At 39.5% G+C, this 144,179-nt stretch overlaps 11 protein-coding genes across 23 annotated transcripts in view; 6 read left to right on the forward strand and 5 right to left on the reverse strand.

Annotated features, from left to right (window-relative positions):
• Window positions 1-3,863: 3,863 nt before the first annotated feature.
• LOC112056374 (glucose dehydrogenase [FAD, quinone]-like) lies at window positions 3,864-26,470 on the reverse strand. Of its 2 annotated transcripts, XM_052885461.1 has the most exons (5): window positions 26,193-26,470; window positions 23,051-23,151; window positions 10,568-10,672; window positions 10,370-10,500; window positions 3,864-10,017 (listed from the first exon to the last, which is right to left on the reverse strand). In XM_052885461.1, exons 1-5 carry the CDS (start codon window positions 26,207-26,209, stop codon window positions 8,434-8,436), a joined length of 1,938 nt encoding a protein of 645 aa, XP_052741421.1. In that variant the 5' UTR covers window positions 26,210-26,470; the 3' UTR covers window positions 3,864-8,433. The 2 variants fall into 2 exon arrangements, with proteins under 2 accessions (XP_052741421.1, XP_052741420.1); XM_052885460.1 differs by lacking the exons at window positions 23,051-23,151; window positions 26,193-26,470 and having other exon boundaries at window positions 10,568-13,556.
• An 11,730-nt stretch (window positions 26,471-38,200) lies between these two features.
• LOC112056375 (ras-related protein M-Ras) lies at window positions 38,201-43,281 on the reverse strand. Its single transcript, XM_024096797.2, has 5 exons — window positions 43,098-43,281; window positions 42,879-42,988; window positions 41,126-41,279; window positions 40,707-40,860; window positions 38,201-39,950 (listed from the first exon to the last, which is right to left on the reverse strand). The coding sequence occupies exons 2-5, from the start codon at window positions 42,915-42,917 to the stop codon at window positions 39,701-39,703; spliced, it is 597 nt and encodes a 198-aa protein (XP_023952565.1). The 5' UTR covers window positions 42,918-42,988; window positions 43,098-43,281; the 3' UTR covers window positions 38,201-39,700.
• On the forward strand, window positions 43,039-77,462 carry LOC112053901 (uncharacterized). 2 transcript variants are annotated; one of them, XM_052885591.1, is made up of 7 exons: window positions 43,039-43,177; window positions 69,830-69,991; window positions 71,709-71,863; window positions 72,043-72,235; window positions 72,464-72,610; window positions 73,329-73,481; window positions 73,626-77,462. In XM_052885591.1, the coding sequence occupies exons 1-7, from the start codon at window positions 43,141-43,143 to the stop codon at window positions 74,600-74,602; spliced, it is 1,824 nt and encodes a 607-aa protein (XP_052741551.1). In that variant the 5' UTR covers window positions 43,039-43,140; the 3' UTR covers window positions 74,603-77,462. The 2 variants fall into 2 exon arrangements, with proteins under 2 accessions (XP_052741551.1, XP_052741552.1); XM_052885592.1 differs by lacking the exon at window positions 43,039-43,177 and adding an exon at window positions 58,601-58,993.
• Window positions 55,136-57,856, forward strand: LOC128198759 (uncharacterized). Its single transcript, XM_052885598.1, has 2 exons — window positions 55,136-55,577; window positions 56,612-57,856. Exons 1-2 carry the CDS (start codon window positions 55,394-55,396, stop codon window positions 57,343-57,345), a joined length of 918 nt encoding a protein of 305 aa, XP_052741558.1. The 5' UTR covers window positions 55,136-55,393; the 3' UTR covers window positions 57,346-57,856.
• Window positions 77,463-77,669: 207 nt separating the features above from the next.
• On the reverse strand, window positions 77,670-91,831 carry LOC112053895 (double-stranded RNA-specific editase B2). Of its 5 annotated transcripts, XM_052885594.1 has the most exons (15): window positions 91,660-91,771; window positions 91,326-91,384; window positions 89,237-89,853; window positions 88,299-88,367; window positions 87,927-88,031; window positions 87,295-87,388; window positions 86,571-86,692; window positions 86,428-86,529; window positions 86,285-86,386; window positions 84,900-85,001; window positions 82,501-82,606; window positions 81,690-81,824; window positions 80,851-81,002; window positions 80,016-80,235; window positions 77,670-79,207 (listed from the first exon to the last, which is right to left on the reverse strand). In XM_052885594.1, exons 3-15 carry the CDS (start codon window positions 89,291-89,293, stop codon window positions 79,128-79,130), a joined length of 1,446 nt encoding a protein of 481 aa, XP_052741554.1. In that variant the 5' UTR covers window positions 89,294-89,853; window positions 91,326-91,384; window positions 91,660-91,771; the 3' UTR covers window positions 77,670-79,127. The 5 variants fall into 5 exon arrangements, with proteins under 5 accessions (XP_052741554.1, XP_052741553.1, XP_052741557.1 ...); XM_052885593.1 differs by lacking the exon at window positions 89,237-89,853 and having other exon boundaries at window positions 91,660-91,831; XM_052885597.1 differs by lacking the exon at window positions 91,660-91,771 and having other exon boundaries at window positions 89,705-89,853; window positions 91,326-91,379.
• A 536-nt stretch (window positions 91,832-92,367) lies between these two features.
• LOC112053897 (protein deltex) lies at window positions 92,368-106,291 on the forward strand. Of its 3 annotated transcripts, none has more exons than XM_052885600.1 (11): window positions 92,368-92,596; window positions 92,911-93,124; window positions 94,039-94,175; window positions 94,364-94,589; window positions 95,061-95,312; window positions 98,538-98,692; window positions 100,499-100,604; window positions 100,710-101,135; window positions 101,219-101,376; window positions 103,135-103,243; window positions 104,499-106,291. In XM_052885600.1, the coding sequence occupies exons 2-11, from the start codon at window positions 92,926-92,928 to the stop codon at window positions 104,861-104,863; spliced, it is 2,133 nt and encodes a 710-aa protein (XP_052741560.1). In that variant the 5' UTR covers window positions 92,368-92,596; window positions 92,911-92,925; the 3' UTR covers window positions 104,864-106,291. The 3 variants fall into 3 exon arrangements, with proteins under 3 accessions (XP_052741560.1, XP_052741559.1, XP_052741561.1); XM_052885599.1 differs by having other exon boundaries at window positions 92,369-92,592; XM_052885601.1 differs by having other exon boundaries at window positions 92,371-92,592; window positions 100,684-101,135; window positions 104,499-104,850.
• A 1,740-nt stretch (window positions 106,292-108,031) lies between these two features.
• LOC112053893 (uncharacterized) lies at window positions 108,032-111,515 on the forward strand. Its single transcript, XM_024093490.2, has 2 exons — window positions 108,032-108,657; window positions 109,782-111,515. Exons 1-2 carry the CDS (start codon window positions 108,342-108,344, stop codon window positions 110,699-110,701), a joined length of 1,236 nt encoding a protein of 411 aa, XP_023949258.1. The 5' UTR covers window positions 108,032-108,341; the 3' UTR covers window positions 110,702-111,515.
• Window positions 111,516-112,364: 849 nt separating this feature from the next.
• LOC112053892 (uncharacterized) lies at window positions 112,365-115,108 on the forward strand. The gene is made up of 2 exons (XM_024093489.2): window positions 112,365-113,023; window positions 113,523-115,108. Exons 1-2 carry the CDS (start codon window positions 112,612-112,614, stop codon window positions 114,485-114,487), a joined length of 1,377 nt encoding a protein of 458 aa, XP_023949257.1. The 5' UTR covers window positions 112,365-112,611; the 3' UTR covers window positions 114,488-115,108.
• A 33-nt stretch (window positions 115,109-115,141) lies between these two features.
• Window positions 115,142-116,964, reverse strand: LOC112053894 (uncharacterized). Its single transcript, XM_024093491.2, has 2 exons — window positions 116,465-116,964; window positions 115,142-116,073 (listed from the first exon to the last, which is right to left on the reverse strand). Exons 1-2 carry the CDS (start codon window positions 116,490-116,492, stop codon window positions 115,142-115,144), a joined length of 960 nt encoding a protein of 319 aa, XP_023949259.1. The 5' UTR covers window positions 116,493-116,964.
• Window positions 116,965-128,052: 11,088 nt separating this feature from the next.
• LOC128198742 (uncharacterized) lies at window positions 128,053-128,908 on the reverse strand. Its single transcript, XM_052885521.1, is given in 5 exon segments — window positions 128,053-128,085; window positions 128,087-128,176; window positions 128,179-128,320; window positions 128,529-128,722; window positions 128,828-128,908. Coding segments are annotated over 5 exon segments (540 nt in total).
• A 5,939-nt stretch (window positions 128,909-134,847) lies between these two features.
• Window positions 134,848-144,179, forward strand: part of LOC112053886 (titin) — a 76,124-nt gene continuing 66,792 nt past the window's right edge. For 3 of the 5 annotated variants that reach the window (XM_024093482.2, XM_024093484.2, XM_052885373.1), the window contains exon 1: window positions 134,849-135,166. The gene's annotated coding sequence lies outside the window, so the exon portion shown is untranslated. Of the gene's footprint in view, window positions 135,167-144,179 lie in introns of all 5 variants that reach the window. The other 2 variants (XM_052885372.1, XM_024093479.2) reach the window with 2 other exon arrangements.

Genomic DNA, 144,179 nt, shown 5'->3' on the forward strand with positions numbered 1-144,179 from the left:
CCGAATCATTGAGAAGGCACTAGTTCTTGGCGTATTTCCTAGGACCTAGGTCATCTTCATGACTTGAGTCACAGTGCCTTTTGTGTCAGCAGGAGCGGTCCACCGCAGGCGGGCGCGTGCGAGTCTCGCCCCGTGAGTCGCGCGCCATTCGCTCCGCGCGCCGCGGCGGATGTCCGCGCGCCGCAATTTCCGCGAAAGGCATTTAACAAAGAAACTGTAAAGTGGCTTTCTGATACTATTAGCAGACGTTACTTCTAAAGAAAACTGCAATGGCGCCGCCAGACGCGTTCAGCCTTACTTTCATTTTTATTTTATTTTTCAATTAAACTAGTTTTCGCTTTGACTTTGTTCACCTAGACTACGGAATGAATTTGATAATGATAAGTAAGGTCTCGATCCTTCAACGATTAAGAGGCTGGGGTTTAATTTGAAAGATCTCAGTCTTGGGTTCGACTATTCTCCTATACACTTCTAGCACAAGGTTTTCGTTTGGCTTGAGATGCCAGAGGCGTCTACAAGTAATAAAATATTTTATAATCGATTTTGTATCGTTGTTTATTGTTATCATATAATAGCGGGCTCGTTATTCAGATTGAATAAATCTGTGCTAACACACGCGAGAATCGAATTAGTGTTTTTCTAATAAAGGTAGAAATGTTTTCTTAACACGGCTAGTCGATGGACTATACTCGACCGTTATACCAAGGCCTAACGTCGTCGTCTAGACGCGGCGGGGCCGGTCCAGGGTTCCCAACTTAGGGGTTTTCCCCCCAGATTTAGGGGGCACATAAGAGAAATGAAATTTTTAGGGGTATTTTCAGGGATTATCATCAATTTATAAATATTAAAGAGTCATACTCTTTAATATTTATAAATTGATGATAATTTTCATATTTCGTTCTTGACCTAGCGACTTATAACGACATATAATACGTTATTCTACAACCACTCTGAGGCAACTGGCGGCAATTTTCATCGAATAAAAAAAATTTTAAAATTCATTGTCAACATGTATGATTTCAAAAAATCTGAATCTTCAGATAAAGACGTAATATTTTGTCTGTATTAAATATAGACTTTTGAAACATATAACAGCATATTATTTCTAAATTATTATGAATTTATATTTTTTAGGGGGACAACTCAATAATAAATTTAACAATTTTAGGGGTTTTTGACACAAACTTTAGGGATAAATATTTTGGAGTGTTGGTAACACTGGGCCGGTCGCCGGTCGCGCGAGGGCGTCAATTAGGGCCGTCACTTGTCCACCGTCACAGACTGATACGCTGCACTGTGTCGCGGACGCTTGCTCGCTTTATATCGACTTCACGGTGGTCTGCTCCTGTGTCGTCTGAAGTAATTAAACCTGTCCATTTATATTGCTTGCCTTATTCTTTTGCGTGTCTACTTAAATATATAATGTCCTGTTATATAAGTACATGGAACATTTCCTGTCCATTTATCTTCAAAAGTGGTCCCAAATTCAACAAAATAATATTAACGATCATATAATTTATCAAATTTTAAATGAAACAATAAAATATAATGTTATATAATCTCATAATTTTGGGTGAATCTGACGTAACGAGGGTCGAGTCCGCCGTTGTGTCGTGTTAGAGGTAACAGTGACACACGGCACTGTAATACAATTTATTTTATTTTAATATTTCCAATTTTTTCGTGATTCGTAGCTTGTGCAACAAAAAATTGGAAACATTAAAATATCTTCCTGGAGGAAGTCCTGGCTCTGAGCCACTCGGTCACATTTCAGCCTCCTTCTCTGAGGAACCAGGATAGATCTCCGCGCTTTTTGAATAATGTCTACTTTTTAAGTAATTTAATTAAATATGACTTGATTTAATGATACAAAAATGTCACCAGGAAACCTGCATGTATTAGAGGTCTCCACAATGTTCTGCAAAGAGTGTATCCCAAAGATAGATTAGTGGATTCATTCTGAGAGGAGACCAGGCTGTTATGACCGTCAATAGATTAATTATCTACCACATCGACAACAACAAAATATAAACGATTATAGGTTAAAACAGATATTGCTCATAGTGGTGGTGGTAGTTAGGGGTTTTTGTGGATCCGGAATCTCGATGTCCCTTTCATAATTATAATGAAATATATTCTTTTTTGAATTTAGTCAACGGAGGCCGCGGGAAGTGCTGCTCGTCTGCGGGTGACGTCACACACAGCCCGTACTCACAGGCGCGCCGCTACTGTGAGCGAGCACACGCAGTGGCGTGCTCCAGTTCCTTGCAGCCTCGCAGTCTGACAATACTCATTCACGAGTTGCATCTGTCACAAATCTAATACATTCACCGAGTTCTTAGATTACGCAGGTGCGCTACCACATCCACGCCTTAAGAGTGTGCCAACTGCTAATAACAACTGCGAGTCGCATTCGTATTCGTAGTACTGATGTTGAGCGCAATGTGTGGCGATTGTGCAGCGGACATAAAAGCACTTCGCTGGATTATTGTACTGTATGCCTCTATCTGTCTTCTGTTCGATCGCTCATTATGAGGCATCCGTACTGTTCGTTTGTTAAATGTTCGAATAAGCGCAACCAGCAACGGCCTTCCCGCCTCACCTGTGAACCATCACGAGCACACTGCGAACATCCTTTGATCTCACCGCCGCGTCCTGCTCATTGTGGTGTTACAAGCAACGGTTACGTTACAGCTCGCCCGTGAGTCTCCGGCTCAACCCTCGCCCGCGCCCCCCTCCCCGCAGCCCGCGCGAGCGTTAATGCCTTAATCCAATCAGTTTTGGGAAACTCACGATTTGTCCGCGCAAAAGGACACGTGTACCTACGACGGGTACTCTGCCGAGTGAGATATGCCCGACGCACACTGCGGGTGTGGGACGGCACAGGATTCGTTATTATTAGTCTATTAAAATAGAACCACTCTATTAAAATTAACCAATAAAAACAATGTATTATAATATCACTGTAATTACAAAGTGGCAGAAGATAACTATTGTGAACTGTACCACAACAAGTTGTTATTTGAATCGGAACGCCATGTACTAGTAGATAGATTATATTTGAAAGAAATCAAGTTTCGCTTTAAATTTTAGTTTAAGAAATAAAATGGGGTTTGGTTTACTGCAAAAATCTTATCTTGATAATTAAGAAATTAATTGGAGACAGAATCAAGACCGGGAGCCGCAGCAGAAAAAGGTTACACTTACCGGTTTCAGGGTAAGTGGCACAAGTATACCTCACTGAGAGTTATATATTTGTACCTTTTGCCGTGGAGACCCTTGGGCCATGGAGTTGCAGTGCCAAAAAAGTCACCGAATCATTTCACCGCGGCTAGTTGCCTCGACGGGTGCGCAAAGGATCAGCCTGGCTGTCCAGCGCGGAAAAGCAGCCAGTATTATTTGCCACCATTCCACGCGGACATGATTTGTATAGTTATTAGGATAAGTTAGTTTAGGTTCCTTATTGTATTTTTTCAGTAAAAAGAAAAAAAAAAGAGTTTGAAAATTAAAAAAATTATAATTATTAACAGGTCTTTAAGTTTTGGATCTGTAAGACGTTTCACGTTCGATGTAGCGCCACCACTACCTGCATCACAGAGGATTGTTCTTGTGCGTCCGCTGACAGAACTCATGGACTCTCCTGCACCGTCCGCCGGTGTGCGGCGGGCATGAGGCCTTCACTGGCGGGCGAGCGGCGCGCAGCTGGATAACGCGGTACGATAATCTCTCCGTTTGTCATCACATCATGTAATTCCTCCGTCCCGTTGAGTGGAAACACGGCAGCGTTCAGCGGACCAAAGAAATGTACAAAGTAATTTTCCGACAATTTAGAGTCAATTTAGGATTACAATATTATTTTTAACTTTGACTTTATAAAGTTGTCATAAATACCTACCTCATGAAATAATTGATTTTATTCCTTGTCTAAAGATGAAAACCGACCCAATTGCCTGAACTTCCAAATGTTTGTTTTTGGAATATGAGAAAACATTAACTTATAAATTAACTTGGTGTATCTAGGTTTATTTCCTAGGGTGGGCCTTAAATCTATTATTAGTATCATAATAAAATTCCATATCGGTAGCCCAGAATCCTAGGGTGGGCACAGGTCCATTCTAGAGAGGGCACAGGTCCATTCTGGGGTGGGCACAGGTCCATTGTAGGGTGGGCACAGGTCCATTCTAGAGAGGGCACAGGTCCATTCTGGGGTGGGCACAGGTCCATTGTAGGGTGGGCACAGGTCCACCCGGCCCGGCCATATGAGTACAATCAGCAGTAGTTAATCCTTGTCTTACCTTGTCCGAGCCACATTTTGCCCAATTTGGAAGAGTAGACTATGTCAACACGTGCTAGCGACGGACAGATGATCGTGGGTCGGTTACAACTATAGATAGGTATACATTTAATATATCATTAATCATTAATTGCAATTTTTTTTGAAGTGTTAATTGATAATTATTTTTTTATATTAAAAACGAAGTGTTAATTGACTAATGAATGCTATAACGCTGAATGCTGTAATTAGCATGCATTTTACATCATATATCTACTTACATAAATACTTTGTTTCATTTTCATTAATGAAATATTCTAAAATTATTTTTTAAATATTATCGAACCTCTAATTACAATTAAAAACTTAGGGCTCTCTGGTAACGTAAGCAACAAAAATATGCTATAAAAGAAACCTCATTGTCTATGCGCTAAACCGTAGGATCGCAACTTAGCCACAGCCACAGAAAACATAATATGCTCAAGAACAGCACAGAATACATAATAATATGTACCACAGTTTGCTTGAGAGAAAGCTTCAGCGACCCTGATCAAACTGGGTGCCTATTTTTTTTTGCCAAGTTTAATAAGTATGCTAACAAGTAACAGAACAAGATCCCAGTGCCATCGGACAGATCTCAATTTCTCAAACGATGAAAACTTGCGTGTTCAGTAGCGTCTCATGTGCGTCAAACCTGCGCCTTTGTGTTTGTGGAGACTTGCTCTGTGACACCTGGGCACGTACCAGTGAGAAAGGTAAGTAAAACAAAGTTTTATAACTTAAATGCCAATGGCTGGCTTTTTATATAATAATATTAATATTCTGAAGCAGTATCAAAAGTGTCAGATACTTTGATTCACCAGAACGTTTGTCAGACACTTGATAGCTCCACTAAATATAACCCCTTCGGCAGGTGTTACGCGATTATTCGATGACGCCTAAACCGATTTGGATAATTATTCTTTTGTTTGTTTATAAATAGTAGAGCAATTTTGTATGGATCGTCGAAATCTTCGTGAAACATTATACCGTCTTGCAGTACGACTCTGCCCCGACGTGCCCCTCCACCCTCCACCTTCCACCCGCAACATAACCCCTAAATAAACGACCCTTCGAGATCAAAACGCAATATATATTTAGATTATCTGGAGCAAGTGCGCTCATCAAAGTTTCTTAGTCAAACAGCGTCTCGGAGCGAGGGCCTCACTACTTGTGTGTTACTCAGAGAACATTTTACCTAATAATGTACTTTATCGTTAAAGTATCGCTTATTTCACCATTTTCAATATCGTAATAAATTATCTCATTAAGCACATGTACTGTAATGTAAAGTAAAATGCACATGTGCCGTAATGTAATATAAAACCTTTGGTCATCCGTCTAAAATCGAACTGCGAAAACGGTACTTTTTAAATCTTGGCAAAGAGTTTTCATGTCAGAAAAGTGCTTAAAATGTTATAAATAAAATTAACTTTGTGAGATAAAATATAATAAAAAGCCATTTAATTCTTTAATTTCAATAATTTTGACAATAAATGTCAACCATGTAGATAGAAACACAAAAATATTAATTTACTTTATTATCTGGCTGTTTTTGGTGCATTTGTATAAAAAAAAACAAACGCTGGTGTGCGTACTTCGTTATATGTGCGCGTATAAAAATGTCATCATAAGAAAAACAGGCAAAGATGCAAATTCGTTTTCAAAAAGTGTGTTCAAAGTGCGTTTCCTCGCAAATGTGTTATAAAACGTCATATGACATACGTGCGCTTTGATAATAACAGCCTCTGCTTCCTTACTATAGCTCTCACCTTCGGCTCGAGCTGCAATATAAATATGCGACTGTAATTTTCAACTTAGCGCACTTATATCATAATGGTAGATAACACGGACGCCATGCTTTGGATATTTATTTTTTAATATGCAACGACAACTTAGACAGCGATCTCACCTAATGTCAAGTGACGATGCAGTCTAAGATGGAAGCGGACTCACTTAGAAGAGGTACAAGTTTTTTCTACCCGTACCACTGCCGGCTTCAGCGCGGCGTCGTACCAGAATGCTAACCACTTGGCGGTCCATACAGGCAGATTCCCGTCGGGTTACCTTTTAAAAAATTTCATTTATCATTGTAACGAATATGTATGGATGTATGAGAAACCGGAGTTTGTATTAAGCGGTATGAATTTCCTATTCCTGGAGACGGCTTACCTTCGCCAAAATGCCATTCTTCGCCACTGCTAGGTAGGTACCTACTACAGCTACAGCTGTGAGCGCGGCGCCTGCAGCGACACTCAGCTGAGAGCGAGCTAGTAAGTGACGCGATCAAATTGACTTTGCTATTTTATTTGCGAGCGTGTAATCAAATAGACATTCCCTCCGACATCCCACTGGTGCGACTGTGTAGCGCCTCCTCACACATCTGTCAGGTTTCCGCGGAAAATAGGTAAATATTGCACCGATCCTACGTCATAAAGGGTCCCAAAACGACGATGAACCGCCTCTTTGGTCCAGTGATTAGTTCATATTGCTTCAAATTACGAGGCGCGGGGTTCGAGTTCTTGGTCAGAAAATGAAGTGCTGAGCTTTTTTATAAAGTTTTCTTTTTTGAATGATTGAAATGTTCAGTCCGATTTCATCCGGCAGCGACGAGCATAGCATTTCATTTCAGCGCGACGAGCATATCGTGGCTGCGGCATAAGTCTAGGGTCCAGGTTCGGATGAGGATGTACGTACAATGTACATCTATTTCCAAAATACCTATCAGGGGATGATCAGTGATCAATACTGATGCCAAAAATGCAATCAGTAAAATTTTCGTCTGTCTTTATGTTCGTGATAGAAACAAAAACTACTAGACGGATTTTAACGAAACTTGGTACAATATTCTTCATACTCCTGGGCAGGTTATAGTATGGGTACTTTTCATCACGCTACTATCAATAGGAGTAGAGCAGTAAAGGGAACTGTCGGCAAAACGAGAGAAGTTACTCCATTTTTACAGCGATAGTACTGTAGTCTGTAAGGGCTGGATTAAAGAATTCTAAGGGCAGACGAAGTCGCGGGCGTCCGTTAGTGTATAATAATATAAAATTGAAATGTAGAATGTCTGTAGAATGAATGTAAATAACAAAACGATGTCCGTATGCGTGGTCGACTGAACTTTCGATTTGAAGTGAAACTGTTGGTGTCAGTCCTACAGCAGGCGCACGAAAGAGTTTTCTTTATCCACACATCTTTATCCAAACCTAAAAATAATAATCGATCGAAATAACACAAGATCATTAAAAAGAAAATAAATAGTTATAATAACACACTAATACTGATAATTTTCATGGTCAACAAAAAAATTACATCTACGTGCATCTACTCCTATTTAATATTAATCGTACCTAAAAGAAGTCGGTTAACTACCTACAAAATATACCTACTCTCGGCCATATTATGTTTTTCTGTGTCTCGGCATAGTAATAAATATTTGTTTTTGTTTTTAATAATACTTATTACATAAGGTCTAGAGTAGTTAAATACTTATTTTATTCTTAATGAACAAATCACAAATGTATGTTTTTGTGAACACATGTTTTTGTGAAACAATAATAAATGTAGGTAGATAAATATAGACTCATTTTCTAATTTATAATAAACTAAATTACCTGCTATAGTTTTGTACTGAAGAATACTCAATAGAATTATAAGATAGATTTTCAGGAAAAATTACACAAGTATTTGTTTCATAAGAAAGCAATCATCTGAAAACATTTTCCTCATAGTTTGTGGGAGGAGTGTCTACAGTATTACGAATATTCTGTTTTGTATAGAGTCGTCAGAGCTAGCTGTGGACTACTTGAAATTGTAAACTTTACGAACATTTCACAGCGGTGATGTAACGGTGGGTGTCAATAATGTCCGGGAGAGATTCCGCTGCCAGCCCGAACTACCTGCCAATCGAATCAAATCAAAAACCGATGTGTACTGCTCCCAGGAAGTTGAATGGATATTGGATGGTAGCGGCGGAAAACGCAGGGTCGGTCGAAACCTCTAGACCGTGGCCTTCGCAAATCCTTAACACAGAGATGAAGCCGTCATCCAGCTCGTTCCTCTCTTTGCTGATACCCCGCAGGCCGCCAGGCGCATCTCCACGAACCGTCCGCGCGCCGTCATTTCAGCCGCCAGCGGTCTTCCAGCAGCAGGTCGGCGGCGCGCTCGCCCAGCGCCAGCACGGCAGCCGCGGTGTTGCCGCGCGGGAGCCGGGGCAGCGCCGCCGCGTCCGCCACGCGCAGCCGCCGCACGCCGCGCACGCGCAGGCGCGCGTCCAGCACGCGGCCCAGCGCCGCCGTGCCCACCGCGTGCTGCACCGACTGCGTCATGTGGCGCGCGTAGCACGCCCAGTACTCGCCGGCGCACGCGCCCACCGGCACGCGCAGCACGGACGCGTTGTGGCGCGCGTACGCCGGCGCGCGCACCAGCTGCTCCACGAGCCGCAGCGCGCGCACCAGCTCCGCCACGTCGCGCTCGTCCGCCAGGTAGTTGGGCTCGATGGCGGGCGGCGCCGCGGGGTCGGCGCTCGCCAGGCGCACGCGCCCGCGCGAGCGCGGCTGCAGCAGCACGGGCGACACCACGACGAAGCTGCTCTCGTCGTTGGCCGAGAACACGTCCTCGAACACGTCGTCGCGCTGCGCCATCATGTCGCGCACGGCGGCGCGCGCCAGCCGGCCGAAGCCGCGCTCGGCGTACGCGTGGATGAGCTGCACGCTCGGCAGCTCGCACTCGGGCCGGTCGCGCAGCAGGCGCCGCCGCGCGAAGTCGTAGCACGCCGTGTTGACGAACGCCGTCACGTCCGTCAGCCCGATGGAGGCGAGCGGCCCGCGCCGCGCGGCCAGCCACTGCGCCGCCTGCAGCCCCTTGGCGCCGAGCGCGGCCAGCGGCGAGGCGGCGCCGCGCTCGTCGTCCACGCGCACGTACACGGGGGACACCGCGTGGTCCGCCATGCCCTCCCCGACGGGCAGGTCGGCGCGCACGGCGATCCCGAGCCGCCGCAGGTGCTCCCGCGGCCCCACGCCCGACAGCATCAGCAGCTGCGGCGTAGCCACGGCGCCCGCGCTCAGCACCACCTCGCGGCGCGCGTACAGCCGCAGGCTCCCGTGCGCGCCCCCGGCGACCGTCACGCCGCGCGCGACGTTGTGCTCGTCGATGATGACGCCGGTGCAGCGCGCGTGCGTGACCAGGCGCAGCGCGCGCCGCACGCCCGGCAGGCCGAGGTAGGCGCGCGCGACGTTGACGCGCGCGCCGCCCGCGGTGTAGCCGAGCACCTGCGACACGCCGATCTGCGAGGCGGCGTTCACGTCGGGGTTGTACGGCACGCCCAGCGCCTCCAGCCCTTCCACGACGCGCTCGTGCCACGGGTTGGCGGAGTCGCCAAAGAAGCCGACGGGCACGACGCCGCTCGTGTTGTGGTGGCGCGCGGAGGCCGCGGGCAGGCGGCGCGCGTCGTAGAGCCCCTCGTAGCGCAGGAAGTAGGGCTCCAGGCGCTCCCAGCTCCAGCCGGGCAGCCCGTAGTCGTAGTCGCGCCGGTTGCCGCGCGTGTACATCATGTAGTTGAGGCCGGTGGAGCCGCCCACGCAGCGCCCGCGCGTGAAGCGGCACGCGGCGCCCACGCTGCCGAGACACGACTTGTTGTTGGACAGCGTGTCGTAGTGCCAGGCGATGGACGAGGCGGACAGCGACATCGCGGCGCCGGGCATCTGCGGAACACCTTGACTCTGTGGCATTCGCGGCGAGTGCACGTCAGGCGCTCGGCGTCGCGTTCAGCGGACGTTCGAAGCGTACGCACACGGTCCACCGCGCTCAGCACGCGCCCAACAAAACGCCCGATGTGAACTCGCTCTCACTGTATAAGTGTTCGCGTCACACCAGCTTCCCGCCCGCCTCCAGCAGCAGCACGCGCGCGCCGCTCAGCGCTCGCAGTGCGAGTGTCCGGCGCCACACTCCACTCACCTCGCTGGCCAGCCCCGGCTGCCCGCCCGCCTCCAGCAGCAGCACGCGCGCGCCGCTCAGCGCCCGCAGTGTAAGTGTCCGGCTCCACACTCCACTCACCTCGCTGGCCAGCCCCGGCTGCCCGCCCGCCTCCAGCAGCAGCACGCGCGCGCCGCTCAGCGCCAGCCGCGCCGCCACCGCGCTGCCCGCCGCGCCCGCGCCCACCACGATGTAGTCGAATTCCTCGCCGTCTGGACATTCAAATAATGATTAACTTATAATTGGACACGCACTCAGATCTCAACAAACTCAACTGACCGATGACGGAGTCAGCCCGCAGGAGCGCCACGCCCAGCCGCTCGCCGAGCCCGCGCAGCCCCCGCGGCAGGCCCGCGGCCCACAGCGCGACGCCGACCGCCAGCGCTGACGGACAAACACACAACACTATAAAGCTAATCGCGATGAGCCTCGCCCAGCGACCTCTGTTGGTCAGCTGATAGTTTCTGTCGCCGCAATGCCAGGCCTCTGAGCGCCGTTGGTCCCGCGCAGAACAGCGCATTGATAAACTTACCTATTTTATACAAAATCACGAAAAAACTTCCCGCATAATATCAATGAGAATTTAGAAAAAAAACGGTCAAGTGCGTGTCGGGCCACGCGCTGTGTATGATTCAAAATTTTCAAAATATTTTCAATGTGCAGAATTGGACCTGCTACAGTTTTATTATAAGTATAGATTAATAAAAAAAAGTAAAATACTTATTTATTTTTAATCCTTATTTAATTGAGTTACTTAGTTCAAAAAAATACAGTTAGTTAAACAAATTGGAATAGTTTAAAAATGTTTAAACTACAACTAATTATTAATATCGGTCTAAGAACAAATTAATTTAATAAATATTATGAAATATTAATAAATTCGACGATTCGGACGAATTCTGCGACGCCTGAACTAATTATAGATAGGTACGTAGTTTTAATATCATTGTAAAATGTGATTACATAATTAAAATTTGAATATAAATGTATGAATTATAAATATTTAAATTATTACATAATTGGAATTTCAATATATGAATTATAAAGTTAATTCTATGTTGCGTGGAAATAATGACAACTTAAAAATAAATCTATACTAATATTATAAAGAGGTAACGTTTTTAATTTTGTGACAATTCTTTGTAAGGGGTAATCTTCGGAACTACTGGTCCGATTTTAAAAATTCTCTCACCAGTAGAATGCTACGTCACAGTAATCTACTGTGGCTACGTTATCGGGGAGTGCTATATTTTATATTACGTATTATAATAGGGGTTAAAGTATGAAATTACCGTTTTATTGCAATAGGTTTTTTGAATTGACATAGAATCTTCATGGTTTGAGGTTTTCGAATGAAACTTTTTTCAAATGGTTTCTATGATGTTCTTTTTTTAAAAAATGTGAAACATTTGAATATCGGCTTTCAATTGTTTTTGTTATTCAATTTAGTCAAGAAAGATGGATACTGTGAAAATTCGAGTGATTTTTGAATACGAGTTTCGACACGGAGCTAACGCGGCAGAAACAGCCCGCAATATCAATGCTGCGTTTGGAGAGGGGTCTACTAATGAACGCACCGTGCAATTTTGGTTTAAACGCTTTTGTCATGGAAATTTCGACTTAAAGAATGAGCCACGAGGAAGACCGCCCACACAGATGAATAACGATGAATTAAGAGAGATAGTGGAAGCCGATCCTAGTCAAACTACCCAGGAATTAACGGCATGGTTTAACGTTACCTTACCCACAATATTGACTCACTTGCGTCAAATCAATAAAATAAAAAAATACGAAAAATGGGTGCCTCATGATTTGACTGATCTGCAGAAAGAAACGCGTGTTGAAACTTGTGTTGCCTTGTTTACCCGGTACAGAAATGAAGGAATATTGGATCGAATTGTAACATGTGATGTAAAGTGGATTCTTTATGATAACCGGAAAAGAAAAATGAAATGGCTGACCCCAGGTCAAATGCCACAACAGTGTCCTAAAGCAAAACTTACCAATAAAAAGGTAATGGTAACTGTTTGGTGGTCTCAGCATGGTGTTATTCACTATAGTTTTCTCCGATCTGGTCAAGCAATAACGGCAAATGTCTATTGTGCCGAACTCCGAACCATGTTGACAAAACTAGCAGTTAAACAGCCCCGACTCGTGAATCGATCTTCACCATTATTGCTCCACGACAACGCGAGACCTCACACAGCAGGAGAAACCATTTTAACCCTTCAGGAACTGCAGTTAGAAACTATTCGTCATCCTCCGTATTCACCAGACCTTGCTCCAACGGACTACCATTTTTTTCATGATTTGGACAATTATCTACGTGACAAGAAGTTTTCTTCCCAGGAGGCAGTACAAAATGCTTTCACACAGTTTGTGCAGTCTAGATCGTCGGAGTTCTATCGCAAAGGCATTAATGACCTTCCCATTAGATGGCAGCAATGTATAGATAATAATGGCAACTATTTTGATTAAATAAATTTGTTAAAAATTAAAAAATAAACAATTTACCACCTCGGGCCAATCTTATTTAACGTATTTGTGAATGACATTATTTATTGTTTTGAACATTCTTCACCTTATCTGTATGCGGATGATTTGAAATTTACAAAAACAATTTGCACTATGTCTGATTCGACCTCCGATATTACAAAAGGATATCTAAAGATTATCAACTTGGTGCAAATCAAATGGTATGCAACTCATCTAAACAAATGTGTGCATATCAAATTCACACGTAATCGTAACATCATACCAACGCAATACACCTTCAATGGTAAACGCTTACGGAAGTAGACCTCATCAGAGACCTAGGTGTTCTGTTAGATCGCAAGTTAACTTATATTAATCATATGGACAGTGTAATTAAAAAGTCATCGAAATTACTAGGATTTATTATGCGTCAAGGCCGACCCTTCAAGCAACTCAATACTAAAGTTATATTATACAATTCTCTGGTCCGCCCTCATCTAGAGTACTGCAGTGTGGTTTGGCGACCACATTATGCTACCCACTATCTAAGACTGGAGCGTGTTCAAAAAAGATTTATGTGGCATCTATCTTATACAGCAAATATTCACAAAACAGTCGTCTCATATAGTGACCGTATAAGGCACTTTAGATTTTTGACGCTCGATAAAAGAAGGGACTTATTAGATCTCACATTCTTATACAAATTACTGAGAAACCAGATAGACGCACCAAATCTTCTAAGCAAAATTAACTTTAGGGCACCTAGTAGATACCCTCGCAAAGCTATTACTTTACTTGTTGGGGTAGAGTTGGGGAAGGGTAGCAGTAGGGTAGGAGTACGGTAGAAGTAGGGTAGGGGTAGGATAGGGGTAAGATAGGGGTAGGGTAGGGTAGGTATATGGTGGGAGTAGGGTAGAGTAGGGGTAGGGAAGAAGTACACAAAAGTAAAAGCAAAGTTTGACCGGTCCGCTATTGAATATACTCGTACATACTTATTTTGATTTTTTTTGTTGGAAGACATAAAAATACTTTATTATTATTTTACTTTTTTCATCATCACGCATTACGCTGAGACTACTGAATGAATTCAGATGAAACTTTGAGACCATAATACTGAAAATCAGTGCTGTATGTATGTCCTTTGCTTATGGGGAGCATATAGCAATATGCTGTGTTGGGACCTTTTTCTAGGTATGGCACATATCGCAGGGTATTAGCATAGTTGGGCATCGTTAATCAAATTGTTAATTTCGTTCCACCACAAAAATCGTTCAATCTTCTACAAAAAAAGTTAGCTTTGTTAAACGTTAAAGCGTTACATTTCGGAAAAATTAACGCAAGTTAACGTTAATCGTTAACTCGTTAATATGACTGTGTAAAATTGAAAAACTCTCCCCGCCTGTCCCAAGTAACCCATAAAGAATTACACAACAAGAGATGTGGACAGCTCGAACGCCACCAAAGATTACAGTGTATTATTGGCAATAGATAGGCTACTCTAACTTTTTCGAAATGCCTTTGATAGCGCCATCTAGTAACTAGCTACGGTATTTTTAGTATTATGTTATAAAAATAATAATGCATATTTTTTGTAAAGGAGAGAGATTTTTGATTTTGTAATAGTTAAAGAAACCAATTGAGAAAATAAAAAAAAAGACAAAAAGTTTTCCATTGTTACCCCCGGGCTCGAACTCAGGATTATTAGATCGTACCTTTGTAATGCAGCACTAGCCCTAATGACTACGTGGAACATCGTTGAAATGTACACTTACTGTCTTTCTTTAATAATCCCTTTGCTTTAGAAATACAAACACATTCTTCCTATTACGCGTCAAAATTCAAAGGATAAATAATTCTTATTCGGTTTTTTTCCGTACTTACACGGTTTAAATCTCTAAAAATATTATAATACATACACACCATAAGTAATTGAATATACTATCCTGGAATCCTAAATCTAGGATGTAGATGGCGCTGCTTCATAAAGATTTCACGTTCTACTAAGTTCCCATGGCATGAACGCCACGAGCACCCTGAAGCCGTCCGTACCGCAAGTCGTTGCGACGCGGTGATAACAATCAATTTTCACGCGGACGAAGTCGCGGTCGTCCGCTAGTATTGTATAATATTTCCCAGTTGGTGCCGACGACAACTAAATATGCAAACTTCGCTACACTCCGGCGTTCCACCGCCGCGCGCCGCCGCTTCATATTGTCACTAACGACTTTTAAAAATATTACTAAAGCATTTTAATATAGAGCAGACACCTCGCTTTATTAATAAAACTTTTTCAATTAAGTTCCAGCTAACTACTGATTAAACGTTCGCTGGCTACTTGGCTTGACTTTTTATATCATAACAAAGTATTGGGGTCACGTTGCTGCCCAGACAGTATAACTGCATCAATCTGGAGTCGATCGTTGGGTCCTGGGGAATTCGAATTTCTAAGTTTTGCAATGACAGCTTCGACTTGAGAACTCTTTGGTCGTGCCGAAGTGAGTAATAAAATGATTTGAACCACAGCGACTGTCATCTTATCGATAAAGTACCCAAAATAAAAAAAATTAGCTTAGCGTGTGAAAAAAGTTTAGTGGGTGGTTCAGGCTGGACTGCAAATTGTTTGAGGCATTTAAAAAACAAAAAGCTTCAAACAAAGTAAAACAAACCAATGTATTAAGAGAAAAGCAGAAAATCCTCAAAGCCTCAGCCCCGCCAAAGTCTGAGACTTCGTCGGCGTGGAAAACAATGATAAGCTCGACGTATAAACCACTAAAACTATTCCTATCTATGAAAACCGCGTAGTTTGATGTGAGTATAGACAGCGGGAATTAATTTAATTAAATTCTCTATTTGGTTCAAATTCTGGACCTCCTGTACCACAACCTACCGTTTCTTTTTAAGGTTCCGTAGTCCACTAGGAATCCTTATAGTTTCGTCATGTTCAGCTGTCCGTCCGTCCGTCCGCGGTTTAGCGCAAAGACTATTGCTACTAGAAAGCTGTAAATTGACTTGAAAATGAACATTTAAAATGTGAACAAAGTCGTAAAATAAAATCTTGAAAAATATAACTCACTAACTCACTCAAGATAACTCACGAGTTTGTTAAAACTAGAAAGAAAAAAATTAGTAGGTATGTGTACTGGCTGTGTGTATAGACTAAATCAATATACATAATATTGATTTAGTCTATAAAATGGAAAAAAAATGATACGAACAACGTCCCAACTCCGTGAAAATTGTCTGGACGAAAGAAAAGCCCAGAACTCGAACCCAAGACCTCTTGATCCAAAGCCACGTAGACTAACCACTGGACAAAGGCGACGTAGAATTTAGAAGACTTCGTACGAGATAGACGTTGAGAGCTGCCTACTTCCCGCGAGTGCCATATACAGAAAATAACATAATTATACCTACATATACAGTGTGACACATTGCAACTCAGTCAGCGGCCAGCGCTTGTAAGGCTTGTAAGGCAAAGTATGCAGATGTTCCGCCGCCACCTCAGCCTCACGCACTCCGTACAAATAATTAATGATATGGCTCAGTGCCTCCGTTCTGTTTCCGCCTTGCTCGCTGATGGATCATAAACCACCGATGTATCTCTCGTGTAGCCATTAAATTATTATTATTATTATTATTAAGCATCTTAAACACGGAAAAATAAGAAATTCAGTAGGTCTGTAATGGCGTTACAAAAAACTGTTATCCAATTTAAAATTTTATAATGGAAGCTTGCCGCGGAATTGTATTTTTATGACACTTAACGTGTTTTCCGAGCTGGTGTATCGCACGAGTCGCAAACAACAGCTTCCTCATGTCCGTGCCGACGAACTCTTGGTTATGATTAACGTTTTGTACACACGTGAGTCGTGAGCGGACGTTGTGGACTTTTGAAAACGTTTTACACGTGTTCTGCCGTAGGTACCATGATAAAACACTATCTGAAAAACATCTATTTTTGAAAAAATGCAATTCTTTATTATAATCCCCTATTATCTGTTAGCTACATAGTTTATCTACTAGTAGCGTATTCTTTAGATTATTAAGCCTCATTAAAGTTATTTAAATACCACTGTACATTTATGTAACTGTGTGCGAACTATGAAGACCGGTGACCGACAAATGTATGCATCGCCCGCGCGTAGCAATACTCGTAAGTTTTAATCTAAGAGTCTGTGACCGCCAGACCTTCGTCGTTCTAAAAAGCCAAAAGTCTGTCAGCGCACGCTCCTACCGCGGGCAAGTAACTACGACTAGCCCGTAGCACTCAATTTATTGTATAATCCGAGTTTAAAACGTGATTTTTTAGGTATATGTTCTGCTTCATGTCATGAAAAATCATTTCGCCCGACAAAAAAATTCGTGGCGAACCTATGCTAGAGATTAAGAAGTGTTTTTCGAAAGTTTCCACGAAGCCTCGGAATAGAGAAAATCTGAGCAGGAAACTACGCTAAGCTGGCACCCAGGGATCGGGGACACGATTTCTCATATTATACTGAAGAAAATATAATGTCACAATAACGCTTTATTACAAACGATTGAGGATCTGGCCCTCCGACAGCTATAGAGTCCACACTCCATAGTTGCCTGCACTTCTTAACTAAAGCAAAAGCATGGGCTGACTTTCATACAGCTTTTATACAACGACGAAGCTTTGGTCAGTTGGCCACACACATAAATAAAAAAAATAAGTATCTGTCTGTGATTCCAAAATATCCGTGTTTTTTGATGTGATTATAGTTATTAAACAAAATGAGACCCCAAATTGGTTGACCCCCCACCAAGTGGACTGACGACATTAGGCGAGTCGCAGAGATTCGCTGGATACAGGCGGCTCAGGATCGTGATGTTCGGAAGTCCCAAGCCAAAAGGCCTATGTCCTGCAGGACGTCCATCGGCTGATATGATGATGATGATAGGATTAGTTAATAACACAATAATATGTTATTGTGTACCTACTAAAACACAAACAAACTTTAATAATTTTTTAGTCTATCTGTCCTTTTATACGGGCTATTCACTGGCACGGTTGAACAAATTTTATTGGGACTTTCAGTGGAGAGAGAGCAGGTTATTCTTAACATCTAGATTACGTATTTTCCCGGAAAATGCATGGTACCTGCGAAATTTGTGAAAATTGAATAACCCCAACGTGATATAATATTACCTACATTGGACATGAAAAACGCCAAACACGAAGTAGATTTAAATACGCGCTCGGAGCGAACTCGTACAAGAGAGCTAATTATCGAGAGAGGCATATTATTATAGCATCTTTTGTAACGTAATATTTCGCCGCACATTTCCAGAGGGTATTGCGTGTTACGCTTTACGCCGGAATCTCAATTGGGGGGATGTTTGTTATTATGTAAAAACGTCTGTTTACCTAACAACAGTGAATTTGGTATCTCGTAGCTAGTCATTTATTATCCTTCGCTCGCGGACTGATCCCGCGCGGGGGTTGTTCGCGCCGCGGCGGCCCGGTGAGGGTTGGGGGTGAAATATTTTATTATTTCGACGATACTATGAAATTGATGACTTTTTTAATGACAATGGTTCATGGAAATAATCGGCTGACCTTTCTAGATACTTTAAAATGATAAAATGTTGATCGTATTTTTAAAAAGCAACTGCGTTTTAATGCTATTGTTCTGGCATTGTGTGAAATGTATTGAAACTGTAACAGGTCAAATTCTGTACATTGAAGATATTTTGAAAGTTTCAGTTGGAGGGCATTGCATCTTGAAGCCAAAGCTTTTTTTTATTTTATTTTGTCTGTCTGTCTGTCCGTATTTAATGTTGACCAGGCATCACGCTGAACTACTGAATGAATTTAAATAAAACTTGGCACGATTTAAGTAAAAAGTTATTGAATATTTTTAGTCGCGAAAATTAAATAAGAAGGGGGTGAAACAGGGGTGTAAAGTTTGTATGGAAAGTCCTTCACTGTTCAAGTTCAAAAAAGTACCAAAAATATTCTAAAAATAACAAAATGAAAATATTTTGAAAATTACTAATTACATTACCTAGGTATTCTACAGAAGAGAGAGAACTCACGTAGTATGTAATAGGTTCATAGGTTCATCTTCACTTTTGTGTAATTTCGACTGGACGCGGTCTTGTCTGACCTACCGCTAGAGTGATTTGTAAAACTCCAAACCAAAAAGTCGACAAGGTGAATCTAAATGAGGGGCCGACGAAACGAGTCTTCTGACGTAGCCACTTTTAAAACTTTGAGTTTTAAAAAATGTTAGTAGCTATCTTGTGACATGTCACCAATTTAAGTTACTGTTGTGAACCAAGTTTCTAGCTTCCCAGAGTCATACAGCCATTATTAGCCAGTTATAAGAAAATATTTTATATTTCGTTGCCGGAACGTCCCCGGTATTTTATACATTGACTAGGCATAGTATGGAATACCTGAATTTTACAGATCGCCGCTTACATAATTATACACTAGCAAGTACTTTATCTTAGACTAACTGAAGCCACGCGGCTGTGGCCACCAGTGTGGTTCCCGTTCCCGTAGGAATACGGAGATAATAATAGGGGTTAAAGTATGAAATTGCCGTTTTATTGCAATAGGTTTTTTGAATTGACATAGAATCTTCATGGTTTGAGGTTTTCGAATGAAACTTTTTCAAATGGTTTCTATGATGTTCTTTTTTTAAAAAATGTGAAACATTTGAATATCGGCTTTCAATTGTTTTTGTTATTCAATTTTGACAAGAAAGATGGATACTGCGAAAATACGAGTGATTTTTGAATACGAGTTCCGACGCGGAACTAACGCGGCAGAAACAGCCCGCAATATCAATGCTGCGTTTGGAGAGGGGTCTACTAATGAACGCACCGTGCGATTTTGGTTTAAACGCTTTCGTGATGGAAATTTCGACTTAAAGAATGAGCCACGAGGAAGACCGCCCACACAGATGAATAACGATGAATTAAGAGAGATAGTGGAAGCCGATCCTAGTCAAACTACCCAGGAATTAGCGGCATGGTTTAACGTTACCTTACCCACAATATTGACTCACTTGCGTCAAATCAATAAAATGAAAAAATACGAAAAATGGGTGCCTCATGATTTCACTGATCTGCAAATAGAAACGCGTGTTGAAACTTGTGTTGCCTTGTTGACCCGGTACAGAAATGAAGGAATATTGGATCGAATTGTAACACAACAGTGTCCTAAAGCAAAACTTACCAATAAAAAGTTAATGGTGCTCTGTTTGGTGGTCTCACCATGGTGTTATTCACTATAGTTTTCTCCGATCTGGTCAAGCAATAACGGCAGATGTCTATTGTGCCGAACTCCGAAACATGTTGACAAAACTAGTAGTTAAACAGCCCCGATTCATGAATCGATCTTCACCATTATTGCTCCACGACAACGCGAGACCTCACACAGCACGAGAAACCATTTTAACCCTTCAGGAACTGCAGTTAGAAACTATTCGTCATCCTCCGTATTCACAAGACCTAGCTCCAACGGACTACCATTTTTTTCGTGATTTGGACAATTATCTACGTGACAAGAAGTTTTCTTCCCAGGAGGCAGTACAAAATGCTCTCACACAGTTTGTGCAGTCTAGATCGTCGGAGTTCTATCGCAAAGGTATTAATGACCTTCCCATTAGATGGCAGCAATGTATGTATAATGGTAACTATTTTGATCAAATAAATTTGTTAAAGATTAAAAAATATACAATTTAGATTTTCAGTACAAATCGGAAATTTCATACTTTAACCCCTAATATTATATAGCCCATAGCGTCCTCGATAAATGGGCTGTCTAACACTGAAAGAATTTTTCAAATCGGACCAGTAGTTCCTGAGGTAAGCGCGTTCAAGCAAACAAACTCTTCAGCTTTATAATATTATACCCGAAGGTCTAGCCATCGCCAGCTCTGCAAAGCAAAAACGTTCGTAATACAATACGTAGGAATCCGTTGTTACTTTGATATGGAATGGGATCGGATTTAAAAATACCTAATGTTTTCGTTATTTCGATTTGGCCTTTACCTTTGTGTTGCCTTTTAGCATATTGTTCGTATCTTTTTGTAGCTCCTATAGGTAGGCAGCGCCGGACCGAGGTAAATTTTAGAATGGAGCGAGATCCAATTATGGCGCCTTTCCTGTTTGCTCCTAACATTATATACTAGGGACGTTTGAAAAGTTCGTAGCCATACATACATACATTTTTAACCGACTTCAAAAAAAGGAGGAGGTTTCTCAATTCGACCGTTCGATTTCGATTCCATTCAAGCCGTTTAAATCATAAAGATTTTAATTGGATTTTCAGACACTTCTTTCAGATACGGCTTCAATTAACACAGCACTAACTTGGTACCGCCTTTAAACTGATCAGAAGATAGCACATACGATGTTATGTTTCGCTTTTAATTTAATGAAAACTTTTTTATGATATAGTAGTATATTATAAAGTGCGCGGCCGAAGGCCGCGCGTTTTTTGCGCTTGGGTGAAATACCCAGCCATAGCCACAGTCCAAAGCCCTATTACAAACCCCTGGCCGAAGGCTGGTTCAAAATAAAGTTCGCGGCCGAAGGCCGCGCGATTTTTGCGCTCGGGTAAAATGCCCAGCCATAGCCACGGTCGAAAGCCCTATTACAAACCCCCCGCCGAAGGCCGGTGTATAATAAAGTTCGCGTTTTTTGCTATATATCCGATCTTAATGAAATAAAGCCTATATGTTGCCCTGGACTATGCTTAATCTAATTTGTGAAATCCGCATCAAAATCCGTCCAGTAGAACCAGAGAATAGCGCGAACATTCAGACAGAAGGACAGACAGACAGACAGACAGACAGACAAGAAAATTAAAAAAAATGTTTTCGTATTCAATTGCTCATTTCTAATTGCCCTAACTTGATTTTAGTTAAATTTGGGCAAAGTACAGACACTCGATTTCTACTCTTTTATTATAGTATAGATAGATAGATAGATAGATTGACTTTTAGGAAGATAGCTGACACTATTGGCATCTCAACAAAAGGCAAACATCACATAATCGCCTTGGCTTCTTTGAGTTGAACAAATACGTGATCGACTGACGAATTTTCGCAACTGCTTGGAGTTGTTTGAGGCGGATACTTTTTGTATGTTTTGTGACCATGGTTAAAACCTGAGTATATTACTTTAACTCCAGAAACAAAAGTACAGTCTAAAAAGTGGACACGACCAGGATCCAATGTTCCAAAGTAGTACCTATAGAACCCGCGCGACGAGTGGCGCTTGGGCGCCCCTGAGATCGCGGCACCCGGGTGTAACGCACCCCATGCACTACAGGTAAAGACTCTAGCTCACGTAGCGCCCGGGTACAATCATCACCGTAGCGCCCCCTAGTACCTATAAAACCCGCGCGGTGAGTGGCGCTTGGGCGCCCCTGAGATCGCGACATCCGGGTGTAACGCACCCCATGCACTATAAGTAAAGACTCTCTAGCTCACGCAGCGCCCGGGTGCAATCATCACCCTAGCGCCCTCTATTACCTGTATATACCCGGGTTAAAATCAACGCACTCCCTGCACCATAGGTAAAGAAAGACGCCTCTATTAGAAGTAAATTCGCGCACGTCGCGTTCATCTCTTCGCTTTAAATATAGACGATCGAAAAGAAATAAATTTCTTTTCGATCTTGTCTTTACCATTTCGGCGCCCCCTAGGATTTGGCGCCTGGAGCGACCGCTCCGTTCGCCGTATGGACGGTCCGGCCCTGTAGGTAGGTACGTCTATTTTCAAATTGTAATGTAGGTAATGTGTGAGTCGGAAAATGCGGGCTCTGGAGTCGTTGATCTTGTTATATTTTTAGGGTCATGTTGCCTTTAGAGAACCCTTCGGTATATGTAGTTTCTCTATGTTCGTCTACCTACTTTTATGTGCACATGTTCACAGCTCAAAGATTCATATTACTGTATGGTTTATGTATGTATTAAGCTATTTAATAAATAACATATTTAACATGTTGTTATTTATTAAATAACTATGTTGTTATTTAATAAATAACAACATTGTCGATTTGTGTGTGTGTTATTTATCGATGAAAGACATTTTTCAAGCAGAATATTGAAATTACAAGTGGAAGGACACAAGAGGAGTCAGGAGAGGAAGGAGAAGGAGAGGTGGTTTGAGTGTGTGAAAGATGATATGTGAGTAAAGGGAGGGGATGATGAGGTGACGAGTGATAGCGACGAATGGACAATATTGATATGTTTCGCCGACCACAAACAGTGGGATAAGGGAAAGGAGATGATGGTGTGTCACTTACCGAAGAGAACTGTCTGTCGCAGGCCCTTGCTCCGCGGGGCGGCGGCGGCGCCCCGGGGCTGCGGGCGGCGCCCTGCGCTGCGCAACCACCACCTGCGCGAACTGATAATATGGTTTTAATACTGACTGACTGATGTCACAACGTCCACATATTTTGCAATAGATTGTTAAGGAAGTCTTCTTTGTTCATGGTGTTTCCCACGGCCTTGAATAACTTGTTACTGTTATTGCTACACTTTTCAGTGATGCTCCGCTCTTATTGGCCGCAGCGTGATGTTATAATTAATTAGCGTTAATTGATAAATGGATAGTTCAAATATGAAAAAATATAAAAATTCCATTCGAACCATTCCTTTCTTACTTGTACTTGTACATATGTTTTCTGTGTTTTAGGGCGATTCACCGAACAAACATCCACTTTATTCTTAGATATAGGTAGGTATACTGAATATAATATTGGGTTTCACAAAATTAAAACAAGATTTGAATTTGTTGTAATGTTTTCAGTAAATTGTTGGCAATCCTAAAAAATAACAATTTCACAGCTGTGAATTAACGGTTTATGTTTTCATTATTGAAAAATATTTCAATAATATCGAATATTTATCGTCTATAGTCAAACAAAATGATACTGCACGAGGTAGCACAACATTAGCTTGATGCCTTTGTTAATCACCGAAGTTGTGCAATGTTTGGTGTTTGCAGAATCGAGCTATAATTAAAATTCAACTGGAGGTTATAATGAAGTATTTCGTGCCGGTGTTAATGTAAATAAATTAATAACTTCGAGCTTTTACTGAATCTTTCTAAAAAAATAAAAGTTCAGTATTTCACGCCCGACCGGGATATGAATCCACAGGCACTCGTGATTCCACAGGCACTGCACCACCGAGGCAGCCGTCACTCGGTAGCGTTACTCGAACCTCGAGCAGTCTGTGATGTCACAGTAGTTTTCCTAGACACATTTCGATAGAGTTAATTACAAGCGAATGCTAGACATTCCTACTCACTGGCGGTCGACCTACGCCTACTACTAGAACATTCTTCAACTTGAATTGCCATTTACGCATGCAACAATGTTATGAACTGTGTACTTGCGCGGAACGTCTTTGTGTGAAGAAATTGTCACACATGCCGGTGCGATACTGTAGAAATTTTCAAAACTCGGCTGCCACACTGCTGTGCGATTTGTCTATTATAAAAAACTGATAAAGATATGAATCATTTTTATATTCACGGAAAATTTTTAAAACTAAGAACGAACGAACTTTAACACTTTAAAGTTGTTAAAGTTGTTCATCTCGAAAAACTGTCTAATTTGATTTTTAGTTCACATGTTAAACTGTGTAGTTTTGTAAGAAATTAACTTTTGTAACGTGACACTGCCGCGATGGCCTGTGTGGCTTGGGATCATGATCAGCCTATTCGGCTTAGTCAAAATTGACTAGTAGATTTTTTAAATGTTACATTTAAAAAAAATAGTATCTACTAGTCTATTTTGTAAATATGTTTTTTATTATATAAGGTTGGTTTATTTAATAAAAATAAACAAAGATATTTAAAATGAAGTGATAACTTTGTTGGAAAATTTTCAGGCGGTCGATTTGTTGTGATAACTTAAAGCCGTCACGAGTATACCTAATCTTACAACAAAATAAAAAACCAATTACCAAGCATGTTCATATGATTGATCTTCCAATGTTCTAATAGGATAATTGTAGATGATAATTACCTATTTAATTACATTTTACTTTATTATGTTGTTGGCCTCGCTAATGGATGTCCTAATGGCGATCCGTGCAATTAACTCCCGGAGTGGAGCGGCGCGGCTCTACGACACCACACCCTGCTACAGTCTGGCAACTTCGGTGATGACGCTCCCATGATATGCGGGCGACGGGGGGAAACACTGCGTTGGTGTGAAATCGTGCGTGCGGGGAAGGGAGATGCATCAGTCGTGGGTTTTTCATTCATCGCTACACGCCCCCCGGCCCGCGCGAACCATCGGAAGCGTTACGAACGAAGATGCCAAGTATAAGTACACCATATTATCAACTCGTAGGTACATCATACATTATGGCGCTCTTGTTTATAACAAATTGAACGGGGGAAAATTTATTTCAGGAATTTTTACAACAATTGTGAAAACTGAAATCTTGACCTTTCTTCAGATTTCCCGGTTTTAATAAAAAAAGTCTGTATGTCTTTCCGTTTCTCTGGGCTTTCCTCTTGAACGGCTGATTCGATTTTAATGGGACTTTCACTGGAAGGTTATGGAGCAAAACATATCAAATCTGCTAGTTTCTAATATGGTATTAGGATTGCGATTGAACAGAGAGAAGAAAGTTTAGTGTAGGCACTACGGTTTCATCGTGAACTTTCATCATCATCATCATCTTCATATAAGAGAGGTCATTCGAGCTTTCTTACCTAGCTACAATTATCAACGATTCAATGATGACTTTAAAGCATCTTAAAAGGTTAAATAATAATTAAAATGACCAAAACCGACGTTTACCGTGCTTTTGTAGGCACAGGATAACACCACCACCTACTTGTTATGGGTATCTTAGAAGATACAAAAATTAATAAAGAAAGAAAAATGTTTTTTTTTTACAACGTTACAGCTCAAAAAAGTCAATATTTCACAGTCCGACTGCGGATTCGAACCGACACCGTGGTGACAACAGACTCGCTACTGCTCTGCTTACACTCAGGCTTCAATTTATTTACAAAACGGAGGTCCTGGGTTCGATCCCCGGCTGGGCAGATTGAGATTTTCTTAATTAGTCCAGGTCTGGCTGGTGGGAGGCTTCGGCCGTGGCTAGTTACCACCCTACCGGCAAAGACGTACCGCCAAGCGATTTAGCGTTCCGGTACGATGCCGTGTAAAAAAAAAGGCTAAAACACGACAAGAACCTCCCTGTGAGCAGAGGTTTAGAGAGTCCCGGTGACCGCGTCACGCCGTTGAAGTCCCAATATAGCCTACTGCAGCTTAGAGCTACAGCCGAAGTCCCGGCCTACGGCACCTACACAATCAGGTACAACCAGTGCTGCCACTTAACGTCAGGCGAAGTCACTATGTTCACTTGTTGATGAATAAAAATTACATTACAATTAGAAATAGATAATTTTAAACATACCTCTTCACATCATCCATAATTCAGAACAAACTTTCCCGTTTTCAAAATGAACCTATCAGATGAATTAAACGACTTCGTGAATTCACTAAAAATTAAGATCCAAAATAATTACAGTAACTTTGTCAGTAAGATGAAGAGAAGTTTTAGAAGATATCTAAAGCGTACACGAAGTACTCGTGAATATCACAAAGTAAAGTGGTCAAAGTGAACCGCTCGCGCGTGAGCCGACGACAGGTGGTCGCGGCGCTCCTCGACCACCGACTCGAGTCAATCCTCACTTGAACTCCTTATTAACATCACAACAATCGCTCGCACTCACTGTCAGAAGAAACTTAACATCCTGTCCGTACATAAGTACGCGCCGCGCCCGCCACGCCGCCCGCCCCGGCGCTAGTGGGTTATTACTCATTATGTTTATTGCTGCCACTAACCATTACGATCAAGTATATTTACTTTTTGTTTTAGCAAAAACAGTTTATTGTATTAATTAGTTACCTAACCCTCTCGTCGATCCAGTAGCCTATGTGGTTAGCGCAAGGTCCTGGGTTCGAATCCTATGTCGAACTATTTTGAGTTGGAAAGTTGGTGGTGGACCTAACCTATAGAACTTACCTTGGTACTAAGCAGCGGCGAAGAAGTCCATACAGGCCGATTTCCGCCGGGTTACCTTATAATAATCTACACATACATTACTGTAATGAATTTAAATGTATGGATATATGACAAACTGGAACTCTATCGAGCGGTATGAATGTCCTTTTCTTTGAGATGACTTAGCTTCGTCAAAATTCCATTCTTCGCTGTTGGCACTTAGTGTATAGTTTCGACGACATTATACATTCGTGATCGGTCAAACAACATTGAACGTTTTCAGTGTATTGCACTGAAAATCCACCAAACCGTAACACAATCACAAACTTTACAATTACTATGATCATCATCAAGCCGCAGTAGACTTGTACTGTAGTATTGCAACAGAGCCCTCAATATGGGACATTGTACATCTGTTCCTATTTGTTACAAAATCAAAAACACAAAACACTTCGAAGTCTCGGTAGGGTCTACGTTGACGTGACATAAAAATGGGGCTTCACGATTCGTAAGCGGGGGTCCACGAAATTCATTTGGTTTCGTACCAAACTGAGAGTTTGTAAATAAAATGATTTGTGAATTGATTGCTTTCTTTTGTTGTGAGTAGATTTAAAAATTAAATTTAGCTGAAATAACTTTTTCCCTGGACAATTTTACTTTTTGTCATCCACTCTCAGCACAATCAATTATCTAAATAATCAATCAATTCTCATTATTTTTTTAAACTGTTATTTCGTGGTTGTGGTTGATTCAGCTGCAGCGAAAGTTTCCATAGGTAACCTAACCTAACCTAAATCTAATTAAATTTTTTGTCGATTTGACGGATAGAAATTTAGCAGGGGTAATATAATATAAGGATATAAATATAGGATAAACTAGGAAGTTGACTATGAAAAAAAAAAGTTTGGGAACCTCTGCTGTACACCGTATAGTGTAGACCGTGCACAGCCGCCAGCACTGTGAGCGCCAGAACAAGGCTCCGAGCTTCAAGTGCAAGAGAAAAAAAAGTTGCCTCAGCCTAGACAGAAGCTGGAAATACAATCATGACCGGAGAGCAAGATCCTCGCGTCATCCACTGCCCACTGGCAAGGAGGTTCGCCCTGAGAGCTGCACCAGGCGTATCCGGGAAAGGGCCCTCATATCAGTCACTGCAGAAGTCGACGCTCGTCAAATTCACCCACTCGTAAGCATCACCTCACAGCAATATAGTTTTTGCGACGCTGTCTTGTATTTTGATTAAGATTAAAATAATTTACACCTACTCTTTTTAGGGTTCCGTAGTCAACAAGGAACCATTATAGTTTTGCCATGTCCGTGGTCTAGTGGGGAGTGGGGATGATGTTTGTGAAGTAAAACGTGCTTACGTTTGACTTGGGCAGTGAGCTGGTGATTGCGTTACGAAATGTGTAATCGAGTGGCGAACAGACGTTGAGAGGGAAAGCTAAAGAAGTTTTACTTCAGTCGGGTGGTTTAGCACACTAGTTTGTGTTTATAAAATATGATAGGTCTTTATAAAATATTGTCAATGTTCCAACACCATTTTTCCGTTAAGTATTAATGTTTAAAATATTTTAATTTTAGTTGAGTCAATTGCCACTCTGGCAGCTAAATGGTGTTTAAGGTCCAGACACGGGCATAAGTTAGCTATTTCTGCATATCGTCTCCAAAGAGTAAAAAAATCTTTTGTAGGTTTGGGTGTACTCTTTTATAACAAGATCCCCAAGACTGTGATGGACCTGCCAATGCATAGCTTTAAGCAATGTGTTAAAAACATTTGCTTAGTCGAGGTTACTGCACCATTGATGAGTTCCTTAATGATAAAGATGCTTGGAGGCCATTGGATCAGCTTCCACCTTCACACAGGAAGTAAAACTATAAGAAATTGTAATTTTGTCATCAATTGTAAATTATAATATTATTGTATGATTTTTTTTAAAAGAGCAACTGTTGAGTTTCTTGCCGGTTTCTTCTCAGCAGAATCTGCTTTCCGAACCGGTGCGTGGTAGAATCTTTACAAGTAGTCAACTGACGTATCAAAAGTGCTTGTAAACTGAACCTACTTGAAATAAATGTATTTTGGAATTTTGTGAAAAATTAGAAGTACCTAGTATAGATATATTTATGAAATTAATTAAATAAAATGAAATGAAATAAAACTATCACAGTCACATATCGACGGCAGAAAGATAAATTGTAGTAATCCACAAACTATGAAATATTTTTTATTGCACTGTTGGAATCAGAAAAAAAGCTGCTTCAAATAGTTTTACACATTTAAAAAAAGAAATATTTTAACCTGCATTCAAAAAGGTTGTTAGTTACAAAAAAAAACAGTAATAACTTTCACTATGTCGATTACAACAAAAAATATTTCAATTTACAACATAAGTAAGAGATAAGTTTCATATGTTTACAACGTAAAGTTGGACAGCTCTAGGAGTATTGCTGCTTACAACGTTTTTATTTTCTTAAAAAATGCCTTTGAACCAGCTAAATACAACTATAGTGCATTCACAGCGTTTTAACATTCTGCAAAAATAGTTAAAAATGAGATTTCAGTGTTAGAATGATATTTGGAAAAAAATAACAAGTCTAATATCCAAAAATTATGAGTATAAGTTGATAAACATGCCAGATGAGATTATGACGACATAATGTCTCAGTTATTGTTGAACGTGCCATACAACTACGGAACCCTACACACACTACGCGAGGCCCGACACGCACTTGGACAGTTAATATTCGTGATTTTATCTAAACTATTTTTGGGTAACTTAGGTATACTTATAAGAATAATAATTATAATTGCTAATTATTTTATACGTACAAAAAAACTATTATTTAATTAAATGCATATTTTTTTGTGTTATTCATATACCTAAACAAAACGATACACAATAAATATACTAAATGATACCTATCTATACTAATAAGCTGAAAAGTTTGTTTGTTTTTTTGGTTGAACCCGTTAATATAAGGAACTACTGATCTGATTTGAAATATTATTTCAGTGTTTGAAAGCCCGTTTACCGAGGAAGGCTATAGGCTCGTATCCTAAGGGAACGGGAACCACGCGGGTGAAACCGCGCGGCGCCAGTCGTAGTGTATTTATATATACCTAACTAGATATAAGTAAAAGACAGACAGACACCGAAAACCGCGTCGCGCTAGAATAGGTACAATCTACCTTGAAACAGAAGGCGGTCAATAAATAATTATTGCGCCACTAAGTGATATTTTTCCAGCACATTTAATTTTTATTATATTGAAAATGTTTTTGCAATTTCGTTTCGTTTTACCTACGAGTAAGTATTTCAGTCTCGTAACTGTACCAAGTATCAGAGAAGCGAAGTCACTCTGAAGTGCGTGTCAAATCCTTCTGTGGGCTACACAGCCACACATGTACAACCTGAAGCTCTGGAAACAGATGTGAGTAGAGAATTTTGTAAAATGCGATTAAAATAGATCGAAATCGGTCAGTGATACCTGCAGTGCGTAGAGGAGTCCTAGTCACCGCACTGACTTGCCCGGCTACGTTGTCTTACTTAATCACCATCATTATCAGCCCATTTCAGTGGCCCACTGCAGAGCCCAGTGAATATGACCACGTATCATGCACTTTTAACATTTCAGTTGTGTGCATTTTAAGAAGTTAAATATCACGTGTCTTAAACGATGAAGGAAATACATCGTTAGAAAACCTGCTTATCAGAAAATTTTCTTAATTCTGCTGCTGAATGCTGAAGAGTTTGTTTGTTTGTTTGACTGATTGAACGTGCTAATCATCATGAATAATCATGAATAACATAATCTCAGGAACTACTGGTCCGATTTGAAAAATTTTTTCAGTGTTAGATAGCCCATTTATCGAGGAACGGGAACGGGAACCACGCGGGTAAGACCGCGCGTCATCAGCTAGTAAATAATAAAACTGCAGAGCCAGACCTATTTCCTTTTAGGAGAGATGGGGAATATGGAGCCAATACCCAAGACGCAGCTTCAATACCGGTGGAGCAGCATGGTAGCAGCACCAGCGACCGCTAGTAAAAAGAACAAAGTGGATTGCAACCATAGATCTATAATATAGTGTGTACCGACTTTTAAGTCTATGGTTGCAACTATCACCGTAGTATAGTGACTGGAGAGGAACCCAGACCTCGAATTTATCTGTTTTTCAGCAGATTCGTATTCAATTATAGCACCTGCTTTACTTTACCTACTAGTTGACGAATGAAACGAGATCAAGTTCAAGATAGAACATTTAATGAACCATTCGTATGTGCGGCGACTCGCCGGCCCCAGCTGCCCCAGGGGTTAGTGCCTACTGCCTACTCCTTGCTCATTTTGTCAATTGACATAATTATGGTTGTCGTAAATAATAATGACGTCATTAAACTGTACGTGCAACTACTTTGTAAATATTTTTTGTTACTTTTGCTTTTTTATGATTAAGAATAATAGAGCTTTGTTTTTGTTAATATTTGCATTTTATTTAAATTTAAGAACCAAAGTAGAAATACCTACCTAAAGTGTGTTTTTTCACTTTACCTTAACGGAGGCTTGCCCGCACGTCCCTTACAGTAACAAATTGTACCTAAATGATAAACCCAAAATAGTTCTGTAACATTGCATACACAAAAACAGTTCCAACCCTTACCAAGACAAAAACAGCTGAACCCTTTACCGAATAGAATATTATGAAAATGACAATTTAGTTTGAAGTTTTAAGCTTCGCTAAACATTAACTCGTGTTTGGAACAAAAAACACAACATTCACTTGTTAAAATAAAACACAGAATAATACAACAATAAATGTATTTGTTCGTTCTCACGTATTATATAACATTTCCGTACAGTATACACATTACACATGCAGCGCACAAGTGGCTGGCTGATGGCTCCCACACAGGCGGCGTTATCTCTCTCTCTCTCTCTGGGACGTAGGTATTAATAAAAACTTAAAAAAATATAAATTGACTTCATTTTACAAACATGCGCATTTAAACAAAAAAATAGCGTATTATTATTATATTAGTATCGTAAGTGTCAGTCAGGCATAGTCCGACGTGTTTTGTAATAAAAATGACGTACCTTTTGTCCCGAATATTTCCAAAGGAATAGTCTCCCTACGCGGGTGAAATCGCGGAGTACAACTAGCATTACGTAGTACCTATAATTATTTATTTTATAACACATTTGCTTGTAAATTATCGCTTATTTCACCAAATTCAATATCGTAATGTATCTCATTACGCACATGTGCCGTAATGTAATTTATTTATTTTGAAATTAAATTTTAATATAAAACCTTTGTCATCCTTCTAAAAACGAACGGTACTATTTTAAATCTCGGGAAATCGTGTTTTTATGTCAGAAAAGTGGTCAACATTTTATGACTAAAATTAACTTTGTGAGATAAAATATAATAAAAAGCCTATAATGAATTGTTTAATTTTAATAATTTTGACAATAAATGTCAACCATTTATCTGTATCAGAAACACAAAAATAATAATTCACTTTATAAGTAATACTGGCTGTTTTTGGTGCATTTGTCTACAAAAAACACAAACGTTGGTGTGCGTACTTCGTTATCTGTGCAAAAATGACAAGCGTATCAAAATGTCATCATATGGAAAACAGGCAAAGATGCAAATTCGTTTTCAGAAAGTGTGTACAAAGTGTGTTTCCTCGCAAATGTCGTAAAACGTCGTATGACTTAGATACGCGTGCTTTGATAATTAGGTACAGCCTCTGCTTCCTTACTATAGCTCGTAACCGAATCGCTCGCTGTAATATCGCCTCGGCTGTAATTTTCAACTTACCGCACTTATATCATAATGTACTATAATAGCTGATAACATATTACATTTGACAACTAAAATCGGTACGCCGCCTGTATAAAAGGATTACATTTGACAATGTGTACAAGACACGTATATACAAGTATGTATGTACGTTAGGCCTACGTCACAAGCTAAGTGGAACACTTTACTATAATATTACATATAAATTATCAATTCCTTTTGTTTGTCTCTTACGTTACGTTTAGGCTACGTCTGCTGTACGCCCAGCCGCGTTCAACCCTCAAAGCAGGGCGCAACGGTACATTGAAAAAAAAAACAACTCGTATCTACTGCGGCCGGGTATCAGTTAGTTAGTTGCTCTGAAATTGGTGCAAATGAGAGCATATTATCTACTCAGTTATTACAATTACAGATCAAACAAATGCACATGAAAGCAAAAAATTGTATTGAATAAGGATTAAGTAAAACAAAACCATCGAAGTTACCTGAAAACATACATATTTATATCGATGCACTAGAATGAACCTTTTTCTCTAAAGGTTTCAAAACAATCCGCCAGCAGCAACACGTTGAGGGTACGAATGTGGTGAATTTCTATTGAAATCACCATGAATTCCAATGACATTTTTTTATAATAACCGTTTGCGATCCATTCTTCAATGTCTTAAATCCTTTAGGTGTAATCATCATCCGTAAATTCTATTATAATTATATACATTTGGCGTTGTTGTCAATGGAGAATAGAAAATAAATCGACCCTTAACCGCTGGATTACCGTAACCGACAAATCAAATTTTACAAGAGAAGAATTTTGTGCTATTACATTGAAACTTAATATAAAATTAGGATTTGATTTTATTACAACAATTTTGCTGTCATTATTCAGTACGAAAAATTCTAAGTTTGCGTTTACGCTTACCGAAAAAAAAATTTAAAGGTTCTTTAAAATATTATTCTATATCCCTTGCGCTACAAAATATCAAATTATTTTACACTCGAGAAAAAGATGTGACTGTCGGTTACACTAAACTATTAAAAATAGTTTCATTTCAGTTGGTATCGACCAATTTTACCTGTCGTCGTCCCCCAAAATCTTTACCGATAGTGAAACTAATTTTAAATTTTACTCTTTCAAAATATCACTTAACACATACGATAAAAGTGTCGCTTACTATAATTTGACCGTCATAAGTCGGATTGTACCTCCCCCCGGTGCTGCGGATTTTTTTAAAACCTTTAGAAGAAAAAGCTCATTTGTATCTACCTATTTAGAGAAACATATTCAGTTTTTTAAACTATATTCAAGGATATTTTTACACTAAATGGTATAATGCACCACTAGTGTGAAACATTATCATTTTCTACGTAGGTATTTACTGCACAATTAATCAAAGTAGGTATTCATTAGATGCAAATAATAATGGAATGTTCCACCTTTTGATAAATGTTGGATAACATATTCACAAACATGGTGTTCGGCACTGCTGGCGCTCGACATAAGGTAACACGAGAAGGTGACAACACTTGCGTCTAGACTATCCAACGCTTTTCAACAGATGGGGAAACTTTACCTAATAAAATGTATGTAGCTGGAAGTCATGGACCGTAAGCATCGACAGCACAAAAATTAACTCAGCTTCGTATTCAGTATCTGGGCTATGAGTTTATTTGAATCACAAGTAGAATTTAGCATCGTTAAAAAACCAGTTTTATGCTAAAACACCCAAAAAACGTAACCGCAGAATCAAGAATCTTTTTCAAAAATCTATTATTATCTTATAAGTTATTTTGTCTTAGGCTCTATTCACACTGGCACAAAGACAAAGCAAAGCGTTGCGACACGTGTCTACGTTATAGCATATTGAACATTGGCTCAAATCATTAACGGCTAAGCTAACCTGCCTCTGTAGCCAAGTGGCACGTTGAATTTCTTTCTACGTCGACGACAGGTCACGTGATCAAGATCTGTCAGTTTGCTGAAAACGCGATTGTTCGACTCCTCAGACGTCAGCAGCTGCAAGCCGCGCGCCGACACGTATCGCTCTGTCTGTCGTCTCAGCACGATAGTCAAGCTATCTCTTTAATGGCTTTGGACGGGAACAGAGAACCATACGTAAGCAAAATCATCTCGTTACGTTATTGTGTATCTTAAGCCGTTACCAGGGATCTTTCCTAGCATTTGGACGACTCGAGATAGTTTAATATTTGCTAGAACGTAAAAACATGTCTAGACGCCTTGCTTACACTGCGCCAGTGTGAATGGAGCCTGAGGCAAAATAACGCAAAACTTGAAAAAAAAAACTGTTTTATTAACAATTTAAAGTGTTTTTTTTTAGTAACAAAAAACGAATAGACATTTCTTCGGCAAGCACGTAATTTAACATCAAGGTTTATTATTTCGCATGTACATATATGACGTCAATTAATTTATATTTCGTCTGTAAGCGAGCCTCTAGCGCATGTGGAAAAAGGAACCTTGTACACCTATACATAAAGCTCAAATACAATGTACTTAAATTTAGATATACTGGTACTATATACTCGTAACATTTACACATCAATCTTACATGACTAGCTACAGGGGTTGCGTCGCTGACAAACATGCAAACGAGACCCGAACGTTCAGCTGTGTTGTTTAGTGCACACATAGCACCAGCCGGCCGACGCCCATCTGTGATGATCCATATCAAGGATTCCAATATTGGACCTTAAAGGTCGATACGGAACTCTATATGTTCAACAGAAACAACAAATTGTAGGAAGTGTATTAGCCACGCCTGCGCCAAAGAGATTGTTATATTGTCATAACTGCGGACACGAGGCGTGTGGGGCTGAGCAGTAATCGGTTAATATATTAATAGCTGCGCACTTCGACGAGTTGCAATATCTGAGTGTAGTCAAGTTTGGCGCGGTTACTAATATAACTATGCCTACTTATAATAAAAATGTGACAGGTTAAATTCTGTACATTGAAGATATTTTGAAGAAAAAGGACATTAAACAATCTGAAGCCAATAATATTTTTTATTATTTTTGGAGATAACTTATTAAGAATCGATTTTTTATATATAGCCCCCCCCCCCCCCCCCCCCCTATGAAAAAAATATAAGCAGTAAAATTGTTCATCGAATGACAGCGTTACGTTCACGCTGTTGGCGGGCGTGTACGCCGCGGCCTGCTGCTCCTCGGTTGCGCACCTTTCACTTATCAGGCGTATTATTGATACGTACATAGTGTATGCTGCGGGGCAACACCTATTTAGACAGTCGATCTGAAATAGTCAACTCCATTCGTGCGTCGGAGCTGAAGCACACTGTTTTTTTGTCCGTCTGTCTGTCCATACGTATTTTTGTTGACACCATTGAATGAATTCAAATGAAACTATGAACGATTTGAGACCTTAATACGTAATGGTTAAACTTTTCGTCGAAAAAATGAAATATGAGGGTGTGAAACAATGGTTGAAAGTTTGTAAGGAAAGTCCGTCAGTTTTCAAGTTACATTTGTAAAAAATTGTAATGACCTACCAGAAAAATATTAGAAATAATTTCACGGAAAATTTTTCAAAATTCTACCTCTAAAGGGTTAAAAAGGGTTGAAGTTTTTTAATATAAACCGTTCATGTTTTAAGTTACAGTTTTGTAAAATGATTATTGGACTATTTATTATATAAAACATGCGAAAATATAAATTGAAGGGGGTGAAACAGGGGTTTTCAAAATTTTCATACTGGGAGAGATTTAGGGGAGTTTTTAAAATTTTCATACTGTTACTATCGCGTTCGTAAACGCGAATTTATATGAAATTGCAACAATTGTGCACAGCGCCATCTAGTGTAGTGCCACTAGATGGCGCTGTTTCAATTCCTTGGAAATTCGCGTTTACGTTAACGTGATCGTCACAGTATCAAACTGCCACTAGGCCTTCTAATTTACATGAATTTTAGTGCAGTGAAGCATGGGACCTCGGAGCAGAACATAGCCTACTTCGTATCCCGAAAAGATTCCTACAGGTTTTATGAAAAACCGAATCCATAAAAATGTTTGTACTGTCGGGGTGTCGGTCGATCGGGAAGCGATTGCATGCGTTGTCTTTATACTTTAGACCAGCTAAAATATTCCATAGAATAACTTAAACGTAAACATTTATTACAATATATCGATATAATTTATCCAATTAAAGCTCAAAACTCATCTATCGCCGCGGACGCCGGTAACGGCTACGTATCGCTTCGCCGCGCCTACGGCTGGCCGGCCACTCCCTTACTTCATTCCGTATGGTCCGAGAGCTGGTGAAAATTATTGAGTAGATATATGATTCAAGTTAAAAAATATTCTGTACCTCTCCTAAGCCACACTACCCTACCCCACACGAACTGGAAACCTGGCTGGGGAGTAGTAGGCACATTTACTTTTTTGTATAAAAAATATTTTTTATAACACTAAATTAAATATTTAACGACTAAAAAATGGTTAAAAAATAATTAAAAATATCTCGCTATTTTAAACCGACTTTAAAAAAAGGAGGAGGTTCTCAGTTCGTCGAAATCTTTGTTTTTTTTTATAAACTATTTTGCAAATCCCCGGCAAAGTCAAAGACCCGATTAAAAATCTGAATTATTAATTTTTTACTATTTAAATATTAAATTTTGAGACTATTACTTTTTTATGTAAAAATATCATCAAGGAGTAAAAAAAAATCCCAATACAGGTATCTAGTCTCTAGGTGCCTCAAACACCTCTCGGACATCTAAAATGAGGTAAACGCGTGGCGGGGCGCAGTACTCTTGTCCAGAGGCGAGGCGTTTCTGTTACGTGTCCGAGGCGTAGTAATGAGTTTTGACATTTAGTATACACATAAGTACACGAATACAGCGCTATCTCTATATACATGTATAAATTATAGCTTTATTGTGCTTTCTTACACATTAACAGTAACTAAACACTTAATAATTTATGTAAATAAATACAAAAGCTACATAAAAACGTAGCAAAAACAATAATTTTAATTTCAGAAAACTAAACAGCTACTATTTCAAGAGCATTGCCGACCCAATGCCTGAGGGGGGGAGGGCGAATACTTTACACTCAAAATAAATTTATTCAAAATTCGCTTGACCACAATGTTTGTAGTACAAGATCCGGCATAATAAATATATTTCCAATGACGGACCTTAGACCATTAGATCGCTTCCTACTTCACTCATAAAGGCTATGTTATAGTCTGGCAAGTTCGTTGGTGTGATATGCGGGCGACGGCGACGGGGGGCGTTCTGAGGTGCATCAGTCGTGGGTTTTTCATTCATCGCTACACACCCTCCGGCCCGCGCGGCCCATCGGCAGTGTTACAAACGAAGTTGCCATGCTATAATGGTCACCTCATTGCATCAGTCTCAATACATAAAGAGGTTGCACGGTTTTTGGCTTCACTTACAAATAAACCACCAACTACTTCTAAATATGATTTATAAAACTTATATCTGATCTAAATAACGATAACATAAGTTTAAAAATCCATTTCTTAAAATTGTAAAATACTATACAAACTAATAAATAATGTTTTACATAAAACTATGATATTTTGCACACAAAATATTTCTTTTATAGGAAGCTTGGGTTTAGTCTCTTACAGCAATAAAACATATCGGTCGTTCCTAGCTGTTGCTCTTAGCCTATCTTTGGTAATGACTAAATTTTTGTAAATTTTTTATTAAACTTTGGTTTTTAGTTTTTACTGAATCTGTACAAAGTGACATAAATCACCCGCCAATACTGCTTTGGAGCAAATTCATCTGTTTTCAACCGGATTCAGGAGGTCTGTGACGCGCTACGAGACGAGATACAGTGCGACACTAAAGAGTAGATAATAAATGAGGGCGCCGTAGTCATTTTAAATAAGATGATGGAAAATAAAGTGCTATCTTATATAATTAAATTAATAAGTATAATGTTATGGGTACTGAGATAGCTGATTTCATGATTTACATTCATTAAAATAAAAGAGAAGACCAAATCTCATCTAAATAAATGTTATTTACTGTAATTCATCAGGTAATTATCTGAATTTCTACAGTGCTCGTCACGGATCTTTATGTTTGTGAAGTTAGCAGCGGAATGAGTATAGACTCCCGCCTGCGCCGTTTGTACCGTTGTTGATTCATTGCGCAGTCATTTGTTGCTAACTTCACAAACATAGTATCTCGTGGCGGCCATTGTATCTTTGCTTTTAACAATCTGATAAATCTATCAATAGTAATTGGTTGCTCTATATTGACAGATGTTTGTGATAATGACAGTAAATGTGGTGTTGCCACGCAGCGAGTTTATTAGTTCCAATTGCATTAACTTCTACTCTTTTATGCCGCACTACAGTTTGTCTGCATGTCACTCTCGCCATCACATCGTAACAAAAGAGAGCAATTTTAAGCTGTCTCTTTGTCTTTGGGAAAAAAGAGAATACTGGAGCTCACACTGCGCTGATAATAATACAAATTGAAAAGCTGTACTCATTTGGGTATTATCTGACTCAATGTTTAGTGTTTCACTGCACACATACTCTACAATGCTGCTATACTGAAGTTGTATAGTTTCAATCCTAAATCGATAAAAACAACTCGGCAGTTACTTTACTTGAAAGCCAGCAGTTAGTGAATAGTCTAGCGTAACCGCTAGTGTGAGTTGAGGTTACTGTTATTAGCCATTCAATCAAATCAAATCCATCTAATCTATTACATCTACACACAAAGCCAGGGTATACACATGTGTATATCATGTGTGTATACTTACAAATAAATCGTCACATAAAGTACACACAATAAGTAGAACATATTTCTTCATGCAGTGTGCGAATACATAAAAGCTCCATATAGATGGAAAGACTTGTATAGTTATAATAGCTTCTAATTTGAAAATGTGACATTTTAGAACATTTTCTCATACAGTTGTACTGATTTTCGCATGTTGTACGCGCGGCTGCTTTGTTACTTTGGAAAACAATAAAATGCCAAACTTCGCAACATCCTGTGACAGGCGAACCCGGCGGCAGGGGCGGCAGGGCGGCAGGGCGGCAGGGCGGCAGGGCGGCAGGGCGGCAGGGCTGCAGCGGCACAGGCTCAGAGCAGCGCGCACTTGGCGAACAGCTTGCGGCGGCGGCGCTGCTTGTCCTCCTGCTGCGGGTGGTTGCGGATGATGCGCACCAGCTCGTGGAAGGCGGCGTCGATGTTGAGCGGCGGCTCCTTGGCGCTGGTCTCGATGTAGGGCGCGTTGAGCGCGCGCGCCAGCTCGCGGCCCGCCTCCTCGCTCACGGCGCGCAGGTGCACCAGGTCCACCTTGTTGGCCGCCACCAGCATGGGGTACGTCTCGCTGGAACACCAAGCGACCGTCTCAGACACCGCGACTGCGACTCACGCACGGACATGTGTCGCAAACGCGCAACACTTACTTGTAGTCAGACCACTAGTGCAGGGTCCCAACATCTATCAGTTCGGCAATTTAGCTCACTCCATTGACATTTTTTCTGTCCCATTAAGCATGCTTTCATTTTAAGTCATGTCTACAACCTCTTTGATTCAATCACATATCACTATGCATACCACACGAGAGAGGAATATCTTAGCATTCCATGGATTCACCGTGAGGGTGCCGGGTCCATCGCGTGGTAGAGCGAAGAACTCCGAGCAGAGTCCTGAACTTGTGACTACAGGATGTAGGGTTAAGGAATTCCTTGACGATCGATCAACACTCCCCGTTCTCTGTTCGTGTTGTTCTCCCTGCCTAGCCAAATTTGGTAAGATCCTATTAGAGCAGCTTTGGATACTCGTTCTAATAAAGAGCTAATCTCTAATAAAAATCTCTGAACTCACTAGACCCTCAGACCTCATTAGACCCTCAATTATTCTCAATCTTATCGTTGGTACCCTCAGTGTTAATGTATTGTATATTTGTCAATGCAGATCTAGAGTTACTGTATATATTTCCGTATCGTAACGTATCATCTTTGTGCCGTTTAAAACAACATTAGATTCTGTTCAAGTACTGTAATGCCAAATTCCCCTTTTTACCACAAATCTGGAAACGAGTCATGTTGTAACATTGCGACAGTGTCTAGGAGCAACTCACCGGTCCTTGACGCGCAGGATCTGCGTGTGGAAGTGGCGGATGTTCTCGAAGCTCTGCTTGTCGGTGACGGAGTACACGAGCAGGAAGCCGTCGCCCTTGCGCATGTACTGCTCCCGCATGGCGCTGAACTCCTCCTGCCCCGCGGTGTCCAGCACTGGTCATTTTGGGAAATTATTTTAGCTAAAGTGACAAGTTTTGCAACAAAAATTCATAAAGATAAAATATATTTTAGTGTTGTCATTGCCAATCTTCTTATTATTACTGTATTCTGTAATTAATTCTGGAGTAAACAATCAATCATGAAGGTTTGCAACAATGCAATGAATTATAGTTGTAATATCATTGATTTTAAAAGTGATTATCCTGATCCTGAGCCACAATCTGTAGACTTATCTCTCCTCAGGAGTAACAGCGCTCACCGTCTAGTATGCACCACTGGCCGTCCACCTCTGTGTGCTGTATGTAGGAGTCCTCAATGGTGGGGTCGTAGTCCGTCACGAACAGCTTCTGGAAGAACTGGATGGTGATGGCGCTCTTGCCTACGCCGCCGTCCCCCACCACCACCAGCTTCACCTGCAAGTGGCAAATGTAACCCTGTAGCAATGTAATATTTGGAAAGTCTTTCATGGCCTACTACAGGGCCAGATCTCTCTACAGGTAAAGGGATTCAGAGCTAACCCATCCGCCACTCCTCCTATTCACTGCTCTCAATTTGATCAGCATGATCGCGAGTCAAGGGGCGGGCGTTGTGATTATTTGCACGAGTAGCCCAGTTTGTGGAAAGACAGGGCAACACCAAGAGCATTGTGTGGCTGCAGCAAGGCATATAACACCTCTCCAAAACAGTTGCCAGCCTGAAGTTGTTAATGATTTGTCTCTGTAATGATCACTATTTGATGTTAATGATAATAACCACAACTGAGGCTTATGGTCCTCTCAGTGGTCGATCCTCATGGCTTGTCACCACCAACTTCACTAACTCCAGACAATTCCTGGGAAGCAAGGAAAGCTCAATTGTTTATTACCAGGATGCATTATTCGAACCTTACATAGCCTTACTGATAATCCTACTGGACCTACATTATAAATAATAGGTTAGAGAAAAAGTCTTTTGAGTATACCATTTGTATTTGGCTGGTTTTGGCATCAATAAAAAGTTTTAATTTTAAAGAAGTTTCAATTCCAAATTCAAATTAGAAAAATGTGTGATTTTCATTTGTTTTCCTTATTGTTATGGATAGTGGATCTAAGAAATATGACACATTTTTAAATTTTACTACAAAATTGTGATGTTTATGTACCTGCTGCAGTGACAGTAGCATATGTGAGAGTAGCGCAAATTTTGTTTGAGCGTTTTCAATCCAGAAAATTTAATATCAAAGTTACTGACAAAATTGATGCCATTTTTGAAAAAGTGGAGCAAGATTGGCATAATAATAATAATGCCAGGCAGGACCACTTTGAACCGTACTGCAATGGGATTAAAGCAAAAAATTTAAAGAAAGCGGTTCAAATTAATCAACACCTGATGGTTTTTCACCATGATAACGATAGACCTCACACATCTTTAGACACTCAGCAAAAAATATGTGAGTATTGTGAGTTTATAATAGACAGACAGGGGGTGAGTTTTAGAGTTGTTTTATTATATTTTTAACATTTACAAGCCATTTCCTCAGTTACTCTGTTTTTCTAAAAAAAAGCACTGATTTCTTTACAAAAAGAGGAAAAAATTTAGTTATTTTCTAGAATCTGCTATTCACATCAAAGTACAAAAATATTAGACTGATATGTATAAGTACATAATGAAACTAAAAATATATAACTACTTAAAAATATAAACTAAACTGTTTAGCATGCCAAATGGTGATGAGTCTACATCTATAATAGTGAACTGGTCTACAATGTAAGCAAAGCACATACACCATCACAGCCCCTGAATATGGACACCATCACATTAAGCTAATCAACTCTGAAAAACAACAAAATATTTTAACAGCAGGTAAGTACCTAATATTTATTTTTAATAAAATTATAGATAGAAATAAAATACCACATAATTATTTTAGAAATTGTGGTACTTTCGTCAATCGTCTGTTTATTTTATCGAGGCATGCAGTTCGTTTAAATTTGAAAATAGAACATAATATTGTAACAATTTGAATAACTTACTGTGGGCAGGTTCTCGCTCGGCGGCCCCGGGCGAGTCATATCTACAGTTATTTGATTTGGGATTCTCTGTAGTCAAAAACGAGCGAGCGGCGCTCATCAGCACTTATTATCTGCAACATTAGAAACAATAGTTTTCCCCATCAGTGTAACTTTGCTTCTTCTACGCCTAACTGTTTTGCACCTCGCGGATCGCGAAATAGCCAAGATATTCGGGCTCACCTCATCTCCTGGTGTTTAATGTTCGACGCGGACGGACTACGCTATGACACGGTGGACGGATTGGTCGGAATGTTGTACATGTAAGCAATTTTCGTATATTTATCACATATATTTCAATAAATATTTTATTATCCTTGTTTGGTTGCAATCTTTTTTTTGACAAATTTGATTTCGCAGATTAATTGTCAAATTGACAGTGTCAAATGTCAATGTCAAATTTTTTTTTTTTTGTTGCACTGGCTTTACTGACTCTGATTTCTAGCCTTTATGAGCATCATCTGTAAACACCACAGAAAACAAGGGACTATGTGTTTTAAAAACAAAGAATTAAAATACGAGTATTATGGTAAAAATCAAACTTGCACTAAACATAGATAAAAATACTTAATTTGGATACCTCCTTAGATTGCTAATCAGTAAAATTTTGTTTATCGCCTTATAATTAATGATAGGAAAATTATCTAAGGTACAATAAAGAAACAATAATAATTTTCGTTCGGTACCTACTCAAAAAATTGTAATATTACATTTGCGAAGTTCTTCTTCGGGTTGGTTCCGTAGTAAAACAACCGTTCGTACTTCGTGTCCAATTGTTTTCTTCTATTTACAAATAATGATATATTTTTCTCTACTTACCTACTAATTATTACCTTAATAATTGTAGTCTATCAATCATTTGATTTGAAGGCATAATAAATTAGGCAAAGGCTTGTTTGTATGCTATAGTGTTAATAGGTAGGTACATACCTTTGAAATTGCTTTCTGTTTCTACCCTCTGCCCGACCACCACTTTACGAATGATGCTTTTAAAATGATTGCTTGGGTCTCAACGATCAACCGCCAGTTATCTATGCATACCTACGTATATGGTCTGATTATACGGTCGACTGCACCGGATCAAACGATCACTGTGCTATTTCATTAGGTACGAGTATCTCTGTAATTCAGTATTTAGACCTTTCTTTTATGTTTCGTAGGTCTATAACCTGGTAGGTACTACGAGTATAGCATCGCATTAATTTAGTGTTCTTATTAGTAGCTTGGTACGACCAAGCTACGACACAGCTGTGGTTCGAAACTTAAAAGATGTCATAGACCCTGTTAGATAAAACTCTCTGCACTTTTGTTATATTAAGTACTGACTGTTAACACAAGATCTTTAAATGAGAAGACAAAGAGAAATATGATAAATTTAAATTAAACTTCCTACTTAACACCCATGTGCCTACATAAAAATCAGGGCCACTTTTCGTTGTAGTTTTGTAACTCAAGAACGGGCTCATCTATTCAAACTATAGTATTTTTTTCCTTACATGGCAAAAAAGGTAAACAAAGATCCGTCGTCACGACATTCACATATTTCTCACAAACCGTCCGTTTAAACTAAATCATTTATATACACATCACTTCATTTAACGCGCACACCGCGAATTACATAAAAACTGCTTGTAATTAACTAATAAATCACATTTATTTCACTAAAAACGAAATCACAACAAGTTTTATTTCTACAGATTAACGAAAATGTTGCGAATTTGACATTTCGTAATGCTAGATTGTCTATGAATTGAAGAGACGGGAAAGATACATGAAATTATAACTTGTCGATAATTATGTACATATTTATTAATTTTAATATTTGTGTCCTTTGTGGCTTATAAATAAAATAAATGTGTATCTTTATTAACACGTCACCAAAGAATATATTATACTCCATGGAGAAGAAGTAAATCTACATACATGAAAACGTTGGACATAGCAGCGACATTATTTCCGCATACGAATATTTTTTCATAAAGTCAGTGGCAATTTTAAATGGAGATTTTTGATTTTAAAATAGTTGAAGGACCTAATTGAGAAAAAACAAATAATAATTTAAAAAAATATATACAACCGACTTCAAAATATTAACGTACCCACGAAATTAAAAAAGGGAAAAATAATATCATTATATTTTCTGCCAAGCCAGTGTATTCAATCTATTAATTCAAGGTGTACCCTATCGTAAACATTTTTGTTTCTCAGACATTATTTTTGTCTGTCATGTGTTTTTTTCAGTAACGACTTAAGTCAACATCAGACGGGCTTGGCAGCGACTTCAAAATGATCAATAAGTAGAAAATATAATAATGTTATCTTTCCCTTTTTAGTTTCGTGGGTACGTTAACATTTTGAAGTCGGTTGTATTTTTTCATAATATTTTTTTTTTATATTTTTAATATACCTAATAAATAAATCAATCCATATGAAATTCAACCTAAAATCCACCCATCTGAAAGTCGGAATTTTCGGTTAGTTATATTATTGTTAGTCATACACTACTCAGCAATCAGCAATAATATAACAACCAAACAACAAATAAATAACAAGACTAACAATTGCAAACGAAACAAATAAGTAATGATGATATGGAACAAACATTGACACGACCTCACTGTGAGCATGGAAGCGACAATGTGGCACTTTTTGCTCGCAGTTAACTCATCCTAAACCGAGCTTAACCGATCGCGGCGCGAGTGCTCCCGAATGTTTGTAATCTATACTAATATTATAAAGAGGTAAAGTTTGTAAGTTTGTAAGTTTGTCACATTTTTTAAATGGGGTAATCTTCGGAACTACTGGTCCGATTTAAAAAATTCTTTCACCAGTAGAATGCTACATTATCGGGGAGTGCTATAGGCTATATTTTATATTGGTATCATATATATTAGCCGAGTTATCACAGTTTTTGTCATACAGGTCGGACTGAAAATCCTCTTAAACAGACTTATTCGCATGCGCTGCCTTAACTATTGTGTAAAATTGAAATTAATGTATGGAGACTTTATGTATCTTTAGAAGTTCTACAAAAAAGTGCGCGACACCATATATCTATCTTCTATATATTAGCAGATATAGTACCTTTTGTGTTTTAAAAATTATTAATTTTATATACTTAGGTTTACGTCATTATTTATACAACTAAACTTTAATCCTTATTAAAATAAATTATTTAATAATCACAAGGATATTATAGAGATAAGATTTTCCCTTTACAGTATGTTAATTACTTAAATAGTTTCGGAGATAATACAAAATTTTTAAAAGACGCAGAAATTCCGCTATATGACGCCCGGCGCTTTCATTTACGTAGTTCCCGTTTCCGTGTGAATATGGGGATCAAACATAGCCTATGACACTCGCAAATAACGTAGCTTTCTATTAGTAAAACAATTTTTCAAATCGGTCCAGTAGATCTAGAGATTACCTCCTACAACCACACGAACTTTACCTTTTTATATTATTAGCATAGAAGTCTCTATTTCTCTTGGTCATACCACCACTCTCGAAGGACTGGACCGATTTTGCTAAGGGTAGGAGTAAGATAGAGAAGTTACAGGGTAGGGTAGGGTACGGGTAGGAAAGCGTAGGGGTAGTGTAGGGGTAGGGTAGGTTTAGGGCCGGGTTTAGGGTAGTGGTAGGGTAGGGGTAGTGGTAGGGTAGAGGTACGGGTAGGATAGGGAAGTGGTAGGGTAGGGGTTGGATAGGCGTAAGATAGGGGTACAGGTGGGATAGGGGTAGGAAAAAGATAGGGTACGGGGAGGTTAGGGGTAGGATGGGGGTAGGGTAGGGGTAGGGTGGGGGTAGGGGTAGGGTAGGGGTAGGGTAGATGTAGGGGTTGGGTAGGGTAGGGTTGGGGTTGTGGTAGGGTAGGGGTAGGGTAGGGTAGGGGTAGTAGTAAAGTTGACATCGAAATTTACGCGGACGAAGTCGCGGGCGTCCGCTAGTTAATTATATAGCACGATCAAAAATTATTAAAAAACCGATAAACCGATTCTTCAACCACTTGCAAAATTTTTAAATTAAGAATAAAGAAAACAATACACAAATACGGCTTGAATATTATGATTGCTGGATCAGAAAAATAAATAAAAGATTTGAAATACTAATGGAAAAAAAATTATTACTTTTGTTTCGCAACATGGTGAGATTTTTATTTTTCTGGTATACGTAAATCGTGATAGTCAGAGTTATTAGGATATTATATAAAGAAGTTTGAGAGATAGTGATGTACAAGGGGCCGAAACTTTAGTACAAAGGTTTTTGAATATATGACATTATGCGGTAATAAATTTAGTAGGTTCTAGAGCTAGAAAAATGTTACGAATTATAATTAGAGACAGACAGTAAGTGTACATTAATTCCAATTATGTTCTACATAGTCATTTGGACTAGTGGTGTATAACCAAGGTAAAAAAAAAGAAAGAAATAATAATCTTTAATTCAATAGAAAAATATTTTTGTCGCTTTTTTGTTTTTCTCAATTGTTTTCTTCAACAATTTAAAAATTAAAAATTTCCATTATAAATTGCCACTGACTTTATTTCAAAAATATTCGTATGCGGAAATAATGTCGCTACTATATCCAACAAAATGAAATGAAATGTTAATGTTTTTTAACTTTTGTAACTTTTGTATCTTTTGTAATTTTTAAAAATGTAAACTGTAAAATTTTTGTAATTTATGTACTTGGAAATAAAGGCTATATTATTATTATTATTATTACTATATCCAACATTTTCATGTATTTCATGATTCACTTCTTCTCCTTGGTGTATATATTCTTAAAATGATATTTAATTTCCTAAAATGCACACAACTGAAAAGTTGGAAAACGAAACGAATATGGAACGTATTCGTTTTTTAAGATTTATTTATTTATTTATTTATTTATTATTATTAATTAGCACGGATAAATCCAGTTACACTAATTAAAAGAAATGTACATAAAAATTAAAAAGAACAAAACACCACAGTAAAAATAGACAAAAATAAGAAAAATTAAACATAAAAACTGATGTACAGAAAGCTTATTGACTATCTTAACTAAAATATCAATTACAATAATTATCAAATAAAAAAAATATATTTAAATTACATCCTCTCGCAAAATTGCAAGATATCCCTGCACAATTTGGCCCAATTATCTGCAAAAATGTCACAGTCAGGAAACTCCGACAACAGGCCATTTAATGCGGTTAGTGTGCGTGGTACTGGGGAATTGGCGCGTGATACTGTCCGAGAAAAAGGAACGACCATCAATTTTCGGCGGCGAGGATTCAGGTTGTTTTTAGGAGCAAATATTCGACACAAGTCATTAAGAAGCTCCGGACAGTCTATTCTGCCCCTAAAAACTTTGCATATAGTAATTAATTGTTCGTAAGCTCGCCTCGTCTCCAACGAGTTATAACCTAAGTGACCCAATAGGAACTTTGTGGGGTACAGAAAGGGATAATAACCTTGGAGACGCTTGTACAAATATCTAAGAAAAGCTTTTTGAACTTTCTCCAATACTAACGAATAGGTGCATTCATAGGGATTCCAAATACAGGCGCTAGTTTCCAGTTTACTACGAACTAGAGAATTGTATAAAAGTTTTATTGTGAGACTGTTTTGAAAGTCCCGAGTATTTCGCATAATGAATCCTAATCGTTTTGATGAATCAGAAGCGGTTGCTAAAATGTGGTCATGAAAAGTTAATTTGGGGTCGAAGATAACTCCCAAATCTTTAATATACGTTACTCTGGGGAGAAGAACTTTACCCATGTTATAAGAGAAGAACACGGGTTGCTTTATCCGTGCAAATGTCATGACTGAGCACTTTGTTGGATTGAAATCCATTTTATTATTCAGACTCCAATCCAATACGGCATCAAGTTCTCTCTGCAGAACAACACAATCATTCTCCGATTTTACTTCTAGATATAATTTCAAGTCATCCGCATATAAGAGACACTTTGCTCTACTAAGAACTGAAGGAAGATCATTGATCATAATTAGAAAAAGTAGAGGCCCCAATATAGAACCTTGACTGACACCGGAACGAGTGTGATATGATTCAGACTCATAAATACCGAGACGTACGAATTGCTTCCGATCCCGTAAATAATTAGCCATCAAATGTAAGATATTAGGAGCAAATCCTATTTTACTTAGCTTAATTAAGAGTATGTCATTGTTGACCCTATCAAAGGCCTTGCGAAAATCAAAGTAGAGTACATCAACCTGAGTACCACGGTCCAAACAAGTAGAAATATAGTCTACTAATATTAATAGATTAGTGGTAACTGATCGTTTACTTCTAAACCCATGCTGTTCACTACAAAGGTGTGTATTAATCTGACTATATATTAATTCATGAAGAATGCTCTCAAAAACTTTCGCCGGGGACGACAAAATAGCTATTGGGCGAAAATCTTCTACGCTGGTGGAATTACTGGCTTTTGGGATGGGCGTGACTCTTGATAGTTTCCAAATCGAGGGGTATATCCCAGTATTTATGGAGAGATTAAAAATATGGAAGAGTGGACATACAAAGTGGCCAAATTTTTTGAGAATTAAAGGTGGAGTTTGATCAGGTCCGATGGAGCTATTGAGCTTAAGTCTCTTGATACCTAGTTTAATGTGTGAAATACAAATATACGGTATGCTGATAAAATTACTGCTGGAATTATCAAGACTACTCGCTGTCACGCTATTCAGTTCAGGAATATCAGTAAGAAAGACACTACAAAAATATTTAGCAAAGGCTTCGGCTGCTTTTACTCCCACATAACTCTCACCATTATAGTCCACTGTTGGTTTAAAACCACCCTTAGATCGTAAACTGGAAACATAGAACCAGAATTTTCGCGGATCCCTTCTAAGATCACTCTCAATAGATTTTATATAAGTGTCATAAATAACTGGAATTCGTTCCTTCAAACTCAACCTCAAATCAGAAAATAGTTTATAGTCTGACGCAGTCTGAGACTTTTTCCATTTCTTATGTAACTGAATTTTGCGAGAGCAATCCTGAATTAAATCTTTGGTGAACCATACTGGATATTGGCTAACTTTATTTGGTCTCGATTTTTTAGGAATGCATCTATCAAAAATACTATAAAGGGTTTCATAGAAGTTATGAACAGCGGAGTCCACATCAGTAGAATTGTAGACGTCGCTCCAAGAAGTTTCAGATAGTAACTGTGATAACAGTTCAAAGTTGCATTTTCTGAAGTTCCAGTCTTTGGACCTGTTTATATTACTAGGCTCAGTCCGATCATACTGACGAAGGGTCTCAAAATTAAGCAATATATTAAGAGCTGGGTGATATGCATCGAGATTGACCATGCCTTCAGTAGAGTTTACCGACACTGTGACATTATACTTAATGGAATTCCTAACTAGTATAACATCCAACATTGAGCCATGTACATTTATAATATGGTTTTTTTCAGTAAAATCACAAAAAGACATAAAATAACAAAAATAATTCTGAATATTGAGGGAAGCGCTGTTCAGGTTTAGATCACCCACTATAAAAACACTACCATTCAAACTCTGTATGATTGACTCGACTTTACAAAACCAGGTCATGTATTCAGAATCATTTGCACTGGGTTTAATATACACAACACAAACGTAGATGGGGCGTTTGCGGATCGTAAATGTTACCCATAAATCCTCACCAGCATCAGTTTCGAAATCTTGCCGGCGACGCATTGTAATCCCATGACGAGCTAGGATCATCACTCCTCCACAAGGCGTGGGGCGATCTCTGCGAATTATACTCCAGTCTCCGCATGCAACTTCCGAATCCACAACCGAGCGATCTAGAAATGATTCGGTGACTGCAACGATATCTGATGGTGTTAGCAAGAGATTATTTCTCCATAGTTTTAGCTTTGTCTTAATTCCACGCACGTTTTGGTATAGGACGTCAAGGGTGACCATGGCCTTAGTGTTGGATAATTTGGGCTTAGTGTTGGTCACGAAAGGGCTGCTGAGACTGTGCCGTTGTGTTATGAACTGATTTGGGGGGTTTTCTATATTGAATCCAGGGCTTGATTTTAGCATTGAGCGGCCAGACATCTTGTGCGTAGCAGGTCTCATAGTACGCTTCAGGAACAGAAATTTTGTAAGATTTGTAATTCCCTCTTGGATTGAGCTCCTCCACCGAGCACGTGTCATCTGGACAGAGTTGCCGCAGGTACGCGAGAACCTCTTGGGCACCAGATTCCATATTCCAAAGGTGCAGGTATTTACACGGCACCACAGCTTTCAGAGATGTAACCGAGGGGCTCGCTGTACCACGAAGTGAGACTGGCCGAACACTTTTCCTTTTTCTGACGACTGTAGTCCATTCATCTATGTCATTCATATTGTTTCCTATGGACCGTTCTTCAGTGCTCGGAGGAATCGTTTTAAGAGGTTCAGCATTCTTATCCTCACAGCGACCCACTTCAGCCCCAGGATAGACTTTAGTTGAGCGCTTCTGTTGGGCAGGTTCTAATATGACAGTGTCGAGACGAGAAACCTGTTCATTTAACACAGCATTCACAGCGGAGGGCTCTTTAGTAGGCATAACGTCCGATAAAGTAACCTTCTGGACGTTCAATTTACTAAGTTGGTCCAATATATCTTTTTGAGAGTTACAGAGAAAATTAAAATTGTTTTGAAAAGCCGTGATTGTTGTTGTTGCTTGGTTGAGTTGGTCTCTGAGCATAGATACTTCTCCACGAAGACATTTAATTTCTAAGCATAAGTCACTCAATAACAAATCATCATTACTATCGCTAACCACTGGTCTTTTACGAAACGTAACATTCGTATCCCGGATTTTCCTATGGAGCCCGACCGGGGTATGGCTGTTGTCTCCGCCCTTCTTTGAAGAACAAGCACATTCAGGGCAAATCCAAACCGAAGAATCAACCGCCTCAACACCCGCCACTCCGCTACATAGGAGGTGATAATTTTTACAGCATTCCTTATTCATACACTGCATATATTCGTCCCTACCGCTCACTTCACCGCAACACGCAGCGCAATTCATTTTAAGTAGCAAACAATATGCGTTAACAAGCGGTATAAAAATCTGTCGCTAATAATTACGTAGGAACGTCTAATGAGTGACAAAGACAGTAGTCATGCGGGGTCAATGACCGCTAGGCAAGCCGCAGTGTTATCATTCAGCGGCGTGAGCGATGCAATTCATTCAAATTATTCATAAAAAATGTATAGTAACGCCATCTAGTGACAGTTGTTCTATTATTCTGATATTTACAATTAGAAAATACATATAGCTTTTATATCATGTAGTTAAAGAAAACAACATGGTAATCTATGTATTTACTCACTGTCTTTCTATTTCAGTTATTAAAGTGCACAATTAGCTTTCAATATGCCAAAACACTCTGTTCACTTTTAAATTACAGAATGCTAGCCAACCGTTGTTACACTTTTTATTTCAAGTTTCAAGATGACGTATAGTAACGGATATTTTAGTTTAGTTATTTCAGATATAACGATACCTACTTGATATCGTTACGATGCCCGCGGTTAACTTCTCAACCCTACTGATTGTCTTTGGTTCATAGTCAGCCATTATTGTTGTTTAAAATTGACATCTAAGAAAATTTCAAGTATAAATGCTAACACTTTGTTTTATACGGTTTATGTGAAATTTACACAAAATCGGTCGAGCGATTCTTAATTTATCACATTTTTTGTAACAAATAAATTCAGGGGTAGGGTAGGTCAGGGTTAGGGTGGGGGTAGGATGGGGATAAGGTGGGGGTAGGGTAGGGGTAGGGTGGGGAACAAGAAAAATACTGTAAGAAACTTTCATTTCATATTTTTATTTTCTATTAGCTAGCCGGCAAACATTTTTCTGTTAAGTAGGTAAGGTACTTCACAACGTATAAATTTATTTCACACAAAAATACTAATATACGATAAAATGGGCAAAGATGCGGCTTTTCCAACGTAAACACCGATCCCATGGGGATTCCGGGATAATAAGTTGAAGATTTTCACTTGAATATATCCTCCTCTATATTCCAGTGAAAAGTTGAAAACTCCATTAAAATTGGTTCAGCCGTACCAGAAATTAGACCCTAAAAATAGACACACAAAAATTTTAATATTTTTCATTATCGTGAAAATATATCTATCTATACATATAATAAATCTGGTCGAATTCTATACATTTATTCGCAGTTTGAGATTTTACTTATACCATTTGTAACACCAAACGTTACCGTGGCATAATTGACGCCAGCGCCATCTAGAATCTATACTTATTATACGAATTCTGTACATTTTGTACATTCTATACATTGAAGATATTCTGAAAATTTTTGTTGGGGGGCATTATATAATCGATACTGAAGCTAAAAATATTTTTTTCGATTTTTATGTCTGGCTGTCTGTCTGTCTGTCTGTCCGTATTTTTTTGTTATTCGGGCATCACGCTGAAACTACTGAATGAATTCAAATGAAACTTGGCACGGTTTAAGACCATATTACGGAGAAGGTTATAGGATACTTTTTATTGCGAAAATAAAATGAGAAAAGGGTGAAATAGGGGTTGAAAGTTTGTTATCTAAAGTCCTTCATTTTTAGAGTTACAGTTTTAAAACTTTCTTCATAAATCATAAAATAATACGAAATATAATGTAATTCAAAAAAATTTAAAATTCATCCCCTACAGTGGTGAAATAGGGCTTGAAAGTTTACATTGATATCCACGTGGACGAAGTCGCGGGCGTCCGCTAGTCGTGGAAATAAAACGTCCCAACGCAATGCGAATAACTTTGTAGAGTCGAGCTTGATTCCTCCCGAACTTGCTTCGTTTTCAAGATGACACGTGCGTGGAGAATTTTCTGTCGAGTCTGGGTGACGTTTCACTTGGATTTATTGGGTTTCGCGGATAATAGCAGACTAAATAAATAATTAGCCACTATTTATCATGAACTTTCGCAAAATAACGCTTGCTTCTATTCAATACGAATGTTTTTGGGTTCGAATGGGTTTCGAAAATAATTATAATTATTATACTGGGAATGAGTGAATGGTAAGCTTACAGAACAACAGTCAGGACAGCATAAATTTCAATAGTATCACAATGAGGAAATAATGCAGTGCCACGATGTCGAGTGCATCCTCCGTAGTCCTTCGCGCTGTGAGGGCTTAACGAATGGAGGCGCGCGTAATGAGATCGCGTCGTACAGACGGATGCACTGTAGATATTACTTATGTGATATGTCTACCCTAACTGGTCACTCATCACCACATTTTTAATAATATGTATATATATTATTTACTGCTTGATAACAAATATTGTATATGATCTTAGACCATTAATAACTATGATAGGCCGTATTTACCTCTGGCAAAACATATGCGAAACCATAATTAGATTCGGGGCTAAATTAAAATTATAAGAAATGGATTAAAAGGTTACCGGCCTCCTCCGTGAGATTTTTCGTGTGTTTTGTTAGTAGTTTTTAAGTTGCTTGTAAATATTATATATTATTCTTTTTCTTATAATCAATCAAAGAAAGTAACAACCTGCTTACAACTATAAGTAATTACTAATTGCTAATCACAGCCAATCACAGCATATTTGCCAGAAAGCTGCGAGTTTAAAAAGCAATGTAGGAAACAGTAGGCACAGAATATTTTAGCTTACTATATTAGCCCATAGATTAATCAATAATAGGCAGATAGAGTGTACGGAACACGACGGTGTGGTAGCCGTTCCAGCTACAAAATTAAAAAACGAGTACATTCTTCGATTACACGAAGCGTCGCATCATTCGATTAATATTTCAAAATAAATAATTTTGAAATATTAATCGAATGATGCGACGCTTCGTGTAATTGAAGAATGAAGAAAATAAGCATCATAAATTATGTTTTTAAATATTTTAGAAAGTAAAGAATTAAAATGGAGTATTTTTTTATTGCTAATTATTGATAAAATTTTATTAATATAATCTTATAAATTTTATTAAATTGATATTAATTTACGTAATTGTTGTTAATTGTGAATTTTGGAATACAAATTATGAAAATGTTTGTATTTGTGGATGTCAAGGAGACGCGTCACGTTTGTTTTTTTATGGGTTTCGCCGGCTTCACCACGCTGCTTGTAAAGTCTCATTTTGTATGATCTTTATTCTGTATATAAGCCTTCGTCCGAGATAATTATGATAACCAAGTGCGCCGTAAGAGCGAGGCCCCATTAGTGCGTTGCGCTGCGTTGCGTCGTCGCAGCGTCGTCGCTGCGTCGTTTTCCATACATTTTTTATGACATGCCCCATTAGACCGTTGCGTCGTCGCGCGCGACGTTTCAACGGATCGACGGACAAGAGACTATAGCGGGAGGGAGGGTGATGCGCTGCGTTGTCGGAGCTCCGCTGCGACGACGGACAGTGATGCACTGCTAGAGGAGAAAGCTAGACGAGCGTAACGACATTTTCTATTTTACCATGAGTGAGCAGGATATTGATATAGATTTTCTCATATCCTTGGTCCAAGAAAGACCCATTATATGGGATAAATCACACGAACATTACAGTGATAAATTTCGTAAAGCGAATGAATGGGTAGCTGTTTGTAAAAAAATATTTCAAGATTACGAGGAGTTTGAGGACCAAAAAAAGAACAAAATTGGTGAGTTGTTATTTATTATATTATTTGTAAATTCAATACATAAGTTAATTTATATCTTTTTCAACTGCCATGGTAAAGCCCCTTCTGGACTCATAAAGTAATTAGCAAATTGATCTCTGATAAAATTTTCGGCTAATGATTCTTCATTGCTATGGGGTCTCAATTGTGAGAACCTACTTATTGCCATATTGTCTTGTTGTTTTAACCCATCGTGTTGTATAACAAAATTGTGTAAAACACAACATGCTTTCGCAATATTAATAGTTAAATCATATGACGTATCAATTGGCCTATGTAAAATGCGCCATTTATTTGCCATGATCCCAAATGCACATTCCACGTATCTACGTGCTCTGCTAAGGCGATAATTATAAACTCTTTGTTTCACATTGAGATTGGATCCGCCGTATGGGCGCATAACATGCTTACTTAAACCAAAAGCTTCATCACCGACGAGTACATAAGGGATGGGTGGCTCGTTATTATGATCATTTCCAAGTGGTTGAGGATCAGGCAATGGTAATTCATTTCTCATTAAAATCTTGTACAGTGTCGAATTTCTAAAAATAGTAGAATCACTTTCCTTACCATATGCACCCACGTCGACAAAAACAAACTTATAATTTGAGTCAACAACCGCCAGCAAAACAATTGAAAAATATTTTTTATAATTATAAAACAGAGAGCCACTTTTGTCTGGTTTTATTAAACGTATATGTTTCCCATCAATTGCCCCGAAGCAATGAGGAAAGTTAGCTTTGAGATCAAAATCTAATGCAATATTTTGTAGTTTTTCTACTGTGATCTCTTCTATGTACAGTGGTCGAACATATTTCCATATAGCTTGACAAACTGACGAAATAGTTCTAGAAATTGTTGCTCTTCCACGTTTAAATTTGAAATGCAAGTCGTTTATCGAATTTCCGCTGCCTAAGTACCTGAAATAGAAACACAAAAAAATAAACAGGGTGGCCCATTTAGATTGGTCAGTGTAGACAAGTTAGGTACTTACACATTTTTTTCTTTCTTTGCAGGTAACGAGGTTGTGAAAAAATGGAGAAGCGTGAAGGACAACTTTTTTCGATACGTAAAAAAAATAAAAGAAAACAGTTCGTCTGGATCAGGGGCAAAACAATTGAAGAAATATCATTATTACAATCAGTTGCTGTTTTTGATGAAAGTTGCCCAAAATAAAACTGATAGTAGCCTTGAAATGGTGTCTGAAGAAACGGAACGAAATGAAAACACAGCATCATCTTCTCCATTTCCTACAAAAGAAATGTCCTCGTTACCCCCAGGTCCTTCTCGCTACGTGCCTGCAAGCCGTAAGAGATCAAACCAAGCAATAGATGATTTCGAGGCGCAAGCATTAAAAGCGTTGCAAGAGAAAGAAAACCGCCACTTATCATTTTTCAAAGGAATTTTGCCTTCTTTGGACAGCTTTACGGAATTACAAACTTTGACATTCCAAAGCAAAGTTATAAATATCATTACCGAAATTCGGTTCGGGGACAGACTCAATCAACAACATGGCAGTCACGCGGATATCAAACTGGACAACAGTATCAAGCAACACCATTGCAGTCACGCGGATATCAAACTGGACAACATGCCCAGTCACCATCGCCATCATCGTATCGAACAGATGAATTCGAAGCTACCTACTCAACCAACACTACGATTAATAATTTTACTGATGATAGTCAAGAAGAAGATTATAACTTTGCTTTGTTACCTAATAGTAATACTTAAATTAAACTGTTTTTAAAGATAATAAATTAATAACTGATTAACATTACGAGTATTATGATATTTGAATTACTTACCTCAATGTAATACCAATCATTTCAATTGGTTCTAAAGGGTTCCTGAATTTGGTATATTGCTTTTTTATATGTGGTTTTAAGGTTTCAACCAAATTATTAAAGCTGGCCACACTCATTCTAAAAAAATTAAAAAATGTATTTTCATCTAATAACAACTCCCTATATTCCTGCATAAAAAACTGACCATCACTATTTCTTAATGCTATCAAAGGAGATATCCAGAATCTTCTATGATTTCTACGTTTATTTCGGCGGTGCCGTAATAAAAGCAACAAAAGAACACGTTTGTATCTATCCATTGCAAAGGCTGAACTGAGACGCAGCTGCGTCGGCGTGCATACCCTCTTGCGTTGCGTTGGCGCAGCGTCAACGCAACACAGGTGTGGCATACAATGCGTTGTTCCGTTGCGATGACGCGACGCAACGCAGCGCAACGCTCTAATGGGGCCTCGGCCTAAGCTCAGACTGAGAAGTAAGTGACGTAACAAGTAACGAGTAAGTACGTAACCAAGGCAACGTATTTTCAAGATGGCGGGGAAAGCACTGTGTTCGCGGGCTTCCCGCGCTTTCCCCGCGGCCAACGTTATCGATTCGTTTGCGTTCAGAAACGGTGATGTTATATTTACGCCTTGGATACTATATAACTTTATGTTATATAGCTCTAATATTATAATATGAATACCTAATTACTAAATAAGTAGGTACCTAGTATATTGATGAATTTATGTTGAGTTTCGTTTGATCTATCGGCAATCTTAAAAGTCATGAAAATTCTACAGTTCATCGACCGCAACGACCTTAAAATATTATATAAGGTTGGTTGAACAAGGTAATTATATAAGGTATTTTAATATGACCTCGTTTTAGGACAAAACGAAGTATTAATCTAAGCACGTAGGTACTTACGCTGAAAATGTAAGTATAATGTTCGTGTGAAGATTAATAAAACTAAATCAAGATTTTTACTTTCATTATATTTTAGCAGCTTTATCGCAAATGTTTCAAGTTTTGAATATAAAGTTAAAAATTAGTTTGTTCAAGATCAATATAAAACCTAAATCTTCTAAAAACCTATAAATAAATAAATTTTTAGATATTATTATTTTTAATAAATTCATTAATTTAGAAGTTTATCGTATCAATACTGTAAATAACAAAGCTGTGAACAAAATTGTGTTGTTGCCGTCTATTGAGTAATACGCCCGCTTCCGCCATGTAATCCCGGAAACCCAATTGTCAGTGTGTTTGTATTTAGGAATTTGCGCAACATTTCTGAACGAATTCAGATTATTCAGAGCTCGGTGGCCGCGCCGCCGGGTCAGCCAAGCCAACCACACCACAGCCAGTGCGTCGGGGCCCGTTACGTCAGACGTACGTCGCTACTGCGTCTCGCTCTCGACAAAATTCGGGAAAACCAAACAATGTGAAAGGAATGACACATGAAAACCAAAACAAAAAATGTGCGTGCTTCGTTATTAGTTAAACTACACTTTAATTGGATGTTCGGCCCACAAATCGTTTGAGGAATTATTGTCCACGTGGAACGATTAGGAAATAATCTGATCGAATAACTGGGATGCTGAGGGACCGGTGAGTACTTTGTTTATGTAGCGGCGCTCTATACTGCCTCTTGATGAAGCACTTCACGAGACAAGTGATGTAATTTTTAATACTTATTAATGAACACAGTACAATTTAAGTTAATACGCTCGTAATTATTTATTTATTAAGTAAACAGTACAATGTGTGTGCTTACGGCAGTAACTACTTTTTATTATTAATAGATAACTATTATTTTGTATTTAACGTTATTGGCAGGTGTGGCTTTTAGAAAAAAGAAAAATTATTTACTTAATTTTGCTGCCTGCTTTATTTCCTAGGTACTCAGTTTCGGACGAAAATAAACGTTTTACGTGGTTTTATTATATTTCATTTTTCCTCCGAAGTGCATACTCTGGAGACGTTGGCTGGAGTGTAAAATACAAACATAAATACAAATACATACAATGGCTTAAGCGGAAAATAACATTAAGTTTTAAAGAAACGATTATTCATTGGAATTCAATTATTTTACACAAACGTATAAGTATAGTGGCACCCAAAATGGGACGACTTAAAACGAATATTTACAATTTTGTACCCAAATTAAGTTGACAAAGATTCTAAATACAACAAAAGAAGATAATGTAATTGTTGGACGAAATAAAAACTTTTGCGAAAAAACTAGGCGGCGACGTAGGAAGAACCTCACACAGTAACTTGATTCACGGCGTTATCGGCTCGTTACATCGGTAACAGCTAACTTAATTTACGATAAATAATATTATCGCCTCTTCAAGTAGCTTAATATAATAATATAAACTACGCTGAGCTTCGCCGGTGTAAATTGGCTGTCATATTGGGCTGATACTCTACCGTAGACCGATGCAAAAATGGTTTCATACTTTGCAACTGATTTTACTGGAACGACGTAGATAAAACTTTGCTGATTTGGGCAGGTATTGTGGTATTGAATAATAAAAATGCTGCCTTTTGGTTTTAGCACCATTATTAACTCTTTAGAAATCTTAAGAACATTGGAGTTCAGTTCAAATTAGTTTTGCAACAAAATGTCGTATGCATAGAACTGTTACAAGTTTTATTGAGATCTCAGCTTATATCATGGCTAGTTGTGAACGTACTTATTCGTATAAATCGTCGACCGTAATAGGATTAACACATAATGAGTCGGCGGCAGATTGGCGCCCGAAGTGGGACCTGTGGACCTGCCTCACTCCGTCAAAGTCTGTATCAGCGCTCGTAAACGTTAAATACTAACGTCCCATTTCCCTGAACGTTTTTATAGATTCATTGATTGATTTCAGATATCTAATTTAACTACTTATAATCAATATTGTCTATGGTTGCTCAAAAAGTGATCGTTGTTTTACTGTCACTATTTTTGGGTACGCAGCCAAAAGCGATGTGTAACATCGCTAAGTTAGAATTAGATAAATTCTAACTTAGCCTTGTACATAAAATAAAATTCAAATTGTTTACATTGCAGAGACGAAAATAATGTTGAATGTATCACATGCTTTAGTTTCGTGCAATCATTTGTAGTTGAGTCAATTGTTTAATTTTGTTTTTACTAACACAATTATGAGCCTATTGAAGCTTGAAATAAATAAATTATTATTGTTAATTCCATGGTTTGGGCCACATATTCGTACGCTCATTCTTTGTAAGTCAGTGGAAGCATAATAAAATTGGCATAAGGCTGTATGCGCTATAGAGTTCGTGTGTGCTTTATAAGCAGGTACTCATTAATTATATGGAAATAGCACAATCTAAGCGTTACATGTCGCTCTGTTTATGTGCGAACAAAACATGCATCAAATAATTACTTTCCGCGTCTTTTATAAAAATACAATGCTGGAAACTATTGTTGTACTTTTTAACAAACATAAAATGTAATCCTACGAGTACACGGGAAACGCGCGTGCCTAAATAATAGTTCTATATTTTTCCCTCCTGGGTTTTTTGGAGGGCAACCAAGCGTGACTGATGTTAAATATTATCCACCCTTCCTTGTTCCATTCAATTTTTCGGTAAATATCAGTCCCCTAACCCAAGAATGTGTACGCGTCTACAGATATCCACCATTCTAAGTTTGTCTATGAACAATAGGAAACTTTTAAAGGAAAACTTACAAAAATAATTTAAAGCTGTTCATTGTGGACAACAAGTTAATTATTTATTAGTACATATCTAGTAATAGAACTCTATAATATATAAATAAATAAATATACTTAAACAATACACATCACTATCTAGCCCCAAAGTAAGCATACAGAGCAGCTTGTATTATGGGTACTAAGATAGTTGATATTATAATATTAATATACAATTATATACTACATATAAATACTTATATAATGTATAAATACACACAGACACTGGAAAACACCCATGTTCATCACACAAATATTTTCCAGTTGTGGGAATCGAACCCACGGCCGTGGATGCAGAAAGCAGGGTCACTACCCACTGCGCCACGCGGCCGTCAATATATGTTTATATCACCATCGTGTTTATTTGACTCAAGACTCTTTGATTTGACTGCTGTGTTCCGATCTGGAAGTCCAGTGCGGTACAGAAAGCTTAAAACCTTTGCCTCGATTTGACGGACACAACTCATTGAGTAGCTCGTTCTGTAGCAGCTAATACTATTTATTAAAGGAAACTATACTTATTCACATTTTCTTGTTTCCTCTATCAGTTTTTAAAATAAGTACAGATACTAACACAGCCTTGATCTAGATTGGATAAGTGAGACAGCCTACAATAAGTTTAGAATTCTGATAAATGTTTGGCACATGGTCCAGTGCAGCTGCAGCGATCGACGAGATAATCACGTTTCTCTCCCACCCGGTGCCCCCCCCCCCCCCCCACTCCACCGAGTCTGATGGAACCTAGCTGTTATTTATTAGTCGTAATTACTATGGCGTCCACAAGTATTCCAACTTACAGCAAACGCTTCTGTATCTACTAACGAACATTAATTCATTTTTATATGAAAAAGAAGAAAATACAAAAGAAGATTATTATGATCGGAGGTCATACTACAATCACTTTAATTTAGTCTAATAAATAATAAAAGTTGTTTGTGTTTGCACGTCTCAGTTAGCTACGATCAACCACAGAAATTCGTGAAATTTATAAAAACGCAAGCGCAGCATCATAAAATAGCAGAAACATGCGATTTTCATGCGGCGATCGATCGCAAAAAGTCATTAAAGTACGACGGAGCGATGCTATAAAATATTGCAGAGCTGGAGCTGAAGGCGAGAGCTATAGTAAGGAAGCAGAGGCTGTTATTATCAAAGCGCACGTATGTCATGCGACGTTTTATAACACATTTGCGAGGAACACACACACTTTGTACACACTTCCTGAAAATGAATTTGCATTTTTGCCTGTTTTCCATATGATGACATTTTGATACGCTTGTCATTTTTGCACAGATAGCGAAGTGCGCATTCCTCCGCTTGGAAATCGATGTAAACCCCTTTCTATTTATATTGTCGCAAGTTTTTTTATATATATAACAAATAGTCCACTTAACTTTTTACAAAAATATAACTCAAAACATGAACGATTTATACTAAAAAACTTCAAACCCTTTTTAACCTATAAGGGGTAGAATTTTGAAAAATCTTGAATGACAATATTATTTTTAGTATTTTTCTGGTAGTACATATGTACCATATTTTAAAGATGTAACTTTAAAAATGACTTACTATGCAACCCCTGTTTCACCTTCCTTCCTTTCACGTTCCTTCTAATTTAATTTTATTGACAAAAAGTATCCCATCCTTTCTACTTATTTACTTTCTTAAATCATGCCAAGTTTCATTTAAATAAATTGCCCGGACAACGAAAATACATATTTTTAAAATGGCTGAAAATCATTATGTTTAATAATTAACCCACAATCTGTGGACGTTTTTAACAACATCGTTTGCAAAATGATCGCTTTATATTTACGTCAAATTTTCACTCTCTTCTTAAATTAAAATATATAAAGGAAGGATCAAATATATATTTACTAGCTGACGCCACGCGGTTTCACCCTCGTGGTTCCCGTTCCCTTAGGAATATGGGAATAATATATAGCCTATAGCCATCCTCGATAAATGGACTATCTTACAATGAAAGAATTTTTAAAATCACCAGCAATTCCTGAGATTAGCGCGTTCAATCAAACAAACAAACTCTTCAGCTTTATAATATTAGTATAGATATAAAGGAGAGCGGCAATGCCATTCCTCGACTTGGCGGGGAATGTTACAGTCGACACTGTAATGACCTTTGAAAACCACGTCAGTACCAGTCACTCTCTGAAACTACCCATTGTTTCAGAGAGTTCGTCAAGAGGTTTAGAGTTTAGGCCGATGACTCAGGGCGTAGCTACCGCCGCGCCGTATCAGCTGAATCAATGATACGGGGCTCCCGGACTACAATCTCACTTAAACTGGTGCTTCCTGGAGAACAAAAGGAGGGAGAGCTCCTAAGGAGATTTTCGGGATTTGCCGCTCGTTGGGCCCCCCAACTAATTTTAATACAGAGCAAGACAAGCACACAACCACTGGCCGATGTATATCACCAGAGTTCCGAATGTTTAGGGATCCTTATCAACATGCTAACTACGTTAACGAAGTGGCTCACGGCGTGACGACGTGATTATTACAAGTTACCGTTACTTGGATAGGTTTGGCTTTAGGTGCCTTAACACTATTACGTCAAGTAGCTCAAGGCCGGAAATTTTCTAGGCATACCTACCTACTTACCTACTTGTGACAATTTCATGAAACCGCTATGATACAAAAAAAAAGGTAATTTGAAGATAAATCATTGCTTCTGGATTTCAACATAACCTGTGCTATGTTTGGTGCCAACACTGAACAAAAAGTGTGCACAACAACAGAGTTAAAAATCAAACAAAGACTTTAACTCTATTTAATTAGAAATCTGTCAAACTTCTGTTGATCTTATTGGACTAGGTACTTGTCATTACACCCCAACTTAATCTAATTGTAAGTGATTGCTTGATTTTGTTGGTCTCAGTGTAGGGGTGTTCGCCCGGTTCAAGCGGACAGGGTGCAAACCTCGGAGGTGCTAAATGACGGGCAAGTGGCGTGGCTTGTCGGCAGACAGACATGTTGCGTAACACTAGCACGGGACATAGAGGGTCGTTCACCCTCACCCATAGGGCTCCTACCTCTACTGAACACTTCAGCAAAAATAAACCCTACGTCTGCAACTCAAAGTTCACTTTTCACTGAGATAAAAATTGTTAACCCCAAACGGGAATCTGTGCTCGGCTCACGTAAATATAATCTTTACGTTTGGTCATATTTGGTTGTATTTTAATTGTAAATGTTTTTTACAATTTCCCGTCGGAAAATTTTCAAACCGCTGCGAGCTGCGTCGTTGAAATGGTCGGTTCCTGTAATCGATAAAAAATTGAAACTACAAAACTTGGAGTCTTGGACCAATCCAAGATTTGTAGTTTCAATTTTTGAAATGGACAGAAAAATCTAGTTTCAGACACAAAAACAACACAACAAAACGAAACATAGCACACCCTTGTTTATATCTACCTTCTTATTCAGTGTGCCTAAACATAAGTTTTGAGGCGGTGCAACAGAAATGTTGAGTTATTATCCTTGCACGGGCTGACACAGATTCTGCCGAGATGAAAATCTTACAAGTCACAGTACCTTCTTGTTCCCCAACCACGAATAGTTACTCTGCGTTCTCTGACCTGTTTTAAGAACCATGCAAGTCGGTACTCGTATGTCGCCGCGCCGGCCCGGCGCCGAGTTAAACAGCAGTTCTGTAAGTTGTGGGACTGTCTCAGGGTGCGGTGGCTAATGGTCATGTGCTCTTGGATTCGATATCAAGCAACGTGTTCAGTTAATGTCAGGTTTTTTAATCTCAGTGATAGCCCGCAGTTGGTAAAATAGTGGTTACCCGTACCGACGTGTCTCGGAGAGCACAGGTAACGTTGGCTGCTGTCATACCCTGCACGTATGGGCCCTGCCACTACCATTAGAACTAACAGTAATAGGGGGTCTATTAAATGATGTATTGTGGGGGAAGTTACAGCTACTTACTACACCGTCTGTATGTTTCGAGACTCGCCGGATTCAAAGCAATCGTTAATTCTACAGTTCAAGCTCTAATCGTTTTAAGAGTTCCAATCGTAAATTACACGAATCAGATATAGAAAGGCAATAACAATGACATAATATAGTTATGCTCAAAATACCGAAAAGAATCTGAGCAGTTATGATCTTACATTATTTAAAAAATGTCTCTACAATTTTCGAATTATTGATAACTTACAAGGAGTCTTCTCATCTACAACAACTATAGGCCTTACGTGGCTTCGATGGTTAGTTTTGCAATATCTTTATTCTTTACCAATACAAGTGTAGCGGTCAGATGTAGAGCTGACAAGTCAACGTATTAACATTACCATAGCACGCCACAAACTTGCCAAACACCCCGCACTGTACATCTGGCGTAGATGCCTTATTGATGTTGTCAGCAAAGTAATAGGAGCAAAGTGCGTATCAGTTCCCCTTGCGTCGTGATCACTAGACAGGGTACAGGGTGATAAGTAGCTACGAGCTACAAATCCAATTTGCCGTCCCGCCCGCCCTTCGCCCCGCGATCCGCCCGCTTCGTCCCGTAAAATTGTAAATCATCACAAGTTTGCTGACGGTAGGTACCTACACTGGCGGGATGCAGCCAGGCGTTATTGATGGTACACTGCGAAACTATGAATCAATTCTTTGTTAGCGATGTATGACGCGATTAATTCGATGTCGATAATTGTTATAGATTACCTATAACAATTATCGACATCGAATTAATCGCGTCATACATCGCTAACAAAGAATTGATCCCGCCGTTTACTTTTATTGTGGGTACAATATACTTCTTACGGTCTTACACTGCGGACGTACGTGATGTTTAGTACAAACTCGGCGCATGGGTGTAGGTAGGCTGTATCAATTTTCCCGGACAATTGCACAAGCTATCTACATCTACTAACTGCATCACATCTACGAGTACGTCTACGCTAATATTATAATATCTGAATCTACTGAACCGTTTTTGAACCGACTTCGACGAATTGTTTTACCACTAGAGAGCCACGTTATTGGTGAGTGTCATCATCATCATCATCATCATCAATTTCAGCCGATGGACGTCCACTGCTGGACATAGGCCTCTTGCATGGACCTCCAAGCATAACGATCTCGAGCCGCCAGCATCCAGCGGTTTCCTGCAATCCGCTTGATGTCCTCTGTCCACCTAGTGGGGGGTCGACCAACACTGCGCTTTCCGGTGCGGGGTCGCCATTCCAACACCTTGGGACCCCAACGTCCATCGGCTCTTCGAACTATGTGGCCTGCCCATAGGCTATATTTTATCCCCGTATTCTCAAGGGAATGGAAACTTTACAAGTGAAACCGCCGGGCGTCGACTAGTGTTGAATAAGTGTGACGAATTAAGTACTAATGTTACCTCGACTGTAGACTACCTATATAATGTCATGTAATAAAAACACTATCGAATTAATACGATTTGATCGATATGACAAATATTTCCTTTTCCGTCCAATTAGTCGTAGACTTCAATTACGAATATTAGGAGTGGGACAAGAGTGTAGCGGGCAGGGTTAGTATCTGTGTAGAGTCTGGCCCAGGCCCCGGGCACCTGAACCGTGCAGCCATGAAGTTATGTGCAATGTGAATAGAGTACAAATGTCAGAGCTGACACAACACTCATCTGCCGCCCGCCCGCGCGCGCCCACAATGCCGCGGGCGGGCGGGCGGCGGCTGCGACTGGCGCTATTCATGTCGTGAATTGCTGTTATGTTGCTGCTGTGTCCCAGTTCACGTTGGTTTTAACAGAAATTGCGAACACAAAACAGTACCTGCTGTTGTGAGCGGTTGCAAAATGGAACTGTAACTTTGGAGTTTTGTTGTTGATTTTTTATCAACTACCTTTTAAACACAAAGTTGCATAAACCACATTAGTAAGATAGTACTATCAACACTAAACTAATCATCAATTTCATGTTGTGATAAATATAGTTTAATAATTTATCATATTTAAACAATAAAACCGAATGTCCATTACATGTAGTAATGGACATTCGGTTTTATAATTTAAATATACCTAACTACCTAATTATTACCAAAAAGTCAATGGGGCGAACGATTAAATGAAGTACCAATAAAACAAGTTTATTGTATGTTTCTACAGACTTTATTTTTTTAATATCGATCCAGGGAAAAGATTTTATTATACGAAAATACCGGAATCCATAACGTCGGTTTACACTAAAAAATCAAGCTCAATGATTTTTTTTCCAAGTTGTGATTTCAAAGCGATCGAGGTCCTCAATTAAACTCTCAGCCGCGCAGCCTGCGAGGGAGAGCAGATAATCGCCTCCCGTCCGCTGGGGGGACAGCCCCCCCGGTGTGGTGCAGGCTCTCAGTGAGGGGAGGGGGGGTTACAGCGCCCCCTCGCATGCATCCGGAATCAAATGAATGCGGCGGTGCCGGTCAACAGTATAATAGTACTACCTATATGGTTAAGGAAATTGACTAATTTGAGCAAATTATGTTGTAAGTAAGTAGAAGTTAGGTATGTTCTATAAGTGTCAGCTTATAACGATGTCTGTTCTGTGGGTATGTCTACCACACCAAATAGATATTATTCAGGTTCACCGGTTTAGCCGTGAAAAACATACATACAGACTTTATAGTATTAGTATGTAAAAGTATACGTAGCAAAGTGAATTTTGAAAAATCCTTTGAAGTATCCTTTCGTATGAAGAATTATTAAGAAAACACTTTTGGAAAACAGAATAGAGAATAAACATCATTCGACTATGAAATGTGTGGAAATTATACAACTTTGATTGAATGGAAGGGGATTTAGCAAAAAAGTCTGGCCTTTTTAACCAATTTTTAACTGACTTCAGAAAAGGAGAAGGTTCTCAATTCGAGTCTATGTTTTTTTTTTTGTTGTAAAAATGTTATCTATGTAGGTATGTTACGCGATTACTCGAAGACGCCTGGACTGATTTGAATTTTTTTTTTATTCCATGATTCAAGGTTTTTGACGTGGACATACACCAAAGCTGTACGTATCACGTATGTAGTAATTCCTAAACCACGATGTCACTCCACAGTCAGACAACACGGCAAACATTGCTGACAATCAACCCCTAACCCAAAAGGAAAACAACGCAACAACCCCTGCCGTTGTGGTTTTAATACAGAAGGGTGAGTTGCCGCGATAAGTGCACGTGTAGGTACTTACAGATGATAATTGATATGAACCTGACAAATTGAGATACAAATAAATAATAATTTAACATATCAACAAATGTTTATATGAGAATACATATATGATAGTACGAGATCCGGCATATGAAATATATACCCTCATCTGTTATTTAATTGGGCTATGAAATAAATGATAGAAAATGCTCACATTGATACATTGCACATACCTACCTACCTAGGTAAAAGGTGCAGCCGGATTTTTTTTATTAATTTTATCTCCTTCCCTCATTGGTTAATTTAAAAAATCGTACACTAGTTTAAAGAATATATCCAAAAGAATTGAAAAAGAAGTAAAGGTTGCCTGCTTTCACTCTGCAACTGTGGGGAACGGTTAAGTACCTACTCGTAATGTTATTTATAACCATCATCTATGGGGTCGTCTAATATGTCAAATGAAAGCCTTTGAAAGTTCATGGTTTCCTAGATTGTGTATGAAAAATGTGTTTGGCCGCAATTAACTAGGCGTAAGGCGTAGGTAGTTACTACTACTACTACACTTTACAACCTATTTGCAATATGCACTGTTAACATTATCTATCATTTATTTTTTAACTGTAATGAATACCTAACAGATGAGGGTTTATTTGTACGTAGTACTTGCGTAGTACTAAGTACGAGTATAAGCCTAATATGAAACGACATATTACGCTGAAATATATTTATCGATTTGTCCCACTTTTCCTACCACTGAGTTGGTAGAAGCTTATTACTTAAGTACCTACTTATTGTAGAGACACTCATTTAAGAACTTCGAACGTTCCCTATTCTGGTCAGATTCGTTGACGTAAGACATGAAAGACGAGACCTAGCTGCGCAAAAGTCATATACAGGGCTCACTACGATACTATAGACTGCAGTTAGCAGATGGAGTAGAGTAAAGGATGGCGTATGTGTAAACGTGCTGAACAGCGTATTCGCTTTTACTGTCTAACGCTCATACCGTCGTGTAGGACTCAAACCGTGACTCCCTGTGAGCGATGTTTACTTAGCTGCAATGATCGGTTACCTACTTGAAGCCGTCCCCACGACACGGCGCTCGTCATCGCCGAGCTGTAGTTACGGAAGGGCCGAGGGCGCAGCGATTGCCCCGGGGGACTCCACGACGTTCCTTTTATTTCTCGTAAAATCTCCCCACGGGTGCAGTTGACAAAGGGAAGCCCGGAGGGGCATAATGCAGTTCTTTTATGGGATGGCCTTTGAAGAGAAAAAATGTGTGATTACTGTGAAACGGAAATTTTGACGCACCCTGTCAAACGCTTGTTGAAAATCTGTGTGTTATGGAAAATAATAATATGCAGCAAATATGTAAGTAGTTATTGAAGCTGGTGAGGCGTCTGGTTTGATAAGCCAAGTCGGTTTCGAAGTCATGTCAAAAAGTCTATATCGTAGATAGGGTAGGTAGTAGGTACATTACATTTGAGAATTTATGTTACCAATATGGGTGGAATTCGTGTTCTCGTATAGTGACTGGTTCGTCCGATGTTCGTAAAACAAAGCTTATTTGCAGATGACATGTGGACGTCGGTGGAGAGCGGCGGCAGCGAGCGCGCGGCGCCGTGTGCGCGCGGCAAGCACTCGGCCACGCTGCTGGGCGGCGCCGTGTACGTGCTGGGCGGGCGCGGCGCCGGCGGGGCCGTGCCGCTGCGAGACTTCTGGCGGTACTGTCTCGGTGAGTGAGTGGTACTAGACACACTTAGGTAGGTATATACAGTGTGTAGATGAAATACGACTCGAGTCGACCCACAAACGAAGCGAAAGCAGAAAACTTTTTCACAAACTCACCGTCTAACTTTCGTTCTGTAAGTGCCTAAGTGGCATCAAGTGATGAAGATCATATGCAAGAAAACCAACCTCTGAAAATAATGCTGATGAGATGCAACCTCTCTAAAATACGTTTATCTGAATATGAGAGTTTCAGTTTTTTTGTCCAATCATCGATAACTGACGACATTACGTAACTAATCACAAAACGTGTCAGCAATGAAGGCACTTGTGTAAGTAGTCACGTCGCAGCAATTGGTCGCGACCGACGCGAACGTGTCCCTAAGCAGCAGCCGCATAAACTGGTCTCGACCTAATTAGCGAGTGTCGTAGAGCAGCAGAGAGCAGCGTGAGAGCCCTCCACCGCGGCCGATCTGCGCCGGATAGCGCGCGGAATGCCAGCTCGAAACTCCTCAGAGAAATGCAACATATGCTGATTTAACTTTTATAATTTTTTTTGTAAATCTCTAATTGCAAATTCAGACGGACATAATAATGTTATTATACATGAAATATACAGGTACGATCTCATATGGCTTCAGGCATCATGCTCATTCACCAATAACAGCCGATGAACGTCCATTGCTGCTCGTACGTCTCTTGCATGGACTTCCAAACTCCATCTGTCCTCGGTTCACCTATTAGGGTCGAACAACATTGCGCATACCAGTGCGGGGTCGCCATTCTAGAACCTCGCGAGCCATATTATTAGACGAACATAGGCACGGCGAGCCGTGATAGCCCAGTGGATATGACCTTCGCCTCCGATTCCGGAGGGTGTGGGTTCGAATCCGGTCCGGGGCATGCACCTCCAACTTTTCAGTTGTGTGCATTTTAAGAAATTAAATATCACGTGTCTCAAACGGTGAAGGAAAACATCGTGAGGAAACCAGAGAATTTTCTTAATTCTCTGCGTATGTGAAGTATGCCAATCTGTATTGGGCCAGCGCGGTGGACTAATACCTAACCCCTCTCATTCTAAGAGGAGACTCGAGCTCAGCAGTGAGCCAAATATGGGTTGATAACGAATAGGTACGGCGGAATATTGATCAATGTCAAAAACTCAGAACGGCAAAACGTAGTCTAACAGCAATAGAATCGAAGCTAGCGTGACTCTTAACTGTAAATTCAAATGAGACAAAGTCAATTTCATATTACATGATTGTTACATTCACATATAAACAAAATATGTCACAGTTTACGCATGCGATTACCTTTCTAAGGTTATTTTCCTGTTGAGAAAAAGATTCACGTCCAGGCCGTTTGGCAGCATATAGCTATAGAAGCTATACCAAAGCTGCCGACTGCAACACATCACAATCTGCTCTACTGTATGCACCGCTCTCTTACATCTGAGCATATCTCCATCGTCAGCATACCTACACGGTGTTCACCACTACACTCTGGCGCGGGTACTCTTTCAACAACGCGTGTTTCTTGAACGGATGTTCATCATAAATAACTTTGATCCCGTCGTTGACATACGCATCATGAGATATTCAACCCGGAGTCCAGAAGTTAGTGGTGTCGCAGTCCCATGCTTCCGATGGTTCGGGTAACATCTGATAGTCAGTGTGAAGTGCAGCATCATCACTCTACACACTAAGTGCAGTACTGTCGCGCAGCGAGCCGGCGCTGGCAGCGGCTGGAGGCGCGCGGGGAGCCGCCGCCCGCGCTGCAGGAGCACAGCGCCACGGCGCACGGCAGCCGCCTCTACGTGTTCGGCGGCGAGGCGGGCGCGCTGTCCAACGAGACGCCGCTCTGGATATACGACACCGAGGTACACTTTGCTACTTTAATACAAATTCAACGAACGGCATCCGAACTGTCCTGTGAGCCGAGATACGAGCCTCACAGGAGACACCCTCAGTGTCGTTGCACTTCCCTTTGACAAGTCTCTTAGCTCTCGTCTGCTGCTTGACCCTACCGCACATACACAAGTACAAGTTGTCTCACCAGACGCAGATCTGGCGCAAGCTGGCGGGGCAGCCGGACGGCGGGCGGCGCGCGCGGGCGCGGGGCGGCGCGGCGGCGAGCGGGCCGCGCGGGCGCCGGGGGCACTCGGCGCACGCGCTCAAGGACTGCCTGCTGGTGTACGGCGGGTACCGGGACCTGCGCGGCTCCACCAACGAGCTGTGGGCCTTCCACTACGGTGACTCCCCTCACTTCATGCTGCGTTATATTATACTAATGTGTTATTATATAACTATAGATCTGAATAATCTATTCTTCTACACATGAAGACTGATGCACTCCTCTAGACGATGTATCAATCACCAGCTCTTTCAAGTTGATGCAGTTATTGTCACTAACTCGCCAGAGCTGATGATCGTAGTCGATGCTCCAGCTGTGACGCGCGCGTGTGTGTGTGTGTGCGCAGAGACGGAGAGCTGGCAGCAGGTGCGCACGAGCGGCGCGGGCCCGGCGCGGCACCGGCACGCCGCCGCGCTGCATGACTGCCGCCTGTACGTGCACGGCGGCCAGAGCGACCTGCGCGCCTGCGCCGACCTGTGGCACTACGACACCAGTGCGTACCGCTCCACCACTCCACCACTGCACCACTCCACCACTCCACCACTCCACCACTGCACCACTCCACCACTGCACCACCACTTGTCCTACCTCACTTCTGTGAACGCACATTTCCGACTGCGCCTGATCTGTGTGTAACTGTGTACCTACTGCCAGTCTTCGAGTCCGTACAGCGCGCTGGTGCACCAAGGACATCTACCTCTGACGGCCACCTGCACGAGGAAGATATACCCAATATTCTCTCTTGGCTTTGCCAAATTTTTCCCACCAACGGGATGCGGCGCCTGTTTCCTGCTATCACATACTTAGCTGGTTAACTGGAGAAACGCCTTCAACATGCGGACAACCGCCATTGTGTTCGGTGTTTGAATTCAAGCACAAGCAAACAAGTGATGAGGTGAGAGAGCTGTAGGACAGCGGGTCTGTCTGCCGGCTGGGATACCTGCCGTAAGATGTTATTGCAGTGCAAACAATCACTTAAATGGAATAGAAGTATATTATTATGCCCGGTACACGCGGAAACGATGTTTGATAAATGTAGCCTGAAACAAATTGACTGCCCAGTCCATTCGTTTGCGTCAGTGCGTCAATTTTCGTACACGCGTTCGATATGACTGCACAAACGGGACTATCGTTGTGGCGTGGACCGACCGTAAGTTATCAACTTTGACTCCAAGCCAACTGTGCCGTGAACTGTGTGTGTGTGTGCGCAGTGTCGCGCGTGTGGACGCAGGTGCGCACGCCGCCCAAGCTGTCGCCCAGCGCGCGCAGCGGCCACGCGGGCGTGCGCGCCGGAGCACACCTCTACATCTTCGGCGGCGAGGCCAACGGACACCCCACCAACGAGCTGTGGCGGTTCCACTTCGGTATATCGCTCTTTCGTATTTTGTTTCTGTTGCGATATCATTTACATTTACGCACTGATTCTGAAATATTGACCTAACTTGACTTAGGTCTCCAATTCCTCGATTGACGTCGTTTAGTTTTCAGTATTTCGTTATCGTTTGCAGCTACGGAGACGTGGGAGCGAGTGATGCAAAGCGTGAAGTGGCCGTCGGCGCGCGTGGACTGCCGCGCGCTGCTGGTGGGCGGCGCGCCGGCGGGCCGCGTTCGCAGCGCGCCGCTGGCGCCGGCGCGGGCCGACGGGCAGGCGCCGGCGCGGGTCGACGGGCAGGCGCGTTGCCGGCCCGACGCGCCCGCCGGCTTCCTGCGCGAGATATCCAAGCTGTCCAGCTTCCACATCCGGCGCGCCGCGCGCTGCTCCTACACGGTGCTGGCGGGCGAGCAGGACTCCACCGAGAGCCTGCTGCGCACCGAGCTGTCCGGCCTGTCCAAGTCGCGCTCGGCCTACGTCATCGACGAGCGGCTGCCGGCGGACGGCGACGAGGCGCCGCGCGCCGACGCCGACGGCCGGCGCTCGGAGATGTCCCGCGAGCCGATCTCCGTGCCGGACTTCGCCGACATGATCCTGCCGACGCCGGTGCTGTCGCCCGCCGAGGCGACCAAGCTCGTGTACCTGGACTCCGACGAGGAGGAAGACGTCGGACGCGACGCGATGGCGCCGAAGCGCACCAAGAACGGGACGGTGGCGAGGAACAGGATCGCGCCGCTCGCCAAGTCGGCCTCCGTCAAGTTCACCGAGGAGCCCTACACGGAGACGACGCTGACGACGGAGGACGAGGCCGAGATGTCGACGTCCGACTACGCGAGCGCCGAGAGAGTCAACCGCCTGTCCGGCGCGTCGTCCGGCTTCAGCAATCCTCACTACTTGGGGCCGGACGTGAGGAACCTGGGGTCCGCGCTGACGCCGGACTCCGGCGTGGGCCCCGGGGACATCGAGCTGCAGGACCTGAGCGAGCGGCGCGCGCGCAGCGTGCCGCGAGGCGGCGAGCGGCAGCTTCACCTGCTGCTGGTGGGCGGCAAGGAGCCGCCGCACCTGGCGCTGCTGCAGAGTCCGCTGTCGATGTGGACTTTCAAGCTATTATAATTTGAAGCGCCTCCTTGAACTGAGGTTCGCAACGAGCACGTTTGACCTAGTGGTTCAAAAAACTAGTGTTGTCGACCACATTTCCATTCCAGCATGGTTTTTGACAGTTTTAGCATGATTATCGGAGAAAAGCAAACTTTTTTGATAAAACCTTTAGGGGTTCTTGATATAGATGCGTATTATAATAACACTATCAGAGGCGATCACAGTAAACCCGATATGATAGTACCTATACCTAGGATTAGGTAGATATTACTTAAAGGCGTCCATTTTTGACAGAAGATATTGAATTCCTATTGGAATTAAAACGAAAGGTATCTACTCTATCGTTTCCATAAGAATCCAACAGCAATATATATCTAAGGACGCGGCTATGCCTGAGGCTCGCACAAACAGGAGTATAATTCTAACTAATGGTGATACTCGATTCTGTTCAATTTGTAACCGGGGTCCGGAAACCGTACCATATAATGTACGGGAATATAAAAAAAAACAATGATACCACCAGTTAAAAGTAGGGACATTTTGCATTTTTGTGAAGAGTAATGTGTACCTTCCAATTTATTAGACTTAGAATTTATAACGTAACAGTTATCTTTGTAAAAAAACAACATGTATGTATTTATAGTTGTAGTAGTAAAATACCAGGCTTGAGATTTTCTATGAAATACCTATACGCAACGATTTTATACTATGAGAATCTTTACCTATACGTCAAACTTGTCGTACCTATCTACATTCAAAATAACGTCAACAAATATACGAGTAGCTGTATAGTACGCGGCCTATAAGTTAAACTGCGCAGTAACACATTTTCAACATAATACGTTGACGACAACTCATTCGCATTCGATTCTTTTAACGACGAATTTTTAATTATTTGTTATTTTTAGTATACGTATTACCTCTCATTCTAAAAGGAGACTCGAGCTCAGCAATGAGCCATATTGGTTGATATTGATGAGGTTCCTATTGCGCAACCACGGATCACCTGCACGCGGGGTTTATTGTTCCAGCAATGATGACCGCCTTTTGGTTCGACTTATGTGCCGGGGTCTATACACCTACTTGTATGATTGTAGGTATTTCGATTTCAGAGTCGGAGAATTGGGTCGTGATAGTCTAGCGGTATTATTTATTGATAGGCTTAAGAAGTAAATAGGTAGGTAGTTAGGAACTTATCCATCCATAACATTTCATCCGTGCTTCAACCTTCTACTAGGTACGTCGCTAACTAATCTGTGAATTTGTAAAAAAACAAATACATTAATACCTGGATTTACATTTAGGTAAGTTTCACCATAGATTTAAGATTACCATCTATATTTCTTGGTGCAAGACGCTAATTGTATGGCACAGATATATATTTAAATTTTGTAATTATTATAGACGTTCATGTCTATTGTTTTTGAGGGTACAATCGGTGCCAAGTTAAATAAATAATTTAGATTTTAGACAACCAATTATTATCAATCCGTAGTTTTTTTTTCATTTTATTAATTGTACTTTGTTAGTTTTGTCTTTATTATTATGTTATTGTTGTAATTCCTTGTAGAATACTCATTTATTGTTATTTTTTATTTATTGTGATATTTTAAATGTTATACGTAGCACTTATGATAAAACCAAAACGTTCTAAACTAGATATAAGAGTTCAAACATTAACAACATTCAAGTCATCAGTGACATGTATAATCTGTGACATCAGCAAGTTCAGTAATAGAACAGTAGTCAGTACCTACAACAGTATGTAAACTCACTCTATAATCAATACTTGGTTACCAAAAGCAAGAAAGCAATAATAAGTCTCGGCGCGCGGCAACACAAGTGCACTAACATAATCCGTGGACATTACATTAATAACGATTAATTGTATAACAACTAGTTTCGACTAATAAATCGTACCTGTAACCTGCTCTGACACAGACTCGTACAGACTACTTTAGTAATTTAGTCGAGTACGAACAATTTTTGAATTTACCGCCCAGAAGTCGTGCGTTCTCGACTAAAATACTAAAGTAGTCCGAACTAGGCCATACGCTTGTGCAACACTACTAAGTACTGAATCTCGGTTTTGAACATGGATTTAATGTATTATATCTAAAGGTGCTGATATTGAACATTACTTGTAATGAGCCTTCGTGCCAATGTTACATCACAGAAAAGTACCAAGTCTCGGAACCATAGGTCATCACTGGCAACACGCACTGTTCGAAGACTTTTGAATTCTTTCTTTCTTTTGTCTCGTTGTTCAGTTCGACAAAATATATAAAAACGGCGAATGCTCGATGTTCAAGTCTATCAGCCTCTATCAGCACATTATGGTTTCTAATACAATTCAACACCAGATCGCGCATGTTCATTAAAAATAATTTATTTATTTTGCTATTCTGCGATATCAGCCCCTGTAGCCAAGAGGCACGTCGATTCGCTTTCTACGATCGCAAACGCTTCGAAAACTAGAAAAATGTATGCTGATGACATTTGCTATCGACAGGTCACGTGATCAAGATCTGTCATTCCCACAGTTTTCGAAGCGTTTGCGATCGTAGAAAGAGAATAGACGTGCGACGTGAAATGATTCAAAGAATAAATGTTCTCAATGCCACTTTTGTCGAAGATATGGTCGGCAGACATTATAATAAATGTACCTACTCGTAGATATTGTATCACTTCCTTGAATTGCAAGTTACAGATGTACGTACCTACATTTCTTCATTTTTATAGGACTAAGTTTGCATTTACTAGAGCGACCACACTCGACTTCCCTGTCTGTCCCGAGTTACTGTAATGTTAACATTTTTTGTTCTATGTACATGTATTTTTGAGTTAATAAAAATCCAGATGTTTCTAAAAAAAATGTGTTGTTTATAAAAGAACATCAGCCATATTTTGACATATCCCTCCCGTATCCCTCTTCCTTCTGACGGTACTTCTAAGTGGGTACAATAGTTCAACTTAGATTTAGCGTTTTCTGTTCTGTGGTTCAACAGATGGAGCACGAACTACAAACCATTCGAATTTGAATACAGCGTCCATCTAGTCTGAACGGAGATAAATAAAACAATCCGTTGATTTAAATCTATTTATTATTCTGTAAAACTATTGCAATGTATGTATTGCGCGCACGGCTGCTAAATAGCAATGGTTGCTTTAAATATTTAAACTTACAACTAAAGCTTATAATTTATTTATAAATATCTAAATGATTATTATCTAAAACCTTAACACACGTTAATTCTTTTCTGGCATATAAGTTCGAGTCCGACCTCCAAACTTTTCACTTACATGTATTTTATGAAATTACATAGGTCAAGGAATAACATCGTGAGGTATACCAGCATACCTGAAAATTCTCTATGCATGTGAAATCTGCCAATCTCCATTCTGAGAGGAGACCCGTGCTCAACAGTGAGCCGGATATGGGTTGTTAATATAACAAGGATGATAAAACTAATCAACTAAAACTCATGACTTTGATTTTCGAAAGGACAACAGTTCTCGTTGATGAGATTGTCCATCCGCCTTAACCTAGAGAACTATTTGTTATCTTAATTTATAAAAATATTCAGCAATCAGAGGAAACGTGGAACTAGTTACATCTCACTCTAGCACACGACACACGCTACATGTGTCCTACTCTTAAATGTATTCAATTGAATATTTTAGAATGCTATATTATCACCAGATAACATCTTATCTTTCTTTATAGATAAACTAATTTATAGAGACGTGCGAGATGTCATGTTCACTAATTAATGTGGAGTTGTTAGTAGTAAACATATCAAAATACAAGTTGTAGGTTATGGGCCTACTAGTGGAAAATTATTTTGATTGATTCATATTTATTATTTTCTTTACAGACTGGATACATTCAGTATCCTCAGCTGTTATTTAATAATCACAATTACTTTATCAAAAGTTAGTGAATAGGCCAGCTGGCCCTGTGAGCGAGGCACGCGACCATTTATTGGGGAACGTGCTAATGACGTCCTCAGAATCATCTCTTGCGCTCAACAATAATATTAATATTTGAATTAATATATTCCTTACTGTAACGGTTGGTGTCAAGTAAGCTGACTGAAGAGTAAACTAATTGTTGGTTTACTGGCGGCTGGCGCGCGTCGAGCGATTGTGCCGATGTCAAGTGTTTTTGGTTTTGATTTTTAAAAATTGATCTTATAAAATAAAAGAACGCACAATAACGTAGAAAATTTCACTCAAAAACTAGCCAATTTTACTTTGACAGTTTTAGAATTATTGGTAAAGATAATTATAATTATACCTTTAAATATAGTCCATACTTAATAAAATCCCAAATTCAGTGCAAATTCAACCTTAAGGATTGAGTTTAAGATTGAATTTACAAATGCGACTACTTGAATTGAGTGCCAAGAAGTTGTGTTTGGCACTCATTGAGTGGGACGTTTTTTGGTCGCTGATTGTGCATCCACGTTTTGATAGGAGATCGATGGTTGTGGTGCAAACGCACATGACGCGAATTGTGACGCGTGTCAAGTGACGTCTACTCGTTGAAGGTGACGTCGAAGAGCGCGGTGCAGGCGGCGCGCGCGGCCATCTTGCGCGCCTCCTTCTTGTTGGTGGCTGCGGAAGCATACTTTGGTTATTTGATGACTGGTGGGTCTTTTTGCCATTTAAAAACTGTACTAAAGTCAAATTAGGTTTCGATGTAAACAAATCGCAACGCGGCTTTCTAGAAATAAAAGAGATTTCAAAATCGGTTCACTACATCCACAGATTAACTTTACAACACCACTGACTTTACCTCTGTACAATGTTATTATAAATTATTAATTATAAATAGTTAACTATGCACGCGCGGTCTCACAGATGGTGTTGATGGTAGTGGTAGTGCCGACACAACTGCTGACACGGAAACTTGCGTCCACGGCCTAAACATCGCTAGGGTTATTTACGTTTTAAATTATGAATTTCGCACGACCACTCTATTTCTTTCAAATTTTTTATCTGTGTGACGTTTAAAACTTGAATGTGATTTATGGGAAATTAAGACTGAAAATTTTACTTGGTGTTTAATGCTCTTAGTTACTTATGTAAGAAAAACTTTCATAATTAAAAGTTATTATTATTATTTCAAGCATACAAATTAATTTGCACTACTTTGTATAATTATAAAAAATTAATGATTTATGAAGTTGTATATAGGTTGTCAACACTTGCATGCAGTTGATTGTATATAGTGATGTTTATTTACATGGTACGGAGTATACTGCACTCATGTATGTGCTCCATTGTTAACATTGTGCTCAGTTGAGTAACATCTATTAATACAGCCAATATTAGTAAGTAAAAATAAAAAATAATGAATTTGTATAATGCATAACGGTATGTATGTATACAGGCCGCGAAGTGTAAGTAAATGAGTGGTCACCTTTGCCCATGAAGGTGGTGCCGTCGACGTCGATGCCCATGGTGAACATCATGTTCTGCGGGCGGTCGCCCTCCACGCTGAGCTCGCGGTACTCCAGCTGCGGCCGCATGTACGACAGCAGCATGGACGGGTGCATGCTGGCCGCGTTGTCGGGCAGCGTGCGCTTCTTGGGCGGCGCCTTGGCGCGCGGCGGCGGCGCCTCCGTCTCCGGCGCGCTCTCCTGCACACGTGCCCATCGCCGCCAGGTCACCGACGATACCATCGCGACAAAGTGACTCGACCAACGGCGGCGCAACGCAATTGCGTTGGTAAGAAAGAGATAGGTCTGAGGCAACTGCGTCCGTCGCCATTAGACTACATTTTGTCCAATTCTCTTATGTTTTTTTTTTATTCTTTACAAGTATTCCCTTGCCTACAATCTCACCTGATGGTAAGTGATGATGCAGTCTAAGATGGAAGCGGGCTAACTTGTTAGGAGGTGGATGAAAATCCACACTCCTGTCGGTTTCTACACGACATCGTACCGGAACGCTAAATCGCTTGGCGGTAAGTTTTTATCGGTAGGGTGGTAACTAGCCACGGCCGAAGCCTCCCACCAGCCAGACCTGGACCAATTAAGAAAACCTCAATCGGCCCAGCCGGGGATCGAACCCAGGACCTCCGTCTCGTAAATCCACCGCGCATACCACTGCGCCACGGAGGTTGTCGAAACACTGATGCCAAGCGAAAAATAATTATTTTGTCATATTTTGCAGACCACCACTAAGCAAATCATGTAACATATCCTGCAACAGTCGACACACGAAGAGCACAGCAAAAAACAATCTGCACGCACCTCCGCGGTCTGTCCGCTGACAGAGTTGGAGGCGCGCAGCTGCGGCACGCGGTGGCCGTCGTACTCCCACTCCGAGAACAGCTTGTGCAGCGCGAACGACGCCAGCTGGATCATGGGCAGCGTCTCCTCCGCCGGGCCCTCGCCCTCCGCCTCTGAGGGACATCGTAGCGTCAACAGACGACTCTACTCCACTCTGACAAGTGTGAGGTACAATCAGTACTTCTAGGGATACAAAAATGAACAGGTTGCATGCTCTAATAGAGGATAATATAACGCGGCAATATAAGAGCAATCACATTCTTTTCTATAATGTTGCAGCGGTCTAGTTAGTGAATATGACTCCTAGTGATGAGACATTTTTAAATATGACAACATATTATAGTGTTGTACAAGTATGTGTGAGTTATTGACTGAGAACTTGTAACTGCACATACGAATAAAGATAAATTACAATACAGATAACGGGTAGTATTAACAATTATTATTTATGTTATTGTGGAGGGGAGGTATTTATATGAGTTATTGCGAACTTGGTATAGCCCTCGCCCTCATTATTATTATTATATCATATAACTTATTTATTGGTATAAATAAGAGGGTATTTGATGACTTGAGCTCAGTTTTTGTTAGGCAGCGTTTGACACTTGTAATTATTGATCATAAATTGTCTAGTGTGAGCATGGAGAACATGTCAGACAGGCGAGGTGAGTGTCAATGCATCATATAGGGATCCCTTAAACCTACACTAAAGGTCACAAGTCCTGGGACCCGCTCAAGGTGATTCCTCTACCACAAAGTGTCGCTGCTACCCGTCACGTCATATACCCAGTGACACGTACCACTGCTCCCCTCTGCGGGTGCTGCAGGAGTGGTCTCCGACACCTCGGGCAGCAGCACCTTGGCCATCTTGCGCAGGATGAGGTCGCGCACCGCCTGCTCGGCCGCCGCGTTGCGCGCCGTCAGCTTGGTGTCGCCTGCACATCCAACGACGACATCACAAGTGTCATTCTCACTTTAAACAACATCCCACAATCTATACTTAAAATAAAACTATAACATGTCAAATACTACTATGTCATTGAAGATATTTTAAGAAATTTAGTTGGAGGACATTATATAATCGATAATGAAGTCAAATATATATATATTTTTATTGACCAGGCATCGCGCTGAGACTACTGAATGAATTTAAATGAAACTTGGCACTTTGAGATTATATAGAAGCAGGTTATAGGATATTTTTTGTCATGAAAATTAATTTGAAGGTGGTAAAACCGGGGTTCAAAGTTTGAACGGAATATCCTTCACTATTCAAGTTATGAAGAGTTTTCCAACAGCATTTGTTAACATTGGTATGTGTAGTACTAGAAAAAACGCTAAATGTTTTGGGGTTGAAAGTGTACATATCACGCAGAAGTCACGGGGGTCCGCTTGATTTACAATGATATTAATAATATGTTGTTTTATGGACACAGCAAAGGCGACAGCACAACAGCCGAGCTCTCGCAAGGCCACCTACCGCCACAAGTGGAGACACAACGCGCATCGCACTGCCACGAGCAGGCAACACGCTGTGAGCCTCCAGTGTGGAACATTAGTAATAGCAACATATAAGAGAAGCTCGGTTGAGTTGATGTGTGGCGACCGTACCGTATCCCTTGTAGTTGTTGCCCTCCAGCGTGAGGTCGGCGCAGAACGACTGCCCCGTGGTGTTGTAGTACTGGCTGTTGCCGCCCACCGGCGCGATGACGAATTGCTGCACAACACAAACATTATATTCATTAGTAAATATTTTATTTACTTTTTTTGTTTAATCTTAAGTTAAGTTAAGTTAGCCCTTGACTACAATCTCATCTGCAATCTAAGATAGAAACGGGCTAAATTATTACTACGTCTATCATTTTGACGAGCTCTCCTTGGTGGGGTGGTTCAATTCCTAGCAAGGGTCAGTTTAGGATTTAATATTATCTAAAATGGCTCAGGTCTGCACTGGTGGTAGACTCCGGCTGTGGCGAGTTACCACCTCTGGCCAAGACGTGTGCGCCGGTACAATGCCGCGTAATGAAATGAAAAACTAAAGGAATAAGATGGAATTTTTTTTTTTATTGCTAATTATTCATTATTATATTAATTTACGTAATTGTTGTTAGAGTTAAATTTTGAAAAGCATATTATGAAAAAAGTTTGTGTATGCGAATGTCAAAGAGACGCCTAACGTTTGGGTCTTTATGATGTGGTGTGTTTCCTGACTTGATGAAACATAGTAAAGTGTTATCGCCGCTTTGCAACGACGCCGCCGCATTAAATTTACATGTTTTTAATAAATAGTGTAGGAAATAGTATTCTGAAAACGGATATGACGTCGCTCGATCTTGTGTTGGCTAGGTGGCGCGACTTATTTTCGTAAAGAAGTGATTTAGAGGGAGGTAACGATCGGTTGGCGGGAACGACTTGCGATATCAGGCGCCCGTCGTACCGGTCGGCTTCAGTGTGCTCGTGGCGTTCGAGCTGTCCACATCTCTTGGGATAGGCGGAGAGAGTGACTTAAGTGAAAAAAGGGAATGTTTGTTAACAGTCAAAGGTACCTTTAACCCTACACACAACTTTCACAAGTGCGTGACTTGCCATTCTAGGGTCTTATTTTGGTTACAGTTTGTTTTATTTTTGTAATCCACTTCTAAGTCTGCTAAAAAAAGTAATTCCATTGTTTAAATCAGGTAATACGACTAACCCCAGCAATTACAGACGGTATCAGCAGTACCCACCTTCAGTAAAATTTTAAACTTATGTTAAATCAGTTACTTAGTTATTTTAGTATTAATAATCTATTTCACACTAAGCAGTTTGGTTTTACAAGGGGTCGCTCAACAATATTATGCAGGTGTGTCAACATATCTTTGAAACCTGGGAAGCGTCACAGGACGCTTTAGGAGTATTTTGTGATTTGTCCAAGGCATTTGACTGTGCATCATGAAACATTGGTCAGCAAATTACATTACTACAAAATCACTGGTAATTCCCTAAACATATTCATATTTGATGAACAGAATTCAGAAAGTAGACATTAACAGAAATCAGTCTACCAGGTCTGTTGTAAACATGGGGGTTCCTCAAGGATCTATACTAGGACCATTTCTTTTTCTCAATTATATTAATGACCTTCCTTATGTTGACAAGGATAATCATGAGATAGTTTTGTTTGCAGATGAAGGTGGTACATTGATTTGAAGTTAATAACTTAGTGTGTGTAAATACTTAATAAGAAGAAAACAAAATGCATCCAATTTACATTACCTAATGTTATGCTTAATAATGAGGAGCTAGATCTGGTTGATAACACTGTTTTTCTTAGAATAACGTTAGATGCTAAGCTTCAGTGGGGCAGATTAAATTAAATTATGATATAATCCTGACTTTTCAAAAGTGCTTGTAAACTAAGCCTAATAAAATTTATGGGTTTCACCGGCTACACAACGCTGCTTATTCTGGATCATCTTTAACCTGTGTCTAAAAATAAGAAAAAATTTGGGACGCAGGTACCAGCACCGTAACACAGCAATACTGCGTGCATTGCTGTAGTGTGCCGCAATATCTGTCTCTGTATCACAGCGCATACTTACATTGGACACCTGCTCCTTGGGCATGATTTCGTTGAGCACCATGAGCGCACTCTTAGGCGTGAGCAGGCGGCGCAGGTTCTCGTTCTGCCGCCACCGAGGCTCCTTGTTGGAGATCTTCCTCACTGTACACAGCACATACTCACATAGGACACCTGCTCCTTGGGCATGATCTCGTTGAGCACCATGAGCGCACTCTTGGGCGTGAGCAGGCGGCGCAGGTTCTCGTTCTGCCGCCGCCGACGCTCCTTGTTGGAGATCTTCCTCACTGTACACAGCACATACTCACATAGGATAACTGCTCCTTGGGCATGATCTCGTTGAGCACCATGAGCGCACTCTTGGGCGTGAGCAGGCGGCGCAGGTTCTCGTTCTGCCGCCGCCGACGCTCCTTGTTGGAGATCTTCCTAACTGTACACAGCACATACTCACATAGGATAACTGCTCCTTGGGCATGATCTCGTTGAGCACCGTGAGCGCATTCTTGGGCGTGAGCAGGCGCCGCAGGTTCTCGTTCTGCCGCCGCCGACGCTCCTTTGGTTTAAAGATATTTATTTCTCCAAAAAAGAACGTACTGTCACTTAACTTAGAGTTCATATATCGTCACTTTTGCAGACATCATGCATTATTGTAACAAATTTTAATTACATTGTTTTTTCAATATTTTGTCCAAGTTTGTGAGGATGTAGGATTTAATCGATTTCTTGAATGCTTTTATGTTTTTCAACTACTTAATGGAGTTTGGCAGATTGTTATATAACTGAGCACCCTCACATAATACGTTTTTGTTTCCACAGGTTTTTGTCTGTGGTCGCCAAACATTTATTTTATATTTATTCCTGAGATTGAGTATGTTAGTCCTATGCTTAAATGTTATAGTAGAATGTAGTGTGCTGGTCATGATTTTTTAAATTATGAGACAGGTATTGTATGTGTATAGTTGCGTGATATTGAATAGTTTTTTTAGTGAAAAGATCTTTTGTTGGTGTGTAAAAATTGTAATGAAATAGTGCCTTGATTAATTTGTTTTGTTTGCGTTGTAATTTATTAAGATGTGTCTGTCCAGCAGTTCCCCAAATATCTATTAAGTATTCCAACTGTGGCTTTGCTAGAGCGTTGTAGATAGTTGTTCTTACTTTGTACGGAATGCAATTCGATATTCTTCGTAAGACACCTGTTAGTGATGTTAATTTTGAAAATTGTTGATCAATATGAGAGTTCCAAATCAAAGTGGGTTGAAATCTAGAATTTTTTTATTTTTAGTTTTGAATATCATTTAAGATGCTTTAGTAGTGTTAATTGTTAAAAGATTATACAAGAAAAATTTACTTAATTTGTCTAAATCACTTTGAGCTTGAAAAATTGCTTCATGAATAGAGTCTGCAAAGTAAAATAGGCACGTATCATCTGCAAAGAGGGTTAACTGTCCTGATAGGTTAAGATTTATTATGTTATTAACATATATAAGCAAAAGTAATGGTCCTAAAATCGAGCCCTGAGGAATACCGCAAGTGACTAATTGAGAATTGCTTTTATTTTTAGATATTTGTACTATTTGTTTACGATTATTGAAATAAGGGGCAAAAACGGTTAAAGCAGTCACAAAAACCCCAATGTTAGCTAGTTTTTGTAAGAGCTATGGGTGGCTCACAGTATTGAATGCTTTTTTGCATTTTTTTGCTTTTGCTCCTTGGGCATGATCTCGTTGAGCACTATGAGCGCACTCTTGGGCGTGAGCAGGCGGCGCAGGTTCTCGTTCTGCCGCCGCCGACGCTCCTTGTTGGAGATCTACCTCACTGTATACAGCACATACTCACATTGGACACCTGCTCCTTAGGCATGATCTCGTTGAGCGCCATGAGCGCACTCTTGGGCGTGAGCAGGCGGCGCAGGTTCTCGTTCTGCCGCCGCCGACGCTCCTTGTTGGAGATCTACCTCACTGTACACAGCACATACTCACATTGGACACCTGCTCCTTGGGCATGATCTCGTTGAGCACCATGAGCGCACTCTTGGGCGTGAGCAGGCGGCGCAGGTTCTCGTTCTGCCGCCGCCGACGCTCCTTGTTGGAGATCTACCTCACTGTACACAGCACATACTCACATTGGACACCTGCTCCTTGGGCATGATCTCGTTGAGCACCATGAGCGCACTCTTGGGCGTGAGCAGGCGGCGCAGGTTCTCGTTCTGCCGCCGCCGACGCTCCTTGTTGGAGATCTTCCTCACTGTATCACACAACCACACATATACAACCAGACATATTTCATTTTATGAAGGCAAGAAGACAGAAGCCAACCTATGCTTCTCACATACCACCGAGTTTGGACTGTGGCGGCTTTATGAGGTAGTATCAGTTTTCAAAGGTCGGGACCCTCAACTGTTCAAGTATATAGCATATTATTATATATTTTCCTCTGCATAATATGAGAAACCATGTCGTCAGTCGCCAGTCACTTAGATTCGCAGCATTCTTCCGAAAACACCATTACAGATTGAGAGATATTGATCCCAATGCAATGAAAGAGAGAGCGATATCCTCGTTTGCACAGCTATTGGTCGACATTTGTCTTTCTCTCGTCTTGAGATACGTCTTGATGCGCATCTTAAGATTACTGAATCAGTAGTGGAGTAGATAAACTTAGGTTTAACAATGCTCGTTCACAATCATTTTTTAAACCTTCTAAATAGAAATAATTTTACGAACATTGCTTGGCCCCTAATTTAATAAAGTAACAAATGTATTGACTAAATAAAGTGTAAATACTAAACAACATAATATTATGGTTAACTGGATTAAATGCTTTTGAGCGTGTGTCGCATTACTGACCTCCCATTAGCCTGGGCTTCATCCACTGCGGCCGGCCGTCAGCGTCGCCTGCGTCGCTTGCTTCCGTTTTCATATCCACATCCTGGGCAGGAGCCTAGACAACGAGTTGAACTCTCAGCACACCAATTGCCAAACTCTCGATATATTTTTTGGCAGATTCTCGTTCTATACTTTAAGTTTGTAAACTCTATGGTTAAGCCCACATAATGAGAATAATCACAAATAGACTAAATGATACTGAGAAATTGGCAAATTGATACTCATTATTTGGCATTTTGGTAGTCTTAAAAGGAAATATTAGCTTGACAGATGAAGAAAACAGAACTATCTATAAATATTATAATAATGTAATGTTTATGTGTTGCCGAGTTTGTTGGGAAATCCGTAGATTTAACTACTAAACTGATTTTGAAAATTGTTTTGTCTCTTTATTGGTAAAAGAATTTTCAAAATCGTAAACAATATTTGTGAGTGTCACACGCTATATTTTATCACCGTACGAGAACTGGAACTACGGGAGTAAAGCTGCTAGGCGTCTGGTACGAGATAACTTTAGACATTAGCAAGGAGCCTGTGCTGCGTGGGTGGGCGGGTCATGGGTGCAGCAGCAGCGAAGCAGCAACGACACTTACCGGTGGTGCGATCGGTGGTGGTGGCTGCGGGGCTTGTTGCGGCAGAGGCGGCGGCGCGGAATTTTGAAATTTAGGGTAATTCTGGATCGGGTTGGTGTTTGTTGGCTAATGAAAAAAGAATGGATAAATCAATTAATTGACTTGATCATATGAGTATGATTCATCAATAAAGATTACACAATGATTCACGAATTAATGACTTTCTCGTACTTTGGGCTATATGGCATTGTTTTTGATTTCTATGACTCAGTATTATGCAAGTTACATGATCACCTTCAAACCTTAAAAAAGTCATCAGTCAAAAGGTTTGGGGCCCGCAATATGGGAGGCCACTACACCTGTGGCTATCGGGTAATGAGTTAGTTTACTTACAGGCTGGGGCTTGTTGTACTGCACTGGTTGCAGCGTGCGCTCCTGCGCCGGCGACGCGCCGAAGCTGCCCTGTGGACCCGCCGACAGCTGGCGTCAGTCAGCCGCTGGCAATGTGCGCTCGTGCACACGCAACACACACGCCTCCACACGCTTACACTACATACACTCACACCAATCATCACTAGTGACATTTTAACAACAGGGTTTTAAGAAGCTAGCCAGTTATCAAGTAAGCTATGGAAAAAGACAAATATTAACCAAATATACCACTGTATAGTTGGCATGTACCTCATGGGGTAAACAGTACTTTAATGAATATATGGAGAGCACACCATTACAATTTGTATGCTTTGGCCATTTGAATGTGTATCAACAGGATTTGTGCCTTTAAATAGGACTTTAAGGAGTTAACCAGAAGTGAAAAGAAAAGATTATGTGAGCAAAACAACTTCAATTTGAGCGAAAACACAAGTCACCGTTAATAAAAAAACAATGCTTTTAGTGGAAATCATTTGAAGGGCTCAATGTGAACATTGTAACATTTTGAATTACAATTCTGAAACACTTGATTTCTTAGAGAATATCAGTTGTCAGATTTTGTTAAAAAATCTTTTTGTTTTTTAAATAGTTTTTAGCTAATTAATAAAGGTGAAGTTAGGGAAAAAGATTAGGTCAAAAAGTCTTTGCCAAGGAGCATCTCTTTTTAGGTCTTTGCTCAACAAAGAGAGTAATAATTGATAACTTGCACACAATCACAAGTGAAACACGAGCACACATTAGACCACGTTCCGCCACATTCCTATCAAGGTCCTGACCTTCTAGAATTGTACTTCAACCTCTCAACAGTCACAACAAAAGTTACCATTTTGCTGTGATTGATTTATCCCTGTTACAATTCATAAAGACCAGTCTCAGGTTAAGATTGCGGGTCAGCTTACTGTTAGGCTAAGTCTAGAGAAGCCGGTATGTGCACGAAACTGCAGCCTCGTGACCATAATGTATTCTCGCCCTCAGCCACCCTCGCAGAGGCCTACACCTCGCCGACAAGCTCACACCATCAGCTACACTTACAATAACACCAACTGAGTAGCCTACAGGCTATGAGATACCAGTCCATTACTAATCTAACACATATAGTTTCTGTGACTACTTCTGTCTTTTTTATTTAATGAGATGACTTCTTGACAGACAAGAACATCAAACCTGATATTTCTAAGAACCATAGTTTTAATATTGTTATTAAAATTAAAATGTGTTTGTTTTATTAGACTACCTATATGAATACAACAGGCAAAGAATTAAAATATTACGAAAATGGCAATACTTAAATAGGAAACAGCATAATTATTGTAAATGGAACTATGATATCTCTTAACCTGACAGCTAGGGTAAAGAATAAGCAATGCCTTGGTGGGCGCCAAATGTCGCAAGAGACTCGAGAGTGTCAAACTCTCATCTAGTACGACACAGGCAGAGGGCGGACGGCTTTGGCACAGTGAGAGAAGGGCTGGCGACTGTGTGGCCAGTGCCAGGGGTCGGCCGGCTCTGCAGTGTGCTGTTAACATACAGCTCGTTATTCTTATTTATTTATCACAGCAATTTACTAGCAAAAGTTTCTTATTCATAGTTCTCATTTGATGTTTAATTGTTCACACAATTCAGATTAAATGCTTGTAGCAGTAAAATATAGATAGCTAAATATTGTTCCCATAATAATAAAATTGTCATTTTGAGTTATGCCATTAAAATCCCCATTTCATTCTCTAAATATCTGACTAACCATATTTTACATAGCTGCAACAGTTTATTTAAGAAATGTGAATTCTATAGACTCAAGGTAAAGTTCTTTTTTTTTTGGATAGAAGCAGGCGTTACTTTGCGGAAGTTCATCATGATTATACAGAAAGAAATTTTTTTTAGTACAGATATTTTTATATTTTGTACATAAACAAAATTTAATGATCACATATTTTTTCTTTTTTTTTTAACTCAAAAATAACAAAGTTATCGTTAGCTAAAGTTTAAACATTTAAACAGAATTTGAGGGTCACCCTATCGCTGTACTAGGTAATAGCACAGTAATAGGCAACTACAAAATCAGCTGGTAGGTACTAGGTTAGCGAGCGCCCGCGCCGAGGGCCGCTGACCTTTCTACGTTTATTTATTTTTGTACCTATTATTTTTTATAATAATTAAAGGTCGTCACTTTTGAGTTGAGTATCGATTTTCCCTTCATACTTTATTGGGCTTAGGACCATCAATAATGCGTAGTAATAATAATAAAAATTAAAACAGAGACTATAAAAATTATGAACTTTCGATTGGAATAATGAAATACAAATGATGATTATTATTACGCAAACTTTTGCATTAAAGCATGATTCGACTTAAATGCGCAAGCGACGGCAGATTGTCTGTCACTGGTCGCCCTTCGGCAATTTGGCAGGCGTCCTCAGGGATTTTTCGATCCCCTCACCCCTGCCACCCCCGTCAGCCGAAGCCGAAGCGATATGACTACTGCCGGTATTTCTTTGTCGGCGTCTTACAAAGTACCGCCAGCAGTTGCGCAGTTTGTTTGGGAATGTGTCCATTATTTTGTTATTTCAGAGACATAAATTGAAAAAAAAATTACATAAAATGTATCGAACTGTTTGTAGATTTATGTTCTATTAATGATACAGAACCACGAAAAAAAATGTCCGCACTAAAGTCCGAATCACCCTGTATAATGATTTATTTATTTTGCTATCATCCGCGAAAAGTCGACGAACCCATACGACAACGTCACCCAGGTCCGGCAAAATACTCTCTACGTACGTTTCACCCCGAAACCGGAGCATCCTCAGGAGATGTTGACTCATCTCCTGAGGATGCTCCGGTCCGGAAGTTGAAAGTTGGTCTATCTTTTTGAGCCGAACACGACTTACAGTATCTCTGGACAGTCAGGTGCTGTTAAAGTATTGAACAACATCATGTTGAGGTGGACTAATCTAATACTAAACAAAGCAATTGTAATTAATTACTAACCTCCCCAGCTGCCACGAAACTCCCCGGTGTGTTGAAACGACCAGAATTGCGGGTATTATCTAAGTTAAAAGAAAAATGATTTGAAAGTTTGTACTTGCAAGTTCAGCAATCTGCACATGCTCCAAAGAAATCAATACCATTACACCATTTATTATATTTATATTGAAAAGAAATTAAGTAGGTAATGTATATTTTTCTTGGTTTGAGAAATTTCGTACATTTTTGTATTGTTAAAACGTATTAACTGTAAATAATTTTTTAATTCTCACCAATCACCAATGGCGTTTTAAAGCATTAGCCGGCTCATTAAAAAGAATAATGAAAAGGTACTCACATTTATTATAAGACATAGCGAAAACTTCAGTTAACGGCACTTTTATTGTAATAAATCGATTTATGTGTTTAATAATAGCACTAAATTCATTTAAAAATTGATATTTTATAGACTCTTTCGCCTCTTTGTCAAGCAAAATCAAAATGGCGGTTTTGTTAATCTTTTGCACATCTTTTGACAGACTGTCACTGATCAATTAACTTGGACGTCATCAATGAATATATACTCCATTGCGCGAAATCGGTAGATATGTTCACAAAAATCTGTAGATTTGGACCTAAAATCGGTAGACGACTAAAAAAAATACTGATTGAATTTAAATCTGAGGCCATAATTTAAACAGATTATGCATGGGTTGGTTGCGGAAATAGTTAGTAGATACTACAGTTAGAAAAATGTTCCGAATTATTAAAGGGTTAGTCGTATTTCCTAAAACGCGTACTGAGTATTACTATTAATTTTAATTTTAATTACTAGTTCTCCTTGGAATAAATATATTCTTTGCCACTGGTTTCACACAATTTTTGGTTTGGCAAGGGTTTGGCCGGGTTGGCCATTCTTCTTTTTTGGGCCTTTTCTGCATTTGGCCACTAGGGGTTGGCCATTGTGCGTTGCATTGGGCTTAAGTAGTAGTTTAATATTTAAAGATCTGTAGTAAGAACTAGAACTCGCCATTTAAAAAAAATAACTAATGTCGATGGTCTGCTTAATCTGTGGTCTGAACTCTGACAGTCTGACGTTGTGCTTGTGGTTGTTTTTAATTTGCAATTTGCTTGCTTTTTGGATTCGGTCTATCTCAAGCTTTTTTCATTTTTGTGAATGTTTGATTATTGATTTCTAGCCCTTCAAAAACAATAACTTATGTGTGAGCAGAAATAATGAGTATCACATGTTTCGACGTATAGCCTGTGCTTTGATGAAATTAAACTATAAGTTTGTATGGCTTTTGTTTTCAACTGTTTCTAAGTTTGTGTCCAGGTCACAGTGGATTGGTAAACTCAATTTAACTAGACTGGATTGATCAGCCAGCGTAGAGTTAAAGTTGATTTACACTGATAAACAAGTGCCATGTGTACTTTTCAATTGAATGGTCCAATGTACAAGTATAATTTTTTTACTGAAGTTACTAGTTAATAAAAGTCTATTGTGATATCTTAGCGCATGTTTATTAAGCAATCACTGATGCATAGTAATTAGTCCTCATAATGTATAGTGAATGAGTGCCCAGTCAACATATTGTATTTTTTGCAGGTGATATGTTGAGTGATGTCATCAGTCCACTGCGTGGTGGTCTGGGAGTGGCAGCATGAGGGACAGTGGCTGCCGCACTCTCCCGGAGTGGCGAGGACTCTGGAGCGAGCGCACGCCAAGAAGCTGACAAGGGTGGTGTTGTCTGATGCAGAGCCAGCATTGAAAGGGCACTATGTCAACTTGCGAACTCTCACACAGAGCTCTGATACACCAGGTAACATTATTACATACAGCTTTGGTTTAAAGAAAAATGTATTTTTCATAGTGTTATGGAGCCCCCGTTCCTATTTCTGTGAAAATAAATTATAGCCAATGTTATTTGGTAAAGATGTAGCTTTTTAATGGCCAAAATTGTTTAAAATTGGTTGAGGAGTTTTAATTTTAAACAACCATAAAATGAAATCTTTTTTTTTACATGTTTTATATTAGCTTACCTTTTTACATGTTTTATATTAGCTTCACTTGTATGTAAGTAAATCTTGGAATCTTAATTTGGCCCACTTCTCAGTTTTGAATTAGGATGAAATTATGCACATTCTCTGAGTTCTGATGACAATACATGACTAGCTAAGAAACGTCATTACAAATCCAATATGGCGGCCAAGAGAGCAGATTGGCTGTTTGAAATTCACCCCCATGATATGGATATCAATTAAAAGGGTTTGCTGTCAGGAGTACGAAAAAAATTGTCACGTGGCTTAAATTCAATGTTTGTAATTTTTAGTGTGTGCTAAAAGTGTGTAGTAGTTTTTTAAACTATTTAAAATTATGTAATTTATGTAAATTATGTAATTAGTTCAGGTTATATATATAAGAATAGCTTGTCTGGACTATAACCATCCTGATAAAAAGCAGTGTTGTGGGGGATGGGGGGATACAGTTTGAATTTGTAGCTGTGTAACTATCATATCTATCCAAAATGTAATTACAGTGCCAGTATACAGATGTGCCAGGTGCCTGTACAGTGTACAGAATATGTGCCAGTGCCAGGTGCCTGTACTAAGCCCTCCAACCCATATGGAGTAGCGCATCTATATCCCTTCTCCTATAAGGAAGGAGGTCAGGCATTGGTGTACCATTATCATCAAAATTGGTTAAAATGATGAGTATAGAACGTCCGGTGTTCAGGTGTGGAGGAGTGCGCCGTGCGGCGTGCGTGCTACAGCGTGCAGTCGCCGGGCGGCCGCGGCGCGCGCTGGGAGTGGGCGCGCCTGGCCGACCCGCCCCGCGCCGCCGAGCTGAGATACGACCCCCTGCCCATGGAGGCTAGTACTGCAACTGCTATGTTTTCAACAGAACCTGTTTATAAATTGTTCTATAATGGCAAACTTGGTATGTCAAAAGTTATTGTAAACTAAGCCTACTTGATAGTCGAGATTAGATAAAGGTAGAGGTTAATCCTGTAAGAAAAGTTTTCAATTGTATTACCTGACTACTTGTGCTCTAATTGCAGGTCCAATGTCGGCTGGAAGAGTGTTGGTCGGTGGGGGGCGAGGCGGTGCAGTGGGAGGGCTGGCTGCTGTGCCTGTGCAGCATGACGGCGCGCGGGCCGCGGGGCTGCGCGCTGCGCCTGCTGCGCCGCGCCGCGCACCCGCCCTACCCGCTGGCGCGCTCTGAGCCGCCGCCCGCGCCGCTGCGCCCGCCGCCGCCCGCGCCGCCCGAGCGCCCGCACGTCGACGGTGAGCGATACTGTTGTAGGCGGGCCCCTGTACGACACGTTAGCCCTTGACAGTGATCTCACAAGCAGGCCCATTATATCGTTTTTCATCGTAATTTCTTCTTACGATAATCTAAAATAATATTTTAATGGAAAAGGCATAATTGTTGTCATATTATGTAGTGTTAGTATTACAGTAAGTAACGTTATTTTAATGAAAATTTTTGTTGAAATAATCCTGTTGATGAGCAAAAAAACTGTAATCACGCCAGATGGTCGCATAAATAAAAATACTTATTAAGAAAAATGATGTGAAGTATTGAGTTTTTGACAAACCAATTTGAAAATAGTGGTTATACCGCCATCAGTCGGTCACCATAGCCTCATTGATCAGATCTGCGGCAAGCACCACAAGCTGGAGAGGATGCCCGGTGAGGAAGCTGATTGGCTCAAGCGTGCCCCCCTAAATGTAACAATGATTCGTTGTCCCCAGGACGCAGACCACGCATCCCTCAGCAGCATACAGGCTCCAGTGTGCACTCGGTGCAGTCCATGCAGTCCGTACAGTCCACGCAGTCGGCCAAATCTGTGCAGTCGGTCAAGTCGGTGCAATCATCCAAATCGCTGCAGTCGTCCAAGTCGGCGCCGGCGCCGCGGGACCGAGGCGGTGCCCGGAGCGCCTCGCCCAAAGACAGGAAGCCCGGCCTGGCTCGACAGATTTTACACAACCTTAATATATTTAGTAGTAAGTTGGTTTTGTTGTTTGTGAGTGACGTATGAGCTGTGAGGCTACGGTGTGCACCGTGAGGTATGTCGTGACGACAGACACATTGTCGACCAATAGCGACGGCGGGCTGTCGACGACGGCCGAAGACGTTTCGGCGGCAGCTGGTGATCTATAGCGACGCCTGCAGTTGTAGCGGGTAGTTTTGTCCAAGTCTACACAGTATAATAACACTCACGATAGTTTATTTAAATTCTAATAAAAAAACGAAAAAACACGCTTTTAGCACACACAAAATTACAAATGGACTTTTTTCGTATTCCTGACAGCAAACCATTTCATTCATAACCTATATCATGGGGGTGCATTTCAAAAAGCCTGTCCGCCATATTGGATTTGTAATGACGATTCTTAGCTCATTAAAATAAAATAAAATAAAAATAAAAATAGCCTTTATTCTTTGATTTCTGAATACAAATGATATACCTAATAATATTACTTAAATTATACACCAGAGCAATCAGGCTGTCCTTCGACATAGGCCTCCTCTAGACATTTCCACTCTAGTCGTTCTCTGGCCATCCCTCGCCATCCTTTCGGCAGGTCATCCTCCCATCTCTTATGTGGTCGTCCTTGCCTCCTTTTCCCATCTCTGGGGTACCACTGCATGACCTCTTTGGACCATTTTTCTTTCGGGGATCTCAGCACATGTCCCGTCCAGCGCCACTTCAGCCTTTTTATCTTTTTAAAAACATCTGTAACACCAGTGGCTTTACGAATTTTCTTTAAACTCCACTTGTCCTTTAGCTTTATATGCAACATGCTCCTTTCCATCCCATGTTGGCATACCCTTAGCTTCTGTTGGTGGCTTTTTGTCATACCCCAGGTTTGACATCCATCTATACTTCTATACTAATATTATAAAGAGGTAAAGTTTGTAAGTTTGTCACATTTTTTAAATGGGGTAATCTTCGGAACTACTGGTCCGATTTTAAAAATTTTTTCACCAGTAAAATGCTACATTATCGGGGAGTGCTATAGGCTATATTTTATATTAGTATGATATATATTCGCCGAGTTAACACAGTTTTTGTCATACAGGTCGGACCGAAAATCCTCTTAAGCAGACTTATTCGCATGCGCTGCCTTAACCATTGTGTAAAATTGAAATTAACGTATGGAGGCTTTATGTATCTTTAAACGTTCTACAAAAAAGTCCGCGACACCATATATCTATCTTCTATATATTAGCAGATATAGTACCTTTTGTGTTTTAAAAAAAAAAATTTTATATACTTAGGTTTACGTCATTATTTATACAACTAAACTTTAATTATTATTAAAATAAATTATTTAATAATCACAAAGATATTATGGAGATAAGATTTGCCCTTAACAGTATGTTAATTACTTAAATAGTTTCAGAGATAATACAAACTTTCTAAAAGACGCATAAATTCCGCTATATGACGCCCGGCGCTTTCATTTACGTAGTTTCCGTTCCCGTGGGAATTTGGGGATCAAACATAGCCTATGACACTCGCAAATAACGTGGCTTTCTATTGGTAAAACAATTTTCCAAATCGGTCCAGTAGATCCAGAGATTACCTCCTACAACCACACGAACTTTACCTCTTTATATTATTAGCATAGAAGTCTCTATTTCTCTTGGTCATACCACCACTCTCGAAGGACTGGACCGATTTTGCTAAGGGTAGGAGTAAGATAGAGAAGTTACAGGGTAGGGTAGGGTTCGGGTAGGGAAGCGTAGGGGTAGTGTAGGGGTAGGGTAGGTTTAGGGCCGGGTTTAGGTTAGTGGTAGGGTAGGGGTAGAGGTAGGGTAGTGGTAGGGTAGAGGTACGGGTAGGATAGGGAAGTGGTAGGGTAGGGGTAGGATAGACGTGAGATAGGGGTACGGGTGGGATAGGGGTAGGAAAGGGATAGGGTACGGGGAGGGTAGGGGTAGGATGGGGGTAGGGTGTAGGTAAGGTAGGGGTAGGGTAGGGGTAGGTTTGGGCTAGGGTAGGGTAAGGGTAGGGTAGATGTAGGGGTTGGGTAGGGTAGGGTTGGGGTAGTGGTAGAGTAGGGGGAGGGGAGGGTAGGGGTAGGGTACGGGTAGTAGGAAAGTTGAAATCGAAATTTACGCGGACGAAGTCGCGGGCGTCCGCTAGTAAGTTAATATAGGGAGGATGCACATGTTAAATACTTTGCATTTGGTAGGCATTGGAGTGTCTTTGTTTTTCAGAATCTCTCTAAGAGACCAGTAACGAGCCCAACTATTGTTCACTCTTCTTTGAAGTTCCTTGTCCATTATCATTTTTGGTGAAATTACTTGTCCTAAGTAAACATATTCATCCACATATTCTATTTTTTGGTTGCTTACTTCTATGTTTTGTTTTTGTCTATTTGTCATGACCTTAGTTTTGGTAGTGTTCATAGTGAGACCTGCTTTTTGGCTTTCTGTTGCTAGTTCTTTTAGCATATCTTGTAGAGTCTCCGGATCCTCGGCGAACAGCACCAAGTCGTCCGCAAATCTTAGATGCGACAACCTGTATCCATTTATATTAATTCCAAACTCTTCCCAGTATAAGTTTCTGAATATTTCTTCTAAAACAGCTAAGAAGAGTTTCGGAGACAAAGGATCTCCTTGCCGTACTCCTTTATTGATTGTGAATTCTTCTCCAATTCGTTCTAGTTTTACTTTTGCTGTGCTGTTGACATATATATTTCTAATTATTCTTATAAACTTATTTTCTATTCCTTGATTGGCAAGGGCTTTATAAATATAGTTGTGAGAAAGTGAGTCGAATGCCTTATTGTAGTCTACAAATGCGATAGTATACATGGTTACATACAAGTGAAGCTAATATAAGCGTGTTATAAAAGAAATAACAATGTTTCTTTTTCGGATCCCCTCTTGCGACTGGCTCTTGTGTGATGAGAGACGTGGCGCTGCCGCAGATCGTTGACGCCGACAAGTCGACGGCGGTCGCCTGCCGCCGGTACCGGGCCGCCGTGTAAAGGGGCATAACTTTGAATATCTTTAGTTTTATATGTCTTTTCTAGTAGCTTTGTGAACTCGGTACGTAACAGTTAGCTACATAAGCTTTTCTGTTTTAGATTTATTATTTTAATCTGTAATTAATACATAAGCTTGTGATCAGTGTGCTATTGAATTCTCATGTAATAGCAAACCACGGTTGCTAAAATCTTGTATCTGAGAAAAGAACGATTGACTTTGAATAGGTAATAACAACAAAACAGCAGCAGCAGGAGAGCAGCAGAGCGCCGAGGAGCAGCGGCACACCGACACGGAGTGCGCCAGCACGCGCTCCGGCCGGCGGCACAGCGTCGACACCGTCTCCACCTACCTCAGCCACGAGAGCAAGGAGAGCCTGCAGGTGAGCCCGCTGGCAGGGCAGACACCCTTGACTGTGGGAATACATCCGGTTTATGAGGGAAATCAAACTGGCACCATATCGATGGTCGTACTCTGCACATTGACATTTGTCATATTGGGAGGCTGCGGAATCTTCTATTTTTATTTTATTTTTTATTTTTATTTCTTAGGGATAGTTAACATTTACATATTATTTCTTAAATCTGAAAGTAAACGTAAAAATAGTTTAAACATGTAAACAACAATACTATCCACGAATACACATACGAAAATAATGGCGTCACAAAATACACAAACAAATCAATTACAAAAAAAAAAACAAACAAACATAAATCTATATAAAAAAAGAGAGAATTATAACAATAATAATTAAAAATACAACGAAACACAAATAGGTAAGAAAAAAAAATGTAATAATAATTATAATAAGAGATCTAATAATAATAATTAAGACACTATTACTACTCAGGTACAGGGATATTTAATTTTTGAAGAGTGATTGAGATGGCCTTTTTATATTGGGGTTCGGACAAGGCAAATACGTCTACATCGTCAAATAGCTTGTTGTAGGTGTCCACAAGTCGACGCACAGGCGCGCGCTTTCCAGCGTTGGTTTTACAGAAATTGACAGCGAATAAATTATAAGCACGCACCCGACGTTGACCTGCGTACTTCAAAACATTTAGTGATAATTTACATACTAAGTCAGGACAATCGTATTTATTGTTGATGAGTCCTTGCAATACCATTGCTTCAAGCAACTTGCGTCTAGATTCAAGAGTAAGAAGATTGTATTTAGTTAATAGCTCAGCGTAAGGGAGTCTTGATCTATGGCATCTGTAGTGCATTGAACGGAGGAACTTCTTTTGGACCATTTCTATCTGGTTTTTGTATTTGTCGTAAAAGGGGTTCCATATACAACACGCATACTCTAACTGAGGCCTTATTAAAGACTTGTATAAAGATAAGTACGTCGAGGGTTTTGAAAAGTCCTTTGTTGAACGCATCACAAACCCATATAGGCGGTATGCATTATTTACGATTTTATTTATGTGTTCGTCGAGGTGTAATTTGGAGTCGAGCTGAACACCGAGATCGCGTACGGAAGAAGTCTTTTTTAAATTTACATCGACGAGCATATACGAAAAATCAATCGGGGTTCTTTTTTTCGTAAACGTAATGGCGTGACATTTTGGTAGACTTAAATTTAATTTATTCAGTATGCAGTATTCTGTCAAACGCTTTAAATCCTCTTGAAGTAGATGACAGTCTGTTTCTTTGTTAATTTCTTGGAATATTTTTAAGTCATCAGCATATAATAAGAATTTGCTATGTTTGAAACAACTATGAATATCGTTTATGTATATTATGAAAAGTAAGGGCCCTAATATGGAACCTTGTGGTACGCCAGACGTCACGGATACCCAATTTGACTTGAAACCATTTACTACGACACGTTGACTTCGACAAGTGATGTAAGATGCAAACCACCGCAAAAGATTTCCTCGGATCCCATTAAAGGCAATCTTTTGAAGCAGGAGTTCGTGATCTACCTTGTCAAAAGCTTTACAAAAGTCCGTATAAAAATAAATTCTAACAGCGCAACGCTGCCGGGTCCATTACGATGTCATAATTCCTCTGTCATAAGTATTTTTGCCTGATTTTGCCGAAGTCACTATCTTTGTCGGATTACATTATTAGGTGACAGTGGGACTTTTAATTCTTTATCTGACTGAGTCGGTCCCGTCATCTGTGACTAGACATCTGATTCTTAAGTCTGAGTGTCGAGTGTGAACTGTTGCTGCAGCAAGCGGCGGTGGGCGAGCTGCTGAACTGCAGCGCGGGCAGCGACGACGTGTTCGAGCCGCTGCCGCAGTGCCGCCCGCCCGCAGCCGCTGCCGACCCGGACGTGGGTGAGTGCTCTGGCCTCATCAGGTACAGTCATCATTTACACTGATAGATACTATACGGTGTCGCATGGTCCATCGTCAGATTGTAAGCTGAGTGCGGACCTCCAGGACCTCGCGCTCGGCACGTCGGGCACGTCGGAGAGCGAGGGCTCGCCGCCGGAGGACGAGGGCGCGGAGGTGGAGGGCGAGGAGAGCGTGTGGCGCTGGGTGTCCGAGGTGTCGCCGCAGTGGGGCGCGCTGTGCTGGGCGTGCGCGCGGCCGCTGGACGACGCGCGCGCGCCGCACGTGCGCGTCGTGGCGCTCGCGTGCCACCACGTGCTGCACCTGCGCTGTCTGCGCGCGCACCTGGCGCGCCTGCGGGAGAGAGGGGTGAGTGTCCGCGGTGTCCCGCAGTGGGGCGCGCTGTGCTGGGCGTGCGCGCGGCCGCTGGACGACGCGCGCGCGCCGCACGTGCGCGTCGTGGCGCTCGCGTGCCACCACGTGCTGCACCTGCGCTGTCTGCGCGCGCACCTGGCGCGCCTGCGGGAGAGAGGGGTGAGGGGCGCGCTGTGCTGGACAAACATCACTTTACCGAAATGTTAAGGAAGCCTACTATAATGAGTTTGTTTTGGTGACAGGAGAGCCCGTACATCGAGTGCGTGGTGTGCGGGCACGAGTTCGGGCGCCGCTCGCCGCGCGTGTTCGGCGAGCAGCCGCCCGGCTCCATGGCGTGGCGCCGCCAGCCCGCCGCGCTGCCGGGCCACCCCGACACGGCCGCCATCCTCGTCACCTACAAGTGAGCAACTCGCTGCTGTTAGCACGTTAAACCGACATCGTCATCTCCTTTACCTTATGCCACTTAAGTGGCGCCGGCAAAATATTCCATTCGCTTCTATCATTCGTCAACTCATCATCCACTCTCTTTACATTCATGTCCTCTTTTAACTCCACACACAACGAACGCCACGTACGCCAGTATAATCCGAGTGTTGAAGCAGACGCGTCGCTTTTGTCGGAGAATCGGCACGCTGGACGTGCCTTTTGGAGTGTTTTTGGTTCCGTGTGACCTTTTGTTGAGACTTTGACCCTGACCGATTTTGTTTACCTCGGTAGTGTGATTTGTGAACCGCGCATGTCGGAGGGCTATGGACCGTTGTGAATATACTTATATGATAATTAGTTGAGATAATTGACATTCGTGGTGATTGCACGTTTCGAGCTACAATTTGCAGCGGACCCCGGGCGGGTGAAACACGGATACTCACTAATTTTCTACCTACACTGGACACATTACACTACATATAACCCGCCAGCTAGGGTCAACCAACCGAGGTCAACTTTCGACCTTTTAACCGTAAGTCTTTCGTTGCCTACCGATCTTAAAGGCATTCGATTCGCGCTGCCTTTCGCCATATTTCGATTACCCGGACCCCCACTTTGGTCAGCTGATAGGTCCTGATCAAATTCGCAGGGCGATGCTGGAGGTGTGCCCATACAGACACCCGTCACGATTTCATCCATCCCGCAGTCATTCTACTTTTCACGTCTCTGTCCACATTACTGTCGTTTTAAATATTCAGTTTTCGTTTGCTGGTTCGTATGTCAACACTTTCCAATTGCTCCTGAAATTTTCCTGTTCGGCTCTGGACCACCGAGGCGCCTCTTACTTATGATGTCAGAGCATCTATTACCAGGAGAAACAAGTAGGAGGGCTTAAAGCCGATCCTAGTGCTGATCACCTCCATGAAGCTTGTCGGTAATATCAGCTTCAGGCCGTACTCTTTTACTTCACTTTCACTAGTCTCATTCATAGTTCACCATACAACGTGGCTTATTCGTAATAGCTCGAAAACCTTACCTCTCGAAATTTCTTTAGAATGACATTTACTACTCTGCCTCTACTAACACAAGACTATTTTAAACGAATTAAGCATTAAATAATTAACAATTATTATTTATGTAATGTTTAATTATTTGATTTAATAAAAATAATATATGTAGTTGCAATAATTGTCATAGACTGTATCAGTCAAGTCGCTTCCCCTGGCAAAACCAAGGTTACGTGAAGCGATGCCGAAAGCTGTAAACAGCGCTACGACAGCTCGGATGACCGAAGCGTGCGAATTCCAAATCTTGCGCGCGAACGTAGATTATTCTTTTTATGTACGATAACAAAATTTATATCTTGTCTATATTTTATGATTTTTGCTAAGCGACATCTGTATTTGGTAAACAGAAGTAACTCTTACAGTCTCAGACCAATTACATTAGGACCTGCCTCGATAGACTTTATTATATGTGTACGATATAATTGTATGATATAATACGTGTGCATTGCGAATGAAATTTGTAAGTATACAGAATAGTGTGTAATGTAAGTATACAGAATATTTTTATTAGACATACATACCTCGTCCCCCTCAAAAAACGACAGACAATTTTGTTGGTGAATTTGTGTGCTATGCTTATCCATATCTGATTCGTCTACGCCTCCAATAGACGAATCACCTAACAATATCCCGCTAGATGTGCTACAAAGAGATGTGTGTTGCAGCTTCCAGTCGGGCAGGCAGGGGCCGCGCCACCCGCTGCCGGGCGCGCCGTACTACGCCGTGGGCTTCCCGCGCCACTCGCTGCTGCCCGACACGCCGCTGGGCAGAGAGGTCAGTGCTCACACCCGCGACTCACCAGGCACTGTCACTGAGCCAGCGCGCGCCCTTGACCACAAACTCACCTGACCACCAATCGACCAATCACAAAAACTACTGCACCGGCGTTTCGCGGATCAGTATTAATTCGAACTCAGATACACAAATATTTGGCGCCTCGCGCGCAATGCAATGCCAGTATGGCGCGGCGAGGCGCCGCGAGCGGATGTATGCTTAATCGGTAGTAGGAACCGTATGTAGGTATGTAGTAGTTCCATAGGTGACGTAGGTAGCTACATGGTAATAGGGATGATAACAGTTTTTTTTAAATTGTATATAAATTAAGAGTATGCTAATAATAAATCGATATTGTAAAAGGAACAGGGTATCTGCGATCATTACTTTCGGAGCTACAGGGATTTAAAGGGTCAGATTTGCGGCGCTGCCGGGGATCCCAGAAAAACGCCCCATACAAAATGGTACGAACTAATGACTAAATCCTAGAATCCTAAATCACTTAGCGGTACGTCTTTGTCGTTAGGGTGGTAATTAGCCGTGGCCGAAGCCCCCACCAGCCAATATTTGATAATCTATATTTATTTTATAAAAGCTCAGTCAGCGCACGCTCCTAGCTTTTCTACCCTTCGAAATGCAATTTCTAGCGAAGCCAACCAAAGCTAAACGTCTAAGGATGTGATTGAAGAGTAGTATCAGCCGTATCTCACACTAAACGCATTTCATATGGGCGAGAAGCAGCAGCCAGAAGTGGATTACAAAAATAAGAAACCAATGTCGAAAAAAAAATTCACAATATTTGTCAGGACAACTTAATTAACAAATGAGAGAATGACTTTGAGTGAAGTCACGAACTTGTGAACGTTGTATGTAGGGTTAAAGGCGTCTTAGACAGTTAACTTACACTCCCCTTTTAAACTCAACTCACTTTCCTCGCCTATCCCAAATAACTCATAAAGAATTACGCAACAAGAAATGTGGACAGCTCGAACGCCACGAGCATACTGAAGCCGGCCGTACGACGAGCGCCTTATATCGCCAGTCGTTCTCGCCAACCGATCGCTACCCCTCTCTAACTCCCCACTCTTTACGGAAACAAGTAGCGCCACTTAACGATACTATCAAATTAACTAACACGGGAATCGACGTCATTTCTATAATAATCCCAGACGACTGTATATCAATTTACAAAGGGCACTCCTCAGTACGTATTATTACGTACGTACGCAGGATTAGTTGTGGTACGCGTGCGCAGGTGCTGGCGGCGCTGCGCTGCGCCTGGGAGCGGCGCGTGCTGTTCACCGTCAGCGCCTCGCAGACCACCGGCCGCGAGCACGTGGTGGCGTGGCGCGTGCCGCCGCCGCCCGCCGCGCCGCACCACTACCTGCCGCCGCACCCGCCGCGCCCGCTGCCGCGCCTGCTGGCGCACCTGGCGCGCCTGCTGCGCGACACGGAGAGCGCGCCCTAGCCCCCCCTCCCCCGCCACTGCCTGCCGCCGCACCTGGGGCGTGTAACAACATCGTAAGAGTTTACACTAACGAACGCTATTCTGAGACTGGAAAAGATCTGCTTTTATCAGCTAATTATTTCCAGTGTTTATTTAACGTTTACATATTATAATCTCAAAGTCTTGTCTTTATTGTTTATCTGTAGACAACATTAAAATCATAGTTAAATTATTTTGTGTTAAGTATAAGTAACCAATGTTGCATTTTGTTATCTCTGAATATAGGAGTAAATTTTTAAAATGTAATATTATGGATAATTGAAGCTATAGAAATTACTCTTATCGCACTGCATCAGATGTGCATTTCACTTTACGTCCGAATAGTAGTAGATTTAACTAGGCAACCTATTCGCAAATGTCACTGTGAACATTGTCTAACATTTATTTATTATCACTAATGATATATTTCTGATGATGAGTATATATAGACTTTTAGTCTCAAAGGAGACGTAATGCGCAAGCTCTCCGAATTTCATTGACAATTTATTGAATGACTGATCGGATGCAGTGAGAAAAGACAATAGTAATAATGAGAGATTGTGTCGTCACAGTGACTAGAAAATATAATATACGTGTATAGGTATATGATGTGACATAGATGACACAAAATTACTTCTTACGTAGATGTTGTCGTAATGTTAAATGTGTAGATCATCCCTGATAAGAATGCTTGTAGCTGGTCTGTTGGTGTATACGAGTACCAGTTTGCCGTGTGAGAAGGTGAGGAGTAATAAAAATACGTGTTTTAATCTTCATCGGATTTAATATTTTACAAAATGCATTAGGTCACTAGAGCTAAAAATATATTCAAGTCGAGTGGCAAGCGTCGACATGTGCATGATTTACAATAGCGTTATCAACTTATGGATAATCTATATACGAAATATTACTATGGACACGCTACATACTGCTGTCAGTAGGTAATAATCGTAAAGAATTAAAACTGGATGACTTAAATAAGGTATCTCAAGATCGAGAATACCGTACTGAAGCGCAAACCCTTGATGGATTATGATCGTTGTGACAATTACAACTTTTGTGCACCAAAATCTCATTTCTGAAACCGAACGAATTATTGAGAACTTTCCTATCAGGGAAGACAATTGTACGAGTGTACATAAATTACAATTCTTTAACTGAATCTAGGTTATGTATTCTACAGTCTTCCTATGCTAATGTGTCTTCCAACACTGTTCAACTAAGAATAATTGTTAAGTATTTAATTAATGTTAAGCTTTGGACATTTTGTTATATTTAAGACTGATATACAAATATTGTTAACATGACATATTATTTTCGTTTATATATTAGATCTTGCCAACAGGTGCCTTAGCATTAAGCATATTATGAAGTTAGTAAATAAGTTGGATATCGAGTCTTCCCCTAACAGATCTTCCGATGAATAGCTTTACAATATAAGATAAAACGTTTTTATTGTATAGATGGAATTAGAGTTAGTTTTACAAGTCGTCGAACGATCATGTTGAAGCTTTTATTATTATTATTATTTAGTAAATAAATACATTTACATCACAATATTACTAATTTGTTTTAATTTTTAATTTTATATCTTTAACCCTCTATATGATGCATCAACGACATGTATGGCGTTGACACATCTTATAGATGAATATACTTATTTACTATATTTGCAGAAAGAAAAATATCACTGAGGTAGATATGCAATGACCCAATGGTCAGATCAGCTAAAGAGAGAGAAGCTTAGCTTATACCTTTTACAATGATGTTCAAATATCCAGAGACTGTACACTTGAGGTACATTGTAAAGATAACGGGACGGGAGATTACTTGCCAGGAGAAACACTGTCTTCTTTCTATAGGAACTGACTGACTCTTTCAATGGATACCGTAGAACCTAATGAATAATGTTATTGTAGTTGATCGCCTTCAGACTGTTAGACGCAGCGGACGCAGCGGGTGGACTTTGTCTATAGGTACCTACAGTTATCTCGCGCTTGCCTATCATTAAACTTGATGGAAAGAGTAATGCGGTCAGTTGGAACGAACTTGCCTAGAAGATGCCTATTATGCCTAAGACTCTTGTCTTGAATGTATTTAAATTGTACGTGGAGGGTAGGACGCCGTAAGGGCATTCGAAGCTTTTGCTCTGCGAATCTAATCGAATAGGTATATAGGTAGTTAATATCAAACATGAATGATGGGCACATAATATTATCTTTATGAACTATTAATAAATCTTGTACTACGTCACTAGATGATGCATCATAATCATTAGGAACAATGCAAAATCAATAACTGAAGGCAACTCTAACCCTTCATCTAATATGTACCTACAACGAGACAAACACTGCCTTCCTTATCTACACCGACGAACGGTTACAAGACTGTTTTAACTTTTATGCTGAAAATATATTAACTTAGATCTTATTGCATAGAGTTTAAGTGTATTGTTGCTTGGCCAGTTGTAATTATGTTTTATTGGATGACACTTTTACACGAGCAGAAATATATTTGAAGATCTGTCTGTTTAATTGCTTCGATGTAGGGTAGACCACAAAATTTATTTACAGCTGTATTTCTCCAAAGGTTAAAGTCCTGGAGAAATCCTTTCAAAGGGTAATGTTTTAGATATTAGATTAACAATTTAATCGTTATTCCGTAATGAGACTAGCTAGTTCTCTCATATTATCATCTACACGATTAGTGTAATTGACTTTGTAGTTCTAATTTGTTGTAAAATAAATAAATAATTAAGTATCACAAATTGATTAAATATTTAGATTATCACAGATTTTCTAAAAGCGGTTTTTGTATCGATTGTATGTATGTTTTGCACCTCCTACTTAGTACCTACGTAATACTTTTTATGACGGGTGACTTCTTTTTCTAGAGCCTCTCCAACTAAGTAGCAAAGGTAATCGGTTAGGTAGGTCAGTTTCGTGTAGACGAATTATCTTTTGCGAGGCGAAATAATTTAGGGGTACTCGCGATACCAGTCCACTCGCGGATGTTTTGAAGCAAAGACTGCGTCGACCAACGCTCCTTTTACCGGCAACTTTTCCCATCAAGAGGAGCGTTAGGATCTCATTTCTTGTGCCGTAGTACGTGTCATAGATATGTAAATTTAATTTCCTCATCATAGGAGAAGTTTAAGAAATTTAAAAAGGTAGCTATAGGCATACTTTAGCATTTATTTATAAAATCATGCGGACGAACCCGCGGGCGACAACTAGTGCCACAATTGTAGTACAGATCAACAAAGGATAGACACAACAATAAACAAGCGTATTAAATAATGAGCCAGACTCGGAAACCGATGTAGTTGCACCGACGCTACTCGGGGTGACATACCTACTGTCCCACTCTCCAGCCCTCGTGCTGCAAGTCGTGTTTTGTCGCGGAAGCATTAACTTCTATTGCCCATCTATTGAGCGCTTGGCTACGCAGGACGCATCACCGCTCGTTCACAACTCATCATTAACCGGCTACAATCATTTACTTGTTTGAACAAGTTGATTGAACAGTTTCGAAGACAGGAAATGTAACCGAAGGAGCACAAAAATTCAAAGTGATAGGAAGTTTATAGGCATTTGGGGCTTATAAATCAAAATGGAGGGAAAAGTTTCAAAGGACATTTTGTCCGAGAAACAACTGCAGTATATAGTTTCCCGAATGACAAAGCCTGGTTCCCAGATCATCGGTTTCGATGTCAAGCCGGCTTCAGAAGAATTGGCCGGTTTTCTGGGAGAACACTTAAGGATGAATCTATGCGTGAAGGAGGTCAATTCGCTGCGGAAGATACATTTGTTCATTAAAACTGTGCCTACTGCGAACTTGCCGAAAGCTGAATTCATTGAACGGAATCAGTTTTTCAAGAAAGAAGCGTTGGTTTTCCAGATTTTCGATGAGATTCAGGACATGGACTGTAAGTATACCAACAATTTGACTAAATACGTATATAGGTTATAAGAAAAGTTGATCAACAAAAAGTATCATGTCTATGTACCTATAAACCTACCCAAACTGGACATTCTGTAATGACGTGAAGGCCTTATTTTTCTCTATTTCTCTATTCGTCATTATCAACCCATATTCACTGCTGAGCTCGAGTCTCCTCTCAGAATGAGAGGGGTTAGGCCAATAATCCACCACGCTGGCCCAATGCGCATTGGCAGACTTCATACACGCAGAGAATTAAGAAAATTCTCAGGCATGCAGGTTTCCTCACGATGTTTTTCCTTCACCGTTTGAGACACGTGATATTTTATTTCATAAAATGCACACAACTGAAAAGTTGTATGTATGGCCCGAACCAGATTCGAACCCACACCCTCCGCAATCGGAGGCAGAGGTCATATCCACTGGACTATCACGGCTCTTTATTTCTCTATTATTATCTATACTTATAATAAATCTGTAGAGAGGTCAATTATGTATATGAAATATATTTCCAAAGTAACTATCTGGGGTGATTAGTGATCGATAGTGATGCCAAAAATGCAATCAGTAAAATTTTTGTACGTCTCTCTGTCTGTACCTATATTCGTTATAGAAACAAAAACTCTAACAACGTTAATAAAACTTGGTAAAATTATTCTTTATACTCCTGGGCAAGATATGGTAGGTATACTTTTCATAACGCTACAATCAATAGGAGCAGAACAGTGAAGGGAACTGGGAAAACGGGAGAAGTTACTCCATTTTTACAGCGATAGTACTGTAAGGGCTGGATTAAAGAGGTCTAAGGGCAGACGAAGTCGCGGGCGTCCGCTAGTTGTTAAATATTAATTTAATTTTTCTCTCTATTTTTTTATAATTGCTTAAGTATCGAATACCTCGATAGTTCCAAAGTTAAGGCAACTACACTGATAACTAGACGTCTAGAGTTCGATTTCTTGCGATTTACTATTGTCGCACCTTGCTCACGGTTACCGCGGCGATAGGGGATTAGTTTATATTTTTACATGTACAATAAATAGGTATTGTATAGTAGGAAGATATTCCTCTATACATATATATTTCAATTAACGTTTATTTGTATAATTCCAGGCGTCAACCCATGGTGCACGAGAGCGGTTATTTACACCGACAAGCTGATAGTGATGCCCGACCTCGCCGTACAGGGCTACCGGACACATCCGACCCAAATATACTTCGACCGGGACCACGTGACCGTCGTCGTCTCGTCGCTGGCCCGTCTGCACGCAGCATTCGCCAACTACTTCACGAAAAGAAACCAATCGCGTCCACATTTTCTAGAGGAAAATTACTTTTTTAATGATGAGTTTTTCGGTGATGCCCCCTGGCTGATCCCTGCAGCTAAAGTCACCTACAACGTCCTGAAAGAGTTTTCGTCAAAATCAAATGATTTTCCACCTGATTTGGAAGATAAGTTAAGTACTCTCTTTATTGAAGCTTACGGCATGCTCAATAATAATGAAGACGTCCTCAACGTAGTGATTCATAAGGATCTGTGGGCGAACAATATCCTGTTTCAATATGCAGCAAACGTACCCATCAACGCCGTGCTGGTGGACTACCAACTGTCGAGGTACGCTCCCCCAGCGTTCGACCTGATGTCGCTGCTGTACATGACTACGTCGAGAACGTTCCGGGGTGCTCACGAGGCTGAAGTGCTGCAACATTACTATGAAGTGTTTTCCGAGAGCTTGAACGACGCTACCAAAAAGAGATTGAAGAATTTGAACTACGACTTTGATGAGTTTAGGAAGTGGTGTGAAAGAGCCCGCGTGTTTGGCTTGGTGCAAGCGAACACGACGCTTCCTTGCGTGTGCATGGACGCGGCGGCGGCGCAGCGCACGTTCGACGACCCGCACACGTACGTGGAGCACTTGACGGGTGACAGGAGCGCGCCGCTGGTGGCGCACGCTGGAGACAACGTCCAGTACAGACTGCGACTGTTGGAAGTTAGTGAGGAGTTAGTCGAAAAATATGTTTTAAAAATATAGCTTTTTAGAATTACTTTACCCATTTAGAAAAAAAGAAATTGTTATAAAATAAATTGAAAAATTGGTGAGCGATATAAATACTACCTATTTATTATTGTTAATGTTTCCCAATGTCCTTTAAGAATTTTCAAGAATTAAGAAACAGAGGAGAACAGAAATATTTTTAAAAATTCAGAAAATACCTACCTACCTAAATTTTTAGATCTTCGGAAATCGTCTTAAGTTCTTAACCTGAGCTAGTTATCTACATATTTCATCCACTTAGTTGTAAAACTAAGGCTAAAGTCGGTCACCGATTCAGTTGTAGATGTGAATCTAAACATACTTAACTAGCGCATTCATCTGATTTGCATCACTTCCGATCTACAGCTATATGTGGTGTCAACTGTCGACACGTGTAATTACGCTAAAGTCATCCTGGATTGCGAGATATCAATCGGTAGCATCAAGTGGAAAATTGTTTCCACTTGTGATGTAAGCAACAGGTTCGCCCTTGGGCACACGGAAATAATAGTGCAGCTGCCGGGACCGTGCACTGCAGGCAGCCGGGACAGATCTTTGACACAATTAGACTGAAACCATAAACCAATTAATGGTCAACGCAATAAGTGTACAATTTATCGCTTGGAGGAAGGCCAAGCTATGCGTTCGTGGTTGCGCTATGGGCATGGGAGCTGAGAGCAGGGCACAAGAGGACACACTTGCAAATTTGAAACCCCTGTCGGGATAAAGAATGTACACAAATCAATTGAGGTTTACTAACAATTTGCTGTATGAATGAAAATGTAATAAAATTACCTAAGTTCGTGTATTATCTTGTGATTTTGTAAACTCTCTTGTATTCCTGTGAACACTTAGTAAATAACCTAAGCTAGTAGTCAATAGTAGTGTGTAGATGCTGATGCATCTCACTGATGACTATCATTGCTTTATATTTTTGATCCTGTGTCCTATCAATGACGTATTGATAGCTTTATCCTTTCTTATGTACTGAACCATCATGATTTTGAAGCAATTTATGGTAGAGTAGAACCGCGTTTCACAACAATGCTACCGTCTAGTTATGCAACATTGACCCGATTGTTGCTGCAATGCCACCCCGCGCTCCGCCGCGCCAAGCCCATTAGCATTCCCGCTGATGCCCAAAAAGGCTTAAACACGCACGCTCAATATAAACACGTTATTTCTCCGACACTGCACTGATGTTGTTTTATTTGTTTATATATCCCTCACACTGTAGATCTGATATATAATATTTTTTTTTTGCATTTTTGACGAAACTAAATGTAGGTAAATTATTTTCATAAATATAATAGCTTTGTCATTAAGTAGGTATACTGCTAATTTGAAGTGGAATCATAAGGCGTAAACTTAGACTTTTTTTTTATCATATCACCTCTTGGGTAGCTAATCTAATAGCTACAATCAAGTAAGGTGACACAAACAACATAAGTTATTTTACCATGCATCACGATGGATAAAATTAAATTCAGAATTTAAAACTCGTTCAGTACTTTAGATCCAATACGTGATATATATTAAAATGCTGTTAATTATTGACTTTAATAGTTACTGCTAGACCACCGATGAACGGTCCAGGATTTCTTTCCCTTAATAGATAGATAGATACACGATCATCGTCTTCTGTTTAACAGACGGAAATTTTGGTAATTGTAACCATAAATCGATAATAATGGTTGAGATCATGCATTATTTGTTGAGTACCTACCTGTATACCAACCAACAGTAGGTGGGTATTTTGGTATCCTATGAATAATAAAAAAAAGGTTACAATAGCTTTTCATCCCATCCTAAATCTACCTATATTATATCTTACTACGTAAGAAATAAAGCTTCAGTTACGTGCAATTTAGGATCAATCATCTATTATTGGATAATTCACCGATAAGATGACTGCAACCATATCCTATCCGCATGGGAAGCCCGAGATGCTAGATCAGATACACCGAGCCGCCAAGATGGATACTAGTGTTGAGAACGGAAAGCAAATAATAGAAATCAAAGAAATTTTAACCTTTGATGAAGTAAATTTCATAGTGAAACAGACCACAGATCGTGAATTTGAAATCATAGATTACCCCGCTCGGTCAGCTAGTGACGATGGTATAAAAGGCTTTGTCGGAGACCACTTCAGGATGACGATTAATGTGAAAGAAAACGATAGCTTTCGGAAGATACATTTATTTATAAAGACTTTGCCGCTGGTGAATAAGCCGAAAGCAGATTGTATTATAGAAAACAAATTTTTCAAGAGAGAGGCTTTGATGTTTCAGTTGTTCGAAGAGATGCAGCAGATGGGCGGTGAGTTGTATCATCATCATCATCAGCATTGAATTTATTAATGTTATGAAACTATTGCGTGTAATGCGCTTCTACGCAGCTAGGCGCGTTAATGTTTTCTGTTAATGATTACAAGGGATAAAAGTTGTAGTGTAAAGTTTGTTATTTTTTGTATAAGTTATTTACAAAATTAATGATAAATCGGTGAATTTATTGAAGTCCCATTTTTCAACTAGTGCAGACACTGGTTGAAATATGTGTCCCAATTAATTGAATTAATTTTGAAAAAAATAATTTTAAATAGTTGAAAAATTTCTTCATTTCCTATTTTCTATTTTCCTCGGGCAGATTTTTATTTTTTTTTCAAAGAAGTTTAGGTACGTACCTATAGTTATTTCTAAACCTGTCGTCAGAGATAATAAAAGATTATTTTTTCCGTAGAAGATATATTTTAAGAAAGATCCAATTTCTAGAGGGATTTCATCAAGAGCAAACTAAGAATAATTTTCTGTATTTTCAGGTCAGAATTCCTGGTACAGAAAAGCTTTCATTCACAACGACAAGCTGTTAGTGATGCCTGACCTTTGCGTGCAAGGTTATCAGACGTATCCCGTGCAACGCTATCTCGATAGAGAGCACACTTTGGAGACTGTTGCGACTGTCGCAAAGTTTCACGCAGCGGTTGCCAACTATTTCTCACAAAAGAAATTTGAAGATCCTGGATATAATTTTATGGATATTTATGGTAATATTGTGAACGAGCCACCGATGGCTTTTTGTGACTCGGCTTGGATACGAGCCGCTGCAAAACTTAGTAACAATTTGCTCAGGGAATTTTCCTTTAAATGGCACCAGTTTGCAGAATTTTCAGGTGACTTGGAAGAAACGTTATATAAGCTTTATGTCCAAGGTTGCAACGCGCTAAAAGAATATGAAAATACCCTAAATGTTATCATTCATAAAGATTTATGGACAAACAATATACTGTTCAAATACAAGAATGATGAGGTATCCACGGCCGTGCTGCTAGATTTTCAATGTATTCGCTATGCTCCACCTGCATTTGACATTATGTCATTCCTGTACTTGAATACGTCGAGAGACTTTCGTGATCGATACGAAAATGAAGTACTGCAGCACTACTTCTCAGTATTCAAAGATAATTTGAACGAGCTCACGAAAAATAGGTTGCAAGATTTAGGATATGACGAGGAAACATTTGAAGAATGGTGCGAGAAGGCGCGGTTATTTGGCATGTTGCTACCGATTGGGATATTCCCGTACATTTTAATGGATCCAAAAGTCGCCCAGAAAGCGTTCGATGATCCCGACACATACGTGGAGTATTTAGAAGTGGATAGATCGGCTCCCGTCATATCACACGCTAGAGAAAACGCTCTGTACCGGAACAGACAGCTGGAGGTGTGCGAAAAATTCGTGGAAACGTTTGTAATTGGAAATGTTACCAAAGCTGAGATCATGTAAAACTAAATTTCAATTAGATGTTCATTGTTTGTTATAAATATAAAAATCTTTAAAATGTGCGGTCACTCGTTTTCAGTTGTGAGAAGGACCTCATGGTCGCCCCGAGCGAGACCATCTGTTCGCCCCAAATTAGCCTCGGACATGTCACGGCTCGCAGACAGACTCCATATCGGGCGGCGGCTAGCAAGTCTCGCATTTAGGCTATCTCACGTTGATATTTACTTATCGAGATTGACATCTTATTTTTAGGGCCCGAGTCACCTTTGATGTATTTACTTGGTTGATATTTTATAGGTAACCGTTCATTCGTTATTAAATGGAATTAGTTTATTTATTTTTTCTGGAATGTAATAAAAATAAAGTAGGAGAAGATTTGTATGAATTTTTCATAATATTCATATCTACATCAATTCGACAAGCATGCACAGCTCTAATGCAAAGCTAGTGGCTTGTGCTGATCTCGTCCACAAGTTTAGGAGATATGAAACTCTCTATGAAAGGAAAGCCAGGAGGGTCTCATCAAATTAATTTACATTCTTTAGTCTTAGGAATATTTTTTGCGAATTGGATACCACATTATGTTATTTTTATTGTAATTGTAAATAAAACTAAAAATATTAATTGGAATTCTTTATTCATGAAAATGTACATAAATTATTTTACAGTGAGATGCCGTTCAACAAATTCTTCGAATATCTCCAGCACCCTAGTCTTGTAATACTCATTATCGCGGGCGTAAGCGATCACGGGACCACATCTGTCGACCATAAAATGCTCGTGAAAGGTCTCTGGGTTGTCAAATGATTCCTGCGCTGCTTGTGGCGACATCAGAATGAAGGGAGATATTGCGAGTGGAACTATCATTCCTGCGGGACGAAGCTTGTCGCACAAATTGATAAACATCTGGCGGTCGTAGTTAAGCATGGCCAGTCGACGCTCAGTAGACTCGTCGATAGCTTCCAAGAAGATCGAGTAATAGTAATTCAAAACCTCCTTCTCATAATATTCACGAAATTTCCTCGACGTAGTGTAGTAAAGGAACACCATCACATCGATAGCCGGCGGGCCGTATCTAGCGCATTGGAAGTCCACCAAAACGGCATTGACGGGTTGGTCTGCGGAATATTTGAACATAATGTTGTTTGCCCACAGATCCTTATGAATTATTACGTTCAAGGTATTCTCGTATTCTCTTAGACTATTGCAAGCGTCTATGCACCATTTTCGCAAACAATCATCTAGGTCCGACGGATAGTGTTTGATATCTGTAGCAAATTCCTTTAAAAAGTTCGTCGTCAATTTAATAGTAGCACGTAGCCATGGACACTCGCAGAACTGGTCTTTGAGAAAACATGTATAGTTCTCGGGCAATTTATAGTTATCGCTTGCTGCAGTGACTCGAGTTTGATGCTTAGCAAATGCAGCGTGGAAACGAGCCAAAGATTTCAGGGCAACCTTAACATGGTCCAGGTCGAGATACTGCTTGGCATCGCACATCGTATAGCCTTCCACCGATAGATCGGGCAATACTAACATGTTATGATTGTGAATTAAAGCTTTCACTCCCCAGGGCCTTGAACCTGCAACTGAAAAAGCAGAGGTATATTTTGCTTGGTTTATAAAACTTTTGAAAAAATAAAGATTTAGAAACCTACTACGATACGACGATACGATTAAAATAAGTTCTCAAAGACATTGTCAACAATGGAAAACAAATTATTCTAAATTCCTACTCAAGAATAAATAAAATGTTAAGCAATTTATTTACATTTTTATGTAGCAACATGATATCAAAAATTGAGAAACGAACCTAATGTATATTTTAGAGCTTTGGCTCTAGCCGTTGAGTTCAATTCCCCTCCATTCTGCAATTTTTGATATTATGTACCTACCTTTACCTACTTCATTATATAATTTAAAAATTATTCTCTAATATGGGTTACACTGTCTACACAATTATATTATTAAAATATTTACATTCTGCGTTTGGAAAATCTTCAAACATTTAGAAAGTCGAACTTTCTGCTCCAAAAAAGTTGTACTCGTTGATAAATTCCGCCTTCGGTGTGTTTCCACGGGGCACGATCTTGACAAACAAATGCACCTTGTTCACCGCATCCTCTTCTTTTATAATGAAAGTCACTTTGAAGTGTTCTCCGAGGAATCCCGACATGCCCTCAGTTGCTGATTTCAACTCATATTTGAGAAGCTGGGCTCCAGCTTTTGAGGTTTTGCTTATAATACAGTTGACGTGTTTTTCTGACAGAATGTCTCGTAGAGTTCTCCCTTTTGCTATCATTTCCATGTTTGCAGTGCACTGTTCCTTAATTCAACTGAATGCTTCCACAGCATACTTGTTTTATATAAATGAATAGATAAGAGACTATCTTATGTTTACACGGTTCTACTGCACTAGTACGATGATAAATGATATTTTGTTTTTAAGTATAATTTGCAACGTAATTTTTAGGTATATTTGTTTATTTAATTTACTTACCATATTGATCAAAGGATAAAAGATTTCATAACTACATATTTTATTTAGTTTGGGTAACAGTAGATAATTGTAATAAAACATATAGGCGGAGAGCTTATAAACAACGTTCGTTATGTATGGTATGAATTGTTACTATCTATTTCACACAAAAACTACTGAATGGATTTGGCTGAAATTTGGAATGAACACGATTTATGGTACTTAAACTTAATTTTACTCGGACAAAGTCGCGTGTATCAGCTAGTCTGTCTATAATCATCATTATCAACCCTTATTCATTAATTCATTATTTATATATTATAATTTCTTAAAATGCACACAACTGAATCTTCCGGAATCGGAGGCAGAGGTCATATCCACTGGGCTATCACGGCTCTATCTCTGTCTATAATAAAGCAGGAATAAGGCATATGTATATCGGCGAGGCACAATTCATTCTGTTTATTTCACTTGCTTATCAAGTACCTACGTAAAGGTTTTTTTTTTAAAAATACCAAATTTATTACTTAATCACCCTGCAAGAGTAAAAATCAAGACGGAGTTGTTTTTATTTCAACCTATCCTCATACATGGTATTCTCGATTTATATATTACTAGCTGACGCCGCGCGGTTTCACCCGCGTGGTTCCCGTTCCTGTAGGAATACAGGGATAAGATATAGCCTATAGCCTTCCTCGATAAATGGGCTATCTAACACTGAAAGAATTTTTCAAATCGGACCAGTAATTCCAGCGATTAGCGCGTTCAATCAAACAAACAAACAAACTCTTCAGCTTTATAATATTAGTATAGACATCGACTACTATTTGTTGTACTTCTATAATAATAATGAATTGTTTAATGCTGATAAAGCAACTGTAGAGAAACAATACTTGTTATGCCTTGTAATTGAATATAAAGCTTATATATTTTATGTAAGATACAAGAAATCTATTGTTTGGACTTGCTACTGAACAGCATCTGTCTGATAGTGTTATTTGTTTCCTCATCGAGGGATTACTGACATGTTCTGTAGATATATGATGACTGTGGTAATTCTATGTTTACAGTACTTTGGATGTGTGTCTCACTGTATGGTTATAGTTCTCATGTTCCCATCGGTGTGAACTGCACAACAACAACTTGACCCACAGTCTACATGTAGCTGTAGTTACGATACGATGGCGATAATATCCGTCTATTCTTCTAGCAGAATCTTTACCAACACAACTCTTGGCAGAGTGAAAATTGTTTATATAGAGAGACTCCAAGACGCAGTAGTAGGTAAAAGGGAGACACTATATAAAATTTCACTTCCAATAAAAAGGAAATCTACAGGAATTCTTTTGTAATATATATACATAACATGAGTGTTTTTCAGACGGAGCTACAGCTATGAACTTTCGCACTGTATTCGTATATTTGATTTAAAATACTCAATTTAATTTAAAAACAAATATAATTGGGACACTGCCACAATGTCAGTTGCCCAAACTGTTGCAAACAGGGCAATTGTGTGCCACTCAGCTGTGTACGTATAACATGGGTAGAGGTACAAAGCTCAAAAATAAGCTATAAAAGCTTGCACAATGTAAGCAACGTTGGGTAATGCCTTTGAAATAAAATCTTATAGAAACTTTAACGGAGACAGAAAAGTAGAAATAATATAGTTCAGCACTGCGATTTTTATGTTTATGTTTAAAAAGCCATCTGTTTTAATATTTTTAAAATCAATTAGAAATAGTGATTGCTTACCATATTCGAGGAAGTTCATAATTTAGGTATACCAACAAACAATTATTTGGTAACTTTATTTTAAGGAACAATGTTTTGTTGAGTCCTTTCTTTCGGTACAACAGAATTTATGGAAAGATTTTATCATGGTAAATTTTCCCATTTTATCTGCAAATTAGACAGAAGTCTTGAGTAGGTAGGAGAAAAACTATCGAACTATTGAGGCATATGAGGTATTCTCCTTAGTTGTTTGCCAGTAACTTGATTTGCGTATAATTTGCTATACAGAAATATCCAGGCGCTTGAAGTAAGCTGCGTTGCCTGCTATTTCATAAGCGTGGGCTATAAGTTCAAACTATTCTGAGGCCAAGAATACCTACGTCATAATGGGTTAAGTAAATCTAAGAATTAACAGAGGACTTATTAATGCCCTAGATCAGATATTTGCAGTCTGAAAATATCTAGGGTCCGTTACACGGGCTACGTAGGTACGTTACCTGGCAGTACTTTGGAGTATAAAGCCGTACTGTGCCGTGGGAGACAAACATTTCGAAGGACGACAGTATAAAAAAAGTTCAATATTTTGACGGGTATATAGCTGCTCTTATAGGATGTTACAAAATTTGGCTGAGCAGGGAGAACAACACGGACAGCTAAGGGGAGTGCGAGTTATAAATTGTTAGAAAGAAAGTTACTTGTCTCAAGATCTGACCAAACTTTTTTTCTCTTCCACACAATGGGCCCAGCGCCTGCATGGTGAATCCATGGCATGCTAAGATATTCATCTCAAAGAAATATATTTCAACGTAAGTAATTATGTCTGTGTGGGCCGCAGATCGTCGTGCTAAAGTGCTACAGATTTAGGCATAGGAATTTTAGAAGACGTTGACTTCCGAAAAACTACGTGGGTAGGTAAATTATACCTAAATTATTCTGATACTAGTGGACACCCGCGACTTTGCCCGCGTGAAATTAGTATAGTTTTTTATAAATCCCTCGAGAACCATGGATTTTTCCAGGATTAAAAGTGTGTTAATCCAGAGTAAAATTTATTTCCAAATTTCAGCCAAATCGGTTCAGTAGTTGTGGCCTTAAAGAGTAACAAATAACAAACATCCATACAAATATCCATTCAACCTAAGGCCTACCCTACAAAGTCCTGCAGTGGACGTCCATTCGCTGATATAATTATGATGATGAAGAATAGACTTTGTACCCTGTGTATGAAATTTTAAAAACTTTACCCATTTATTTTAGGTTGTTTTGACTTTGACTTCAATTACGCCCAGCTGTATCTAATGTTCATTATACGTATGCTGGTGGAGATTCTATATAGAAAGAAAAGAAAGAAAGAAAGGCACAACCGCGGCCACATTACGGCCTTGCTGTATCGAAGCGGTTGGCGCGACTCAATGGCAGCATTAGCTCCGCGCACCATATCGGGATGACGGCGCTCCGAGTTCGAGGAAAATGTTGTTTTCTGCACACTGCGGTGATGTCATAGCCCTGACCTGTTTCGGATGACTTACAATTAAAATAATTCTATAGAAATCAAAGCTTATTTTGCAGTTGCTTCTGATACATATTTCGCATTAATGATTATTCGTATTTAAGCTAAGGTTAACTATTTATAAGAATGATTTAATTAAGGAAGAAAACAATTTATAATTTAAACAGAAATTATTTTATTTAGCTACGCTGTTCGTAATGGATTTTTTCTTCATTCATCATCATCAGCCAATGGGCGACTCCTGTACCTACAAATACAGTTGGTATTGTTTCGCCTGCATCCAGCGACTTGCAATGTTTGATGCCGGCGACGAATGAATTCTCCATTACAGTGAAAGAAGAAAGAAGAAATTCGGAGTGTTTTTAACCGCATTCAACGTTTATCCGCTTAGCTCATTCTATTTTCCATGATCTGCCCTTCTTTTTTAACAATGTTATATAATATATTTATGTTTTAGGGCTTGATGTATACAATTGCACAGCCTTTGTACTTACTGGCACGAGCCAGAAACCAGACCTTCTGCTTTTGAGGCTTCCAAAATCTTTTTAAGTGTCCATTTAAATGAAAAGCCAAAGTATCCGTCACAGTCATACCTATTGCCTTTTTCCTTAATGGTTATGCTAGTTTATTAATAGACGTAAACTTTTACCTTAGGTATTTGTTCTTGATAATGAAAAACTTCAAGTTGAGAAAGATAAGATAATAGGGAAAATATAAGGTAAATATAAATCAGACTCCGTGTGCCATCTCTCCGGTCATTAAAATAACTTTGACATAGTGTTAACGAACATATTGTTGAATTGTGAGCATTTGGTTAGGAACATTACATGTTGAACATTAAGTTCGGACCAGTGTGGAGGTCATTTCACCGTAATTTGTCGTGAGTCGTGATCTATCTGCAACTTAGGTACCTACTCGTCGTCCACTGACTCATGACTGTCGCTTTCCTGAGACGCGTAGAAAGTGATTTATTGACCACTAGAGGCTTACAAAGGTTAAACATGTACTTGTTGTAGACATTACGGGTTTGATTATAGGTACCTATGTTTTAGCATCCAGGTGATATAATATTTTCAAAATTTCTACATAGTACCGGATTTAGGAAATGCTTAGATGAGCAGTCAAGCCTCATAGCCTGATTTCACGAAAGCTTTGTACTGCATTATTGCTTGTCCATCAAGCTGTTACCACTCACCATCAAGTGATAACGCCGAGGTCTGGCGATACAGCCTACACGCGAGTGACGAGACAGGTATCGCGGGTTCGATTTCTGCGTGCGGTCGGTGTAGCGTTTCGCGTTGCAGCGGAACCAGACACTGCTTGCGCCACCGCTTGCGCAACGGCTCGCCTCAGCTCAGTATACACGGGATATACACGTCTATGGTAAACATACTAATCCTGACTGGTGTTTAAGTATTTTTGTAGAAATACTTAATGGATCAAGGTGACCGCGGGGGCGCCGGGTCGAAGCACCAGCGGCTTCCCAACTCCGCGCTGAGAAATTGCACTGTAAATCACTTGGAAGAAGGAAAAACGGAGTTTTCTGAACTACGAAACTTAAGGTTTACTAATTACTACTATCTAAACTGCCTTTTATAAATATGCCTTTATAACAGCTGTTGTAAAGTTATATAAGTTAAGATGTCATATGCAATTTTAATTAAGTTTGTCCGTTTATTTTTATTAGTTTGATCTATACTAATAATACAAAGAGGTAAAGTAAGTATTGAAGGGGTAATCTCTGGATCTACTGAACCGTTTTTTTCTTTACAAGTTAGCCCTTGACTACAATCTCACCTGATGGAAAGTGATGATGCAGTCTAAGATGGAAACGGGCTAACTTGTTAGAAGGAGGATGAAAATCACACTCACTCACACACACACACACTCTCTTCGGTTTCTACACGACATCGTACCGGAACGCTAAATCGCTTGGCGGTACGTCTTTGCCGGTAGGGTGGTAACTAGCCACGGCCGAAGCCTCCCACTAGCCAAAAATTTTTAAAATTCTTACTAGAAAGCCACGTTATTTGTGAGTATCATAGGCTATATTTTATCCCCGTATTCTCTCGGAACTACAATGGTGAAGCCGCGGTGCATTGGCTAATAAACTATAGGTACAACTATTGAACATCAGGTGAAATCGCTAGTTTATAGTTGAATTAAAAAGAAAGATGACCTTCAGCTGAAAATCGAAAGGATTATACGAGTAAAGTTTGTCCTTAGTGGCATCGCAAGCGTCGAACCGGCTACCCTTGGTCCATTACTCACCCGATGTAGGTTACGCGCACAACTGTACACTCACTACTTAACTATCTCGTTTAACTGAAGGCAAAGGGCTTAATGTTGAAAACAGATAGTCTCTGAGGCACTTAACATTATCAGTCGCCATTGAGAGGAACTGGGTGAACCACGTTGTAAATTTAAGGTTTTCCACTTTACAGACACGAAACTGTCGATGTTTTAAAATGGTATCTTTATAAAATGTTTTCAACTGACTTTAAATTTTTAATACGGAATACCGGACGCCCTGCGGTTATAGCTACAGTTCAACCCCTAAAAATGAGAGATGAAATATAGCCTGCACTATTGCTTATAACATCAGCCCGACAAAAGCGATCCAGACTTCAGCCCGAGAAACCAATCAGAACAAAATGGTAGAAACAGATGAAATAATGATGCATTTATAAGCTGTCGCTTACGGAGTTTTATTATAAGAAGGAAGAATATATTTTTATTTTCATTAGGATAATTCTCATGTTTATAGACTAATTTATACAAAGGAGGCATTTATTGTATTTGAAGTTAGAACCTCAATAGTGTGACTGCCTTTCGTTGGACTATTGGCATTATTCGTATATCGACGGATTTAGATTTAGTAGTAGTGCGTATTCGTAGTTTTATGTTGTCCGTTAGACAAAAAACTACATAGTCCTGTACAGTAAGTTAATTAATAATTAGATATGTTTATTAGAATAAGTATGCAAATGCATTCATTTGCCGTCTATCCCGGCGATTGTTCCTGGTAAAGCATATAGGTCGGTGCGTGCGACGCGTGCGCTCTGGGGCACGTGCGCACGACGCCGGCGCAGGGCACGAACTCACGCCTCCTCTTTATGCATAACTTATCTAGCTTTTAGTTTTACCTTCAGTGTACATCTGTCGTATAGTCAGAAAAGAGTAACTAACATCTTACTACCTTAAACGGCCTTTTGTTGGTTATTTGTGCCGAGTCGAGGGAAGGCGAGAGACCCCGTCGCACACATTTTAACTTTTTGCATAGACGTCGATTTATTTGCGATGCACGTGCCCCATCAATTAAGATTACTATTACTACGTAAACAGCAAGTGTTTTCCTGCTATTAAAATGTTATGAGTGAAAAGAAGAATCACAAATTCATGAAATATACAATTATGTCGTAGATTTCCAACACTTGTATGTAGATTTTATTAAGGCCTTTTCGACGTTTCATTTAACTTTTTTTGCACAAATGCAAATCCGGTGACATCACCAGAAGTCTGCCGCGTAGTGTACACAATATAATAGTATTGACAAACGATAATTACTCGCGAAGGAGATCGCCTTATATGTACAGGGTGCGCGGCGCTGACGTCACGCGCGCCCACGCAGTCTGTATCAACGGACCCAGCGCTGCCGTCGAGTCCTGGGTTCATTGAATTCTTACACACCTTTTTTAATTGAAGTTTATTTTATTGGTCCAGTAGCTTTAGTCTATCAGTCCAAGATCCATATTAGAAACGACCTTCACCAATCTGTTTAATGAATGAAAAGAATTTTATATCAAATTTAGTATGTACTTACTTTAAAAATTTGTATATTAGAAATAGATTGCCTCAAAAACTCCCGGCCAAATTATCGTTAATGATAATAAGTAATGGTTAATAATAGTTTGGCCAGAAAATCATTAGGCAACCTATTCTCGCAATATATTTTTGAACGTAAATATGATATTTATTTATTTATTTATTTATATAAAGCACGCCAACAATACACATATTAAACGTTAAAACATAAGATAACACATATTAAAGAGTTCTGATATGCATATAAACAATAGGCGCACATAACATTTATATAATTATATGTCAACACTTAACTAATTATAATATGTCAAATTTATAGGAAGGATTAAATGTCAAAATTAATTATTACCTAATTTAAAATTAATAAAATAGTGTACAATTTTAAAACAATAGCATAAAGAAGAAAACTTAACTTAATTAAATACAATTTTTGAATTAATTTACTAGGTAGGTAGATTATACAAAACAAAAAGAATAAATATTAAGAAAAAACATTAACATTAAACTAAATCTTACTAATAATAGAGACAATTTAATTATTATGGAGTTTAAAATGGTCATGCAACTTGTTTTTAAAGACATAGAAGGAATTGTGGAAGATGTCGATCTCCGGTAAAGTTTTAGAAACTTCGTTATACTTGGCACATATTCGTCTAATGGGGGCCTGCATACCAAGGTTAGTTTTTACAAAAGGAATATGAAACAATTTCATAGTACGGTAGCGTGGATATCTACGCGGGACTGTTAGGGATACCCTTTCAAGTATGTTACCACACTTGATTTTGTTATTTAAAATCTTGTGGAGAAAGCATAAGTCCATCATATCGCGTCTTCTTCGTAGCGGTAACATTTCAAACTCCGCTAGTCGCTGGTGGTAGGGCATCCTATGCGAAATACCGGTCGATATAAAGGCAAGATGCCTAGTAAACGATCGAGATAATATAAACACTTTTCATCCATTAAACAGATGGGTGAAGGTCTGTTCTAATACCAATCTTCTACTTCTACTTACTACTTCTACTTATCTGACTTAAGATCTTGATGAAAATTACTGGGAACGACGGGTGAACGTGCTCTCAGATACACGGGGGTGTTACACCAACTACCCCCTTCAGGCTAAAGCTTTACTGAACTGAACTTTGAAAAAATTAAAGCTCTATATTTCAAAGCTCGACCCAGGATTCGAACCGAGGACCTCGCGGTTCGAAGCCACAGGAGGTAGTTAAATTATATAATTGCAAAACTGAAGATATATTACCCTCGCCGACAGGTACTGCTTACATGTAGCATTGCCGAGTTGTACCTACAGTTGTAACAGTACAGTCACGTACAGTTGTCAGTACATCAGTGATTTAGTTGCCGCTCCGCCGTGTTGCGTCGCGTCGTGATGCCGCTTGCCGCCTGTACCTGTCATCTCGAGACACCGTAAGATACAGGAAACATACAGCATCCATGTACGGAACAGTGCTATAAGTTTCTTATCCGGGATAAATGACAGTTTCGGGGGTAAACAATGACATGATACCTTCAGATTTTTTCCAAAAATAAAGCATGTAGGTATATGGGTATCTTTAAAGATACCCACTTTTTCTGAATGATAGTAGGAATATCTGTTTAAACAGATATTCCTACTATCATTCAGAAAAAGTGGTTGTTTTTTAAACATTATCAGTTTTAGACGTTTATTTATTTCGTTAGTATCGGATGCTCCCCTCGGATTCATCCGCGTACTTCTCGTTTACGTGGCAATAAGGGATAAAATAAGTTACGATGTTACTCGATGATAATGTAACTTTTCATTGGAAAAGGAATTTTTTAAATCGGTATAGTTTTTATTAGTTAAGAATTAGGAAAACCAGTTACTGTAATAGATAATTAATCCTAAATAAAATCTGATTTAGTTAAAGATGTTTATTAGGTTTTAAATAAACCTACTTTTTACTCAACAGACCTAGCCTACCTGTAAAAATTTGATGAATATAATTCATTCGTATATCATACATACATGAGTATGACCTTTGAGATTTAAATACCCTCAATGCCGAGAGAGTATTGTATATAGTGAATCTTCTAAATGTTTGTAAATACAAATTTACAATGCATTAAATAGCTCAGACAATAGTACTTAGGTGAATGGCATTCCTAACCTATAAGCATGTACGCACACTGTGACGTCAGCGAAAAATGCATTCCAGTCGTTCCAACTTATGAATTGGCAGATCCATAACAGCTGATCTTGATTCTGATTGATTCAACTTCTGAATTCAAGACACACATATACATTTACAAAACTAAACATAAGGAACCTAAAATACAAAAAGCTTTTATGGAAACTGATTAAAGTAACACGCAGAATTACCTTCCTTTCATAATTCTGTTAAGTAAACAATTAATTGTCTTTTTATGAAAACATCTCGTTTGTCCTTTTCTGGTGTAGCGACCGCCGCGCTGGTGTCCGGCCGCCCAATTACCGTCGAACATACAGCCGACCTCCACAACTGACGACAATAAATTGCACCAACACGAGGCCGAGGACTCGTTGCTTGGACGACGCTGATGCATTATTATTTTTAAACATTTTAGTATATTTTAAATTGCCTTATCACTATGACCAATAATCGGGCGTGTTAACCGTGCAACTATTAGGGCATAGACACCCTGCGACACTCACTGCGACGGCCAGCTTAACTGAAGACATCAATCAAACATCGCGCTCTTGGCCGCAAGCAATACGTACGACTGGTCGTCGTAACAAACCCTTAATAGCTGAACGGTAAAGAGGGCGGACTCATCACCGAGAGGTCGTGGTCAGTCAATCAATATATTTATTGCAGATACAAGTGTACAGGTCCGAACCCGCTTCTGGAATATGCTTGTATCTACTACTAACAGTCTTTCCCATTAGTTGGGAATGGGAATATTGGTCTAAAAAAGTCATGGCAATATAAAAAAGCTACATATAGATTGCTGTGAGTGCTCACGCTAGTTCTGTCAGTCAAATTGAAAATTCATTTATTTCAAGTAGGCTCAGTTTACAAAAACTTTTGAAAACATCATGTTTGGCTATTTGTAAAGACTACCATCGGTTCGGAAGGCAGGTTCTGCTGAGAACAGCCGCAAGAAACTCATCAGTTGCTCTGTGACTGCGAATGCTGCGTGTGCAGAAAACCAACCACATCAGTAGTTGTATCCCGGCATTGGCCGCTTCACCGGTCGTGGTCGTGGCCGCCTAGTGCGCTACCTGCCTTAGGCTTCATCAAGCTATGACTAGCTATAGCTGTACACAGCCCAACACACGAGCCGACCGGCGCAGCACGGCTGACTCACGCCGACCTCGGTGATGTTCGACACATTTATATTTTTAAACAGTTTTCCTTACGCCTACTGCACTTTAAGTTGGCTTTTAATTACTTTTGCCACGGGTAAGGGCCAGCGCATACAAGAGTAGGTATTTGTTTCTTATCATCAACAGTCTTATGGGCCCAGTTAGTACAGGGTCTTGCGCCGTACGGAACACCGGACTGGTTGAGTCCCACCGCGCTGCCTGCGAATTGTTAAGATAAAGTGATATTTCGTTACACTTTATAATAATATAGGTATACCAAATGTAAGTGATAATGAATTCGCTTAACACGTTCAATGCGGTGGGGATTTTTCTATTATTTCAGTTCCTGCGGTACCAGGTGTAAAAGACCCGGAGGTAAAACTACCATTATGGCGGTACCGGGCGTTTTAGACCCAGTATCGCTATAGAAACTAAAATCCTGTTTTTTGCTTCAAATCCAATTATTTATGGATTTTTTGCTTTGAATATCATAAATGATGAATTGATTGACATAAATCTAAAGGCGTACGTAAACAGCCCTTTTAGTTTTGAATATATAGCAATAATAAAAAACCAGGGTTTTATGCACACGGTGCTGCACTGAACACAGGAAGATTTGTGCATATTCTAGGGATGTAAAGTAATAATATCGATGGTTTTAATTAAATTTTAATGTAGCTAAAAACTTTTACAGTTTAATGTTTCTCATTAAAACAGTCCAAACAAAAGATTTATCTTACATGCAACACATTCTGTGATAACTTTTTTTACTTTTCTATCGGCTTCGCGACTTGTTAAAAAGGTTCGGAGCTTCTCATGTCATTTTCTTCACAATTTACAACGCAATTCCTCTTCTTTGAACCCTTCACCAGATGATGCTTGTTAGCTTTTGGTACCTTATTATGAAAAATATTGCATGGTGTTATGTGAGAAACGTGTAGTGTAGTGTAGTATGCGTGCCTGCTTGTGAATTTGTATAGGTATGCTTGTATGTTTGTTTGCGTTTATATTTGTGTATGTATGTATGTATGGATGTATGTATGTTTGTATAAATTTTGAATATTTGTATGAATGTTTGTTGTGTGAGTGTTTTTGTCGTCAGTTACATTGAATATTTACCTGTATTATTGTCAACGTCCTTTTCTGATAGAGCTGCGATAACCTTTTCCACTAATTGGAGCTTTGGTATTTTATTTCCATCATTAATTGAATTATAAATGGATCATTTCTTCTTCTTCTTCTTATTCCCGGGCCCTTTCCGCACTTGGCCACTTGGGTTGGCCGTTGTACCCTCCAGGCATTAACAAGAGCTGTCCCAAATAACAACTCCAGTATTACTTTCCTCCACCACTTCACTCATTTTTAGATTGTTAGAAACAACACAATAATATTGAAATTAACAGAAAAATAGGTAGGTACGTAAAATATAACAACTTATATTTACTTAGTTAAATAGTGTTAAAGACTTACCTGTTTCTGATTAATTAATCCATCATCACTGTCGTACTTCAAATTAATTTTATTGTGACATCGCTTCGCCCTCGACGCCATGTTGTCAACGACGCGTGCGTTTTATCGAATGCGTTCACAACACTGGCCGCGCGGAGCTAGCGCAGGGTGCGGTACAAGGTGCGTGGAGTACAAGATAGATTTGACCTGGTCCCGCACTGTGATTAAAACTATATATCTTCAGTGCGCTACCAGGTCAAAAAAACCTGGTATTAAGGTAGGTACACCATTGGACTCTAATATAATAACACATCTTAGATATACATCCGTCTCTTTCGTCCACCGAACCAAATTAAAGTAATGTCTTTCGCAAGATAGAGAAGTCTATACTTTTCATAGCCGCACTGCAAGCGAGATACGAACCAGGTCTTTTCGATCTGGTTTCGCACTGAACGTGTTAATGTCTAACGTATTCTCAACAGTGAGACACGGGGTGCGGGAGTGTAGAACCACCAAATTCCCAACTTCAGGCTGTTTCTCAGAATTCCTATATAAAAAAATACAATAATACGCAGCACAATACTTATAGAACTCAAAGAAGGCAGTAAAGTTATATTTAAATAGAGAATAAAATGGAAACCAATGGAATATATTATGGCCAAAGATGTACACCCCGACATAATTATGACAAGACGAGGGAGAGAGACGCAAATGTCGACGAATAGCGGCGCAATCAAAAATCTTTTCAGCTGTTTCGTTCTATTGAGAGTTAAGTAAGAGCGATACCTAGATATTTTAAAACTATTGCTATTAGATGTTGGATGACAATATGTCTTTTTCTATTCACGAGTTATTATGTGTATGGCTCATGTTAGGCCCACGAGTCAATAGGCCTAGGCCTAAAAGTCAATAGGCCTAAGCCAATAGGTTAATTTATTAAAAACACTAATTGCCTGCGCCTTATTACCATATTATAATTTTAAAGAGCGAGTTCATTTAATCATAAATTAAGCATTTCGTTTAAGCTATTATCGTTTTAATTAATTGTACATATTGGGGTCGGTGTAATTGGAGCACAGTTTGTGTTAACATTCTTTAAATAACTGTCCTTAAGTAGTTAATGTCGTGTAAGATTATTAAATGCTGTTCAATAAAAAAAAAATTCCGAACAATAAATATTAAACGTTAATGGCTAAATACTCGTACACACATAAAGTATATATTTTAAAATCAATTAAACTAACTTTATATCGTTATGGTAATCATTGTTAAGTACCTACTTCAACAATTAATATATTCTACAATTCATGTTTTAGTGACATAATAGGTAGGTACTTATAAGACCTTTTTTTTATTAAAATTAATAATTAACTAGCGGACGTCCGCGACTTCGTAGTTTTTCACAAATCCCGCGGAAATGAATTTTTCCGGGATGCAAAGTGCCTATGTGTTAATCCAGAGTAAAATTCATTTCCATTCCAGTTTTCAACCAAATCGCTTCAGTAGCCGCAGCGCATAAGAGGAACAAACTAAAACACTTACACACACACATAGACTTACACACGAACTTTATCCTTTATAATATTAGTGTGATTTGAAAGTGAGTCTGCATGTTTCTCTGTCACGGCTAAGCCACTGAGCCTATTTTAATAAATTTTGGCAATAGCGGGAAACTAATACATTAAACGGAAAAGTCTTAGGCTTTGAAAAGTCAAGTCTGAGCTCTAACAGTGAGCTGCGACTCTGCCGCCGGTTTGGTAAGCAGATTCTATAGAGAAGAGACCGAAAAACACTTTAGCTACTGTGCTTAAGCCTAAAGAACGCATGCAGAAAGTCTAGTCGATCTTTTATGATTTTTTTGTAACTAAATCATAGCATGTAGCATTGTCCTTTTTCTAGAATCGATCGATCGCAGATTTTGACGTTGAGTTTTTATAATCTGATCAAAGACGCGATCCTAGTTACATAGTAAATGCATGCAAAAGAAAACCTTGGCAAGGATTCTGGTATGTTAATGGTTAATTATTTTATACATCATCTGCATCAATGTACCTATTCCGAGTGTGTCATGGCCTCCTAACTAGTAAGTAGGAACAAAGCTCTTTCACAGCGGCGGTAACGTGTGTGCACTTGTATTTGCCCCATTGATCCAATGGTTAGCCTGTGGTTTTGGATCACGAGGGTCGGGGTTGGGAAATACTGAGTTTATCTTTCTTCTAAAACAAATCAGTAAATATTCTCAGCATAAAGCACGCCTGAGAACACGTTAAGCGGTCATTATCACCCTAAAGGCTTAGGAAAATATCGGACAAAGACGAAAAAACTGTTATACTAAACGACTATCATATATTACCATCGAGCGGACATGCCGGCGTTCTGCGAATGGTAAACAATTAGGGTAAGTTCTGTGGTACTACTGGCTAGGACTAGAAGAAGATGTTAGAAGCTATGTTGTAAGTAAAACATGAAACATTCAACCAGCTTCAATGAGCTAATGATGATAACTACAACAGCAAATTCAACGTTTGAGAAAATATTTTTGGACCTTGTAGGCCCACTAGATAAAGATAACGCAGGTAATCAATACAGGTTGTATTGATTACCTGCATTATCTTTATCATACAGTAGATTGGCTACTCAATAAGAATAAAATAAAATATTTCTGTTTATAAAAAAATGTGCTAGAAATGTTTTTTTATTATTAAGGGTAAGATGTAGTGGTATATTAGATGTCTAGTATAAGTTGCTCAGTAATAAAGCATACGCCTTTCGACACGGACATTTCATTTATAATACATCGCCTTACACCACAACATATTTACAAACAAGCTTCATATCCTCATATCATGCCTGTCTTTGGTGGACCATTTAGATCACCATCTATGATGGGCCATTTGATAATGAAACTAGAGGTTATAACTTTAGCGCGGATAAAAACAACAGAATGGGTTTCCAACTTTGACCAAGAGGTCAAAAAATATTACATCATAGAGGGACACGGAGAAACATTTTCTAAGAGAGATAAATAGGTACGTCACGTAACAGCTCGAAACAGAAAACTCTGGAAAAATTTGGAGGAGGCCTTTGCCGACAAGACGACTTATAAATACTCCTACTACTTACCTAATTCATTGCAACAATTATTTTTTGTTTATGTTAACCAATAATAAATGTATTAACTGTACAGGTATTAATTTTTGATTCTTTTTTTTATGTAGGTACTTCTACTTGGATGCGATATAAATAAAATATCCTTTGGTTTTTACCTGAGCGTAGGTTTTCTGTGCCCGAGCGTCAACATCGAAGTGAAAGTTATCGACATCTCCTAATGGCTCTAACTTAATCCTTTCGAAATGTTGTCAAAGAGTCATAAGGAATAGAAACGCAATATACCTGCTCATACAAAGTGAGTTATAAAACAATTAATTTTTTAGCTATTTCTAAATACTAAATAATTGGCCCATCTAAATATAATTTATCTATACATACATAGGTAATAAATGAAATTTGTTTTCCGAGGTATATGTAAGAATCAAAGTGTAACAAGTGCAGAAGAAGAAGTAGAGAGACGACGAATTACTTCTAGTTGGAACAAATACTGGGCGCACAAAGAAATCATGAAAGGATCCTATCCACTCAAACTTAAAAAAACAGTATTTGATACATGCATCCTCCCTTGTCTAACCTACGCCAGCCAAACGTGGGTTCACACCAAAAATATAAATATGAAAATTGTAACATGCCAGAGGGCAATGGAGAGGAGCATACTTAATCTGAGAAAAATATATAAAGTAAAAAGTGAAGACATAAGACGGAAGACGAAACTGACTGACGCATTGAAATATGCCTTGAAACTTAAGTTTAAGTGGGCAGGACACGTCTCAAGACTAATAGACGATCGATGGACGTTAAAAACTACCGCGTGGCCTGGCCCACCGGGTAAAAGAAAAGTAGGCAGACCAAAGTCGCGCTGGTCCGACGACATTGTCCGGTTAGCAGGCAGAAATTGGCTCACAGTCGCAAATAATAGAACTAAATGGTATCGGCTGGAGGAGGCCTATACCCAATGAGGGGTCCTTACTGCATAGTTAAATATATTTAATTAATCAATTAGAAATAAGACTAACCTACTAAAAACAATTTGAAAGTGTTACTTTTCTTAGTTGTAAACATTGTTAAATTATAGAAATGTAAGGAATAATAAAGGCTTTGAAACTTGAAACATAGGTAATAAAATGTTAAGGTGTTATTGTTATTTAGCGACGGTCTTTCACTGAATACATAAAAGGTACAAAAATAATGCGTGCTCCGACGCACGAATGGAGATTACTCTTTCAGATCGACTAGGTGTTGCCCTGCAGCATACACTATGTACGTCTCAATACTAACGCCTGAAAAGTGAAAGGTGCGTAGAATAGGTTGCGCACAAAAACGTAACGCTGTCATTCGTTCATCGAATGAAAACTCGATTCTTAAGGAGTAAACTCCAAAAAAAAGTAAAAATTACCTATAGGTTCAAAATTAGGTCCATCTGCTTATTCCGTCAACTATTTCAGTATTAAAAACTTCGCTTGCACTAATTGCGATTCTATGTGTAACAGCGCTATGTCAGCTAATATGTCGTCTATATTGAACGTCGCCAAATTCAATAATTCTATAAATCTATTCCGATCTCTCTCAAGTGTCCATTGTTAGTGCGCGGCTCTCTGACAACGTTATTGATGGTCTGAGATAAGCCCATCTTACCATTGAGTTACTATGCATGCACTACGAACTAGAGAAGCTGTTCCAAACGGCACTGCTGCAGCTCTAAAACATTAGTTAAGTCGTCTCGTACTACGAAAATATTCTGTAACGATCTACTACAGACTAGATCACTTAAAGAATATTATTTTCTTGCAACAACTACGTCGTAAGCTAGCAAGAAACGAAGTGCAGCGATAGCTCCACAGTTGAAAGATTGAGTGATTTCTTTCTTTTCTAGTGAGGAGTACAGCGAAACTCAATGTATCTTACGAAACGGGTCCGGTGTGTTTCTGAGCGAATTAGTGAGCGAGTGAACGAGTGAATATTATTGTATTTATTACTAGCGGACGTCCGCGGCTTTTTCCGCGTGAAAATCGATGTAAACTTTCAACCCCTATTTCACCCCTTTCTGATTTTATTTTCGCGACAAAAGTATATTTTATTCTTTTTCTTATTATGGTATAAATAGTGCGAAGTTTATTGTAATTTGTTCAGTAGTGTCAGCACAGAAAACATATGTATCCCCGGTCGACAAAAAGACAGACAGTCAAGAAAAAAAAGTATATGCCTATATGTATACATGTGTCCCGTAATTTAATAGATAAAATGCAAATGGTAGATACACCATCCAATTTGAAAAATCTGATAAAAAAATATATAACTTGGTCACCCTAGGGATTTTTGGAAAACTATTCAAATTCGTTTTAGATACTAATTATCTACCATTTGCATTTTATCCATTAATGACGGGACATCCTGTATAAAGTAAATTGGATTCAGTTTAAGTCCCCTAACAAAAATTTTCAAAATATCTTCAATGTACACTGTACAAGAACCTGTTACAGTTTTATTTTAAGTACCTAGATAGTTTAGGAAGGAAATCGTCGTGGCAATCGGGTTTCCCATATTTTTCATCCCCTAGATGAACAAAAAAAAATTAAAGACAGTGTGACAATCTATATACTTAGAATATATATTTGCTTAGAATTGGAGGTAGACAATTTTTTTTACTAAAATAAAACACAAAGTGGAAACATTAGCGGATGTGCAGTAAAAAGCAAATTAATCATAACATTACGCAATACAGTTTATAATAAGTAAGCATATAAAGTGCAACCTTGGCCTTTCTGTTCGATTTCGACTTCACATAATCTGCGTAGGCTGGCACATCACTATCGCGTCGGTGTGGCCGCGCCGCCGGGTTCTCAGAACGCTAGGTCTCATCTCGAGGGCACGAAAGCCTGCGGGACAGGGAGGCAGGAGCTGCGCCGGCGCATCCCACCGACTCGAAGCCTCGCGCAGTCGCGCACGCACACCGCAGTGATCGCTCGGACGCCGACCGCGTCGCACGTACCGTATGTAGCAGCATACCATCCGACCTGACCCCGAGTGACCCCAAAAAGTGCACGGCGGCCGACACGAACGAAACGAATCCGCGACCATTCCGCGCATAACTTAAAATTAATAAACTTAAACATTAATATCGAACTAACCGCTTTGCAATAACATATGTGAGCTTCATTAATTAGCGAATTAACATATAAGGTGATAATCTAAAGACTGCGAGTGACGGAGCGCCAAGTTAAATGTGTTAGGCGCAGGACCGGCGGACAGGTGAGTCACCTACATGGTTATACTATATACAAACATTTTGCGGGTCGACTTATGGAATTCGGCTGCTACTGTTACCGGCCGGTGTGATTTATGTATTCACCGTGTTCTGTTGTCAATGAGGTAGTTTTTTATTTTGACTTTAGTTTTGAATTGTAACGGTCGATTTATAAATAATACAAGTAGTATTTACTATAGCTACCTAGGTAGTTAGGTACCTTCTCCTTTACTAACTAATACATCAAGTTACGTATGTTTTCGTAGCTTTAAACCAGTATCTATAAGTCTAGACTCTAAATGCATAAGGTAGGTCTAAGCCAGCATATATACGATTTATTTTGTAAAATGAATGCAGCGGTACCTCCCATAATTATGAAATGAATAAAAATGTCTTCTTTTTTGTGGATTATTCTTGAGTTGCATTAGCAGTCTAATAGGAATTACCTATAGGAAAGTAGAAATAAACTTCATGAATAGAAAAAATCAAGCTGCATTGAAACTTATGCGTTTACATTTTTATTTGTATTTATCATTAATTGAGGGTACTTAACTTACTTCTTTTTCGTTTATTGATTTCTTTCTTTATTACAACTAGAGTTTAATGTCATGATTTTTTTTTATTCTACCTCCCTGAATTTGATTTCTAAATTACATAATTAGATTTTTAAATTTAAGAAAATTATTAAATTCTTATCAATACACTCAATAACCACTTACTTTTACTATTATTAGGATATTTTTAAATATTTTTTAATACCTACTATTTTCAAAATCTGTACACCCTCACCTTGGATATCTTTGACCTTAAATTCATCACTATTAATATTAAATTTAAGTTTCTTCGATCTTTTAAGGTCACGATTGTCAGGTCTCAAGTCTCAACTCTCATCTTAATAATAATCTTATTCTTATTGTCATCTTCTATCAGCACTACCATGTTAAATATGTTGAGAAGGTAAGTTCCTACTAAGTAGTAGGTAGGAACTTGCAGTTCTTTTTGTCGAAGAATTAACATCAACAAAGAAACCGGAAATCAGATTGTTTCTTTATCGATATCTCCTGGAATTTATTGTTATTACATGCCGTTGAATGTTATGGGAAACATGTAAATCGAGCGCTTCCAATACAAACGCCTTTAGATTATAAACTGCGCTTTACAAAGGGTTTGTAATTCTATAAAAAAGGACGGACACTAATTGCTATCAATGGGTTTTTATTGTTTATGTAGTAGGTTTTCGTGTTAGCTTCACGTTAAACAAAGACTGTTTCAAACGCGGCTCAGACTGTAACAAAGTTCCTCAGTAAATTCAGCTACCTACTTACTTTTTTAATTAATAAATTAATGTATTTATTTGTAGTTACATGTTAGATACTCGTTTAAACAGGTGGTTGGTTTTTGCTATCAACTTCTCGCAAAGTTACTTAGAGCTGCCTAAATACCAAATTACCTATATGTGCAGCAATTCATTCCTAAGTTCTGCGAATATAATGTTAATGTATTACATACTTGACTTAGTTTATTTTGGATTTATAGATTACACTTAGAAACAATATTACAGTTGGAACACTATGGATAATGGAATGTTTGGAAGGTAGCTACAGCTCTCTCTGATCGTCATTGTTATCGTTATCAACCCATAAACGGCTCACTGCTGAGCTCGAGTCTCCTCTCAGAATGAGAGGGGTTAGGCCAATAGTCCACCACGCTGGCCCAATGCGGATTGGCAGACTTCACACACGCAGAGAATTAAGAAATTCTCTGGTATGCAGGTTTTCTCACGATGTTTTCCTTCACCGATTGAGTTGTGTGCATTTTAAGAAATTAAATATCACACGTGATATTTAATTTCTTAAAATGCACACAACTGAAAAGTTGGAGGTGCATGCCCCGGACCGGATTCAAACCCACTTCCTCCGAAATCGGAGGCAGAGGTCAAATCCACTGGGCTATCTCTCTGATACTCTTTCTTAAAATGTTATCAAAAACAAACGAAATTATTCTGAAGAAATAAGCCTTATTTACCTTACAAATGTAAGGCTTATTTCATTAGAAAAATTTGAGAAATCATGTCTTCAGTCGCTTCTTGTAGCTTAATGAAACCTTTGCCGGAAATCCTTAAAGTTTATTTGTAACGGTTACTATATTTTTGACTTTTCGTAATGTGTTAAATAGTAATTATTTTCGGAAGTGTCCAAGCTGGGTCCGCTATATTTTGCGAATTTACATCCGGCGAATTAATTAAAGAGAGAGAGAGTTCACTTTATAATTTTGTCAGACGCTAAAGAGTTGTTGTTTCCTGCTTTAATAACTACTAACTATTTGAGGTAAAATACAACAAGGTGCAATGACATAAAGGGTGACAATGGCTGTATAATTAGAAATATGAATCGGTAAAAACATTACGGTAGGTAGGTAGTCAGATAAAATTCTTAGAGTATGCGCAATGATGACGTCAACAAGATGTCCACCAATATTTAGTAAACAGGCTCTTATCAGACGTTAGGCAACAAGTGACAGCTTAACAGCTATCTCTTTTGTCCTCTATTTCAGCTCTAACTAGGTTTATAGAAACATTTCCTTTGTGCGTGACTTCATTGACTTTCGTCAAACAAAATAAAAAAATAGGCATTACTTAAAAGGAAATTTCGTATTGAAGATAAAAGTTACTAAAGTGTTCTGAATAATTTATTAATATTCCAATTTCTCATTTTGCTGTAACCAGATATAGCTTTTAAGTTTGCGCTTCTTTTTGGCTTCTTATTCGAGCCATTCGCGGGAAATAGCAAACTAGTTGTTGTTCTTATATTAAGATGTCAATAGGTTACTCCTTTACAACTCCATACCCCAGTATTAGTCAGACATTCGTGATGTTAGAAAAGTTGAGAATCAGTCCTCTCTTGCTCCAAAAGGTAAGTAGGTAGGTACAGTAGATATCTGTGTACTTTACCCTCGTGGCTTTAGAAGGTTTATTATGTATTTTTAAAGATCCAGCCCTTAATACATCTAAAGCGTACATTTTCTGCGGCATACCTACACCCTAGCCATGTCCTTTCACACACTGTGCAGTTTCTAGACTTCTACTTTAGGCTACACAGAATCTGTCTGTCTGTTTTCCTTTAATGGTTAAACCACTGAATCAATTTTAATAAATTTAAGTACCTAAGTGTAGAGATACATTAGAGCCGAAGATTTTTCTTTTTATCCGGGAGAAAGTAGTAAATCCAACGGGATTTGTGAAAACAGAATTTCAAGCAAACGACGAAGCGTCGTTTCCTATAAAAAGTAGTGTTTCACCCCACAAGGTTGCATGTTCGTGACGTCACGCCTTGGCAGTGTCATCAAGGAGTATTGTTTGCAGATACGGGCACGTATTGGAGTCGACGCATACATTTGACTGCGTGCATATCAACAGAGCATTGTTTGACCAGTATTTATAATTCGTCATCAGGTCAATTTAAATAACTCTGGAGAATGATCAGAATAGACATTCAGAATATACGAATTACATATCTTCATTCTACATACATACCTAAACACACTAAAAAAATTACTTTTCGGCCTTTTAATAACTAATGCTTTTCTAAGTCGCAGAACGTTAACATAAAATAGACAGTCACTTAACCTATTTAGGATGTTTCCAACTTATGGCGGCACGCTTAATACCACTATGCCAAATGAAAACCTACTTCATGGAAAACTGACGACACAACCAGGGAAAACAAAGGTTTCACTCAGACCGGAGTATCTAGAAATAGATGACGCCCCCAGATTTTCATTCTTCCTTTCTTATAACTTGATGTAGGAGTTGCTTGTGTGCAATTTATCTTTTGAAACATTGAAATTGATCCATATTTCATCAGTTTTTTAATATTTACTATAAAATATTTTTTTTACTTAAAATACTTTACTACTGAGTCGCGAAAATGCATATTTTTGTGTATTTTAGCGTAGCAGAGTTCTTGGTGATGGAGCTCTCCTAAAGATGTACGTATACCTGTTGCTTAGTAGCATCGGTGTGTTTCGATTCAAATGCTTTGGATCCCGGTGTAATTACAGGCACATGAGGCTCAACACCTCTCCCTCAGATTGACAGCCCACTGCATATTTGACACTGAGGATTTCTGTTCTTCATAGCTATTGGTTTTCCTGTTTCCACATACTACGAGTATGTATGTAGTATGTATCATCATCATATTTTTCAATTATAATAGGAATTTCTTCACCTTTTTAAAGCTCAATGAGTGGATATAAACTCTAAGTGGATGCATAAACATAATTCTAATTCTTATAAGATATCTCAACTATTAATTAGTTACTCTCTCTTTTGAATTTTCAACTATGCAGTATTTAATTTAACTACAACTTGTTAACTCTGGTCCTTTAGTTAAGCGTTCCAACCAGTTTGTTTGAATCTGCAATTAAAATATGTGAGTAATTAAAAATATATACAAATTAAAACTTAATTAAAACAGACAGGTCGAATTTGCCGTTCAGATAGACTTGCTATTAATTAAAAATCATTCAAAGAATGAAACGATGACGAACGAATGCGGGAAAGATGTCTGCCGCCTCATGACCGCCTCATACAAAATGCTCGCATAATTGTATTGTGAGAAATGGTTGAAGCTATTGTATGGAAAGCAAAAATGAATGTAACGGTACTAATGAAGTTTTTGACTGTTTCGGCTGTGTGAGGCGCTCCGTGATATATTATGCTTTTATTTAGTGCCCGTTAAAATAGTTGATTACTTATTAATGACTTATAATTACAATAATTATGTATTTTAGTAATTTGGCTTTTAAATTGAAGTTATTATGTCAAATTAGGACAGGTGATCCCGCGTGGAGTGAACCTTCGTTTCACTCCGAAACCTTAGCATCCTCAGATGTGAACGCCTGATAGTTATTGTTCTTTACCTGCTTTTTCTCCTTCTTCTTTCTTATAAGTGACTTTACATATTTACCTATCTGTTAAAATCGTTGACTTGTATCTTTGTGCTTGCTATATGTAATGTAAGTCAATGGTTAAAATTATACAAGTGATGGCAGTAACATTAAGGATTAAGCAACTCGGATCGCTTATCGTATATCTGTTCTCGGAATCGATAGGTTCTGTAATGCCGCCGACCCCTTGAACCTTTTGTTCTTACGTCGGGCCTGCGGTTGCCACCTATTAAAAAAAAATACCTACTTGAAAAAATTTAGTAATTACTTTTGGGAAATTCACTTGAATTTGCTCGTATTTGTTGTTACTCAAAATCAAAATGTTTCCGCCCATCTCTTCTTCTGCCTTCGCCCACACCAGGCGATGCTTTTGCGCTCGTCCAAAACCCCCGGTGCAGTGTATTACAGTGTATTATCTAGCAGTATTACACGCTCAGAAAAGAAAAGAAAATACTTGTACGATAGTCGATACAAAATGGAATATGGCGATAGTTCAAAAGGTTGTAGTTCAAATTTCGGAATGATGACCGTTTGATACAGAAACTTAAGTTTTTTCGAGTTATATGGCACCAAATATATCAATGCAGTGGTGGTGGACTATATTATAATTATATTTAAATCTGTGTGTCAACCCTAGCGCGGTACAGTCGTCGACTGGCACATTCTCCGTATCAGCAGATCATCTGAGATCTGCAGATCAATTTATCGAACTATATTCTTGTGTTGAGTGTTAAACTGTCTGCTCATATATTTTCGGTGCATGCCGTTTTAATTTAGTTTCTACTTTCTGCTGATTGTAACAGCAAGTCGCTGTTTATTAGTATTATGTTGCTGCATTAGTTTTTTCGGTACATATATATTTGTTTTTTCGGTTCTTTGTGCAAAAATTAGTCGATTAGCAATTCAGTGTTAATATTTTACTACTAAGCCACACTTAGCTGTTGATAAAAACAGCTTTACTGGCAAACTGCAACTGACCAAGCATTTTTTCGTTAGTATTTGAAGCTCAGACACGTCATGCTTTTCCAATGCAGGGCTTATCATGATTATGTTTGACTCTGCACCATGTTATTAATATTGACTTTAAATGCTTAGGTTACTAGTATTTGCTAGTAAGCCACGGCTTACAATCAAATTAGTCCTGAACCTAATTACAGACAGTTAGACAGGACTTCTCAGTAATATAAACTACATTTCTAATTGCTTTGGAAAGGTTGTTTCCTAAGAAACAGATATTTCACAAAGTTTCAAATGAAATCAAGTAGCGTTCTAGTAATTAGTGGCTCATGTGACGACTCGCCTGTCACGCTCTGCGGCGCCATTGTGGCAGGTTCTTGTGCACTTACATGTGCATATATGTGCGGGCCGGAGTGCACCGGGCGGCGCGGCCGTGAGGACTCGGGTGACATGCACCTTGCACTCACGCTACGTGATTCGTAAACACTCATCCCACTTCTGATTATTCTTATCTCTTAGTCGTAGTAGAATTGTTAAACTGCTCGCTCGCTAGAGACCCTTAAGTTGCTTTCCGTAGGGTCGGTGACATTATTTCTCATATATTCGCAGAAAATATTCACAGGCTAATATGAATTCGAGAGCGGTGTCACAAAAATTCTCTATAAACCGAACGAAGTACTTATTTAATTAAAAGTAAATATTGACACATTTCGACAAGGACGCTATTCTAGGTTAGCGATATAATTAATCGAAAACTTACCGTTGCTTGTACACATATCAACCGTTTTGGAAATTATCAAATTAATTGGGTAATGTATTTTTTTCAATAAAATATTGTCTATATGTATTATCGAGTAACAGTACTTTCAAGGTTTTTCCATAAATTAACAACTGTAACTGATAAAATAATTACAAGCTGCTTGGTACATATATTATTTTGTTGATTCAATAAATACACTAAATTTTAGCCAACTGAATTTTTTCGAGATAATATTTAGCATAATATTTCTTTTAATTAATATGACCAATATTAATTATTATTTCGTTCCTCGGCAAGGAGTTGCAAAGACAGCAGCAGGTACGACAATGGGCCAGCTGGCGGGAATCGAACCCGTGACCTCCCAGTGCGAGTTCTGCAGGCTGCACCCGTATATCTTTACTCTGCCCTTACCGTTGAGCTGTTAGGGCTTAAAACTTCTAAAAGCGAGACGTATTATAACGCAGTGAGTTTCGAATCTATCCGTCGGTTATTTGCACGAGGTTGTCCTTTAAAAGCAATGTAATACATCTCACGATAGTTACGTATACGTATTTTTGTATGTGATAGAAAATAAGTTAACGATTTCCTCCTAGCTAAGCGTCTGGCGATGACTAAAATACATAATAACAAATATTTTTTACTCATTTTGAGGCAATTTTAGAAATTACATTCTGGACCCTTAAAAGGCTTCAAGGGTCCTAGCTAGCCCCAAACCCACCACAGTCTAAACTCCGTAGTCGTCCTCTCTATTTGTCTATGGTAGGTATGGTTGACGAATTTTCAGTTTTAATAATGTCTGGCCATCGCATGCTTTAGGTACAAATAATGAAATGGTTACTTTGATAATTTCAATTTTAATTTTAGGTACTTACTACGTTTTGAAATTATTGAAGCTATACCGCAATGGCATGAAATTAAAACTTGCTGACATAGTAAAGTAAATAATTCATAGATAAAACATGAACCTAACAATAGCTGTAAACGTTTTTAATAAAGTTTAAGTAATATTGAACGATGTTCACCTACGAAACGTTGCGTTGCAACACTGAGATAGGCGCAGGCCTCCGCGGACACGCGCAGGACGTTGTCGATGTTCTAATTGCCTGCATTACGAGTATTTGTACCAATCTTGTTTATCTCTTGTACGCATAATAGGTAAACGTATTACTGCTTTCTCATCTCCCTTTCGTATGTCGCCATTTGTCTCAGAGAGATACAAACGTTCTTTTAATATAGAGTGATATCCAGCGCGCTACAGACTTAAGACGGTATACTTGACTTTTTGTGTCTGCCGATAAACCAGACTAGGTAGATACAATATTAGACAAAAATCGAGACCTAAAAAAATAATAAATTTATGGATATAAAAAAATATTTTTGCAAATAAAAATAGATTTATAAACATAAATTATATTCGCCCGAAATTCCAACTGCTGCTGAGGAATTTCTAATTACGAACGAATTACTATTAATTTAAGTTACTATAAGGAAGTACTACTACAGTAGTAGTCATTACGAATAAATCTTGAAAGCAAAGTGTACCGATTATTCCATGTCGTATTGAACTTTAGATGCATTGTTCGTGGAACTTGTCCTTATTATCACACAATAGGTAATTTGCTCTGCAAACCGTCCCTAGCCTTCTATGAACAGAAACAAGCTTTTTCGCCGGCAAACACAGTATTACATATTCAAGTAAAGTAAACAATATGTGTAATAATATTAAAAGTATAAGTAAACTAGTACACAAAACTATGCTACATAAAATTAATAATAATTATTTAAATGTACGTAATTGATTAATTGCATATTACGTTTTAATGTGCCAAGATTTTCGTTAAACGTAAGTTTATGGCCAAGTCTTTTTACAATGTAAATAATTATAAAAATATTATAGCATTTTTACAGTTTATAATATTTTTGACGATAATAAAAGCTACGCACTTTAGACACCGAGATCGAGTCCTGCAAAGCCACTGCACATCCCTAAAGTGCCGGTGACGCTGCAGGGCTTCATCAATAAGCCTACAGGAATTATTTAATCAGAAGAGGCATCTCTCGTACATTACAGTTAATCATATCTTCAACAAACATTCCCTACTGCGTATTTATTAAGTTTGCCGTCGCCTCGTATCGCTTGTAAATATTATGAAGACTGTTTGTTTACTAGTGTCACGATAACGTGTGTACAGTTTCGATAGTCCAACTATTGCAAGGTTTTCATATTCACTCCTAGACTAATGTTTTCGTTTTCTAGTTATTATTATCTAGCTATTATCACTGTTAGTAAGTTCATCATTGAATTAACTAACCACCACGCAGCTCCAGTGCGAAATGTATTATCGTCAGCGAGT

The sequence above is a fragment of the Bicyclus anynana genome, chromosome 14, assembly GCF_947172395.1.
Source record: "Bicyclus anynana chromosome 14, ilBicAnyn1.1, whole genome shotgun sequence".
Taxonomy (NCBI): Eukaryota; Metazoa; Arthropoda; class Insecta; order Lepidoptera; family Nymphalidae; genus Bicyclus; species Bicyclus anynana.

Coding starts and splice junctions, on each gene's coding strand:
- LOC112056374 (XM_052885460.1), bottom strand. CDS start 10,808: ATGCGCTGTTCTGCGCGGGACCAACGGCGCTCAGAGGCCTGGCATTGC. Junction 10,501..10,567: donor GCGGGCTGACTCCGTCATCG/GTCAGTTGAGTT, acceptor TTGAATGTCCAG/ACGGCGAGGAATTCGACTAC. Junction 10,018..10,369: donor AGCCGGGGCTGGCCAGCGAG/GTGAGTGGAGTG, acceptor GGTGTTCCGCAG/ATGCCCGGCGCCGCGATGTC.
- LOC112056375 (XM_024096797.2), bottom strand. CDS start 42,917: ATGACTCGCCCGGGGCCGCCGAGCGAGAACCTGCCCACA. Junction 40,861..41,125: donor CCAGTGGTGCATACTAGACG/GTGAGCGCTGTT, acceptor CAAAATGACCAG/TGCTGGACACCGCGGGGCAG. Junction 39,951..40,706: donor ATCCTGCGCGTCAAGGACCG/GTGAGTTGCTCC, acceptor TTGGTGTTCCAG/CGAGACGTACCCCATGCTGG.
- LOC112053901 (XM_052885591.1), top strand. CDS start 43,141: ATGACACGGTGGACGGATTGGTCGGAATGTTGTACAT. Junction 72,236..72,463: donor GCTGTGGGCCTTCCACTACG/GTGACTCCCCTC, acceptor GTGTGTGCGCAG/AGACGGAGAGCTGGCAGCAG. Junction 72,611..73,328: donor CCTGTGGCACTACGACACCA/GTGCGTACCGCT, acceptor GTGTGTGCGCAG/TGTCGCGCGTGTGGACGCAG.
- LOC128198759 (XM_052885598.1), top strand. CDS start 55,394: ATGAGTGAGCAGGATATTGATATAGATTTTCTCATATCCTTGGTCCAA. Junction 55,578..56,611: donor CCAAAAAAAGAACAAAATTG/GTGAGTTGTTAT, acceptor CTTTCTTTGCAG/GTAACGAGGTTGTGAAAAAA.
- LOC112053895 (XM_052885593.1), bottom strand. Junction 86,693..87,294: donor GAAGCCCAGGCTAATGGGAG/GTCAGTAATGCG, acceptor TGTGTGATACAG/TGAGGAAGATCTCCAACAAG. Junction 86,530..86,570: donor CCAAGGAGCAGGTGTCCAAT/GTGAGTATGTGC, acceptor ATCTCCAACAAG/GAGCGTCGGCGGCGGCAGAA.
- LOC112053897 (XM_052885600.1), top strand. CDS start 92,926: ATGTCATCAGTCCACTGCGTGGTGGTCTGGGAGTGGCAGCATGAGGGA. Junction 94,590..95,060: donor CGAGCGCCCGCACGTCGACG/GTGAGCGATACT, acceptor CGTTGTCCCCAG/GACGCAGACCACGCATCCCT. Junction 100,605..100,709: donor CGCTGCCGACCCGGACGTGG/GTGAGTGCTCTG, acceptor GCGGACCTCCAG/GACCTCGCGCTCGGCACGTC.
- LOC112053893 (XM_024093490.2), top strand. CDS start 108,342: ATGGAGGGAAAAGTTTCAAAGGACATTTTGTCCGAGAAACAACTGCAG. Junction 108,658..109,781: donor TGAGATTCAGGACATGGACT/GTAAGTATACCA, acceptor GTATAATTCCAG/GCGTCAACCCATGGTGCACG.
- LOC112053892 (XM_024093489.2), top strand. CDS start 112,612: ATGACTGCAACCATATCCTATCCGCATGGGAAGCCCGAGATGCTAGAT. Junction 113,024..113,522: donor AGAGATGCAGCAGATGGGCG/GTGAGTTGTATC, acceptor CTGTATTTTCAG/GTCAGAATTCCTGGTACAGA.
- LOC112053894 (XM_024093491.2), bottom strand. CDS start 116,492: ATGTTTGAAGATTTTCCAAACGCAGAAT. Junction 116,074..116,464: donor AGATTTTCCAAACGCAGAAT/GTAAATATTTTA, acceptor CTGCTTTTTCAG/TTGCAGGTTCAAGGCCCTGG.